Here is a 128,997-nt window from a genome sequence, read left to right on the forward strand (position 1 = left end):
AATTGTCAAGAAAATGAACATGCTCCCCCCCCCCCAAACAACTAGCTAGAATTTAACTTAAGTCTTCTGAGGATGGTTATCTGCAAGTGTGATTGTGGGCTTCTTAAAAATGGTGACACTGAAAATTGTAGTATTATTATTTAGTTACTTATTTACTATAGAAATAAAGTCAAGATAAACAAAAAAATCATGTTTCACTTCTTCACTAAAAATCTGGGAGTGTGGCTGTGTAACTGCACAACTCACTTCCCCCTCTGAAAACAAAATACTTTTTAACAGTCTCTTATATAATAATATATACTCACAACAAACCTTTCCTGTTGTATGAATGGCATGCCATTTCTTTTCCCATCAGAGTAGTTTAGATGTTTTTCTATTTTGTTGGAGCCGATTTCAGTTTATGCCTAATTGATTAGCATCTCCTTTTCCTTTGTTTTATGCAGCATCATGGCTGAAGCAAGACAACCCATTCACCTTCTAGATGTTTGCCATCAAAAATTCTCAGAATTCCTGTTCAATGCTGAGCATAAGCACTTGGTGTGGTTGAGAGAAATTGAGGAAGAAGCCATGAAGATGTTTGATAAGTATAGAATCTTGAATTTTGCAAAATGGAAAGAGGGTTGAGTTTTTACTTCCAAGGGTTGTAAATTGATTTGGGGTCATATTTTCACAGCAAAGTTTATTGCCTAGGGTGGGATTTTTTTAAACTGATTTATGGAATCCTAGGGTTCCAGGAAAACAGGAGGAAGTTCTGAGAGTGAGTAAAAGCAAAATAATAATGGTAATAATACCAGTAATAAAAATAATAATAAATTTCTCCAACCCAGCTACATTTCTATCATTAGAGCGTTGTCTATTGGTCAGTGATTTGGGTATTTATTTCTTACCAGCAAGTTCTGCAACCTGAAAATGTATCATAATCATAATAGTAAAATTGGAAGGGACTTTGGAGGTCATCTAATCCCCTGCTCAGACAGGAAACCCTATACCATTTCAGACAAATGGCTGTCCAGTCTCTTCTTAAAAACTTCCAGTGTTGGAGCAGAGAGCAGGATATCTACTACAGGTAGTCCTCAATTTACAACTACAATTGAGCCCAAAATTGCTGATGAGATAGTTGTTAAGTGAGTCTTGCTGTTTTTAACGACCTTTCTTGCCACAGTTGCTAAGAGAATCATTGCAGTTGTTAAGTTAGTAACACAGGTGTTAAGTGAATCTGGCTTCCCCATTGTCTTTGTTTGTCAGAAGGTTGCAAAAGGTGATCACCGGTCCTTGCAACACGGCAGATGTCATATATGGGAATCAGTTGCCAAGTGTCTGAATTTTGATCACGTGACCAGTGGTGGGATTCAGCCAGTTCACACCAGTTCGGCAGAACCGGTAGCTAATTTTTTGTTGCCCAGGCCCTGAATGGACTTCCGGAAGCAGCATCCACACAGAGAACTGGTTGTTCACATATTTGAATCCCACCACTGCACATGACCACAGGGATACAGCGACAGTTGTGTGAAAAATGGTCCCCATGATCATGTGATCACAGTTCAGATGCTTGGCCACTGACTCCTACTTACGATGGTTGCAGTGTCCTGGGGTCATGTGATCAGCTTTTGCAACTTTCTCACAAGCAAAGTCAATGGAGAAGCCAGATTCACTTAACAACAGTGTTACTAACTTATCAACTGCAGTGATTCTACTTAATAACTGCAGCAAGAAAGATTGAAAAATGGAGCAAAACTCACTTAGGAAATGTCTCACTTAACAGGAGAAAGTTTGGGTTCAGCTGTGATCATAAGTCAAGGACTACCTGTACTGTACTTCCTTTGTCCATCCTCTTCCAAATAAAGATTAATTGGGAGGAGTTTATTAATTATCCTGAGTTAATGAATTCCTTTGTTACCAAATACAAGTTGTTCAGATAATGTCAAGAGTATAGTAAGTTACATTTCAGCATGGGTCATGAAAGATACAGACTTCCCTGTATTGCTGTTAATTGCAATTATTGAGATCTATAGGTTTTTTAAAAATTATTATTTTTGACCAGTAACAACTTTAATACTGAACCTGAACTGATGCCCAAAACACCATCTCAGAAGAAGAATCGGAAAAAGAAGCGGTCTTCATTTAAGGATGAAAATAAAGAACTAATTAGAAAAAGGTAGAAAAAATATTTAAGCTTTTTAATTTGGAATTGTACCCAAAGGTCTCAGGTTGTATGGATTTTTCTTGTGCTATAAGTTGCACAAGGTCTCCAGTACCTCTGTGTATCTGTCCATGTAAAAATAAGTATTTTTGATATTTGTCTGACAATATAGATTAATAAATTAATACAGCTTTCAGATTTCACCAAGATCATGTTCTTCTCTTTGCTAGTAATATCTTCCTATTACCATAATATACATGCACTTCCCTTTTTGTTTTTCAATTACGTCTTTAATCCTGTTTTTCCATATTGATTTATTTTGAAGGGCATTTATGTATACAGATAGACTTAAATCGGGTGTCAAACTCGCAATGTTATGTGATGTCGCGCGATGTATCGGAGCTTTTTCCCCATTGCTGGCAATGGGGTGGGCACGGTTTTGTCATGACGCGTCTGGCCCGTGGGCCGGCAGTTTGACACCCCTGACTTAGATGAAATCAACATGGTTAGGCAGCTGTTGATGGAGTAGTCTATGCTCACTGGTGACTAAAGAAAACTTATTAGAATGTTTTTAAAATAACTCCATTTTGCCTAAAAAAATAAGCATGGTAGATAGAGTCACTAGTGAAAAGATCTTCAATATCGTTAAGGTTGATGTTCATGGCCCTCTAAAATAAATAAATGTTTTGGTCTACCCAAAATAATGTTCTTTGATTTCTAAAGCAAATAACTTGCTGTTTCTTTTAGTTCATTAACTGTTGATATGATTCAATTAAATGTTTTGATAATTTTTACAAATCTTGGCATAACTTTATTAATGTTAGACCCAAATGTCTCACAATTGGAGATACAGGAAATGCATTGGTGTCTCCATATCATTTACTTTCAATAGATATTATTGTAAAAGCTTGCTATGTTATTACAACATTTTATATATAAATTATAGTGCTTCATATATACATTATACAAGTTTCTTTTTTCATACTTGTTGAATTTCCCTGCAAACTGCTCAAATTATTATATGCCAGTCCATGAATTTTATTTAAAGTATTATCCTTTACCCTTTTCTGATGAAAATGAAATGATTGCAATACATTTGAACACAAAGTAAAAGTTCCTTACATTTTACTTATTTTCAAGGAAATTTCCTCCCAAATAAGTACGCAGTAATTTAATTATTCTGCCTAGCAATTTTGTATTTTTAAGACACATTTATGTGCTCATGCATTTGTCTAACTGTATCTAGTAGCTTCTATACCATTTTTTAAGATATGTGGACTTAGATATGTGGCTGGGGAATTCTGGGAGTTGAAGTCCACATATCTTAAAGTTGCCAAGGTTGAGAAACATTGCTCTATATTTTATTAGGTGCCTAGTCAATGTAGTAAATATATAGTGATGTAGGAAATATAGAGAGTTATTTTAGTTTCTGCCAGAACAAATTTATTGAAATTGTTTTAATTTTTGAATTAACCATTTGTTTGTTTTTTAAGATTATCTAAAGGACATGGCAGTTTAAAGACTGAATTTTTTCAGAAGGTTTCTCCAAGAAGAGTACTGAATAATCTCAATGTGGGAGATGCAATATCTTTGCCAGATATTATGACGAACTCTTCTAAGGGAAGTTCAAAAGTACAGTCTGACAGGATATCTACGGGTCCAGTAGGGGAACCACTTGCTACTGGCTGCTATAAAAATGGTGAAGTACAGGAAAAAAGGAATGAGGGCATGAATAGAATCCCTGAAGTTTTTATTATCCATTCAGATGACCATTTAGCTGATAGTTCAAGGGTCACTGAAATTCCCATTATGTTAGACAGTCCTGCAATGCTAGTTCCGAACATCACTGATCCAATAAAGACAGAAAAAAATGGGAATGCATCAAGATTACCAAGTATACCCACTCTAAAAGAATCTTTAAATGGGAAGAACACATCTGGAGGAGAGATTCTACCCCAAGAATTACTTAATAATAATTTGGATCCAGAAGGTAAACTCTCCCAAGGCTTGAAAGAAAGTTCTGATGCCTCCACAGGGTCTTTGTCAGGCCATCGTCATCTTAGTAGACCACACAAACCTCCAAGGATCTCACTGGTGGAGAAATACTCACTGAGCAATAAAAGAAAAAGCACAATTCGAAAATCCCTCAGCAGGACAATTGCCAGGAAGCAAGCAACTCAGGACTCATCATCTGCTTCAAGTCGAGTAAGCTGTAAGTAAAGGCAGTTAACCATGTCAATATGCAATTGTAAATTGTAGGAGAGGTGTTTTTTTTTTAATCCCATTTATATCCCGCCCTTCTCCAAAGACTCAGGGCGGCTTACAATCTAAGAAGCACAAATCAATGTGCTTAGCAATAGCCTTCATTCGATGTATATGCCTGCTTATTAGGGCTTTCTCCCCCACCCCCAGCGGCATTTTTTTACAAAGTCAGCTTTTTGCCCCCAACAATCTGGGTCCTCCTTTTACCTACCTCGGAAGGATGGAATGCTGAGTCAACCTTGAGCCTGGTGGGACTCAAACCTGCACTAATTGCAGGCAGCTGGTGTTACTTAAGGAGGCATTAGCCCACTGCTCCACCAAGGCTCTTGATAGGTCCAACTGTTTTTTCCCCATAACAATACGATACAGGGCTTTCAAAAGGGGCATTTTGCAATGCTCAAGACACACTCAGAGTACCTTAAATATAAGTATTGCTTACATTTCCTACTGAAGTTAACTTGCTGACCTAGAAAGTGAGAGATGTGAGTTTGAGTTCTGGCTTAAGCATGAAACTAGCTGGGTGATTTTTGGGCCAGTCACTCTCTCTCAGCCCAATTCGTCTCGGGATTGTTGCTGTGAGGAAAATAGGAGGAGAAAGGAACATTATGCATTTTCACTGCCTTGAATTACTTCTAAAATAATAAAGGTGGACTAAAGATCAAATAAATGGAACCATCTTCCGGTCGAGCTCCGGATGGCGCCTGATCTCCGCTCCTTCCGGCGCGATCTTAAAACCTACCTTTTTGAACAAGCTGGCCTGGCCTGATGGGATGGGGTTGGGTTTTATAAACCGGTCTTAACTTTTTAATCTGTACTAATTTATTACGGGCATTGCTGTTTAATTACTTTTTAATTTTTGTATCTTGTTTTTATTATGTATTGCCCTGTTCACCGCCCTGAGTCCTTCGGAAGAAGGGCGGTATACAAATTAAATAAATAAATAAATAAATAAATAAATAAAATGCAAAATTTCATCACTTTTGGTCAGGCACGGTGAAAGTGTTAATGGGCTCGTAACTGGATATCCCGAGATAGTCTGATTATTCCACATATGGTATATTGTTCTCTACAGTTCAGAGACCTCAGCATATTTAAGACTGTCACTAGTGCAATTTGATAGTGAGAATATATTCTGCTTTTTGAAAATTTAGATTAATGTCTGGGCTTGCCTCTTTTCTAATTCAGATTTGGTATGGGTCTGCAGAGCATTATTTGCTTCCCAACTTAAGTCTTGAATTTATTCAGTTAGGTTAAAGTGTTTCTAGGCTTTGTTGGTAACATGTTTCCTGAAAAACTATATTTTGTCAGCAGAATTTGCCAGTTTATACTAAACAATATCACAGGTACTCATAACATAACTTTTATGCAAATCCAAATGAATATAATTTCCACTATGACTGTTATGATCAAACCTAGGCTTTGTTTGACAACATAGGTCTATTTTGGTGGATAAATTTAAGGAATGTGTATTATTATTTTTTAATTATATTTAAATGTATTTGCCAGTCACTTTCCAGAAACTCTTTATTTAAAAGATAAAAACAAGACAAAAACAACAAATGCTGGAAAGTGCTGGAATTCCTCCTGCAATGGGTGTGCACTTTCTCTTTTATTGAAAGCAATACTTATATGTATTCCTATACTTACTACATACTTAGTATACTTACTATATTTATTTAGTCTAACATTTCCATTCTCCAGGCCATAGTTCCACTGAAATATTTTCGAATGATGAAAACCACAAGCATGGGTAAGCAAACTTTTGAAAACCTTTGAAGGGTTCTAATAATTTAAAGCTTATTGAACTTCATCTAGAATCAACAAACATATTCTGAATCTGTAAACCTTTGAAATTGCTTGGAATTTTTTTAAAAAGGTTTGACTAGAATCTTATGCTTCTATTTGCATACTCAAAATTAATGCCATATTAAATGATTCAGAATCATGTAGTATTCAGACATCTGATTAAGAATTTGTGTTTTTCTAGAAGTGGAAAAGAGGTTATTCTTGGTATTTATCTCTTCTCCATCAACGCCACCAACTCTTCTTTGAGGAATGAAGAAAAGATTATCATAATACATCATTAGACTGTATAAAATACAAAATGACAAACAACAAATAAAATTTTCCTAAATTTTAAGTCAATAGGAAGAAAATAATCCAAGGTTTAATTTTATGGTGGGTGGATGGGTGAATGTTATAAGCGCATATACAGATATATACATCACCTCCAGCTTTTTGTTATTTATTTTGGTTTACTTTTTGAGTTTACCTGTGTAAGTATTTATATTTGTTTGGGACAAATATTTACAAGGATTATTTTTTCAGTAGTGCATGTTTTTGAAAGTTGGTGTTAAATGGTCTATACAACCCATTCTAGATGTTTGTCCCATCTTTTTGCCTGCGATCCCTCTTTAAGGACAGCTCCCTCGAACGAAGAGTGCATTTGTCTAAATAAGAGACAACTGTGTTATCAATTATTGTAGTAAAATTCTTTCCCATTTTTTTTCTTTCATTACAAATTTTATACATACCAGATACTAGGTTATGGTGGCAGATTAGTAGATAGGATTATTTCTGATAACAATGCCTATTCCATTTTTCATTTCAGTTGAACATTTTCAAGGAAACTGGAAAAAAATAGAGAAATCTATAATAATTCTACTGAAGTATTATTATGTTCCATTTTTATAGGATATATGAATGATGGAACATTAGATTTTTTATAGTTAGATGTTAGATTTACTATGGCAAAATTCTGGAAAACTAAATATATTTAATGATTTATCAATACAGAAAATAGCATTTGGTGAAAAATTAACATGGCAGTTAAGAATCTTGAACAATCCTTTAATTAAAAATTAATGATAAACTGGTGCTCATTTTTGCTATATTAGAAAAATACAGAGATTTATTTATTTTGCTTTTGTGCTTTTGTTTCAGCATTGAAGAGTATATATCTGTGATGTCCCTATGATTATTTATGGATTGTATGTACTGGTTTTAGAAATGAGTTGACTGAGGATGTACTGGTTTTAGAAATGTGTTGATTGAGGATTTGTATATATTTGTTGTATGGAGAAGATGCCATATTATTGGCATCTACAATCTAAAAGATTTGTAGCAAACATTATTATATGATTATATGATGCATTCAACATGGATCATACTGAATATTAAGATATTGAAGATGAGATAGGTGATGGGGAAAATGGAGTGAATGATTGCAAGTGATGCCTAAAAAAATTGGAGCATGTAAATGCATATGTGTACCTTAGTAAGCTTACTAAAGATGCGGAAATGAAAGGAAAAATAGGGTATATAAGTACTGGTAAAAGATAATGAATAATATGTGGATTGTTGTGAGGATTGTTTGAAAAAATGTAAATACGGTAGTTGTATTTAAAAGCGTGCTTCTGCACTCTTATGTGGAAACAAGAGCTGGATGTGTTAAGAAATGTGAATATACATTGGCTTCAGTGGGAATGGTTTGCTTAAGAAATACGAGTAGTAAAATAGAAAGAAATAGGATCAAGAATGAATTGGTGAATGAATGTGGTTTTAATATAGAAGTGAAAATGAAGCGCTACACATTGTTGATATGGCCATTCAGAGAGAATGAATGAGGATTAAATTACAAAGCTAATATATGAAAGAATATATGAAGAAAAAAATGAATACATGAATAGGAAGACACATTCATGATAGAATGGTGAGTTCCTGAAAATGTCAGAGCTGGTACTGTGAAAGAAAAACAAAACTCAGTAATGAAATTAGTAATGAATCAGTAATGGAAACAAATATGACTTGCAAATATAAAAAATTATGAAGAGCACTGTGAATGACTTGGTTGGAAACAGAAAACTAAAATAAAGTTTAGTTAGATTTCCTTTTTTTTATCTCCTGCCTTTCTTTTCTTTTTTAGTACATTTGACTTTCCCCCTATATTTTACATATCATTGCTTCTCTGAAAGGAAATAGCATGGTGGGTATATATTCACATTTAGTCTTCATTCAGCAACCAAATTTGAGACCAGGAAACAGTTGTTAAGTGAAGTTGTGACTATGCTTATGATCTTATTTCAATTTGACTTTGCTTTACAGATCTGCAAAAGTCATAAATTCAAGGATCAGTTGCAACAGTTGTAACTATAAATGGCCACTAAATGAGGCAGTCGTGTGTGTGTGTGTGTGTGTGTGCGTGTGCGCGCGCAAACATCCATTTTCAGACATCCATTTTGACTGTTTTTTGCATTGTTTTTATGTTGTCTTTAAATAGTATCTGTTGATCACAGTACATTTAAATAAAATAAAGAAAACTGGAAAAAAGAATGGTTAATATTTGCCCAAATTCTCTCTTTAGGTCTTTGACACAGAATGCTGAATTAGGAGAGGTAAGGTCTTGAAGATATACCTATTTGGATTTACGTGATGCATTGCCTTTTTGCCTTTAGGGCAGTTCTCTGAACTCTGATCACAATTCTTAAGATATTTCTAAAGTTATATAATTGAATTTACCATTCCAGTTAATTATTCAGCCAAGGTTGTGGGTGACTAGTGCTTCAAGTCATCGATTAGAATGCATAAATTTTAATTCTGTGGAGATGTGAGAATGTCCAGTCCTACTGAAATCAATGGATTTAGGACCATCTAAATGCAGAGGACCTGCTGGAACAGAAAATAAATACGCTATTCAGCATAGCTTTCAACTTCAACTCTGCAGTTTAATACCCAATATGATTTTGGGAAGGTGATTCTATTTGACACTTGTTTTCCATTTATATGTGTCTTTTCTGAATAACTAATTTTGTGTAATTATCTCATTTAGGGAGGTTTAGCATTGTATAATGGTGAACAATCAAGTAAAGGAAGTAACTTGAAGTTACTATATCAAAGGGTGGAATAATCTCTGCTTACCTAGGCAGGGTATTGCTATTAAAAGATTTTTTAAAGCAAGCTATTCTCTTTTATAGACCAGTTTATATGACTGGGCTAAAATTGCAGATGATAGTTTTATCGAGTGTCATTTCAATATGCAGTTTCTCAGTCCATGCAGATACATATTCCTCTAGTCTTTCTAGACTGTGGAAAGTTTAGAAACAGTTTTATTGGATCTTCACACGTAACATATCATTTTCAGACTCCTCTTCTTGATAAGTATTTTCATGACTTTGACTGGGTCTCTCTTAATGGGTACTAATTTTGCTTTTCGTGAAGATGAAAAATTGAAAATTAACAGCATGTTATGACAATCCTCTTTGCCTTCCTTGGACAATGTGAGAAATGTTTATTATTGTATTCCTATGTAAGTAACAGCTACTTTGAGTAGAACCAGACACCTGATGAAACATGTTGAGGTTGCTTTCTTAGTAACAATGTAGAAATGGTTTGCCATTGCCTATTACTGAATTCTTTTTTCCATTTCTCATCCCACCCAAGCACTGTCCATCTTTTTAAGAACTGAAAAAGTCAGCTAAGAGCCGCCACCTTCAATGACATACTTATGTGAGATGTTATTTAACAAAAATAAAAAATAACAGTTCTTGCATTTGTTCCCATTGATAGCCCTGCTGCTTTAAAGTTTTTTCCTGCTTTTCGAATCAATCAGCATCTTGACACATGCAGTCAACTTAAAATGAGAGCCCAGATATGGGAAAATATTTTAAGAGCAATATTCTTATATATATCTCTTTATCTAGAAAGTGCAAAAATAATATATTGTGGTTTTTTTCTTAGCCTCTGAACAGTCTACAAAAAGAGCCTTGGGCTCTGGATGCATCTAGTCTAATTGTTAGCACCCCTATGCACAACCCAACACAACTTGAGAGGCACCAAGACAAGACTTGCAATAAAGGTAAATAATGTCATGGACAGATAGGACTTTTAAATGCTGTTAAAACACTTAAGCAAATTATTCTATTTTTCCCTATATAATTTTTATGCATACGATCTTTGTCTAGACTTTTATTTTTAAGTCATAACATAAACAGTTGTCATTATATTTGCTAATATATTTAACGTCACTGTAATTAAAATTTATGAAGGAGTTTTGAATCATGATATAGTTTTTCTATTTACATTAGTGCTACTAAGATCAAGTTCTGTCCACTATATATGCTTTATTTCAACTTAGCTGTTTTTATTAGGCAAAAAGATTTTGTGGCAAGGCTCTCTTACTAATTGTGCTTTTCTTGCAGACAGACTTGAGACTACTATTACTGACTCTCACATCAGCAATTCTGAAGATTTAGCCAGGAACAACAGTTCCCATGAACCAATGCAGAATATCCGGTATTCATCCATCCATCCTTCCTCCCTTCCTCCCTCCCTCCCTCCCTCCCTCTTTTCATATACCTGTCAGTATTAGATTAATGAAATGAAATGGTTTGAATTCTATCAATTAGCAATTATCTGGAAAATAGGAGGCAGAAGGAGTCTGAGGTACTCCTTCACCTCAGTATGTTCACCACCCAGAGTTATTCACAAAAATATTAAAGACAGGATATAATAATAATAATAATAATAATAATAATAATAATAATAATAATAATAATAATAATATAATAACAACCCCCTGCTAAGGCAGGAAACCCTATACCATTTCAGACAAATGGCTGTCCAGTCTCTTCTTAAAAACTTCCAGTGTTGGAGCATTCACCACCTCTGGAGGCAGCTTGTTCCACTGGTTAATTGTTCTAACTGTCAGGAAGTTTCTCCTTAGTTCTAGGTTGCTTCTCTCCTTGACTAGTTTCCATCCGTTGCTTCTTGTCCTGCTTTCAGGTGCTTTGGAGAATAGCTGGGCTCCCTCTTCTTTGTGGCAGCCCCTGAGATATTGGAACACTGCTATCATGTCACCCCTCACCCTTCTCTTCATTAAACTACACATACCCAATTCCAGCAACCGTTCCCTATATGTTTTAGCCTCCAGTCCCCCAATCATCTTTGTTGCCCTTCTCTGTACTCTTTCTAGAGTCTCAACATCTTTTTTACATCGTGGTGACCAAAACTGGATGCAGTATTCCAGGTGTGGCCTTACCAAGGCATTGTAAAGTGATATTAGTACTTCACATGATCTTGATTCTATCCCTCTGTTAATGCAGCCTAGCACTGTGTTGGCTTTTTTGGCAGCTGCAGCACACTGCTGGCTCATATTTAAGTGATTGTCCACTAGGACTCCGAGATCTCTCTCACAGTTACTACTATCGAGCAAGGTACCACCTATACTATACCTGTGCATTTGATTTTTCCTGCCTAAATGTAGAAGCTTACTTTTTTCACCATTGAATTTCATTTTGTTAGATAGTGCCCAGTGTTCGAGTCTGTCCAGATCCTCCTGTATCTTAAGCCTATCTTCTGGAGTATTGGCTATTCCTGCCAGCTTGGTGTTGTTTGCAAATTTGATGAGTTCCCCATCTATCCCCTCATCCAAATCGTTTATGAAGATGTTGAAGAGCACTGGGCCCAGAACAGAGCCCTGGGGCACCCCACTACACACTTCCTTCCATGTAGATGCAGCTCCATTGAGGACCACACGCTGCGTACGGCCTGTCAGCCAGCTATAAATAAATACATTCCTGCTATACTGATACAGTATTAAAATAAGATAGATAGAACTGCCTTTATAAATGTTCATAAGTAATGGGTTGAAAACACTGGCTTTTTTATGAAACAGAATCTTGTGAATGGTTGGATTCATAGCTCATGAGAGTGGTTGGATTCATAGCTCATTTTCAGTGCTTTATACATACATACTTACATGCATCCTTTCTCTTTCCCTCTTTTTACTTCTCTCTTTTCCCCAACTTTAAGACTTTTCCAAGATTTTCCACTTTGACTTTTGAAGAGACTAGTTTTTGAAGGAGAACTCCCAAACTTTTTGGATATGCTGAATGGTAAAATTCTTAAGTTAATCCACTAAACATGGATACGTACACTGTATAACTGAGAAAACCTTGTGTATTCTCTTTTTTCCAGGAAGCAAAGTTACAGACAAGCAGTGGAGGACCTACCTGCTCCTTCATGCGCAGAAGATAAAAATCCTAGTCCTTTCACTCCTACAACCACATCCACTTCTGCAAAGAAAATGCTGCCAACATCTGGCCCATCCAAGGTAGGTAAATGTCATATTAATATACTCTTGTGCGTAATGCCCAAGTAGTAAAAAAAGCAAATATACTTTTCTGACAGATAATACGACCTTTCAAAAACTTCTTTCAAACCATGCAAAAGAATCAGCTTCTCAAATCTCCTGGGTCTTCAGGGAACAAAGTCCCCAAACATAGTACTCCCTGTAGATCTGCCACCAAGGTAAGAGGGTTTTTTTCTTAGTTTAAGTTTAGAAATAATAGCAATCTTTGTATCAGGAAGTCCTGCTAAAATTAGTTAGAGAAACCAGATCTTTGTAGCAGAGAAAATGTTTTGCATGATGGAGTCTAAGTTCAACTCCTGTTTCAGTCATGTAGGTCTAAGGGCCTGTGTGTGAGTGAGTGTGAGTGTCTCTCTGTGTGTGTTTGTGTGTGTGTGTGTGTGTGTGTGTGTGTGTGTGTGTGTGAGAGAGAGAGAGAGAGAGAGAGAGAGAGAGAGAGAGAGATGAATACGATGAATATCAGAAAACTAGCTACTAATGGTATTAGTAATGATACTAAAGTATTATTATAAGACAGTTCTATGCTTAAAGAGTTATAGCTCCTTATACCACATTTTTGCACCACAGCAAACACATTGATTTTATAAAATATCACAACATGGCACTATGAGAATAGGGGGATGTCCATTGGGGAGACCAGTAAGAGAAACTGAATGTGGTCAGCTCTTGTTTCTCTTCAAAGTGCTGTAGATATACAGTAATTTCAGTGCTGATGTCCTTGCTTGCTATGGCTAGGAGGATAATGAAGGTATTTATTCTGAGCCTGCTGCCATATTGCATTTTTCTATAGTCCTTTGGTTCACCGATATAAATAGGGCTGTTATTCAATCACACTGATAAATGAGATAGTCATTAGGCATTTATGTTTCTGGAAGTTAATTTGTATTTTCTTTCCATGTTCATTCTACAAAGGGGGAGTTTGTTGTAAGTAACTATCTTCCTTATTTTCTGGGTTGTGATCCTAGTCCTTCAAATTGTTTAAAAACACTTAACTGCCCTAAAACCACTGTTCACTCTTGTTTTGGACATGGGTCATTTTGCACGTGCTGGTGTTTTGCACTACCACATTTCCTTGGTGTGATTTAATCTGGATACAAAAGATGGAAGAAAAAAATGCTGGCAATTGGGCACAAATGGTCACAGCAACTTCAGTTAATATAAGTCTTACATAACCTCTTAGGAAAAGGAGCGCCAGCGTCTGGAGAGTCTTCGAAAAAAACAAGAAGCAGAGCAACAGAGAAAGCAGAAAGTGGAGGAAGAAAAGAGACGTCGGTTGGAAGAGATAAAACTGTTAAGTACCTGTTTATACCCGCATGCAAATAGGGATTACACTGAATAATTGCTTTTAGTGATAATATTGTGCAATATAACTTTTCTAGAATGTGGACATTACAGGAACAGATACATGTTTATAAAAATCTAGCAAAATTACCCGTGTAAATTTTTTGTGAGCAACAAAAAAAAAAGCTTCATCAGGTTAAATGAAGTGCTTTCTACATATTACACAGAAAGCGTGAAGAGCGACTGCGAAAGGCATTGCAAGCTCGAGAACGAGTAGAGCAGATGGAGGAAGAAAAAAAGAAGAGAATGGTACAGAAATTTTTTCAGCTTGATGAAAGAAATGACAAGGTATAAAATGGCCTGACAACAGATTTTCTTCATGATTGTCTTCACATATTAACAGTCATCTGGAATGTTCAAACATCATATTAAGCCAGAAATCTGGAGGGAACAAAGAAGAAGCTGATACATTTTGCTGGGTAGTTCCACTTAAGATATTCTTGAACGTGTCCAAGGAATAGGAACCCACATTTGTTAGGATAATCAGTTCCAATGTCAGATTGCTCTTACTGTTAGGATGTTTTTCTAATATGCATTCAGAATTTCTTTCCTATAATTTAAATCCATTATTTTACATATTACACTCTGGATTGATAGAAAACAAGTCATGACCTCCTTTGCTACCAAAAAACCACATGGGAGTGTCCATAAAATGATTTGAATTCAATACGAAGGAGACTTTACCTTGGCTTTTAATGTCCCTCTAGTCCTAAATATATATTTATTATAGCAATAGTACTTAGACTTACCTACCGCCCCATAGTTCTTTACAGCACTCTCTGGGCAGTTTACGATGTCATCTTATTTCTCCCAACAATCTGGGTGCTCATTTTATCGATATTGGAAGGATGGAAAGTTAAGTCAACCTTGAGTCTGTCAGGATCGAACTCCAGCCTGTGGGCACAGTTTGCCTGCAATATCACATTCCAACTACTGTACCACCAGGGCTTGTTATGTAAAATATCTCCCCAGTCTTTAATTCAAAATAAAATAGATAGAATTTAAAGTTCTTTGCACAGATGCGAGAGGAGAAAACAGCAGAAGAAAAGGCAAAGAAATCTATAAAGAAAATAGAAGCAGATTTCCGAAAACTGAAACTGCCACAAACGGTAAGCACTATATTGACTTTCCAGTAAAATGGAATTATAGAGGAGGCTCTGTATGCCACAACTAGAATAGGCAAACTCCAAAGAGGCTTTGATCATACTTAAGAAATAAGGTTTTTATTACTATGTGATCAAAAATATGAAAGCCTCACAAATTGTTTAATTGCTGCTGGCTTGTTGTTAAAGAATATCTAAAGGGAATGAAGGATGAACAGATTGTATAAGTACTCATGTTAGTGTAGCTTTTTTAATTCACATTCATAGGCCCAAGCATTTCCGTTTGTTTGGAGATATGATAAATGTAGAATTTTCTACTTGAGACACTACTTTCTTTGTGTCTTGAAGAATGGTGTAGTATTCTGTTCTTGATCTGACAATATATATTGGTAAGATTTGAAAAATAGTAGCTGTAACCACCTCATTTCTAAAATTTGTTTTTAACATATGTATTACTGCAATAAAAACTTTTATATAGTTTTTATATAAATACATGAGTGTAGACTTCTCACCGGCACTGTAAATGTTCTTGTTTTTCCATATATATTTCTCTCTCTGTGTGTGTATGTGTGTGTGTGTGTGTGTGTGCACGTTGTGTATATATGTATTCTTGCATGTATGAAAGACATTGATTCTCTATGCTTGTTTCAGGAAGAAGGGCCAAAGCTTCAAGAAGGTCCAGAAAAATGGAGAACAATTGGGGAAATTAAGAAAATGCTGGAAATCAATAGCAATAGACAGGAAAAGGGGTGAGAATTTTGTTTCCTTAATTCTGTAAGCTACCCATTTCAATAGAAGATGAGTGGCAAATTAATAAATAAAATAAATAAATAAGGAGGAGAACTCTGAAGGTTGAAACTATGGGTAAGTCAAAGTTCAAGGAATTACAGGAGACCCAAAAACAATCAAAACTGAAAAGGATGAGCCAAATAACCAACTTTGAAATGCTATTACTTCCTTTGAAGGTAATATCCAGGAAAGCTATTCACATTTGGGGAAAGTTTACATTCCCAACCAACTTTTTTGAGAAAGATTTTGCAGTGATCCCAGGGGAACTTACTTCCAAGCAATCAGTGCACTGGAAGTATTTCTGAATTAACTCACCTTTGTTTTTAGGCACCAAAGGAACCAAGATAAAGAGAAGCTGGTGAAAGTTCAGGAACTCACTATAGTTAAGGAAGAGGAAGACAATGTAAAGGTGTGTTAACTTATTGAAAACCCAATACATGGGAGGGGGGATTAAGATCAAGCAAGCTTTTGCCAGCAAATAATATTTTCAGCTGCATTTCCAAAATGTATGGCTTCAATTTCTCCCTGCCACTTTGTTTCTGTCTGAAAGGAATAATGCTTTTGCATGTCACTTAGTATTCTAAATCTTTAGGGGAGATAACATATTGTTAATCACACATTTCCTCATGTGATTTATGGAAACTGAAATTATATATACTTAAAGCAGATTATGCAACTGTAGTTGGTTTTGCCCTAGGACCAGGAAAAAGGCAACGGTTATAACTGTAGTCCTTCTTTGCACACAAACAGTAATTATGATGGAAGAAAATGGGGCAAATGTTATATTTCACTGTGTGTTTCTTCAGTCAGGTAGCAATTAAAGCAAAAAAAATATCTGAGGATTCTTTAATGGATCATTTAATAAATATCTAAGAAGAAAATAGTTCTAAAGAATAGATAGATTGACGTATGTTGCTTTTGTGTGAAGCCACTACTGCAAATAGATTAAATTGGTTGGCCCAGTAACTAAGACTCTTCTCTGGTTAATAGGAAGAAGAGAATCCTGTTTCACGGGCTCAGCTGCAGCAGGACGAGACAGCTGTGCAGGTAGAAACTGTCCCTGATGCATGTGGGTGGCTGAATATAACTGCGCAGGTGAGTAGGAACTATTTTGCAGGCTTCTCCTGCAAGATGGGAAATGACTGAGGCCTGCAGTCTGTTATTTAGGTCTTCCCCCATTTGCAAATTGCCATAGCAGAAATATAACTTGTCAATCTCTTTATGTTTTCCTCATGTGTTCCCATGATACTGCCTTTAGCTTATCACCAAGCCATGAAAGAGATTGACCTGAGTACCATACTCATAATTGGTGATGAAGTCACCTCATTCAAGCACTGCCCAAAGGAAGCTTCAAGGTCTATTCAGTCTGTTAGGCTTTGCCACTACTGTACCTACTTGAAAAGAAATCAAATGTCTGCAACAACTCGAGACAGGATCAGGAAGATATATTGCTTTGGTTTTCTGCCTACCCAAGGGTAGACGGAAAGCATTTTGCCTCAGCAGTGGAGAAAGGCATGTAAACTGGATGTAGAAAGTATTGACATTGTCCAAGGATTGGAATGGTTTTCCGCTTCTAAATTAGAGGGACACTTCTGTACATATATACCTGTTCTGCTTTCAGATAGACAAACATCAGCAAAATTTATCTTATGTGATTGTTTTCTTTCCTCTTTTTGTTCTGTCATCACTCAGATACTTTCTGACACAAGGTTTTGCTTCTGGAACTCCATACATTCTTTCTCCCTGAAATGTCAGTAGCTTTGCTGTTGAATGAATATTGAACATTTCTATCATAGTTATCTTTATTTATCAAAATACGTAGTCCCCCATGCTTAACCGGGCCATCTTTGATATACTTTAATGACTTCTTTGATTTAAATCTTATATTAAACACAAATGAAGGCGAATATATATGTCCCAGGATAATATTTCAGGATCCAATCTGAGTTGGTCACTGGGACCAGAGGTTTAGTCTTCCGAGCTTTCGGACTCTAGGCTAGAGAGAAGTTCCCTGACGATGGTTCTCCAGCACGAGTCCAAAAGCTCAGAGGTCAAAACCTCTGGTCCTGGTGATCATCCCAGATTGGATCCTTATATTAAGCACTTCCTGAACTACATGCCATCTGTAAAATATAATCCATGCAGGAGAGGAATCTCTTAATATAATGAATGCAGGGGAGGAATCTCTATTTGTGCTGTAAACAGTTGTGGGTTCTGCAATATTTGTATAAGATCACAAGAGGGCAGAGAAACATGACTGATGAAGTTCACTGATTACTCAGTTGAAGGGAAAGGTTACTGTGCTCAAATTGTTGCTCTCTGAAACGTAATCCATGCTTTCTGTGGTCCCATTTTAAGTAATCATGTATGTTAAGGTATTTATAATAAGATCCACAAGTATTTATGATAAAGTATTTTTCTGAAATTACTATTCTGAAATGTCAAATAATTTTTTAGAGGTAGTTTGGAGATTAAAATTCTGGGTATAATTTGATCTGTAATAGTCATAGCTATATTTATTTTAATGCGTTGTGATACAAAGGACTTCAGCATCTGCAAGCTAAACATTAATCTGCCAGTTATGTGGAAAGTACAACAGGTGAAGGGCTGAAAGAATTGTAAATAAACATGAGTTAGAGAATTGAAAGAAAAAAAACCCTTGGATTAATGTTTCACATTCAAACACCTTCATTTTAGCTAAGCTAAAGATAGAGCTAGAATGTTTGAAGTATGCCATTAAATGTCCAGTATCTTACACAAAATAATTTGAATTATGCCTTTATTTAAAGTCTTACTGACTTTAGATACACATCTGTTATAGATTTAAGCAAAATAAAATAATGCAGCATATTAAAAATATGTTAGCATAGTAAGAAAACCTATAGTTATTATTTCAGCCATTTAAGGAGGAAGAGACATTATTTTGATGGGTTTCTGAGTTTGTGAAATGTATTGAAACAAAGTTAATGCTGGTACATAAAACAGCCAAACTTATGTAGTCATTTGTTCTTTTTTTAATGCAATTGTTTCCATTTGGCATATTCAAATAGAAAATTTGCCTCTACCCACTGTCGCCCCCTTACTTTATTTTTAGAAGCTTGCAGAAGAGAATCATCTGGGTTTTGTGGTTCAGTCATCTGCCTCTTTCTACTTATTCATTTTTCAGACAGTAATCATTGATTTCACTGTATATCGTTGGTAAAGACCTTCAAATTCTATTATTCATTTGTCTGTAAACACTTCTGGGGGAGAAGAGCAACCTTTCCATAACCTTTGTGTATAGTATAACTTTTAGCTGCTGCTTCCATGAAAAAGTGTATGCATAAATTTTGGAAAGGCAAGCAGGGTGGTCACAAAGAGCCACTGTTGATAACTGCTGTGTTTGTAACATTAATTTATGCATTCAACCTTCCCTGTATTTTAGAAATGTTATAGTGGGAATGCCAACCAAGTGGATGCCCAAGATCTGAAAGATACAAAGTCTCTTAAAGTCAATCTGAATGACTATGGAATGGATCTGAATAGTGACGATTCCACTGATGATGAGAGTCAACCTCGCAAACCCATCCCTTTGTGGGCCAGCGGTATATGCGTCTTTCAGATTTACATTTTACAGCATTTCTTGTATCTTATGGAAATTTCTTTTATGATAAGAGTAAAAGAAGGAAAAAATAGAGCCGGTCAAAATTCAGTAAATTATCGTATGAAACAATAATACTGATAATTGGAAAATCTGTATTCTTTTCCATAGTGCCAACCTTGTTAGGCCACTAACCAATGTATGTCTTTGACTTGGAGTGACAAGCAGTTTAATATACTTGTTTTCTGCAGGCCAGTTGATTATTATTAGAATCACTGGACAAACTTCACATTCTGGCCATTTTATACATTGTAGAAGTACTTTGGTTGGAGATGGGTTGCTGCCTAAAGAATTACTCACGTATGAAAAATGGTTATTTCCTCAGGGGTTCAACTTAATGAAGCTGTTACATACCAGTACTACAATCCTCCAGATATCGACAGGTTTTTTGGTCTCATATCAAGCCCTAAGCTAGAGAATATCTTCTATAAAAGTAAGCCAAGGTATTTCAAGCGTACAAGTTCAGCTGTATGGCAATCACCACCTCTTCCTGGATCCAAACCAGCACTCCGGACGTCCAACAGCATGAAAAAATACTGAAACTATTTCTTGTCTAGCTATACTTATGTTGCATCTGTAAATCATTTTAGTATTTTATATGTTATATAATAAAGGTTGAAATGTTATATCTATCTTTAGCATTTCAGGGAACTATGATTTGCTTCATATTATGTTCCAAGGGATTCATCCTATTTTCTAGCAATTGTACTAATGAGGAAAAAAATTAACAGTAGTTACAATCTGATATATTGTTGGTTGGTCTTCTCATTATGCTACCCAATACTAAAAGATTCTTAACTTTGAGAATTGATTGTTACAGTAATTGCAAGTGCTTCTATCACTTGCAATTGGTTTATGTCTGTTTTCTAATTCTGTTCTGGCTTATGCGTATTATACCCAGAGTTTTATAATTAGATCAATGCATATAGATTCACTTCCCTAAAAGGATATGCTTCTCTGTTATGTGACATACAAAATTGTATAGATTCACAAATAAATGTTTTGCTTGTTTTCTAGAAAGACAATGAGTTCAGGGATTTTACATTTCACGATTACAGTACTTGCTTGTCAAAGGGTAAAGTATAGGTACTTAGTTGAAATAACCTGTGATCATAATTTATGATCATCACTGCCTGCTGTATGTTTCACTGTGCAAAGAGATTGAAGATTTTTCTGCTAGCATCTTGATTTATAGAGATGTAAGTTATTTTCTGCTCTTTGTTTCGGCCATGAAGGGTTTTGCATTCTATATTTTAAATATGGGGTAGCTTCTGCCCCCTGAAATTTTAATAATTGTTCTTTTGGTTTCATTTTTGAGGAAATAAATTTTGGGGTTGTTTCATCATAACCAATGAGAGGAAGGAGCAATCCTTCCTTATACTTCAAAATGAAAAATCATCCTACATCAACATATTATAATTAGTGTCTTCTCAGCAATTATACATAAAAGACATCCGTGTGTGAGAAGTCCAATTCAAGTAGTATAGGCAACTCTTAGTTTTAAAAAATATTGAACCAAGATATTACTACTTACTGTTTTACAGGGAAAGTGAACCCTGGAGTTGATAGAGCAGATTTTAATTGTATCTTTTTTTTGTTTTTGATGCAGACAGGGACAATCTGTTTAATCAGACCATCTTCATGCTTTCTGTGTCTTTTAAACAGTTTTGAAATTAATGGACTAGAGACAATATATATGTCTGCATGATAAATATAAATGGGATATATCTATGCATAAATAAAGATGGAGAAGATGTGAAAGTCTTTAATTGCCTTCAGTTTGCATCCCTCTCTTGTTTTGTTTTTCAGCTATTCACACTAACCTTTATAACGTCTATCAGAATAGATTTATTTGGTTTTCTCTGTTCCAATTTGGATATGCTTAACAACAAAGCAGAAGGAAGAAAAATTTGAATCTGTGTAATGACGGAAAGCTGTTTGGTAATTCTGGAGGAAAGAGAGACAAAAAAAAACACCAAACAACAACAACCCACCCCTTGTTCAAGACTGCCTACTAGGGTCATGAGTCACCTCAATAAAAAAAAGCCCATTCCAACTCGGCCTCTTTTGTTTGCATAAATTTGAAACTTTGTGGCCATAATGTAATTTACCTTTAATATGTATTTAAGACTGCAGGTGTTGATTCAGAACGAATGGATTGTATTTCTTTGTACTTTACCAATTGCATAATTGTGTGGGAGTTTTTTGTTTTTGGTATCTGAGTAAAATGGACAGCTAGTACTGAATGATCATTTGATACCAAACAGCAACCAATTAATCTCTAGAAAAATTAAGAGAATCCAGGTAATACCTATATTAAAAGGATTGCATTTACTATCAATTTGTTCCTGAACAAAATTCCTTAGTACTAGTAAAATCTCATATGGCTTGATTTCTGGAGAAAATACATATGTTTCCCCATTCTTTGAGATTGCAACTGTGGTTGCTATGGACTTCTTTCACACAATAGAATCAAATCTTCCCTATAGTCAGGCATCCTAATCTCTTTCTTACCTTACAAAATGAGGTCATAAAATCACAATTTTTTTAACTGGGTCAAAGATTTTAAGTGATGTTTTTTATTTCTCTGTGATTAACCTTGGCCTTATGTTGTATAGGTAGCCTTCACTTAATGATAGTAACTGGGACCAGAATTTCCACCACTAAGAGGCGTGATCAGAAAGCATGATGTCACATGGTAGCATTGTTTAACGATAGCAATTCCAACATGTCAAATGGTCATTAAGCAAATCCCACATCATAAAGTGGAATATATGGTCATATGCAAACCCCTACTGGCTTTTCCATTGACTTTGCTTGGCAGTGAAGGTTGCAGATGGTGGCCATAGGGTACTGCAATATCATAGTTATGAGTTGGGCACCAGGCACCCAGATCATGATCATATGAATATAGGGAGTCTGTGACTGTAGTAATTACCGTATGACAACCTGTTGTATGTACCACTGGTTCAGCACCATTGTGAGTTTAAATAGTTGCTGAACTAGTGGTCATTAAATGAGGATCACTTGTACTGTAAACTGCTGATAGATTAATAGTCATTTCAGTCATTACATATAGGTTGCTGTAGCTGGCTGCACTTACAGTCTGCTAGAGTATCTTGTCATTTTCTCCATTAATAATTAAAGATCCTTTATATTGCTACTGTCTCTTTAGGACTTGAATCTTCATGTTCTAACTGATACATAATGACATGTTAAGCAATGCATGTAAAGAAGGATCTGCCTCTGAAGATCTTAATCAAGGTGTTCAGCTGTATTATAAGTGTGATTTGAAATATATGCTTTTGCAAAAGGCAACATTTTCTTTAGAATGCACTAAAAAACAGAATAACTAATGGGAAAGCATACAGGATTTTTTCAACTTTTATTCCAGTGCACTTTGGCATGCCTCCAAAGCTTCTTGTGTATTATCTAATGAGGAAAACTGCATTTCTGAAAGAAAATATGGACAGCATTACATAATTGCCCTTACAATGCATAGTTAAAAGGAAGCAAAACAAAAAAACAGTTTTGTTTACAGGTATATCTTGCCCACATGTATCTTGGCAAACTCACAATCATCCCAGTGTGTTGAATTCAAAGGGCACAATATTCCTTGCCGTTTCTAAGCATTAAGGGATCCATAGAAATCTATTTAGAAAGAAGGCAGAAACGTAGAGATTTGCTTTACTTTGCTTCTGACTGGCTGAAAACAACTAGATCCTATTGTGTTTCTTTCAGTAAGGAGGAAAATGTGAGAATAATACTGCGCACACCTGTGAATGGCTGTACACGATCTGATACAGTGCAAATAGGAACAACCAGGGCTTTTTTTGTCATAGAACGCTCAGAACGGAGTTCCGGCACCTTTTTTGGATGGAACCTTGTATGGTAGGCAAGGCAGGTTGTATGGCGTGTGAGTTCCGGCACCTTTTTCTTTTACAAAAAAAGCACTGGGAACAACGTAACCCAATGGGCAGAGGAGGAAGTATTATGAGTAAAAATAGTGCTGGGAGGGTGATGACAGCTGCAGAGAGCAGCAGGAAGGAATTAGAAAGTCAGCAACCTCAATGGGCCTCAGGAAGGGTGTGTGTAAATCACATTCTACTTGTGGCTTCTAAGGTTCATTTTCATCATACTTGGAAGGCATCTGGTTAAAGAAAACAGCTTTGCATGTTATTGTAGTGCCATAATAAAGGCCTAGGCAGACATTTTGCTAGGGGATAATGCTTATATAACAGGAAGTATAACTTGGGGATATAAAAGAAACACTTTGGTTTTATTAGCCTTTGTATATTGTTTTTTCTAATGTAATTCCCACACAGGTTTTATTAAAAATTTGGATAGTTCCACAAATGCCAAACATTTTCTTGTTTTCAAAAAGTACTACTCTCAGTTGCATGGAGAGAAATGTTTAAGATTAACTTGCAAAAATATTTGTATTTAAACATGACTGTAAAATCTAAAAAGCAAGGAATCTCACTGTAATTTTTACACCAGCAGAAAAAAAAATACAATACTGGTTATATAACACGTTAAAAAACTACATGCATTAGAGCCATTAAAATAAACTGAACATAACAAAAGGAAAAACCTAATACAATAGTCATATAGTATTAAATTTAATATCCATATGGAATTACTGTAATTAAGTCCTTAAGCTGGTCAATAAATCTAGAGCAGAAAAAATATTTCAATGTGAAAAGTATGTGTATTAGGTATGAATGGGAGTATGTGTATTAGGTATGAATGGGTGATTTATGGCTATAAAGATACAGAGGACACACCCATGTCCTTATATGCTGGCCCTGAAAATTTACTCACTGTTTACTCACTCAGTATCTCTCATATACTGTAGGACAAATGGTTGTTGTCCTTACTTCAGGCAGAAAGTAGAAAAAGGAGTTGGCAGAGTAGAAAAATAGGAATAAGAAATCCTCTCTTGGCATCAAGGAAATTTTATCAGATCAAGCATTTTGTAAACATTGGTAAATACAGCCTGATTATGAAAAATAAAATGGTTGATTTTTCTTTTCTTTTTTAAAAAACACACTGGTGATTTATGATTGGGCTTATTCAAAATTAAATCAAGACCAGAGGTGCCAAAACATGTGGTCAGGAAGGCTCATGTTTGCCTATAAACAGCAAAGGAATAACAGACTTTTGAGCCAATAGCACAGGATGGTATATTTGCACAAATGCCATTTCAGATATCTCAGTTTAAAATTCAAACACAAAGCGGTTATGTAATACAATACAGGTTAACATAGAAATGTTAGGGGGAAATGGCATCTAATAATATGGAGAAAATTACTACTAAATAAATTTTAAGCATAACTCATAAAATTCAAGCAAAATAGTATTGCTTGGTATAAACTCTTAATCATCTAAATAATTTAATTTAAATGATATGTTCTCTGCCTTAAGTTATTTGTAAAAATAAGGCGGGATATAAATAAATCTAAAGATAACAAATACTGCAGCACCATTTGAACCAGTTTCTTCTCCTTTGGAGAATGCCGCCTGGTGACCCCCAGGGGGAGGGCGTTCTCTGTGGGTGCGCCTGACCTGTGGAACCGTTTACTGGTTGAGCTCCGGATGGCTCCCGACCTTCGCTCCTTCCGACGCAACCTAAAAACCTATTTGTTTGGACTAGCCGGCCTGGTCTGATGGGTTTTGTTTTAATTATTGTTTTAATGTAATTTATTTTCTGCATTTGGGCACTAGGGTTTAATTTGTTTTTAATTTCTTTATTTTGGGTATTTTGGTATTTATGTCCCTGTTCACCACCCTGAGTCCTTCGGGAGAAGGGCGGTATACAAATCAAATCAAATCAAATAAATAAATAAATTGTACTTGACAGCATTGTCAGATTATGTTTGCACAAAATGCTAAACAATAACCGATAGTTTATAAACTCTAGTGGTTATGTTCATATATTATGACCAAATAGATTAACTGTGTTATGCCTAATATAGCTCAATTCACATAGCATACCAAGGAAATGTGGCTTGTTTGGTTTAGTTTAATTTTGGTTGTTTATAAAGTGATACTTTATTCATGGTGATAGACAAAAATTCTGATTCAAATACTAAACCAAACTAAAATATTAAAACCTAAAATGCATAGCTGATTACCTCCTAACATAGAAAACAGTCTTATCAGACATTATTTACATTCAACGCTTCCTTACAACACATATGCTTGGAACAATATTTTGCCATCTTTTTCTACGGGTTCTAAGTATATGTCTGCTAACAGAAAAACATTATTTTCCATAAAACAACTAGAATGATTTACTAGGAGAGGAGATACTAATTTAGAGCACCATGATGGTGCAATGATGTCAACAAAATATGTGATAGTGATTCGGTTCCACATTGGCTGACAAATTCAGTCTTGGAATGGAAAGTTACAAATTATGTCTCTTTTCCAAATCAGAGGTGACTCTAGGCAGCTTACAATCATTCAATTACAATGCAATTGTAATTTAAAACAATAAATTTAAAATTTGTAAGTATAGATCTAGGATATATTGCTTAACCTCTAACAAAGCTCACAGATCTTAGGGTTAGACCCAAGCATCCAGAGTAGGCCAAATCTAAGGTTATTGTAATTTATCCACAAAGATTAACTGAATTTAAGGATCTGTCCCTCCCAAATTAGCATTAAGTAATATTTCAGCAGGCAAATTCTCATACAGGTCTAATTATTCAGAAAAGTTCTAGTTTCAAACTCACAACTGAAATGCATCAAGGGAAACAAAGTATTGTTCTTGAAAATTTGGATTGAGTTACCTCCATTTTTTTTTTACATCTTTATGGATACACATGTGAACATCATAAAGTAATAGGTTTACAGTTCTTTGATCTGGAATAGCAAGACCACAGAGGGAACGTAATAATGTTGGTTGGCTGGCAAATCATTGGAAATGTTCTAAGTATGAAGTGAAATATTTTATTTTATTATGAATTTATGTGTTTGCTCTTTCCAAGCCCAGGAAGATTGAAAAACAGTTACTAAATATTTAAAGGTTTTAATTTCAATCTGATTGCTGTTGATTTTTAATTTATGGAGGCCATAATGCATCACTTTGTGAGTATAGTCCCTTTGTTTTACTATAATTAATTTCCATTTTTCTGCCCTATGATAAGCATCCAGCATTTTCTGACTGAAAACCAACTTATATTCAGGAAAGAGAATGACTGTATTATCTGGGTAAAGCAAATAGGTACTCTTTGTTAGTGATAGGGGATAAAATTCACTTTTTATCAGGGTTTGAAGTAAAATTAAGACTTAAATTTAATAAGGAGGGCAGAATACAGCTTTCTTTAATTTCTTATTATTGAAATTGGGTCTGAGAATCTTCTGCTTGTCATATGCCTGATTAACTTGTACAAATTCTCATGGAACATTATAACAAAGCAGTCACTAAATGCATTTATTAGTTTCCTCCATAATCTTAGAGATTAAATCAAAAATCACCTCCAATTCTAATTCAAGATTTATTTTTCTGATAGATTAATTTAGAATAATAAGTTGACTTTTAGTTGATCATCCTATCCTAAAGTCTTCTAATATCAGCCTAAACTTGTTCTTATTCTAGCCAATCAATGAGTTTTTCATGAAGGTGTTTAGTTTGTTTGTTTCATCACATTTCTAGACCGTCCATCTCCCGCAAAGAGGGACTCTGGGCAATCTACAGTACAATATAAAAATATAGAACAATAGTGAGAATGAAAATGTTAATGTTCAAATTTAAAATTTAAATTGTAAAAGATAATAAAAATTTCAAAATGCAAGAAAATGTTCAAGAAGGCAATTTAATCCTGTTAGAAATCGATTGATGGAAAAGAGAAGGCTTTTATCATTTACTAATAACATTTAAGAGACTGGATATTAATTAGCTGACTTCAATGTATTGCTTTTCTTAAGTATTAAGACTGTAGAAGAATAATATCATCTCTGGACATATGGATAAATACAAAAGTATAGGTCCTTCACTTTGCATTAGCTTTTATTGAAGAAAAAACAAATCTCTATAACCAGCCTTCCTATTTTTTTAGATGGTTCATATATTTGGAGGTTTTCAGAACTGAAATTGGTGGCCAGGGATTTTATGATTGCATAAATGATGGTAATATCCAAATAAAAAAGGTCAAATGTGTCTAATATGGTCATTTCCCAATTTTTTAGACCAGTAGCATCTCAATTTAAACATCCTTACATAGTTTGGACTCTAAGCATACATTCCTAAATAAATACCAAAAATGTATTATCTCCATTCAATAATCTTTAATAGGCAAGTACTATATCCTTAGTTAAAGTACTAAAGTTCCGTAAATCTTGATTTGATAGAGAATATATAAACACCAAAGCCGAATTAGCTCCACTTCATAAGATTTATGCCGTAAGGTGTTATCTTTGAACTAAATAAATTACTAGTTATAATTAATCAATTACTTAATAGAGATTTCAGCCCTTGCACTGGCTTAGTATGTCATAAAATAAGGATTTTGAGAATTATGGTCTTGATACATTTTTATTTTATTTGTACCATACTTTTATTATCCACATGCCTTCTTCCACCAATTTTCCATATAACAACCCTATGAGGTGAGTTGGACTGAGAGAGACTGACTGGCCCAAAGTCACCAAGCTAACTTTCATGTCTAAGATAGAACTTGAACTCATGGTCTCCTCCTTTCTAGCACATTTAGATCAAACTCGCTCCTTCTTTACATCTTTTTCATCTGTGATAAGCTGTCTTCTAGAACAGGGGACTGCAACCTTGACAACGTTTAAGACTTGTGGACTTCAGCTCTGCTGGCTGAGGAATTCTAGGACCTGAAGTCCACAAGTCTTAACGTTGTCAAGGTTGCAAATCCCTGCTCTAGGTTGGCCTGACATATATAGTACTGTAATTTATACAGGGACTTACAAATTACCATAAATAACACAGGATAAACAACAGCATATATGAGCTATCATTACATAAATGCTATGATATCAGTACTTGGGTCAGACCCCAGGATGCTGGTACGCAATGGTAGCGCTTCGTGCAATGTCACAACATGAACTGGCATCAAAGTAGTTTGCTGAAACAGCTTCCTATTTCCTGCTATGACTGTGGCAGGAATTAACTTTCTTAGCCTTCGCCTACGTCAAGGGATTTGTACAAGAAAATAACCCACTTATCGTTACGAATGTCCATGTGTGTCATGTAAGATGAATAATTGAGCAAATATCTCGGTGCCATTGGCTTTCTCTAGCAATAGTGTATGTTTCTCCAGTCTGAATCCTGCTCTGGGTAACATCCTTGTTTGTTTTACTGTTCAGTTCTCTAATTGGCTATAACATGATGCTGCATATTATTGTGGTTTAACTTACCTAAACACCTGTTTTAAGCACACATAATGCTATCTTAAACCCTTAGTCACCTCCTCTTGTGATGAATTTTGTGTTGTTGTTTTTCTACATTGTTGGAAAAGTCACGCTTAACACATAGTTTCAGTATCTACAGTCACTCCCTGTTGCAATCACATTTTAAAAGCAACCACTTGGTATTTGCTCAATAGAATTTCTATGTCGACTGCCTGAGTAACACTTTGCCAGGCTCAAAACAAGTTGTTAAATATATATAGTTAGAACACTTGTATTTATCTGATTTGCCTAGTTAATTTAAATAATTACATGGTATCCCAAAGTGTTACTCAGAATGTATTTCTTATCCATTTTACCCACACCTACATTTCAAACTTTCGATTATCCTTGCCTATCAGCTCATTGGCTCTTCTTTTACATTATGGGAGAGGAGGATCACAAGAGTTTCCTACTGCTAGTTCATGAGCTAACGCTAACCCCATCATCTGTCCATCCAGATAAGATAAGGATTGAAACTGGTCAGGCTCTGACCAGCAGTTCCCTGGCCAGAAGGACAACTGTGAAACCATCTCCCAGTTACTTCTCAGGGCCATTGAGAGACCAGGCAAGGGTCACTGGCTCAGAAATGTGGGAGGGAAAAAAACGAGTTAAGCATAAACATATACTGTTATGTACTGGGCTCTTGAAGAATACCACGTGGAGCTAACGGCTCTCCAGCAACCCAGACTACAAGTCTCCTGTGCTGCAATTGGCTATCTCCAGGTGGCAATGGTTGGTTCAAACCTATTGGCTGCCGCCTAGGGGCTAGACTATATATTGTGGCTAGCTGCAGCCTTTTCCCCAGTTCAGTTTCTGCACGAAATAAACTATGAGTTACCTTGTACTCAGCTACACGTTGTCATTCCTGTGCCAAAGAACCCGCTATTTAACATATACAACCCTGGATTTCTTGTTCTGCTGTGAAGATGAACTGGCTCTGTTAGAGGCTTCATTTTGTGCCGCATACAATTTGAGGCTGCCAGAACTAGTTGAATCCTGAGTAAGGGATTAAAACATCTCTCAAGAACCACGACATATTGCCATAGTATGAAGGCGGATAGGGACTCTGGTGTTTACTCACATACATTGTCAGGATTCTTCACATAAAGGAGTAATTCAGATGTTTTCCCAGCAGCACATTGCTGCCATGCTAATATCAATTGAGGCACATAGAGAACCCTTTCTTGGCTGGCAGGAAGCATGAGGGACACAAGGGGGTACAGGGTTATAGTATAAAGGTGGAAGCTGAATAATACAGAGTAAGTAAACATTCAGGGAGTTTGCGATACTACTTGGCATTCTGCCTGATGATATTCCCATTCAAAACACTGAGAACTAAGGGAAACAAAACCTTCATAAATACATGGCACAAAATAAGATAACAAACCCATCAGGACAAGAGTCAGCAGTTCATCTGCATTTAAAAGACAAAGGCCGCTCTTTCGAAGACAGCAAAGTCTACATTTTGGACAGAGAGGACCGCTGGTTTGAAAGAGGGGTCAAAGAGGTCATCTATGTCAAAATTGAACAGCCCTCTCTCAACAGAGGGGGAGGGATACGACATCACCTACCTCCAGTCTACAACACAGTCCTTTCAACAGTTCCAAGAAGGCTCCACACACATTTGAAGTACTCAGTTGTCCCTGGAGACACAGATAAGCCTCCAGGTAGCATTAACCACTGGCTAAAAGAATGCAAATGACCAGTTGTCTGAAGGGGTATAAATCTTTCCATTCCCCACCATCCAGTTACAGTTGAAGAAGCTTCTTGGATGAGAAGTGAAATATTTTCAAAGAAAAACAAAGTCCAATTGCCTCGTGAAAAAGCATCTTTGGGATAACTATGACCTGGATGACTGAGAATCTCCAAACACTGAGAGCAAAGCCACTTAGTGTGCATTCAGCACATATGATCCTACAAGTTACTGACATGTGTTGCATGTACAAAGAGTCTAAGACATTTCACTGATCTCCCTTTCTTTGCTTTCCAGGAGATTTTGCTTGTTTCTTAACCTATTTTTATTATCTGGTTCCTGCAACTCTGACCTTCTACACTCTTCATTCAGTTCATTCCATTGTGGTCCTGTAAATGTCAGCAAATTTAGCCAACATTTAATCAATTTGGATATTCAGAAATTAATTTCAAATCGCTTTACAGCTCAGAATATATAACTGAAATCATTTATTTCAGAAAGATTAGTGTACTTCTATTTTGGGAAATAGGGACGCAGTGGCTCAGTAGGTTAGGATGCTGAGCGTGTCGATCAGAAGGTCGGCAGTTTGGTGGGTTGAATCCCGAGTGCCGCGTAGCAGAGTGAGCGCCTGTTACTCGTCCCAGCTTCTGCCAACCTAGCAGTTCGAAAACACGTAAAAAATGCAAGTAGAAAAATAGGGACCACTATGGTGGGAAGGTAACAGCGTTCCGTGCGCCTTTGGCGTCTAGTCATGCCGGCCACATGACCACGGAGATGTCATCGGACAAGCGCTGGTTCTTCGGCTTTGAAATGGAGATGAGCACCGGCCCCTAGAGTCGGAAACGACTAGCACACATGTGTGGGGGGAACCTTTATTTTGGGAAATACTTGAGAGTACAAACTTGGGAGAAATCTCAACCACATTGCTCTGTAATGTCCATCTAAAAATTCTGAATTCATGGCTGAGATAATTCCAGACAGAACTTCAAATGTTGGTAGACAAATTATCAAAATATTTGAAAATACCAGTGTACAGATTTATAGTTTCAGACTGTAGAGTACTGTGTCCTGAAATATATTTACTAGAGGCTTTAGAATTCAAGTGACAATTTAGTATTAAGATTTTCTTCTTTTATAATGGTCTCATTTTTTGCTGAAAATAAATATATACATTTTTTGAGGCTTGGATATTCTAAAATAACAGTTCCAGCAGTGTAGGAGTTTGGATAAAATTCGTGATCTCCAAGAAATAATAATTGTATTTTCATTGTCTAAATCTCTTCTACTGTCTCTATTGGTATTCTAAATTCATACTTTATGCATCTTTTCAATTGACTGAATCAATTCAACTAACATAAGAACTAATTTCACAACTTCATTGAAAGGTTCTGCATTTCAAAATGCTCCAATTGTAGGGATGAAGATGATGTGCAATACTTTTTTTTTTTAAAAAGAGCTCGATATACTCCAGAATAAAAATATATTTCTGGGTCTTATAAGGAAATATGAAAATGCATATTTTAGAGGGGAAAAACTTGGTAGAGCTTGTTCCAGAACTCAGAATTCATTTATTTTGGCTTGCTGCTTACCACATACAATGAGGGCAGTGTTTGTAGTTTTCTTCTGCAGTGTAAAAAATCCTTTTTAAAAAAGTTTTCAACTTATTTTTTCACAAGCCCCTGCAATTTATTTGGAAGAACATCAGTCCTTTTAAAAATAAACATTTCTAATAATATTTGATTCAAAATGAATAAACTGTAATAGAATTTCATTGAATGTCTGCATCACAAATCTCCAGAAATATGATGGAAAAATATTGCTAAACAAAAATAACTTTTAAATGGGCACTTGTTGCTGTTCTGGGAACATACATCTCAAAGCTGAGCAGCAAACTTTCACCAGGGACCAGCTAGTAAGCCTGACTTAGGTTTAGATTTCTGAAATCAACTTGTACAGTTAGCTAGATTCTGCCAAATGCTGAACAGCAGTACCTTAGGCAAACTTTCCCCCGATTTATTTATTTTATTTAGCGTATGGCTGGTCACACACAGAATTAAAAGCACTTCATATTTACAAGTTAGAACAGTTAAAACAATTTTTTTTTTAAAAAAAGAAGCAATTATAAAACCTAAGAGGAAAGCAGAAATAACATTTCAGAGTTTAATGTCGAGTTTGGCAATCCAGTCAGTAGCTGCCGTTATTACGCAGAGGAAGCCCTTAAAATCTCCTGGGTATCTTCTATTAGTGCATTCGCTCACTATATGTTGGATAGTCTGTCGGGGAGCCCCGCAATCACATTGTGCTGAAGGTGTCTTTCCCCATTTATACAGAGAATCAGCACACACCCCCATAAGTCGTTCTAATTCTATTGTATGTCACCCATATGTGTCGGGAAAAATTAAATCCTGGAGGTATACTATTAGGATTAATATGCTCAGAAATATCTTTCCCCTGAAAATTCAGGGGTAGGCAACCTGGGCTCTTTTATGACTCAGGGACTTCAACTCCCAGAATTCCTGAGCCAGCATAGCTGGCTCAGGAATTCTGGGAGTTGAAGTCCATGAGTCATAAAAGAGCCCAGGTTGCCTACCCCTGCGCTATCTTTTAAAACCAAGGAAAGTCAAAAATCGGATTCTTGTTTTCGCGTTTATAAAAATCGAGAGACGACCATATGCGCATGCAGAATTGAAAAACACGGGCAATGCATCTTGCACAACGGGCTTTCCCTCCGGACACTGCGTTGCGCGCGCCAGCCTCAGCCCGCTCAGAATTGCCTCAGTCTGGGAAGGATCGGGTTCCTCTTCAGGGGCTTTTCCCCTTTGACACGTAACCGCCGTGTCTACTCAGCAGCTTTCTGGGGAATCGTCCCTCCCACGCCGAACGCTTTCCGGTCCAAACAAAGCCTTCCGAGCCCAAACTAGCAGCGAAGGTTGAAGAAATGGCTGAGTCACGCTTACTCCAGGAGGCGCGCGCATGCAAAACGAAGGGGAAGAGTTCTAAAAGAAAGACTCTCCCCCACCTTCTCCGCTACGGGGCGGGGGGGGGCGGGGGAGGGCGTGGCTTCTTTAGTGTCCAATTGTGACGTGACTTCCGCGCCTCTCTCTCTATATATAGAGGCGACGTCAGGCGGCCGAGCTTAGAACGTTTGCGAGCCCCGGCGGCCTGAGGTGGTTCCTGCTTCAACAGTGATTGGACGGAACCCACCTCCCCACCCTGCTTGGGCCTTCTCGACCTCTCTGCGTTCCCAACAGTAGCACTACTGAAGCGCTTGCCATGGCTTCCTCCCCTTCTCAGGTGCGCCAGAACTACCATCAGGACTGCGAAGCGGCCATCAATCGGCAGATCAACCTGGAGCTGTACGCTTCTTACGTGTACCTCAGCATGGTCAGTGACCGAGGGTTTTGGAAGGCGCCGAAGGGGGGGGGGTGAAAGAAGGGAGGGGGGAGCGCTGGACACACACACACACACACACACACACACACACCCCTCTCCCCAATCCTGGTAGACTGGTCCGCTTCCAAGGCTGGAGGAAATGAATCCCCCCCCCCCGCGCCGCGGCTTCTGTTTACGCCACTTCCCTCGGAGTGTCGTCCTTGAGCAGCGAGCGAGGCCTGAGGCGAGCGCGGTGGTCCTCCCGCGGGGTTTTTATCCCTTGTAAGAAAAAGGGAGGGCTTTTCTCCGCTTTTCGGGGGTGAAAGAGCCGTTCGGAAGAATCGCTTCCAGGACTCTCGCCTCCCGGGCTTCCCCTGTGGCTGGTTTCGGGGCTTCTCTGCACGGGAGCGCGAGGTTTGCTCGCCTTGCGTTACTTTCCGTGGAAGAAAAGCGGGGCCGCTCCGAACTGGCGCGGCTCCTGCATACGATTCTTCTATACCAGGGGTCGGCAACCTCGGCTCTTTTATGACTCGTGGACTTCAACTCCCAGAATTCCTGAGCCAGCTATGCTGGCTCAGGAATTCTGGGAGTTGAAGTCCACGAGTCATAAAAGAGCCGAGGTTGCCGACCCCTGTTCTATACCAAGGGTAGGCAACCTGGGCTCTTTTATGACTCATGGACTTCAACTCCCAGAATTCCTGAGCCAGCAGGAATTCTGGGAGTTGAAGTCCACGAGTCATAAAAGAGCCGAGGTTGCCGACCCCTGTTCTATACCAAGGGTAGGCAACCTCGGCTCTTTTATGACTCATGGACTTCAACTCCCAGAATTCCTGAGCCAGCAGGAATTCTGGGAGTTGAAGTCCATGAGTCATAAAAGAGCCCAGGTTGCCTACCCCTATTCTATACAGAAGACGTTTCCTTTCGGCCTAGGCTATCATTATTATTATTATTATTATTGTTGTTGTTTGTTGTTATTGTTGTTATTGTTATTGTTATTAATTATTAGTATTATTTTATTATTATTTTATTATTATTATTATTGTTATTTTATTTTATTATTTTATTATTGTTATTATTATTAATTATTATTATTATTATTATTATTATTTATTTTTTTAAAATGTAATGCTCGACCGAGCCTAGAAGTGGAAGCCAAGGCGCCTTCTTTTTTTTTTTTTGTAACAGCCGTGAAAAGTTGGACTTTGAGGTTTGTAAATTTGATTACGCCACGGGCGGAGGAATCCCTCTTGGCCCTGATTCTTATGCCTCTGGGGTGCGGGAGAGGTGATGCAACTTGTTTGTGAGCAGCTGGTGCCTGCTGTGCTATCTCTCTCTGGCAAAATGTGATTGCGCCTTAATTGACTTTGTATTTTTCCCCCCTCCCTCGGAATTCTATGAATATGGGGTTCCGCACTGTGCTGTTAAACCCAGCGTGTTTGATTATAGTAAAAGGCATTTGATAAAATTGTTTGGTGCGGACGTTGAATGCATGTGAGAGGGCAGCAAGTTGGGAAAGACTGTTGTAAATAACCATGCTGTATGAGAGGCTAACTCTGGCCTCTGCTGCCTTCTTAACAATTGAAGGGATTTCTATAGCCTTCCCTGAAGCTTCCTGTATGACTGAAAGTATAGTTCGGTCATAGAGAAATTGGATCAGAAGTGTGTAAAACGTTCTGGATGGTATTTTCTTTAAAAATACCGTGTAATTTTTTTTTTGCAAGTTACATTTGCCAATATTTATCCAAATAATGGATTCCTATCCTTAATTAAGGGACACGGTGGCTCAGTGGGTTAGGACGCTGAGCATGTCGATCAGAAGGTTGGCAGTTTGGTGGGTCGAATCCCGAGTGCCACGTAGCAGAGTGAGCGCCTGTTACTCGTCCCAGCTTCTGCCAACCTAGCAGTTCGAAAGCACGTAAAAACGCAAGTAGAAAAACAGGGACCACTACGGTGGGAAGGTAACAGCGTTCCGTGCGCCTTTGGCGTCTAGTCATGCCGGCCACATGACCACGGAGACGTCCTCGGACAAGCGCTAGCTCTTCGGCTTTGAAACGGAGATGAGCACCGGCCCCTAGAGTTGGAAACGACTAGCACACATGTGCGGGGGAACCTTTACCTTTTTATCCTTAATTAGGAATCTGGAATGGTTAAGCGTTCTAAGTTAGCAGAGAGTTTGTTGTAATGAACTAGCTATCTTGATTTGGAGGTAGTTTTTGGGTCCTGTTGCTGCTGTATGATGTATAGAACATTTGATGATTTGATCTTAAATGCCAGTTTCACAGAAGTATCAGCACTTCATATTGTATAACCACTTGGGCAGTCTGATGGTCTAGTAATAAGCAACATCTCCACCAAGGCAAGGGAGTTAGATTGCATCTGAAGTAATGCAAGTTCTGCCTTTTCCCCCACCTCTGTGTGACATTGCATGCCCCAAAATTATGTCATATGAACCATGGATTTTGCAAGCAGTTGGTTGTCTTAGGAAAATGCAAACTGATGGATTAAGCGTGAATAAGTGACTGTCCTAATGCAAGGATTTTATTTTGATTTTCAGTCTTATTATTTTGACCGTGATGATGTGGCCCTGAAGAACTTTGCTAAGTACTTCTTGCACCAGTCTCATGAGGAGCGTGAACATGCAGAGAAACTCATGAAGCTGCAGAACAAGAGAGGTGGCCGCATCTTCTTACATGATATCAAGGTAGGTTGTACCAGTGGAGATGAGATGGCAGGAGTAAGATAGGTGAAATATTGCTGCTTTCCGTTTGGAGCTCTATAGAGAAATTGAGAATGATGTCTGATGAATTTAAGTTTGACTACAAGAAACTGCAGATAATTGACAGATATGACTTAAATTAGTTCAGGAGGATATGTGAGCAAAGTGTTTCATTTTGTGATCAAAACAGATGTGGAAAAAGTGGCAAGAACTATATTGCTTTACCTAGAATGCTTTTGGTGTGCAAGAAGCTCTTATTAGAAACTCTGAATGTTATCTGCTAAAAATGCTGATCTAAAGTGACTCTGTTCATACTTACTGAATGTGGCTGCTGTGGCTATCTTGTCTTGATCACATTTCCTACACACACACACACACACACACACACACACACACACACACACACACAAAATAAGATATTAGCACATCTCCTTGATAAATAACAAAAACAGCTTACCCCCATGATCTCTGCCCATGATCAGATTACATAGATCAAGATCTGTATGAACTATATACTGGCTGTGATATGTCCCCATAGCCTTTAGAACTTGCAGGGGACTTGATATGCTGATGTGCACAGAGTTCCTTCTAGATAGTAAACTTAACCTCTGGGAAGAGCGTGGACACACGTTTGTCTTCTGTGTAGTGATAATGAGGCTAAAATCTACAAGAATGTATTTAAACTTGTTTTAGCTGATTCGGTAGTCCTTGCACAGGACAAGTAACCTATTAATAAATCTATAAAGTGTTTGAAGTTAGATTGTGTCTTAAAAGGCAAAAAAAACCCTATCATGTTTGTGGGCAACAGGTGAAGCTGAAGGAGCTATTTTATTAAAAGGAATAACTAGTGAGAATACAGGGAGTGCAGAATTATTAGGCAAGTTGTATTTTTGAGGATTAATTTTATTATTGAACAACAACCATGTTCTCAATGAACCCAAAAAACTCATTAATATCAAAGCTGAATATTTTTGGAAGTAGTTTTTAGTTTGTTTTTAGTTATAGCTATTTTAGGGGGATATCTGTGTGTGCAGGTGACTATTACTGTGCATAATTATTAGGCAACTTAACAAAAAACAAATATATACCCATTTCAATTATTTATTTTTACCAGTGAAACCAATATAACATCTCAACATTCACAAATATACATTTCTGACATTCAAAAACATAACAAAAACAAATCAGTGACCAATATAGCCACCTTTCTTTGCAAGGACACTCAAAAGCCTGCCATCCATGGATTCTGTCAGTGTTTTGATCTGTTCACCATCAACATTGCGTGCAGCAGCAACCACAGCCTCCCAGACACTGTTCAGAGAGGTGTACTGTTTTCCCTCCTTGTAAATCTCACATTTGATGATGGACCACAGGTTCTCAATGGGGTTCAGATCAGGTGAACAAGGAGGCCATGTCATTAGATTTCCTTCTTTTATACCCTTTCTTGCCAGCCACGCTGTGGAGTACTTGGACGCGTGTGATGGAGCATTGTCCTGCATGAAAATCATGTTTTTCTTGAAGGATGCAGACTTCTTCCTGTACCACTGCTTGAAGAAGGTGTCTTCCAGAAACTGGCAGTAGGACTGGGAGTTGAGCTTGACTCCACCTCAACCCGAAAAGGCCCCACAAGCTCATCTTTGATGATACCAGCCCAAACCAGTACTCCACCTCCACCTTGCTGGCGTCTGAGTCGGACTGGAGCTCTCTGCCCTTTACCAATCCAGCCATGGGCCCATCCATCTGGCCCATCAAGACTCACTCTCATTTCATCAGTCCATAAAACCTTAGAAAAATCAGTCTTGAGATATTTCTTGGCCCAGTCTTGACGTTTCAGCTTGTGTGTCTTGTTCAGTGGTGGTCGTCTTTCAGCCTTTCTTACCTTGGCCATGTCTCTGAGTATTGCACACCTTGTGCTTTTGGGCACTCCAGTGATGTTGCAGCTCTGAAATATGGCCAAACTGGTGGCAAGTGGCATCTTGGCAGCTGCACGCTTGACTTTTCTCAGTTCATGGGCAGTTATTTTGCGCCTTGGTTTCTCCACACGCTTCTTGCGACCCTGTTGACTATTTTGAATGAAACGCTTGATTGTTCGATGATCACGCTTCAGAAGCTTTGCAATTTTAAGAGTGCTGCATCCCTCTGCAAGATATCTCACTATTTTTGACTTTTCTGAGCCTGTCAAGTCCTTCTTTTGACCCATTTTGCCAAAGGAAAGGAAGTTGCCTAATAATTATGCACACCTGATACAGGGTGTTGATGTCATTAGACCACACCCCTTCTCATTACAGAGATGCACATCACCTAATATGCTTAATTGGTAGTAGGCTTTCGAGCCTATACAGCTTGGAGTAAGACAACATGCATAAAGAGGATGATGTGGTCAAAATACTCATTTGCCTAATAATTCTGCACTCCCTGTATCTTCAAACAAGGGGAAGATAATCTTGCTATTGAATTGTAGTCCAGTTGGTGTGCCAACAAAGATTGCTAGAAATTGTAACAGCAATATTTGGAAGACTGCAGTTTGTCTACATCAAACTTGTATCTTCGGATCTTTCAGACACTACTAAGCCAGTTAATCTCTGATCTCCCTCAAGTTGTTAGGTTCTAAGTTGGAGGAGGGGTGGAAAGATTGCAGCAGTTGGTGGTAGCACAAGCTCATGGAAGCTTGTTTTGTAAAGTTATTTCAATCAATGCTGCTGTTTCATTCCAGATTCAGCAGCTGGAAAAATGGTGATATTAAAACATTTGGTCTTGCAATTTGGAAAACAAGTGATAAAAATAAAAGATGCTGGCTTGAGTTGCCCTTCTTTCACTATATCAATCAGTGGTTCTGAAATATCATTATGGTGTTATAATTGTTCTGATTCCAGTGGTTCAGCTTCAAAAACTTTGTTTTTGTAGAAACCGGATCGTGATGACTGGGAGAATGGACTGACAGCCATGGAATGTGCTTTGCACTTGGAAAAGAATGTCAATCAGTCACTACTGGATCTACACAAGTTAGCAACTGAAAAAAATGACCCTCACGTAAGTCATACTTGCTCTATATAATGTCTTTGGCTGGTGTTAAAAACAATGTATCTTTGACTATCTTGTAACTATAGGTAGTCCTTGACCACTTGACTCACCACCACAATTGAACCCCAAATTTCCATTGCTAAGCAAGATAGGTAAATGAGTTTTGCCCCGTTTTATGACCTTTCTTGCCATAGTTATGTGAAACATTGCAGTTGTTCATTTAGTAACTATTAAGTGAATTTGGTTTCCCCATTGACTTTGCTTGTTGTAAAAGGTGATCACATAACCCTGTAACTGTCATAAAACATATATGCCAGTTAACCAAATGTCCAAATTTTGGTTATGTAACCAAGGGAATGCTTCAGTGATTGTAAGTATGAAAAATGGTCATAAGTCACTTTTTTCAGTGCTGTAAGTCTGAATAGTCACTAAACAAATGGATATAAGTCAAGGACTACCTGTATTTCTTTAAATTTGCAAGGAGCAAATTATTGGTTCAAAATTCACTGAAAAATTAGACTATCGAACTAATGGGTCTTCACTGTGTCCTGAGTTAATATAAATAAGACACTTAAGTGTTTGCTTTCATATTTGAAAGGATCAAGTTCTACTATTTTGCTGCCCATGCATCTAGGTATTTGTTTTCTAGGTAAATTGTCTTTCTTTGGGATGACGGAGATGGAACTTTTAAATAGCATTGATTGAGTTTAGTAATTCATGTTTTTTTTAATTTGTGTTTTTTTTATTTGTAAAAACCTCGTACTCCTCTAGGAAGGGAGAATAGGTTTGTAATACTGCTTTTGTCTTCTAGTTATGTGACTTCATTGAAACTCACTATTTGGATGAACAAGTTAAATCCATCAAAGAGCTGGGTGACCATGTGACCAACTTGCGCAAGATGGGAGCACCAAAATCTGGAATGGCAGAATATCTTTTTGACAAGCACACTCTGGGAGAAAGTGACAATGAGAACTAAAAACCACCCATGAATGTTGCAAAGAGACTTCTATCTTCAACACTTGTGCATGCTTCTTTGATTTATCTCTTAATATTTCCATAATTGTAAAAATTTACTTTTGTTCTTAATGTTATAACTCACACCCAATAAAATGACTAGGTCTACTTATTTCCAGTTGTGCTGCAGTATGTTTTGAGTAAAAAAAATTAACAAAATACACAGCAAGCAGAGTTCCCCTATAAATAAAACGATGGCTCTGATCTCAATCCAAAGGTGAAAATGTGCTTCAGAGTGGGTGTGGATATGGTTTCTTTGAGGAGGCATTAACAATGCATCAAATGTGAAACACCTGTTTGGATGTGGATCCAAAGGGTGGCTCATTTCAATTAGTTTGCACACTCTCAGCACATGTTTGGATTCCCAGTTACAATGCTCCCCAACTTTTGAACTTCTGATTAATGTTAAACTTGTTCTGTCAACTGTTTCAGTGGTATGGGCTGCAACTTTATAAAAGTCCCTGTTTTTATACCCAAAAATATGCAGCACAGCTTGTGCTATTATATTTTACTTAAGAATAAATATTAAAATTGATGACACTTTGGTAGATGTGGATAAGAAAGTGTGTTAATGTCATGTCCTGGTAGCTAGCTCTCTATCTTTTTATCTTTTATTAAATTTATATACCGCCCTTCTCCCGAAGGACTCAGGGCGGTGAACAGGGCATATATAAATAGAAAATACAAAAATTAAAAGAAAATTAAACAATTGCCCAGATAAAAACAGTGACAGTATAAAAACCCATTAAAACCCCTAACGTCCCCTATCAAGCCAGGCCAGCTTGTTCAAATAAATGGGTCTTCAGACCGCGCCGGAAGGAGCGAAGGTCCGGTGCCGTCCGGAGCTCAACCAGCAGTTGGTTCCATAAAGCCGGAGCGCCCACAGAGAAGGCCCTCCCCCTGGGAGCCACCAACCGACATTCTCTGACCGGAGGCACCCTGAGGAGGCCCTCTCTATGGGAACGCACAGGGCGGAGGGAAGTTGACGCTGGCAGCAGGTGGTCCCCGAGGTACTCCGGACCCATGCCATGTAAGGACTTAAAGATCATAACCAAAACCTTGAATCTCACCTGGAAGACAACTGGTAACCAATGCAGCTCGTGGAGCAAAGGTGTAACATGGGAGTACCGGGAAACTCCCAAGACAACTCTCGCGGCCGCATTCTGTACCAGTTGGAGCCTCCGAGTGGTCTTCAAGGGGAGCCCCATGTAAAGAGCATTGCAGTAGTCCAGGCGAGAGGTCACGAGCGCATGAGTGACCGTACACAGGGCATCCCGGTCCAGATAGGGCCGCAACTGGCGCACCAGGCGAACCTGGGCGAAAGCCCCCCTAGTCACGGCTACTATATGGTCTTCCAGGGTAAGCCATGAATGTAGGAGGACTCCCAAGTTGCGAGCCCTATCCACGGGGGGTAAAAACTCACCCCCCAAAGAAAGAGGTGGAATATTTTGAATGTCCCGGGATGCCGGTATGCACAGCCACTCAGTCTTGTCAGGGTTGAGCTGTAGTCTGTTCCTCCCCATCCAGACCCGAACCGCCTCCAGGCAACGGGACATCACATCGAGGGCATCACGGGTGGTTTGGGGTCGAAATGAAAAGTTGGGTATCATCGGCGTACTGATGATACCAACTCCAAAACCACAAATGATCTCACCCAGCGGTGTCTTTTATGGTGGCACCATATTGAAAGTCATCTGAATACTGACCATGTAGTCTACATGTCACACTCATTCTTCACTGGGTTACTATGGGCTGTACTCTGCTAATCAGCCATAATAAAGGAATGGGAAACTTGGTGAAAAAAACGCTGTAGAGCAGGGATGTCAAGCTGCCGGCCCATGGGTCGGTTTCCTTGTACTGAAGCCGCGCCCACCCCATTGCTGGCAATGCAAAAAGAATTGTGATACGTCGCAACATGTCACATGATGTGGTTGAGTTTGACAGACATCATTTTTGGAGTTTCAGGGAACGACTGCAAGGATGGGACAGTGATGCAAAGCGAATCGGCCAATATTAGGCATATCGGTATAGCCAGGGTTTTTCCTGTGCTTGAAGATTTTGTTTTGTTTTGTAACTAAACCTGTTTAACAAACAGAAGTCTCGTACTCTCCATCAACATAATATACTGTGTTTTCTGTTAAAGAAGCCTTTGAATAGAGAGCTAAACACAACATGTGACATGAAGCCTCACATTGCTCATCTCTAGATCAAACATAAAGGCTAAAGTTAATGGAAAATTACAACCTTGGCCAACCCACATTCTGACAAGTGTCATTTGTTCCTGAAACAAATTGGCTTGATTTAATAGTAGTAGAGACTACCTGCCATAAGAAAATTCTTGTTTTCTCCAGATTTTTTTAAAATCAAATGATTCACTTGAGATTGTCCTTTTTTTACTCTATATGTCATATGCCAAGTATGTTTGCAGAATATTTTTGGATATAGACTTCTAAGGCATTGCAAAATAGGATAAGATCTCTTCACTATAGACCAGTGATGGCGAACCTTTTAGAGACCGAGTGCCCAAACTGCAACCCAAAACCCACTTATGTATCATTGGGTGCCGGTTGGGCGTGGCCCATTGGGTGGGCGTGGCAGTGGTAACAGCAGACTGGATGGGACTAAAAAGTTCAATCAATTTCAACTTTGTGAGATCTTTTTTTTCCCCCGCGAGAAGTTGAAATTGATTGATTGAACTTTTTTTTTTGCACACGGCGGCGGAGGCCTAAAGGGAAAAGGTTTTATAAAACCTAGCTGAAGGCCTAGGACTGGGGCGATGGCCCACGTGCCCACAGAGAAGGCTCTGCGTGCCACCTGCGGCATGCGTGCCATAGGTTCGCCACCACGACTATAGACTGTTCTGTTACCACAGTACTCTGAATATTGGGATCTCTAACTGATGTAACTCTATCTACTCATTGCCCCCGTTTGAGGTTTCTCCTATTTTCCCCAGAAAAGAAATTCAGTGATCTTCAAGTTCTACTGATAGCATTGCTTTTGAGACGTGATGTCCCTACCTCAAGAGCATCTGAAGCCTCTTAATTCTATTCTCAGTCAATGCATTCTTTGGAATCTGGTTTATCGCATGATGAAATACCATGCAATTGGTATGCTTTGGATTGTGCTTTTTACTTTGCTCTTAAAGGAGAAACGAGATTGAGGCTCACCCCTCACCATATTTTTAGTAGCTAATTTTAGGCCAGTCATTTGTCTAACCTCCAGGATGAAATAAAGGGACAGCCCCATTCTATAAGCTTCCCTTGAGATCTTGGAGAAAGGTAAAATAGAAATCTGAAGAGCAAAGAAATTGTTTACAGAACAGACCTGTTCTATAGAAAAGATAATTCTCCTTTGGGCTTCATTAAACATGGACAATGAAAGTCCTCAAGTTTGAGATGCATTTGTTTTATTCCATAACCTGTTAGGCCAGCTTTCCACTATCATCTCGAATGTTATCGTCCCTAGCCAGCATAGGCAGGGGAATCAAAATATATCACATCGGAAGAGCACAAAGTTAAAGAGATTGTATTAGACCAAAAAGAAGGATAGGCAAAGATATGAATGTTGGAAACTTTTTCACTTGGTCTGGAGAGAATTATAAAGCCCCTTTCAAGTTTTCTAACATGGCAAGCACAGCCACTGGTGTAATGGTTAAGGCAGCCCACTAGAAACCAGAAGACATGAGACACAAAACCAGTCGGATGAAGGTGGGCTGGTGATTGTCTAGCCCTAAAAAAGACACACACACGCAGATTATATCTATTAATGGCACAATCAGTTTGAGCCTATTGTCAATCTGGGCAGTTTATAGTTTGGAGGAACTGAAACCTTTTCTTCAGTTACTTTCCGTTGTTACTGTCACCTGCTTTTTCCCGATGATAAATGTGCACGCAAAACATCTAAAAATGATTTTTTCTTGCTTCCTTCTTTTCTTCCTTCCCCCCTCCCAAAGTACAATATAATATCTATTTAGTATATTTAGGAGTGGTGGTGGTGCAGTGGTTATGCCATATTGCAGTATAATTCAGCTCACTGCCAGGAGTTCAATCCTCAAGGTTGATTCGGCCTTTCATCTTTCCGAGGTCGGTAAAATGAGGACCCAGATTGTTGGGGGCAATATGCTGAATCTGTAAATCCCTTAGACAGGGCTGTAAAGCTCTGTGAAGCAGTATATGTCTAAATGCTAAGTATCTAAAGTGAATAAGCTGTGCCAGACAACCCCGCTGTTTTGCTTTCTACCATAGATCTAGACCAGGGGTCTTCAAACCTGGCCCTTTTATGACCTGTGGACTTCAACTCCCAGAATTCCTCAGCCAGGCACGCTAGCTGAGGAATTTTGGGAGTTGAAGTCCACAAGTCATAAAAGGGCCAAGTTTGAAGACCCCTGATCTAGACAGTCCAATGTAATCCATTTAAACTTTACCAGAGAAGAAGCTTCCAATTGTCTACTTATCCATTTATTTTCAAGTTCTCTTATACAAGCAGAACAACATTCCTCAAACTGTTGAAACACTGACCTTTTTAAAAATGTTTTGAAACTAGCAATGCATCTCCTTCTACGTATTTTCCGAATGGCCTGCAATAGGCATCTTATTTGATAGAGTGACCTAATAATATTGTACTCTGATATCTCAATTTCTTTTTTTACTCAGTCAGTCAAGGTAGAATTGTACTGTAAGGCGACAGGAACAAGATTTGCATCCTCTCCTGCATATCTGAAACACAGGACATGCCATCAAGTCCTTACTAGCAAGGTCATATTAACTTCTATAAAAAATGGCGTTTAGGCTGGAAACTTTGGTGCTGTAAACTGACTGGATGAGTTGTATCATATTGGTGTTGCCCAATTTGAATGGAATCATGCCACTATCCACTCTTAATCTGTAATTATTGTCAATTATTCTCCATATCCACATGAAGTATGATCTTTGTAACGAAATCCCTCTAGGATCTAATAAACATAGTTTACTAAGTGGGCTGGTAATATTCACAAGAAAAAAATATCCCCTTTGTAAGTATGATAATTGGAGGACGGGGAAAAGAAATTGCATCCTTGGGCAATGTCCACACAACTGGGTATGTGTTTTATCCCAGTTAAATTGTCTTGTGGGATGTGCATTTGCAACACTGGCTGCAAGTTCCCATTCTTTGGTACTTTCAGATAAAATAGCAAACAAAAGATTAAATGTGGAACCAAAGTAACTCTGCTGAAATTAGAATTGTTTTCTTAGTTGTGTGATGTGGAAATTCTATGAGTGGCCCTTAACCTCGTTAGTGACAGCACATATGCATTTATGGAATGAGCTGTCCAGCCTAACATTGATTTCCACTTGTTTCGTAGTCTGTAGTGTGGGCTTTTGCTACCATTAAAAAGTTGAATAGTAATGTTAAATAATAATAAAAGAATCCCTCCCACCGCATCGACATGAAAAGACTCTGAGCCTACTTAGTTGAACTGTCCCTTCTCTCCCTTCCCTTCATCACTTGTGTTCTCACTTATTTCCATGATCACTTCCATTAATCCCACAAAGTCTCTTTCGGCTAGAGAGATGCCAGAATCATTAGGTGAAGAGCTGGCGGTCTTTCTCTGTTCCTCAGTGTAATAAATACTTCCTGGGTTGTTTGCAGCTTCAGAAACAGCTGAACTATCTTGCTTTGTAACTCCAGGAGAAGCTTCTGAACCAGGGAGAACAGCAGCATTTCCTTTGCTCCGATGAGATGGCTCAAGCCCTGGGGGAGTCAAAGGAGTGAAGGGAAAGAAAGTAGCAGGGCCATTGCTATTAGGAGTCTTGATATTATGAGTATAAAGGAAACTGGAATGGTCTGGAGATGCACTATCTGGAAGTTGCTGATGGGTTTTCAGGTTATTCAAGCTTTTTACACTGGTTTGTATCTCAGGGCCCGTGCACTCCACAAAGGGGAATTTGGTACTTACGGAGTCCCCTGAGGACAGAGGTTCTTCCGGGCTTCCGAGAGGAGATGTTTCTTTTGACCAACTTATATTTTTTGTGTCTTCTTTAACTGACATCATTAATGAATCTGAAACATGGCTTTTTTCAGCTAGCCACGGAAAAGACTCCTTTGATTTTGAGCCAACCAAGTTCTCACTTCTATCCAAATCACTGGCTTTGCAAGGAGACTGGCTGGTAGTATAATCCTTCAGAAAAGTGGGACAAGCAGCAATATTGGAGAGAGCAGGAGGTTTTTTTCGGTTTTGGCGGTGGGATGGCAAGATCATGGGGACTGAACTGATGGGTGTCTGAGGAGCACTGTAGAATCCAGGTCTTTCATAGAAAGGGCTTGATGTGAAAGCATCAAATTCTCTCAGTTTACTGGCAGCAGTGTCCCACTGATCTTGAGAACTGATGCCTAATGGGGAGCTGTCTCCCCTTAGCTGGTTAATACTTTGGAGGTTCCCAGGCTTAACTCCATCCATATAAGCATAACAAGGAGAAGGAGAGACATTTTCATTCCTTCGACGTATCAGGCTCATTCTTGGTGATCTGGTAAAACTGGGGGATTGTACATTCAGGAAGCGGCTTATGTGCCCTAACAATGGTGTTGAGTGGTTTGCTTCCTCGTTCTCTTTGATCTTTTCCAGGGGTTGGAATTCCATTTCTTCTTTCTGCATGCTGGAGAAAGAAAACAGCTAGTAGAATGCAATGATGTGTTGAAAAAGAGAACTGAAATCAAAGGTTTGCAGTGGAGACTTTGGGAGGGAGAAGGATGCAGCTGGGATATGACAGACATAACAAGACTTTTCATTCAAGGCAGGGGAAGTGACAAGTGCAGGCATAAATCTCAAGAATCATCCCAATACTTCAGATTTCTCCATGCACTTGTTTACTGAACCATTGACTCCAATGATCAAATAGAAGGAAAGAAAATGATATTGACAAAAGATACACAGGAAGGGGAAGGGAATGTTATATGAACATTCTGTTCCCAACCTTCTTAAAATCCTTCAAAGGCCATGGCGATTCTCAGTACACCGTCTCTAGGTTCAGTGATCCCCAGGTCCTTCAGAATTGGCCATGTAGCTTAAAGAGTCCAAGTCTTTCTCAAGTCAGTTGCTTTACTTACCCCTCCCTATTATTGTTCCTTGTTGCTTACTCCTCCCTATTGTTACTCCTTGTTGTTTATCATACTGAGAGCCAATGAGGAAAACTAGCTGAATGCAGCTCCTCTTTCTCCTCCTCCTCTTCTTCTTCCTCTTTCTCCTCCTCCTCCTGTCATTGCTATTCAGGATAGGGGAACAAGTGGGAACCAATACTCAGGAGGAGGAAGAGGACGAAGCAGGCCGAAGAAGCTCACAAATATGCCTATCCCTGTCAACTCCTCAGGCCAATCCTGTTTGTGCTTGTTGATGTTAATATGCCAACATTCATTATTCTTGATTGCCTAAGACATTTTGGCAGAGCAACAAAGTGCTCTCAAACTTAGGAGTGTGTATATGTGCATCACTGTGTATTTATGTGTCCCCTACATTTTTTTTACTAAGAAATTCTAAGGGTTTTCAAGTTGTAAAATCCATGCAATATAAAACTAACTTGATCAAATGCATACAACAATACTGCACATTTTATAAAAGTGTCAAAAAAAGAGTCAAATGACAAATGTCTATGGAGATTCTCCATCATCCAAATCATGGTTGTCCCAAAGGTGCTTTTTTCCCTCTGAAAAGGCAACTGGAGGTCCCTGGGGGTTTTTCTTTGAAAATGTTTCACTTCTCATTCAAGAAGCTTCTTCAGAACTGAAGAATGAGAAGCAGAACACTTTTTAAAAAATCCCCGAGAAAGTCCAGTTGCCCTTGCGGGGGCGGAGGGAAACACCTTTGGGACAGTCAAATGACAAATGAGCATGTTTAGTGTGCATGGAATTATTTCTGACTATTGAGGTTAGGGAAGGAGAAGAAGCGGTAATATCCAGGCTTGGCATGACTGGTTGAAGCCCTAAACAGGCCCAATCCAAACTGCAGAGCTCCGTGTAAGTCCTCTTACAACACTACAGAGGCAAGTACATTTATTGAGTCATGATGTTCCATGGCAAAAGCCCATTGCAGATGTATATTCTGTGACAGGAAAGGGATCCCTGTAGTTATTTTCTGTAGCTTCACTTGCCTGATATCGAAAGTTGATCCAAGGAATGATGACCTCTTATATTCTGCTGTTGCTGCAGTATAAGGTGGCTGGGGGTCTGATTCATTCCAATATGGATCCTTCTGCAGTGTTGGTAAGTCCTGGTGCATTTCATCCACAGCCATCAGAGAGACCTGCCAAGATATGGTACACCAGACATGTCAAACACAAGGCCCGGGGGCCAGATCCGGCCCGTGAAGTGGTTTCATGCGGCCCGTGAAGCCATCCTGGAAACAGTGAGGGAATGGCCCCCACTGCCTTGGCCCTGGCCCAGAGACCCTCCTTCTGCCAGAGACCCTCAGATCTGTCCCACTCCTGCCCAGGCCCCCATAGGCACCCTTGATGTGAACGATGTAGAGCTGGCCATGCCCACCCAGTAGGCCACACCCACCCAGCCCCCTGAGGGCAACTGCAATGCTGATGCGGCCCTCAATGAAATTGAGTTTGACACCCCTGTGGTACACTATCTCAGCCACAGCAGGTGAAGGTGTTCTTTATTTCTCCATTTCTGAAAAAGCAGCCATTTCTAAAAATTTAGGGACAGCTGCAATCTTGATTTCTGCCACTTAGTAACTGGATAGCTTATGATAATGTGTTAAGATAAGAATGAATCATGACTTGATAAGGCCTCAAGCCACAAACTGGCACAAAACTAAGAGGCCTTTTAAACCTCCAAAGTTCAGGTCATGGCTAGTTGTTTTATAAACTGTGCAGCTCTTTCTAACAGTTAGACCGTTGGAATAGTCCTTTTGCATGCAGAAAAAAAATGTGACTTCATGAATGACAAGAATGAATAATAGGCAAGAAAGCATGAATGAAGATTGGACAACCATTTGTCTGAAATGGTATGAAATGGTATAGGATCTCTTGCTTGAGCAGGGGGTTGGACTAGAAGACCTCCAAGGTTCCTTCCAACTTTGTCATTCTGTTAATGCTTGGTCAGAACTCTTTATGAGAGTTCTTGTGTTTAAATTTCAAGTTTTCACACACCCCTCCCCCCCCAAAGCAAAATAACATATAAAAGATGAAAACACACGTTTTTAGTAGCTGATTTTAGGCCAGTCATTAACAGACTAATACCAAACCTGACAAATAATATGCTCAAAGGAGAGGAATTTAACATAAAAATTTTCAAAGTCATATTTCCTTTGAATATTAGAAATCTATTGCATTGCTGAGAAAGCAGATAAATTAACTTCTCTTTTGTGCTATAATTTCTTCATCTAAAGTTGTATTTCATGAACTACAGAATTTGTTTTGAGACATCTCAAAGAGGACATATTCTAAGCCCTTCACCTCACCTGCAGATTCCTATCAATAAGCCAGTTGGTTTCAAAATCATCATCATCCTCCCCAAATGGATTGATGAGCTGTTCTGCTACCTGTGAAATGGGAATAAGGAAAATATCAGAAAAATATCAGTGGTGGTCCAGCAAAATACATTGCACTCTTACATTTAAAGTGTCATTACATGTTAGTGGAAAAAGGAGTAAGATTAGTAGAGTAGAGTGAACTAAGACTAGTAGAAAAGGAAGCAACAATATATTTGCATTTATTAAAGAAGACCTTGCAGATTTCCTGTCTTCATCATTATTTTTTTTAATCAGTCTCACTTCTGAGTTTAGGAAGTGCCTGGAAAAAACACTACTGGAGCTAAGGATTGCTGGGGTAAAAGAAGAGTAGAGGAGGTTATATCACCCTCCTTCCACCATCTATTTCATAGGATATAAAAAGGAATACCTGTACCACCATTACACATTATTTGAATCTCATTAGAATTTTGAATTGGTTCTACCTAATGCAGAACATATTTTTGGCACTTGAAATTCAAGAATCAGCTCCAGAATATTATCCCAACAAACTGAAATTCCCTGGGGGAGGACAATCTCAGGTTAAACTGACCTTTAGCCAGCCAGCATAGAAGAAAAACTGCAAAAATGTGAAAATGGGCACATAGAGGTCCATTTCATGACCAGGGTACTCCTTGGCTGGATCCAGGAACTGCCGACCAATTAAACACGCAAGGAAGAAGCTGTAAACAGCTACGGTGACAACCTCGGAGAAAGAAACATTGTTAAGATCTCTTGAAACATCTTGATTTATTAGGATAGATTTCTCCTGAGGAGCAGTATTGAACTAGAACTCTTTCCAAATTATGCTTCTATGGGAGCAGAAATACTATTATCTATACCAGGTGGTGGGCAATTAAGGTCCCTGTATGGCTCAAGAATTCTGGGAGTTGAAGTCCACAGATCGTGAAGAGGCCATAGTTGTCCATCCTTGATCTACACTCAAATCACTAGTCACAACCATTCAATAGCCTCAACAAGCACAGCTTCTCATATCTCTTTTGTTGTTTGTGCTTTTACAAAAGTCCTAACACCTCTGAGTCACTGATGTCTAAAGGTCTGTTGCAAGTCACATGACATAGGTCTCATTTTTGCTTATATAAAATAAACCATGTTCATTTAAACTAGGTTCATGAAACATTTTCCCCAATATAACCTTTGTCTACTTTCTGCAGTATCTTGGGGTATACCGTATGTCATTCCATTTATAAGCTTAAATTTATATCTTCCTGTATTTGCCTGGTTCACTCCCTTTCTTGATGGGGAAATAAAGATCTTACTTGGTACAGCTAGGACTACTAAAGTAATAAAATGAAATAGAATTGTTCTCTGGAAAAAAAATTCTTTGGAAAGCAATAAAGATTTTCAAGAGCTACATCCCATTTTGTGGGGAAGTTTTCTTCTTAATCCAGACTTTAAAATACACCACAGTTTGTACACTGCTCTTTCTATATTTTCACATCCCAGATGACACATTCCTAGGGCTATCCCTGCTAATATTCCATATAAATTCTACATCATAGACAATCTGTTTCAGTTTTTAAAGCCAGTTTGGTCTAGTGATTAAAGCACTTGGTTAGAGACCATGAGTTCAAATCCCACCTTAGCTAAGAGTCCAACTTACCCATGAAAGTCAGCTGGTAACCCACCTCACAGGATTGTTTTTGTGGAGAAAATGGGAGGAGGAAGATATATTGGATATTTATTTATTTATTTATTTATTTATTTATTGATGGGATTTATATCCTGCCCTATCTCCTGAAGGACTCAGGGCGGCTAACAACAAAACATATAATAAGTACAGAAATTAAGATAAAAATAAAATTAAAATAATCTGTGCAATAAATTAAAATTAAAAACTAAAAATAAATTAAAAATTGTAAATATAAGTAATTAAAATGCCTGTCAGTCCAGGTCAGCCTGGTGGAAAAGGAGTGTTTTGAGGCCGCGGCGAAAGGATTGGAGATTTTGGGCCATCCGAAGCACAGGGGTGAGCTGGTTCCATAGGACTGGCGCTCCCACAGAGAAGGCCCTCCCCCTGGGGGTCGCCAGCCGACATTGCCTAGCTGACGGTACCCTGAGGAGGCCTTCTCTATGTGAGCGTACTGGGCGATGGGAATTTGTTCCCGGCAGCAGATGGTCCTGCAAGTATCTCGGGCCTAAGCCATGTAGGGCTTTAAAGGTAAGTACCAGCACCTTAAATCTCACCCGGAGGGCAACCGGTAGCCAATGCAGCTCACGCAGGAGGGGTGTAATATGGGAGTATCAGGGTGCTCCCATCACAACCCGTGCAGCTGCACTCTGCACCAGCTGAAGCCTCCGGGTGGTCTTCAAGGGCAGCCCCATGTAGAGAGCATTACAGTAGTCTATACGGGAGGTAACAAGTGCGTGGGTGACTGTACGTAGGGGATCTCGGTCCAGAAAGGGGCGCAATTGGTATATTAGGCGAATCTGGGCAAATGCCCCCCTAGCCACGACTCCAATATGATCTTCAAAACTGAGTCATGAATCTAGGAGGACGCCCAGATTGCGTGCTCTATCAATGGGAGGTAACATCTCTCCTCCTATAGTCAAGGATGGAACCACTTGGACTAAACGAGATGACGGTATGTACAGCCACTCAGTCTTGGCCGTGTTGAGTCGAAGCCTGTTTTTTCCCATATGTTTGCTGACTTATTTGTAAAAATAATATAGGTCAGGATCAAGTAACATGCATGGAGCTCCAAACCACCCACTGCAGTACTAGGTCCCTAGAATAGAATAGAGCTGGAAGGGACCTTGGAGGTCTTCTAGTCTTTTGTGTGAAGACTGATGCCAAAAATGAGTTAAGTAGCTCTCCCTTCTGCCTGTTATTTCCTTGCCATCTTCTCTCTTTAGTGGACCTACAGTTTGACTTTTTTTTCTTGTTATTAATATGTTGAAACTTTTTTTTATTATCCTTGATTTCTGTTGCAAGTCTTTCTTTGTTCTGAGCCTTTACTTTCCTGACTTCATCTTTGCATGTTCTGGCTGTCTGCTGATAATCAGCCTTAGTTATTTGCCCCTCTTTCCATTTTTTGCACTTGTCCTTTTTGTCATTCCGTTTGTCAGGGAGATCTTTGTGCAGCCATGCTGGTTTCTTCTTGAATTTCTTGTTTTTCTTTTTCAGTAGTATTGTGCTGGACTGGGCTTTTAGGATCGCATTTTTCAGAGTTTCCCATGCTTCTTGAGTTGTTTTCCCCTTTAGGATTTACATCCATGGAATCTTTCCTAGGTTCTCTCTGAGTTTGTTAAAATCAGCTCTTTTGAAGTTTAAGACACTGGTTGGATTATTTTCTATTGCTTGTGTCTGCTTAAAGCAGAAGTTTCTGCTGTTTTACTTTTTATTCTGCCTGAAAAAGAAAACAGGATTCCAGGAGCACAGAACCCAGCCAGTGAGAAAAAGGTATAAACAATGGGATAGAGGTGAAATGGGCAGAAGAAGCAAGTGCTTATATTCAAATGAATATGGATGTAAAGCTGTCATGCAAGACACAAGCTGCTTTTCATCCACTCTACTCAATTTTGTTCTAGCAACAAAGACTCTCCAGAAGTGGTGTGGCTTCCATAAATGCTGTGACTTGCTGTGACCAAATTTCTAAATTCCCATGGACATCAGAGCTTGGTTTCATCTACTTTGGATTTGATTTTCAGGAGACTCAGCTGTGCTGAGTATGAATTTCCCATTATACTTATTACTCCACAAGGAATGGATTCTGCTTCCAACGCATAGCAGAGTCTAACAAAGTTCATTTATCTAACAGTAGGCTGGGATTTGGGTGGAGGTGAACAACTCATCTGCCTGGTGCCTGAAGAAGATAAAACCATGCTCTGCATCCAGGCTGTTATCATTAAAGGCCACAGAATGTTTGCCAATAGCTGAGAAACGGCTCTTAAGACTCCAAAAAAAAAAAAAGAAAAGAAAAGAAAAGAAAAGAAAAAAAGAAAGCATGTCCTGTTGGAAAGTCATGCAAAGCTCTCTGTTTTTCCTGTAAAAAACATAAGATACAGAAAAAAGCGTGCTTGCTTTGTGAAGTTGGTGCATAGCACACATGTAACCATGTTGACTTAAATACAAAGTGGTCATTTCCCATTTGCTCTTAACCAGTGCTTTTTTTGTAAAAGAAAAAGGTGCCGGAACTCACACATGTCATACAACCTGCCTTGCCTAGCCTACAAAGTTCCATCCAAAAAAGGTGCCGGAACTCCGTTCTGAGCATTCTATGACAAAAAAAGCCCTGCTCTTAATTGTGGCACAAACATGCTTTAACAATACAGTTTATTTTTCTGCTCAAACTTTATGATCTTTATCCCATCCCCAACCCATAACTGAAGCTGCCTTAGGAATGTCCTTAGCGTTAAAGTAGTTCTTATTCCATCACCATTCAAGCATATTTCAAAATGTTAGGCTTTATATCCTTTCCCTTGAAAGATAGTCAGCTGAGTAGCGGTGATCAGAAACAGAGGCAAATAAAAGCAATGGGAACAAGCCATGGGATCTGTAATGGGAACAGAACATTTCCTATGAAACTGGTATGCTGCCCGACTCTCAATAATTCTGAGTGGCTGGGTTAAGAAACAAGTCTTCAAGCCCCTTCTAAACAACAGCAGAATGGTGACCATCTGGATCTGGTGGGGGGGGGGAACCTTGTCCCAGAAGGCAGGTGCTACTACAGATGACATTGTTTAATTGAAAGTATCAGGGACACACCAACCCTATTAGATAGCAGTTCAACGAAGCTGTAAGGAAGGCTTAATACGAAGCACCTATGAGGTCTATTTCCTTACCGCATAAATGGGATGTAATTCTGGCTGCAGTGAGACAAAAATATAAGTTGAAGTACAATTCTCACCTGTGTGTAGACCAAGGGAATACTAATCCAATCATATCCATAAAGACGCCCACACTGGGTCCGCAATGTGTTCATTTCCTGTTAGAAGGAAATAAAAGTACCGTTAGAGGAATTAAAGTTTCACTATAGGACTTTCAGTTCAGGTTTTCAGTGTGTATTTTGTTCTCCATGTCTCTGTCATCAATCTTTGAAAAGTTACTAAAGTGTTTTTATTTAGACCAGGATGTTTTGTTGCTAGGAGAGTATAACAGAGAGCACAGTCAAACTTCTCTACATTAATCCTCCACCTTCCTTTGCACTAAAGACCTCTCTGATTCTAGGTTTCCTGTTATGCTACCCATTCTGGACTGTGTACAACAGTTTTTCAACCTCAGCAGCTTTAAGGTGCGTGGTCTTAACTCCCAGAATTTCCTAGCCAGCATCAATTATACTGCCTGAGGAATTCTGGGAATTGAAGTTCACACATTTTAAAGTTGTTGAAATCTTGTCTGAAGTTGAGAAATACTGATCTACCATGATCTACCTGTTCCACCATGGTGTTATCAAGATATTAGCTCCTCCATAGCCTATAGTTAGCAGGCCCAATAGCTGGAATGATGAATATTGCAATATGAGAGAGATCTAGAGAGAGATCTAGATTTAATGGAGATTCAGAACTTTTCCTTAAACCAAATATGTCCTTTCCCAGGAGTGAATTGCAGTTTCTGCAAACCCATAAAAAGATGCAGTTTCTTTAAGGAATCACTGGCAATTGCTCTGCCAGTGCCCACAAATGAACCAAATTACCTTTTTTCTTCAAAATCTAATTATCAGCCCTATCTGATAATAGGCCTGTAGCATGGACAAAGCTGAAATGTAACAGCTGTTTTGCTAGAGCTTCTCCACTGCTAAGAGACTAAAAATGTTAGTTAATGAATTCAAAGCACAACTCATGCATTATATATCTAACTCACATTCAGGATGCCTTGGAGGAGTACACTGTCACGGATTCGCCCATCATTACGTGCCTTTACTGCCAAGTTTGAGAACCAGACACATGGGATCCAAAACTTGTTATGGGCTGAATTTAAACTCTCAAACTTCTTGTGCTCTTCTGGTGTCATCAGGCCTACATAGATGGAAAGAGGTGATATAAATTTACTGTAGGAAATACATGGAGGACATGTATTTCCTATAAGCCTAATTCCAACTAACTATATCCTTTCAAGTGAGAATCGAGAGAGCAGCTATGCTTGAGAAACAGTAAGGAAGACGTTTGAAAGTTCACGAACGAAGTGCAGTAAGAGCTAAAGAAGGAATACAGAGGAAATGCTAAACTATCTATTTATACCCCAATGCATCTCAGTGGGTGGTAGATTTTGAGGTACTGAGAGTTAGTACAACTAAAGTCATACTTGCAATATCCCTTCCAAGCTCTTGTATTAATCTACTACTCCCATCATCTCTCAAAGTGGTCAATCTCTGAACAAAAGCTTAATGAATTCATCTGCCATCATCTCTGCCAATGGGCAGTATTTCAGGTCCACAAGTCCCCTTTCTTGTGTGTTGCACATGTATGCCTTTGTGTTTTGTCCTGGATTTATTTATGTTCATTGTGAATACATTCCTTATTGTGTTCAGACAACACTGTTGGCTTTGGCTCATCTACTCCATAGCCCATTAATAATTTATGTAGCCACACAGTTTCTTATCACACTTGTGTAGCTGCTTTTGTGGAGAACAGATCATCAGCTGACTGCTTTCGGCTTGGCCAACTGATTGGCCTCTTTCCACTGAGGAACAATTGTCCAGTTATAAACTCACAGTCTGCTCTGCCTCTTGTTCTCTCTGCATCCGTGTAGTCTATTAGTTGGCTCAGCTGGTAAGCTGGGTATGCTGTGTCCTTGGGTACCTGCTGTTGAAGTTATAAAGAGCTGCTTCACTAGAACCTTGCTCAGATCAAGTTCACATTCACCAGGAAGATACAGATCACTTCTTCCAGCAAAAATTAATAGTACAACCTAGACAGACGCAGAACTTTTTCCTTGACAATGATTATAGAGAGCAGAATTCTCTTATCTTCTACTGATTTCTGCTCTTGTAACAAGTTGTTCACAGTTTGAGACTTATTTTTTTTGTATTGTACTTGTACTTGGCATTTAATTGATTTTATGATTGTTCACCACCCAGAGTAATTTGTTTGACAGAGGCAGCTATAGAAATTAAATAAATAAATGTGTATGAAACAGAGAACATTGACAATTCAATGCTTAGTCAAACTATGACCTTTCATTTTGAAAAAGGTTGCTGACATCATTTTCAAGGTGTTTTAGGTATCTTTGAAAATTCTAATGGTATGTTTATATGTTGATTTTATTGTTGTAGGGTAATGAGACTGGGTAATTTGTTTTTCTCTTCACTCATCTGTCAACTATAGTTAATCATATTTCCTGATCTTACAAAGTCTCATGGGAGGAGTTTTCTAATGTTAACTTTCTTTGGGATATCAATCTACTAGATAGGTGATAATCAGTGAAAAACAAAATATTGGTACACATCCCTTGTACATCTTTTAAGCACAGCAGCCTCACTCTAGGATAATTTCACTGAATTTTTTCCTTTCTTTTAATAAAAAAATGTAAACGCTTTTTCCAATCTAAAATCAAAATAAATGTTCACCAAACCCCCACTAGATTAGCTTTGTAATCTAATTGCAAGATAGCAATTAGACTATTAGTTTGATAATTAGATTCATTCTATTACACCACAATAATATCTGTTTGTTTTGGCTTAGCAAGATATATGAATCCAGCTACTATGGCTTATAAATTAATAGTTTATGATTTAGTGTTATATATGAACCAGATCACTATAAATTGTTCAACTATCGCTAGTTAAAACAAATAGCTAAGTTCTGTCACTTCAGGCTGCACGGTTTTGAATGGCTCACGGCCTGCTAGTGGGCAGTGGCCTGGGGACTCCAGTGCCCTTGTACACTGTTGTAAAATTAATTATTTTTTTTAAATAAATATTTCTAAGCCAAAGAATTATCACAGCAAGGGATAATAAAAGGCAGAAGTAGAGTGAAGAATGGCCACTAGATAGTGCCCCAGTACTACAAATTGTATTGGAGAAAGACACAAATATAGAGAGAATTAATTTCTTTCGGTTGTTAATCTGATGCTCATGTATCCATCTTTATCGGGGCTGTGCTGATCTTTCCATAAGTGCTTCACTTCATTGGAATTCATGAGACCAGAAAATTCAACTAAATTCCCATTCTGACAATGAAGCAGAGTTGTAGATTTGTTTCCCTGTTTCTAAAGTGTTTATGAAGTTAAGCAGCCAGCTGAAACAGGTTAGACCTCCTGAGGCAGAACAACTCACTTTGTGAGTTATAGCTCTTCTGAAAGACCTATCATACATAGATCTCATGCCTAGGGGGACTATAAAACTGTTCTGTGGTAGATCTGCTTATCATTAAAATTGTATAGCAACATTATTTACTTGAAGACACTTCTGAGTGTTGGGTGCAAGGTTTAAGTTTAGCTGGGAAGTCAGTCTATATAGTTAAGTATACGTTTGCAGGGGACTCAACAACTAAGGTTATTCGATTTTTTAAAGACAACTTTAAATTTATGAAGAAAGAAAAGTTACTGGTCTGTGGGGAGGAATTAACAAGATGGAGACAGAAAGACAAAGATAGTGGTGCCATCAAGCAAAGATTTGGGGACTGAAAGCCAAAACACCTTTCTGCAGAGTAACTGGGAGAGGCTCAAACCATCAGGGCCTGCCAAACAGAAAATGAAAAGCCAATGGAAGAAGCCCCCTCCCGAAATCATTAGGTCTGGTCAGGCTAAGGCCAGTTCTAGATAGTTCTGAGAGCCTGCTAGTTTCCCAAGGAGGCAGGCAAAAAGCTTTCAGCTGAGAAATAAAAGCAAGAAGGGCCATGGAAAGGCACCAGCTTTATGGAACTATGGTGAAAATGGAGCAATCTACAGTATTAATTGGAATGGAAGCTGTGTTGGAGAGCCAACCCCTCTAGGACACGTCAGGGATAGTTCAAAGCACAACCCTTGAACTGAATTCATAGGGTATGATTTTTCCATATCTTTCACCTGTACAAATAATCACTTCTGGGGGAGGGGGAGAACATTTTTCAATATATGAATTGGATATGAGTCCAAGAGATTTTTTCCCTATGGACAATGCAGAGGCTAAGATGAGTAGTTTTAGGTTACGCCTCAACGCCCATTTACACAAAACTTAATATAGTTGGAAGGAGGGATTTAGGCCATCAGGTCCAACTAACTGTTCTTATTCAGAATTAGCTATAGAGAATTTAATTTGATTAATCCCCCAGAATAGAAATATTGGGCTGCAGTGGTAGCATTTCTTTGATTGATTTATTAATAACGTTTTCATAAAGCTCTTCAGTGCAAACCTTTACAGTCACTCTCAGAACAAATAAAAATACACAGTAACAGAATGAGGAAAAAATGTAAATATTAAAACAACAGACAAAGCCAACAGAAATAAAACATTGCAACTGAAATTAAAAATTCCATCTTGTACCCACCCAGGCTGATTGTTGGAAGGCATAGGATAGTTTGCTGCTGTTATTTCACTGGCCAAGTTAGCCACATAGACTGCCAGTAAGGGTTTGGTTTGGTTATCATAGAAAGCTGCTGGTGGTTTTCCTCCATGTGGTGATTGATTGCAGAAATTCCTGACATAAAATGTTTCAGAGAGGTTTGAATACCCTGAGGTTGATGCGGCAGGAGCTGGTACATTCCAACGATTTCCTGCCTAACTCTCTGCCTTGCGCTGATTGAGGAAGCTGCCTGGATGTACAGTGAAACATCTCTGGAACTAAAAATTAGTCCAGCACAATGATTCAACCTTAAGACAACTTCAGACAATCTTTAGACATCTCTGCCCGGATAATTGAGAATCTTCATTGGGAAAGATTCCTCTAGAATCTGATTTCAGAACTGAATGGATCTTATTCTAATTACTTTGGTTGTTTTTAAAATAGTAATGTAGGACAAAAACAGTCAAGCCTGTAAAGAGATTATCATGGAAAAGACTGTTTACTAAATAAGTATACAGAGCCAGTTTGTGTGGTGGTTAACGCATTAATTTAGAAAGTGGGAGACCCTGATTTCTATTTTCACCTTAGGCACACAGCTGAGGGGTGACCCTGGGCTCTAGGAAGGAGGCAATGGCAAATCACTTATGAAAAACCTTGCCAAAAAATTGTAGGGATTTGTCCAGGCGATCTCTGACAGGCACAATTGGATGGAGGAAAATAAATAAATAAAATAACCTAAAGGAAGCCAAAAGGGCTGGAGTCTTAATGATCTGGGAAAACTGCTGAAGTTGCTTGGTGTAATCCTTCTGAAAATAATGTCTTTACACAATTGGTGATCATTCAAGTCTGCATAGCCCTCCTCATTTGATTGAGTATATCACTCAGTACTGCAGTAAGATTAATGGCTATCCATAGGATTATCTATGTGGGTATGAGGCTAGAACCTTGGTTTTGACAAAGGAATGTTAAGCACTTGGATTTTTAAATGATAGTATTCAATAGGGGATGACTGTTATTAATCTCACAGGAACTCAGTAATATTCTCCCAAAGGAAATCAAACCCAGTTACTTATGACCTGGGATTCGCTGTAAGCAACAGCTGCAACGGTTCCAAGTGACTGAACCCTCCAATTTCATAGATTGAATGAGATACTGAGAGGCAGTGTTAGGAAGGAGATATCAGGAAAAGATCATTTTAGATTGTCGGTCCTATAATTCGTTGAGTGGGCTTATTTGGCAAGCATTATCTTTCTTTCTTCCTAAGCTATTTTGTAGAATGAAATTGATAAAGAGAGAAAACTATATACCGTATGATGCTGTGAATCCTTTGGAGAAAAGGCAAGTAGGACAGAACTGTAATTAATAAACATTATTTATTCTTACTGTATGCATCTTGGTAAGCCATTTCCCTCTAACCTTGTATCCCCAGATGTATTGGAATATAACTTCCATCATCTCCTCCTAGAAGGTCTGGCATGAGTTAGTCTATTATATCTGAAGGACTTACTATTGGAAATAGTTCAATCTACTTTAGAGCTCCCAGAAGTATTATTAGAAGGTGTACCAAATTCCATGCCATTTTATTCTAGCTAGTTAGCCCCTCCTCAGTTATCTTGGCAATGCCTACCTGCTGTCACTACATGCTCCATGCTGGGAAATCGCTTGAAGACTGCAGTGCTGACTGAACGCAAGATCAGCACACTCAGTAGATTAATGTAGCGCATCAGTGTGCGCCGCAGAAGACGCCCATACTCGTCCTTCCCATCCACGCCACTTGAAACCAGATTCATAATGCGGTCGGGCCATGGGATATTCTCGTACTGTCCCCACCAGCGAGATACCACTAAAGTTACATAAAAGCCTAGAAAGGAACAAGGACAGCAAGGCACAGCTCAAAATCAGCCAATTATCTGTGGACAGAATCCATTTTGTTTTGTATCTAATTGTCCAGAAAATATATGCTTTTCTAACAAAATGGAGGCTTTGATGAAAACCCCAGCTTGATTTTCAGAATATATAACAGTGATCAAAATTATCATCCTAAATAATTTGTGTCGGGAGAAATAATTGCCTGAACGGCAGAATGGAGTCAGTAATCCTTCGATTAAACTCTTGCGGAGAACCATCATTGATTTTTCAACCTTTTGATCACCTGGAAATAAAAATACTGGTCATAAATCAAGAGGCACTGCAAAATTGTCTTGCAGTAACATTCTGCAATAGGGAAAGGTTTGTAAATCATTGCACATACTGGTACTATAAATTTAAAATAGCCATAATAGTATAATTCATCTTTCCCCAACATTCCCTCGCTCTTGTGATCTTTTTAAAAAGAGCAATAAAACCAAGGAGCTACATTATATTTTTGGGGAAAGCAAAAAAAAATTGGAAAAAGAAAACAGTAACATGTTCCATAATGTTACCAATATAAAAATGAAGAATCTGTCCTTGATGTCACCAGAAAGAGAACTCAACACAAATGGCTTTATCTTTTAATCTCTATTTTGCCTCTGATGAGAATGAAGTGAGTTATACCCACTGGAGAGAATGGACTATAAATAAGGTTAGAGACAGCCAGTTCAACTGGATTTTGGTTTAATGGGCTTCATTAAACACCAATTAATTCTTCATTTCTAAAAGATCACATAGAAAATCAGAAACACCATTTGGATTTTCTGCCCTAAGCATTAAGATTAGAGCTAGCGCTTGTTGTAGACAAATCAGTTAACTATAGGGAGACTTCACCATTCCCAGCATTTGTCTCACATTTTTGCAACCTTACCTAACACAAAAGACACAGGAATCAGTTCAGCATAGCTATTGCAGTAGAGGGCTAATTTTTCAAACATCAGCCTTTGACTCTCATTCAGAATTAACCTGCAATCAAGCACATTGTGATATGTCTCAAAACAACAAAAACATTTCTTATTGGTGAGAACAAACACAATTTTAATTGCTCTACAAATATAGACTCAGCTGATTCCTGTACATACTGGGGATTATTTATTGTTATTGCGGTTCTGCAAAATGACAATCTTTTTATTTGTTCCACACAGGTACATGTACTAATGCAGAACTTCTACTATAGGTAAATACCATTTTTTAACCAATCAAAAGATTATTCTTTAAACTGGGGGATATGTCATTTTTACTGCAGATAGCAATTCCTTTGTTGTTTATTATAGGAATGTTGGCAATTATGGTCCACTATTAATCAGATATTTTGTGTCAGATCAGATACCCTGTTTTATCATTCATCAACTAGCTATTTTGATTCTGGGTTTTTTTTTAAGTAGCATGTGGGAATGTATGCCTGTATGGTAACAATGAATAGCAACTGCCACAATAAGCTATACAGAGTAGCCTTCTTTAATCTGGGCCGTCTCAGTTCCCAGAATGCACAGCAATGGCTCCACACTATGCAAATTCTGGGAACTAAGGTTGACACATCTAAAGGGTGCCCAGCTGGGGAAGGCCATTACAGAGAAATATTGATTGTGTATTTTTAAACAAGTGCTTGCTGATTTTAGGCTCAGATGGTCAGAGAAAGGGGTGAGTGGGTATTTATTGGTTTTTACATGCTGCTGTGGGAGGGGGGAGAGAACAAAATTTCAATCTAGGAACATTACTATTATTATTTTGCAATTATATTGTTTCAAGTTCTTAAACTCTATTGCAGCCTATCTTAAACATTTTTATGGGGAAAGGAGAAACAAGGAAATGGGAGATAACATTGTATGAATTGCCCCTCAGAAGGAAAATCTTTTTAATGACATGTTCTCCTGGAAGCAAGTACTGTTCTCTAAGATTAGACCACGCAGTTTATCTGTTAAGAAGTGTGTGGAGAGCAGAAAGGAGAGTGGAGAACAATTTTTGAGAGGTGTTGGCTCACTATACGTCTTCAGAAGATACAGAAGTAAAAACCAGACTAAGAAGGACAAAGCTACCCTACTGATCTCCTCTCTTTCACACACACACACACACACATACCTGTCCAGGTTTAGGGAACTGGAAATGCTCACCTGTAGATGAGGCTGATGCCAAAGTAAAGTGATACGAAGATTAATAACTCACAGTAGAGGAGCTTGTAAATGCTGCCTTTCCATTGTAGCAGAAGCTGTGAGAAGGTGCCCAGGCGGGCATCAGCTACACGGTATGTGTAGGTCACTGTCATCACAGGGCCTGCTAGAAACAAACAGCAGCATGGCAAGAATTAGACAAGAGGGAAGACCCATGGAAAGACTACTGCCGACCCCAAAAATTCAGTGAACTCAAGAATAAAACAAACAGACTCCATCATACATAAATATATCTTCAAGTACACTATCTCAATTAATGGTCAATGCAAACTTTGGGCTAAGTCAAGCTCAATTCTTCCTGATATACCATGCACTGTAGAAATCTTATATCCAGCACAGGCAGCCTTAATCCTGGTCTAACTCCATATAGCTCCCAATTTACTTCCAAAAGTCATCTGCAAGTGATCAAGTAAGGGTCAGAGTAAACTGGGAAACCTCTGGACAAAATGAGGGGAAAAGAGAAGGTGGGGAGGGGGAGAGGAAGACTAGCTCTATATCTCCTTATATTATAAAGCACATTCAAGAAAATGAAAAAAACACCTGATGATAAAGATACATAAATAGTATTTTAAAGTAATTAGAAACCAATTAGCCCATGCACCAGCCAACGGTGTTTTTTATGCTGTTTCAGAAACCAAAAATGGTGTTCAGAATTCCACAGAGAGAAAGGCAGACAAACATGAAAACTGCCAAAACATTTCTTTGCAGACAAAGAAAGAACTTAAAAATAATTCTGAGGCAGTAATTTTGCAGTAAATAATAAAAAAGAGGTAACACTATAGAGAAGCTTCTCCAAATTGGGGCATAATTGAAGCGCAGAAATTTTTTAAAAAGGCAATGCAGAAAAAGCCATTTATTAGGCAGTACCATGACTCTGGTTGGAACTGCTGCCCAGGAAAAAGTTTGCAGATTTAAAAGGAAGATTAAAGCATGTTGATCCCTCAAAGGGCCTTTTCCACATTGCCCCAAGCAATCAGCAACACTGCTTTGAAGTACTGTTTTTGGCTAACAGTGACTGGAATGGGTGATTCTGTCCACTCTGTGTTGCAGAGTGCAAAAATAAAATATGAGATGGGAGAGAATTTCTACATTGTGTCCTTCTCTCAAAGAGATACACGAGGGACAAATGATCAATGCCTGACCTCGTTTTTTCCCCTTGGTTATACAAGTATCATAATTTTCCTTTGAGACAGTTCTCCTGGCTCAGTTGCATCATCCCTGGAGTTTCTCAACAAGATGGATCACATGCTTTTCATAAAGGTCTAATGTTTATACTGTGCTTCATCCTAAAGTTTGCTGAAGGTATGAGACCCCCCCACCCCCTGAAATATTGAATGATATATTATATATAAATGGGGAAAAGCTGGAGAAAGTAAATGAATTTGCATGCCTTGGTAAAATGTTTACTAAAGATGGGAGTGTTTGTTTGTTTGTTTACCACAAAGTTCTTAACTGCCCACCTTCCCTTATATATAACATTTATATACTGTATTGCTTGAAATTGAAAAGGCTCTTGGATAGAACATTTTAAGACGTGTTAGGGGTAATATGTGATCTGCTGTTGTGAAGAGTACATGTTTGTCAAAAGTGAAATGGGTTGTGTATCGAAGTGCTTTTGAAAGTGTATATTGTTATCTGGAAGCAAAAGCTGGGTATGTCAGGAGAATATATAAGTTAATTGAATGCTATAGGAATGGGTTGTGTACAATGTGTGCATATGATAAAACAAGAAGGAATAGTGTCAAGAATGAATGGATGCTGAACAGAAAACAGAGTTGTTTGTGCCTATATGAAGAAGGAACAAGAATCAAATTTCAAAACAAATATATTAAAGAAGAATGAAAGGGTGAAGAGGAAGGAAAAGACTTACCAAGTTGTTAGATGGAGTTAATGAGTTAATGAGCTCCTGAAAAAAGAAGCCCACATTTAAAAAAGAGGCAATGTATGAATCAGTATATGAGCATGGTTAAGAAAGAATGGCAATAAAATGATAAGGAGAAGTATAAGGAAAGTTTTTTTTAAAAAAATATTAAATATTTTCACATAAGTAAAAAATAAATAGGAAATTATATAGAATGAAATTAAGAAAGAAAAAGAGAGAAAAGAAGTAGAGAAAATATTACAGGTAAAAGCAGAAAAAAGAAAAGATATATAGGTAGGTACTATTATAATATACAGCGTTCCGTGCACCTTTGGCGTCTAGTCATGCCGGCCACATGACCACGGAGTCGTCCTTGGACAAGCGCTGGCTCTTCGGCTTTGAAATGGAGATGAGCACCGGCCCCTAGAGTCGGAAATGACTAGCACACGTGTGCAGGGGAACCTTTACCTTTACCTATATATAATATATATATAGGATTCAGCTTTCATTTTTCTTTACAGTTACAAACAACTTCATTATCTTTCCTCCCTCTTTAAAGTTACAACATGGTCCTCTTTATCCCATATTCAACCCTTTTTAATCCACTAATCACCAATTCATCATTTTTCAATTTCAGCAAAAAGTCCATAAGAAGAAGTATAATCAATGATTTGATGCAAGCCAAATTTATTTGTATTTTCTTCTGTTTCTTATCTCATACTTTAATCTGTTCAGCTTACTATTTCTTGCTCTCTTTTTTTCCACTTTGCCTAACACTGCTTACCCTGAAAGGGAATGACGTTTGGGGCATCAGTGTTACAATAGAAATGCATTGTTAGAATCTTTCAGGCATACAGATTATTCAGTTCTTAAATGTTGGAAGGTTGTCTCCTTATCATATAACTGGTAGCTTGGCATCATACAAATTGTGTAGCATTGGACACTTTGTATGCACACACTCTCTTCGTCTTCCCAGCATTATTTAGTGGAGGAGCTCTTGTGTACAGTTCTTTACATTTTTGCTGCCTTTCTGTATCTTAAGGGGAATATATCAGTGTTATTTCAGTCAGAATCACTGCATGCATTGTATCTTACTACAGGAATCTTAATGCAGGGGTATAAATAATAGAGTGATGATAAAAAAATAATGCTTTTCATGCAGACTTGACAATCATCTCCAAATATTACTGATTTGTGTAGTTGTTTCATTATTATTTTTTTTGCTTTTCCACTGCATCCAGGTAGATTTGCTGCCATGAAACTCACACACAGAATTCTTATTTTTTTTTTTACCAAACATGGAAAACTTCAAATCTTGTCTGTGAAAATAACGCCCATGAATTTTTGCCAGATGATATTTCTTGGAACAGAGCAGAGAGCACAGATTCAAAAGCTATACTGCCTCCTGTATGTAATACAACAGAGCTGCAATATATCTTTCAGCTGCTAACAAGGAGGGATAAAAAATACTATGGGATAAAGTTTTTGTTATTCAGTAGTCCCGTTTCATTCAGAGAATTTTATAACCAGAAAGGCAAACCTCATTTTCTATTGAACACCCTGGTGTTTCACCCACTATTTCCTTCTTCTTTGGAACAAAAATATCTGTTATCGAAGGAAAGACGGCATTCCCACTTTTTGATAGTAAAAATCCACCACCAAAAAGCACTTTTGATCACCAATGCATACCTTTTCTGTGGACCAGTTCTATAGCCCCAAATCTCCTCCTCCTCCCAACACATAGACATTGGGAGAGAGAAAGAGACAGCTGATGGGGGAATGATCATGGTATTATCTAAAGGTAAAAAGCTGATTGGTAGACAGATCAATCTTAGACCACGTGGTTGTAGTGATTTCTTTTGGAAGATTCCCTGCTGGCAAATTCCCCATAAATATAAGGAGTGACCAATTCTATGACCAACAACCCTATAAATTCTCTTATCAAGGCAGATAATTTGACATATATCTTCAAAAATGAAGGGTTCATTTAAAAAATTATACAACACAAATCCATCTTCTTTTAAAACTTTCCTTTTTTTTCTTATAAGACTACAGTCTACATTGACATTAAATACAGCCAATATGGTAAAAACAGATTTTTCTGCTGACTCTTTGTACAGATTCTCCACATGAAATAGTGACTGCAATCCATATAGTATAATTTTTTATATATATACTGATAGGATGTTTCCCCCCCCAAAATTTGGCAGTCTGTAACAAAGAACCATGATCTCAAGCAGAAGCTGTTAGATTCAAGTGTTTTATTGATCTTCTAGAACCAAGCCAACTGTAACTTTAAAATGATTATTTAGGTGCAGAAGGCAACAGCTCCAAAAAGTTCAAAAGAATTCTTAATTTAATTAATTCAATATAGATATTTAATAAGAATATTTATATTCTCGAGAACACTAATAATAATTGAAAATGCCAATGATTCATCAAACACAATAAAACAACACAAACTCTAGGTTCTCAGCAGAGTGACCAGGTACTCCAAAGTGATCCACTTTATACAAGGTTGCAGGATGAATATGAATGTGACAGCTGCAGTTTTACCAGTGCGAGCGGGACAGCTTGCTTTACTGACGCTCCCATCCCTTTTATGCATCCTGAAAAAATGCAGGATCTGCTCTGCCCCTTTCCCCTTATCTTCATTTCAAATTGTTTATTTTTCAAATCCCGCATCTCATAATAAGGAGCTGATTCACACAGAGTTCCTATTCCTCTCCTCTGTCGCAGATACATTTGTCCAAGTTATAAAAACACAGAAACTTCAAATAAGTTCTCCATAAAGAATAACCACAGAGGAGCTACTTACAATAACTTCTGTCCCCGCCCTTCAGAGCTGAGAAGATGGGCCTGATGTGGATTACAGCAAGGTTCTTTTGCAACACACTTAACACTCCACCTCTTCCCACCTCTGTGGCGTGTGGCTGATTGAACCTGACAGTGACCTGGTGCACTAAGAAGCCTGAAACCCACTTGGGAGCCACAGCTGGTCACCTGGTGTCTTAATCCCACTCCCATTACAAAAGGCACTCTGTGGTCTTTTGCTGTGCTCTTTCCTAATCTTCTGAGTAAGCCGTACGTGTTTACAGAGGCAGCAGCCTAGGAGAGGGGAAACAGGGGGTGGCCCTTCAGCTGGGGCTGCTCCTGTTGGCTGATTCCTGGCACAGCCGTGGCCTCCACAAGAAGAAAGGCATTTATCACACTAATTCTTTCCTGTTTGGATCTTTCTGAAATGTCATGATTTTTAAGAAACACCAGGGATTAAGTAGGGCTGGAATTTTCCACAATGTTTATAGGGGGTTTGTCATATTGGATGCAGCTCAACTCTCATGGGTGCAGACTGTGTCTTGCTGTGAGGTAGGACATTGCGGCCTCCAAGAACTTGAACCCAGGTGTAGGCTTATCTTGATGTGCCATCACTTGGTCAGTATTTGCCACGAGGATTCTACCCAATCATAGAATTGTAGCATTGGAAAGGACCTGAGAAGTCATCTAGCCAAAATCTGCTGTTCAAAGAGGGTTCTACTGTGTTAATTCTATAGCTATTCATAAACTCTTTCTTCACTACCTCGTGCAAAGAAGAGAACTGACTCCAAGAGTTTTTGTTTTCCTAAGACGTGGATTGGGGTGGGTCCTGACACTCAGCTTCAATACATGACATCAATAACTGAATCCTACTGTGATCTGATTGGCTCATTGCCAAAACAAGATGACACCTGATTGGCTCTCTAAACACTCATGCTCATTGGCTACAATCAGATGAAGGAAGACTACCTGATATCAACCTAAGCAAGTTGTGCTTCCTTTTTCTGGTTATTTGGCTATAACCTTTCATAGAATACAGTACAGATAATTGAACAAACTTTGCTGCATTACATTCTTGATTAAATTATCTTTCCATTGATATATAATTTTATTGTACTACTCCAAAAAAAGTGGTGTTATTAGCCATCAAACCTCAAAAATACACTTTTCCCAAAAGGTTTCCACAATTTTGGCCACTACTGTAAGGGTTGATGTTGTGATATTGTCATGCAAATGTTGAGATAGACTCCTAATCAACAGAGCAGATTCACAGAAACATGCTGACTCTCACAATGCATCTGAAATAGTTTAGATTTTTTTAAAAAATACTCTGTAACTGAAATACAGATATTTGCCTATCTTTTGGCTCAAAATCTGCTTCCTTTCATACTTTTTTTACATTTGGTAGCTGGGAACTGAACTACCTAAATCAGTGTTTTTCAAACCTGGCATCTTTAAAATGTATGGACTTCAACTCTCAGAATTCCCCACATCTTAAAGTTACCAAGCTTGATAGACACTTGACAGATGATGGTGGTGCTAGTGTAGACTGGGAAATCCTTTGCTCAAAGATGGCTGAAAATAGCCCTCGACCTTTAGTGGGTTAGGACACTGAGCTTGTCAATCGGAAGGTCGGCAGTTTGGCGGGTCGAATCCCGAGTGCTGCATAACAGAGTGAGCACCTGTTACTTGTCCCAGCTTCTGCCAACCTAGCAGTTCAAAAGCACATAAAAATGCAAGTAGAAAAATAGGGACCACTACGGTGGGAAGGTAACAGCGTTCTGTGCGCCTTTGGCGTCTAGTCATGCCGGCCACATGACCACGGAGACGTCCTCGGACAAGCGCTGTCTCTTCGGCTTTGAAACAGAGATGAGCACCGGCCCCTAGAGTCGGAAACGACTAGTACACATGTGCGGGGGAACTTTTACCTTTACCTTACCTCATGCTCCACTAAGCAAAAGGTTATTGCTCAGAATACAAAATCACCAAACTTTCTTCAGGGAATTCCTTCTTTCCTGTCTATTTTAGCTTGACCACAAGGGGGCTCCAAAGACTGTTCATAGACAGTTTCAAGGGGGAAAAAAAGATTATTGGGGGAGAGCAAAGGATACTGGCTTAACCCAGCCTAGTTTAGCAGACGCTGAGACTAGCCTATGATTTGTAGTGTGTTCAGAAAAAGCGCTATTGTGATTACCACCAACTCATATGGCTTTAGGAAGTTTTCAAACTCTCTAGATTAGTAGAGGAACAAGGGTGGGAGGGTGCTGTTGCTCTCCATTTGTTAGAAGAAGCATGCAAGCCTTTTGGCTGATTCAGCAGAATCAGTCTCAGGTGCCTCCTGTGCCCAGAGACCAGCATAAGTTTTAGCCTAATTAATGAGTGTCAAGATGGAAGAGGAGATATTCCATTATAGCTGCAGGTTTTTGGTCTTTGGCAGATGCAGAGATGCAGAGAAGATAACCATGCTCCTTGCATTTTCTTCCTGTCTTGTTGAACTTTTATCTCTAAAAAGATTTATTCTTCATAAGAGGCCTTTCCAAATAAGTAAGTAAGTAGGGTACTATTATCAGGCAAGAATGCCTGATAATCTTATTTGTTTCCCTTGTGGACTATTTTTGGATATGTAAAACTCTGCTATGTTTGGCCCCATTTGTGAAATCTTGCATAGTACAGGAAATCTGGTGATGCTGAGAAAGCATGCCAAATAATGGGTTCAATGTGCAATTGTAAATAAAAAAGATTTGAGTATAAGTCAAACTCAATCCCTGCTGTTGTTTTCTTGGCAATAACAGAGAAGTGATTTGCCTTTGCTTTCTTCCAGGATAATTTTTCAATTTCCAAGAGTAGTCTCATTCTCAGCCAACCTTTGGAGTCAGGGTTGGCTCAAGAAAGACTTCTGATTTATTTTAAATACCTCACAAACAGCTGTATATACTTTAATACAGTACATGTCACCCAGACTCCTAACCATATTGTTCAACTCACACACAGAACAAAGCGATATTATTGTCTTGAGTTTCATGGATTTCTTGAGAAAAAGTCCTATTTCTGCCTTGCATAGGGGACGCACCCAGGACCAGATGACTAGAACTAGGCTGATGAGATTTCACCTAATCAGTTCTTGTTCAAACATGAAACTAATCTCATCTCACTTGCAGCTTCCATGCAACTTTTTCCTTCTCTTCCTTTCCTTCCTCAGTTACCTAAACCAGTGCAGTGAAATGCATTAGATTTGAACAAGGTCGATGTTTAAATGGTTCCCATTAATTCTGGGGACCTTGGCCAGCCATACTTTGCCAGTTTACTTCAAAGGGATGTCATGGAGATAAAATGGGACAGAAAGAACCATGATTTGACATGCTTGCCCCTTTCTTTGCATACGGAGGACAGGGAGTTTTGGGATGGCCATGTCTAGAAATCTTTGCTGAACATGTCTCCAAGAAGCATCTGATGTCCTCTGGCTCTAATCTTAAAAATAGGCTGAGTTAAGTCTGTGCAAATACTTGGACATTTTTTAAATCTACTTTTATTTATATATAGTATTTTAAGAATATAAGCAGAAAAAGTACACCTAGATTCCTCTGCAAAGCTAACTCTATAGGGAGCTCATTGTAATTGGATTCCTGGAAGTGATCACTTTTATATGGCTAGCAGGGAGCACTGCAAACTCTACAAAGCCAGGAACCTCAGTGTGCAGACCCATCCCTCAAGGTTGACTCAGCCTTCCATCCTTCCGAGGTAGGTAAAATGAGGACCCAGATTGTTGGGGGCAATTAAGCTGACTTTGTAATAATGCCGCTTGGGGTGTGTGTGAAAGCCCTAATAAGCAGGCATATACATAGAATGAAGGCTACTGCTAAGCTTGTAAGCCGCCCTGAGTCTTTGGAGAAGAGCGGGATATAAATGGAATTAAAATAAAATAAAATAAATTATCTGTCAGTTAACTTTTAATTACACTGTGATGCCTATAATTAAATGGGTTATGTTCTTCCTATGCACTTTATGGATGAAGGGAGAATTCTGAATTCAATTTGAGAATTCAAATCTAAGCATATCTCTTTTTCCTATTGTAGCATCTCAATTTGTCATGAAAGTATGGTAATTAATGCTGACTAGGGCAGTGATGGTGAACTTTTTAGAGACCGAGTGCCCAAACTGCAACCCAAAACCTACTTATGTATCGTTGTGTGCCGGATGGGTGTGGCCCATTGGGTTGGCGTGGCTCATTGGATGGGCGTGGCCCATTGGATTGACATGGCTCATTGGGTGCGTATGGCTGAGGTGGTAATGGCAGACTGGGTGGGACTAAAAAGTTCAATCAATCAATTCCAACTTTGCAAGATCTTTTTTTCCCCAGAAGAAGTTGAAATTGATTGATTGATTGAGACTTGGGGGGGGGCTTTGCACATGGCGGCGGAGGCCTAAAACGAACTGGGGCGATGGCGCACATGCCCACAGAGAGGGTTCTGCATGCCACCTGTGGCACACGTGCTATAGGTTCACCACCACGGGACTAGGGCATAATGCTGTGATTCTTCTTTCATACCCTCTCTTTGAAATGAGATCTTAGTTTCAAGGCTCTCAGGAGGATTCTTCATGAAACTTTTCCAACCAATTGGGTAAACGTTCAGAATTGGATCAGGAGAAGTTTGAGGGAGTAAGTGCTTCTATTTCCAAGTCCTTTATTTTTATTTTATTCTCTCTCTCTCTCCCTCCACCCCTCCACCTCTCTTGACAACTATACCCTTGCTGAAAATTCTTTTCTAAATAATGTTGAGATATAATTTACTAGACTCAAAGTATGACCAATTATAGCAATCTTCCTTGCTATGGGAAAGATGAAGTACGGTACCCGTTCTTACCCACTGCCTCCCTCTTGTGACAAACATATCTGTCCTTGGTTTTGGCTTCAGTTTTTAAGGCTGGTGAGCCAGCTGCATGAGATGGTGGGGAGAGATAGCGGGCGACAGTATCCTCTTGGGTTCCATGACCTTTCATTTCTGCTGGAAGATAACAGTTATGAATGATGTCTGATTTACTCTGGGCTCCGTAGACTGGCTGTTTGCCTTTTGGGGGAGAACATTGTCTCTTTATCAGAGCTGAAGAAACATTCAGAGCTGATTTGATCACCTCTTACAAACTGGGGGAGCGGGGAGGAGGAGTATCATGCCATCTACTTCTTTGCCATGAGAGCAAACTAAATCGTACTGATCCTCCAAGCAGCAAAGAGCAAAAGGTTCTAGTCCTGCCTTGGTCAGGAAAGCTAACTGGGTGACTTTGGGCCGGTCACTCTCTTTCAGCCCAACTCGTCTCACAGGATTGTTGTTGTGGGAAAAATAGGAGGAGGGACGAAGGGTAGGTGCATTTGCTGCCTTGACTTATTTATAAAAAGAATAAAGGCAGGAAATTAAATAAATAAATAAATAAATAACTGCCAAATACACATTGCAAAATAAGCACATACATAGCATCCCTTCCAGTTAGCAGCATTTACTGTGACTCAAAGACTTTGGCTTGATGCTACCACAGTTGTCCATCAAAGAGCTTAGGACTGGTACTGTATCCTTGACTCTTGTCCTTTGCCTTTTGCCACTTAATGGCTAATGCGGTTAACTCATTCTGTACCATTGTCTCTGACACTGTTGGAATATCCCAGTCTTATGTCCTGTGGAACTACTCATGTTTCATTTAAGGTCAAGTCTGCTAGGCCATTTTTCATTTGGACAGGATGATTCAGGGTACGACACTTTCAGTGGGCATCTATTCTTTTGAATTCCTCCACCTCTTCCAACTTGCCTCCTCATTGCCACTAATTATCCGCTTGGGTCTGCTTTCCAGATCTTATTTATCAGCAGTTCAGTTCTCATGCACATAAAACTAAACTGGCTAACCATGTTTTGCCTTGATTTATGGAACTAATCCAGTGCAAGTTGCCCAGAATCACTTGATAGTGAGATGGGTGACATATACATTTAATTAATAGTAATAGTAGTAATAATAATAAATATCTGAGATCCTTGGAAAGGATTTGATAGATGGGATGAAAATACCAAAATTCAAACATCTGGTTGAATGTGTGAATAATATTGATGATGATGATGATGATGATGATGATGATGATGATGATGATGGAGCAGCTTACATCCTGTGAGGATAACTTTAGCACCATCAAACAACAACATCTGCTTATCTCACATCCTTGGGAAGGACTCAATAGGTGGATAAAAATGTCAAATCCAGTTAAAACAGCTGTGCGACCAACCATGATAATAAGATAGGATTGAGGGATATCTAGAAAACTTGATAGGCAAAGTGGCCATGAAAACACAACCAGTTGCATCTCCAACTCTTTTACCTTGTTTTACTCCCTGCAGATTAAAAGATAGGAGGAGCAAAAGCAGGAGAAGGAGAAGGATCAGAGGCAAGTCAGCCCTGGCAAAGTCCTATCATGCTGAGACCATAAAAACTTACACTGAAGCAATAGTAAAACTAACAAAAAATAACAATGTCCAGGACATTATCATATGCTAACAGGCCTTGGCTAGTCAGTATCATAATCCTTTCTTGAGAAATCCAACATGTTGAATGCTTTTTGGTAGATGCCCCATGATTTCCCATTAAACTACTTTAATTTTCACAATCACCTTTGTAGATGCCTTCGTAGAAATAATGGTCGCTAAAACTTCTTTTAGTAGCTGAAATGACTACACATGTCCTTAAACTCTTGCTTCTAGCTGAGTTTGCTAATTTTTAATTTGCTGGACTCCAAAGATCTAGGAAGTTGTACACCGATAACTAAGACTGGGAGTTACTTATTATACAGGCTAATAAATGACAGGAATGTCATTTATCTGGTGATTCATTCCTCATCTTTTTGACTAGTCCTTGAGGGAAGCAAAGACTGGAGTCATGTGCTCTGCTCGCTCAGAGGAGCTCTGTGGCTAAAGTGCAGGGGTTTATTGCATGTGGAAACATCAATGTGCATTAATATTTACACCAAGATCCTGGGTCCCATAGAACCTGAATGCATCTTTTGATGAGTCACCCTATTCAGTCCCATGAACTGATCTTTACCCTGAGAATAAACTGTTGCTTTGAGCAAGAGTTCCCCAGTTCTGTATCCTCCAGTTATATTGGAAGCTGGTTCCAAGAATGTTCAGCCAGGAGGGCCCCTGCCTGGCCAGGAGGGAATTCTGAGAGTTGCAGGCTAACATATCTGGAGAACAGCAGATTGGGAAATGCCATTAAATCATAATCAACCTAGAAAATGTTGAGGAGTATTCAAAGAAGAGAATTAAGCCAAACAATAGGTAGCATAGGAAAAGAGGGGTGTGCAAGATAATAATTGCAATACCGTACACATACACCTAAAAGTGGAGAAGGAAAAGGTTGTGAAAGGTTATGGGAGAGAAATACTCTTATCATTTCCAAATAGCTTTGTGTTGAATTGCATCAGATAAACATTTCCCAGCAAGGGTCCTGAGTATGTGACCTCAATGTACAACTCATCTCTCCAGCACTAACTCAACAAAATACTAGCGGTCAAGCTCTTTCCCACTAAAACACAAACACACACATCTTCCCATTAACCAAAGCTTTTCAAATTTAAGGCATCTCCTCAACTGCAATCAGGCAATAAGCTTATACTATCCTATTTGTTTTTCATCATTCAGCTCTTATGAAAATGTTGGGCAGGTCATTTCTCTCCCAGTCATTTTTGAAAAAGTATGTTGGCACACCTTTGTGGGCTGTCAGTTCTTCAAGGCAAGTAAAAAGCATAGTAAATAGCTGTGTTGATTTTTCTGGGCATCCACCTGTTCTTCAATGGCTTTGGAGAGATGCAGGAATTGAGTTAAAAATGTACATTTAATCTGACCTAATCTAAAATGAAGGGACGCGGTGGCTCAGTGGGTTAGGACGCTGAACTTGTCGATCAGAAGGTCGGCAGTTTGGCGGGTCGAATCCCGAGTGCCGCATAGCAGAGTGAGCGGCTGTTACTCGTCCCAGCTTCTGCCCACCTAGCAGTTCGAAAGCACGTAAAAATGCAAGTAGAAAAATAGGGACCACTACGGTGGGAAGGTAACAGCGTTCCGTGCGCCTTTGGCGTCTAGTCATGCCGGCCATATGACCACGGAGACGTCCTCGGACAAGCGCTGGCTCTTTGGCTTTGAAACAGAGATGAGCACCGGCCCCTAGAGTCGGAAACGACTAGCACGCATGTGCGGGGGAACCTTTACCTTTACCTTTACCTAATCTAAAATGGTCTAAAATGAATCATGAGCCAAAGACAAAAAAATGTTTATAGAATGCGTCTTCCCCAGGAATAAGGGGAAATTTGAGGAATAAACAAATCTGAATGAATTTCGATCTCTATATTCATGGACATTTTTTTTTATGAAGTAGCACTGTTGCTCAGTTTTAGAAGTGGTAGAAGGATTTGATGGCTTTTGCTGTTATAGCAATTGCTATTTAACCTTTTGCATCAGAAACCTCTGAAAGCAATCTCTCATCCAGATTCTGTGTTCAGAGAAAACCAGCAGTTATCATGTGCGTGCAGAGTTTGGGGGTTTGGGATTATTGTCTTCTGTACATTGGGAAAGTTCTGACTAACCATCCAAGCCACGTAACGCATCTGTTTCCACCCTTAACCTACTGCCCATGAGCTTTCAGCCTCCAGAAAGTCTCAAATCCCTGCACTCTTAACTTCCCTTATTTGAAGATTCCCATCCCCATCCCTGGACGCTGCTCTGCTCACTTCTGTGCCTCTAGACTCCAGTCTCTCCTTCTGAGCCAAGCTGAAGAAGCAATACAGCTGAGGGACTGTTGCATTCCAGATGGTGATGTATTTGAGAGAAGGAACCACAGTGCCTGGAACCAATTTAAATTCCACTCCTATGTTATTGCAGTTGGTGGGCTCCTCCAGCTGTACAGTTGTAACTGCTATGGAGTACATTTTTTAAAAAAATAAAGCGGCTTCCTCAGTAAAAAGAGGCCTTTGCCTTTTCTTCCTAATGTTTGCTAAGGATTTCTGCCTGGATAATTTAATAAATAATTTTAAGAAAACAAGTGAAGTTTATAAAATTAGATTGCTAGCCTGCCCCAGCTTTTTACCCTTCAGTTATGTTAGACGACAAGCTCCTGTCTGGGGATTATGGGGTTGGTAGGCTAACAGATCTGCAGAGCAACATAAGCGATTTAGGTCACAAAAAACATGTTAGACTTTAAGATCCCAAACACTGTTTCATTATTTTTTGCTAACCATCTGAAATATTTTTATAAGGATATTTTCTATCAGCTATTTTTCTATATCACAGAATTGTGTTTCCTGCTGCTAGTTCTAGCTCTGCACAGTTGTATTTCATTGTAGGGTTTAGTTCAGACATGTCAAACACAAGGCCCGGGGGCCAGATCCGGCCCACAAAGTGGTTTCATGTGGCCCGCGAAGCCATCCTGGAAACAGTGAGGGAACAGACCCCACTGCCTTGGCCCTGGCCCAGAGACCCTGCTTCTGCCAGAGACCCTCAGATCTGTCCCACTCCTGCCCAGGCCCCCATAGGCACCCTTGATGCAAACGATGTAGAGCTGGCCATGCCCACCCAGTAGGCCGTAGACACACTTTAGCCATGCCCACCCAGTAGGCCATGCCCACCCGGCCCCCTGAGGGCAACCACAATGCTGATGCGGCCCTCAATGAAATTGAGTTTGACACCCCTGGTTTAGTTGTTATTGTAGCTATTTGTTTGGGCAAAATAGATCTCTCCGGTACATTTCCACCAGATCTTAAAAATTTCCTGGGTCTATAAAGCAAATATAAAACAATTTTCTATCATAAATCAACAATATCTCTGACTTACTTGTTTCTTTTTCATTTACTCTTCTATTTGACTGCCCAGCATAGTCCATTCTGCCCCTGTTATTCCTCCAAAAGATAAATAGACTTCTACTGTATTCTGTTCTGTTCCGTTTTGTTCCATTCCACTCATTTACACATCCACAAACAATATAGTAAGAAGAGTTCTCTCTCTCTCTCTCTCTCTTTTTTTTAGTGTTGCAAATGGGTCTTCCCCTTTGCATTTCTACTGGGACTACTTTGTGACTGCTGTTATCATATTTCTCCATTTTAACATGATGCTATTGAGGGCTGTTTCAAACCTTACAATTCTATATACGTAATTGCAATAACAACAAATTTGCCCATTTCTCTTTCTAAGTGAATTTTTTTCTGTACTTTGTTCCAGTTTCATTCTTTTCAGTCTATTCCTCTAATCTTTCCAGATTATTTTGAACTTTATTACTGTCTTCTTGGGTCTTAAGCTACTCCTCTTAATGTTATCTCATCTGGAATATAAACTTTCCCATCCTCCTCTTAATTAATATTTCTTTGATAATTATAAACCTAATAAATCTTAAATTTCATTGTGATGCATTCCTGATCCATCCTCCTGTCAGGCAGCATACTTAACTGATAGGTCTGGTCAACACATACTGTATATTTCCATTCCTCATAGTACTGAATCACAATTACTGTAACTGTTCTGTCTCCTTGCCGGATGCTGCTTCGTCCTTCAAGGAGGCACCATCTCATTTCCTGTTTGGCAACATCTTTTTTCTTCTTTGAAAGCCCAGAGGCCTTTTCTTTTGGAAGACTATTAAATCTGTTTCCGAATTCCAGTAGTGCAGAGTATCTTTTATGCTGTTTCTGCATGGCACTCTTGTCCACTCATTAAACAAACACTCATTTGTTTTATGGAAAAAACTACTTCATTGTCAGTTCTTGTTGAATGTGTCTTTATTGGATCTATGCTACCTGATGAGTTGAAGTTTGTCTACTTCCTGCTCCAATTTCTGTACTTTTTTCTTCAGAGTCTGCTCCAAGCTTGGGCTTTCTACACATAAAGGTAAAGGTAAAGGTTCCCCCGCACATGCGTGCTAGTCGTTTCCGACTCTAGGAGCTGGTGCTCATCTCTGTTTCAAAGCCAAAGAGACAGCGCTTGTCCGAGGACGTCTCCATGGTCATGTGGCCGGCATGACTAGATGCCAAAGGCGCACGGAACGCTGTTACCTTCCCACCGTAGTGGTCCCTATTTTTCTACTTGCATTTTTACGTGCTTTCGAACTGCTAGGTTGGCAGAAGCTGGGATGAGTAGCAGGCGCTCACTCTGTTACGTGGCACTCAGGATTCGACCCGCCAAACTGCCGACCTTCTGATCGAAAAGCTCAGCGTCCTAACCCACTGAGCCACCGCGTCCCTTTTCTACACATACTGAATATGATAATTTATTTTCAGGAGAGCATCTAAACATCTCATGTGCATGGCAAGTCACGTTCATTCATCTCCACTGCTGTCTCTCCATCAATACAGATATCTTTTTGTTTTCTCAGGCAGTCAAGTCAACTAAGGACTAGCTGCCCATTGGAAATTAACTTTCTTATGGACTCCTTAAACTTCACGCTCATATTCTTATTGCTGTTTGTCTTTCTGTTACTTTGCTCAGATATTGGTTCCAGAAAGTGCCATATCACAAAACATTTGGTGCTTTGGGGAAGAGGCCTCTGGCTTCTGTGTACAGAAATCTCCTATCCAGGGTAGGAGGAGCAGCAAGTGAAACAAAAAAAACCGTGTTCTGTGGGTTGGAAATTTGATGGAACCATTATGGGCAGAGTCACAGTTAAGGCAAATGAAACCTGGTCCCCTTTGGCTGAAATAAAAAGTCTGTCTGACTTATGGAGAGAACAGAGCAAGGCTTGTTCCTCTTATTCCTCTCTTACCTCCTCTTTAGCATTGAGAGCCAGCCCACATTCAATCTTCCCTCTGTGTTCCTTCTCTTTCCCTTCCATGCTTGAATTCAACAAAGGTATACCCAATGTTCATTCTCCAATTTTCCCGGTACCTCAGTCCTTTCCCCTTGCGTCTCATTAGTTGCCATCCTCGAATTCAAGTCTAATGCACCCAATTCTGCCCCTGCCCCTTTCCCTCCAAAAAAAGATACATTCAGCAAGAACTGACAATGAAGCAGTTTTGCATAAACTTTTCTCCAGCCACCTCAGTGCTTGGCCTTTTCCCATCTCCCACCCTAGAACATCTCTGACACACACATTTTGAATTCATGCCTAGATTAAACATATATTTCAATCCAGGCATGGATCACCCACTGCCTTTCCTGTGCATAGAAGAGATTGTACAGGGAACTTCTAAATGGTCTTATCTGCTAGGATAAATTATTAGTCTAAGGATGCCCTCAAGTTCTGAGCATGAGACGTTCAGGGCCAGGTTTGTGAGAAAGGTCAGACACAGCTCAGAGCAATATTTGATAATTCCAGTTTCAGGAATAATTCAAGAGGAAAGTTGACAGATCAAAAAAGAGTGTGGGCAGAGCTACAAGGATAATAAAAAATCTGCAAGGCAAATCATATTACCAGAAGTTGCGTAAACTTTGCATGTTTTGCTTGCTAGAAGAAATCCTAGGAGATGTAAGTTTACAGCTTTCAAAATATTTATGATGTCAAAAATGAAAAAGGAGAAACATTTGTTCACTCTATCTACTGCTGCTGGAATAAAAAACAGAAAAGAGCAAGGGTAGTTTTGCAAATAAGCAGTTATTTCTCTTATTTTAGAGATTCTTCCATTGAGAGCAGTTTGGAAAGGAAAGGTTAAAAACATTTCTATAGTTTCATGCACTGAGCACACACATTTATCTGCGAATATAAAAGATTTGGCTGAAATATAGTTAGTTATTTATCAAATTTATATGGCCACCCATCTCACCAGAAGTGACTCTGTGTGGTGTATAATGGGCAATGTACAATCATGATTTAAAATATAGAGAAACATAAATAGTAGTGGCGAAAAGTGTGGAAACCTTTTGGGAAAAGTGTATTTTTGAGGTTTGATGGCTAATAACACCACTTTTTTTGGAATAGTACCATAAAATTATATATCAATGGAAAGATAATTTAATCAAGAATGTAATGTAACAAAGTTTGTTCAATTATATGTACTGTATTCTATGAAAAGTTATAGCCAAATAACCAGAAAAAGGAAGCACAACTTGCTTACAGTCATGGCCGAAATTGTTGGCACCCCAGAATTTTTTCCAGAAAATCAAGTATTTCTCACAGAAAGGTATTGCAGGAACACATGTTTTGCTATACACAGGTTTATTCCCTTTGTGTGTATTGGAACACAACAAAAAAGGGAGGAAAAAAAAGCAAATTGGACATAATGTCAAACAAAACTTCAAAAATGGGCCGGACAAAATTATTGGCACCCTTAACTTAATATTTAGTTGCATACCCTTTGGAAAAAATAACTGAAATCAGTCGCTTCCTATAACCATCAATAAGCTTCTTACACCTCTCACCCAGAATTTTGGACCACTCTTCCTTTGCAAACTGCTCCAGGTCTCTCTTATTGGAAGGGTGCCTTTTCCCAACAGCAATTTTAAGATCTCTCCACAAGTGTTCATTGGGATTCAGATCTGGACTCATTGCTGGCCACTTCAGAACTCTCCAGCGCTTTCTTGCCATCCATTTCTGGGTGCTTTTTGACGTATGTTTGGGGTCATTGGCCTGCTGGAAGACCCAAGATCTCGGATGCAAACCCAGCTTTCTGACACTGGGCTCTACAGTGCGACCCAAAATCCTTTGGTAATCCTCAGATTTCATGATGCCTTGCACACATTCAAGGCACCCAGTGCCAGAGGTAGCAAAACAACCCCAAAACATCATTGAACCTCCACCATATTTCACTGTAGGTACTGTGTTCTTTTCTTTGTAGGTCTCATTTCGTTTTCGGTAAACAGTAAAATGATGTGCTTTACCAAAAAGCTCTATCTTGGTCTCATCTGTCCACAAGACGTTTTCCCAGAAGGATTTTGGCTTACTCAAGTACATTTTGGCAAACTGTAATCTTGCTTTTTTATGTCTCTGTGTCAGCAGTGGGGTCCTCCTGGGTCTCCTGCCATAGCGTTTCATGTCATTTAAATGTTGACGGATAGTTCGCACCGACACTGATGTTCCCTGAGCCTGCAGGACAGCTTGCATTTCTTTGGAACTTGTTTGGGGCTGCTTATCCACCATCCGGACTATCCTGCGTTGCAACCTTTCATCAATTTTTCTCTTCTGTCCACAACCAGGGAGATTCGCTACAGTGCCATGGGTTGCAAACTTCTTGATAATGTTGTGCACTGTGGACAAAGGCAAAGCTAGATCTCTGGAGATGGACTTGTAACCTTTAGATTGTTGATATTTGTCCACAATTTTGGTTCTCAAGTCCTCACACAGTTCTCTTCTCCTCTTTCTGTTGTCCATGCTTAGTGTGGCACACACAGACACACAATGGAAAGACTAAGTGAACCTCTCTCCTTTTTATCTGCTTTCAGGTGTGATTTTTATATTGCCCACACCTGTTACTTGCCCCAGGTGAGTTTAAAGGAGCATCACATGCTTGATACGATCTTGTTTACCCACAATTTTGAAAGGGTGCTAATAATTTTGTCCGGCCCATTTTTGGAGTTTTGTTTGACATTATGTCCAATTTGCTTTTTTTCCTCCCTTTTTTTTGTTGTGTTCCAATACACACAAAGGGAATAAACCTGTGTATAGCAAAACACGTGTTCCTGCAATACTTTTCTGTGAGAAATACTTGATTTTCTGGAAAAATTTCTGGGGTGCCAACAATTTCGGCCATGACTGTAGGTTGATATCAGGTAGCTTTCCTTCATCTGATTGTAGCCAATGAGCATGAGTGTTTAGAGAGCCAATCAGGTGTCATCTTGTTTTGGCAATGAGCCAATCAGATCACAGTAGGATTCAGTTATTGATGTCATGTATTGAAGCTGAGAGGAAGACATTTGTCAGTGTTATGTGATCGCTATCAAGTTGATTGGGGTTTTTTTGTGTTCTTTCATTTAGTGAGCTTGTAAAACGTAATAAAATTAAAAAGTAATGGTGCAAAGAGTTGACTGGTTACCCAGAAAGCAATGTAAAATAGTATTATTAAGTGAACAAAGCTACAGTTATAAAGAAATTAGAAGAAAAAATAGTGGTAACTTAACCAAAGACGGCATTTCTACTGTACACTTTTCCCAAAAGGTTTCCACAATTTTGGGCACTACTGTAAAGGTAGTCCTCAACTTACAATTGTAAAGGAGTTTGACAAGCACTGTTGTTAAGTTATGATAGTCATAAAGCAGGACATGATGTGGCCAGACCTGATTTTACAACCTTTTTGCAGCGATCATTAGGTGAACACCACAGTCATTAAGCAAAGCTATTGTTCTTTCACTATGGTCATTTTTTCTCCCTGGAAACTGAAAGCAAAAGCCAGTTTTTGGAAAAAACATAATAAATTGTAGTCATGTGACTGTGGGGTGTTGTAAATGGCCTTAAACGCAGGCTGGTTGCCAACATCCAAAATGCGGCCAAATAAGTCAAAGATCACCAATAAAATCTTTCATTCTATACTTCATTTACATAGGGAGGAAAAATCTCATTGTACTTGATACAGCTTTATTCTAAATCTAATTCTAATTCAGAAACAAAACTATTGTTATTTTATTTGCACATTTTGATGGAAATAAATACCACTGACTTCAATATGGCTTACTGAAGATGCTCAGGGAATTTCCAGGTTTGAAACATAAAATCTGAAAATGCTAAAGCTGTTGAGATGCTAGTCTAGGAAACATATGAATGCATCCTAAACTAAGTTAAGAATGATTTGTGAGGGGAAGAGGGAACCTAACAAAGGGGCAGTCCATATTCCCCTGTAAATCTCAGATGGAAATAATAGAACAAATAAATAATTATGACCCCTGGGTTCTTATTTCTGTCCTTACTAATTAGCAAATTGACTGCCATGACTTTAATGTTTGTTCAAAGGCAATCTGAATCTTGTTCAAGAGGAGAATTTAGGAGTGAGGGTATTGGTAATAAACCTTGTGTTTAACATTTCTTAAAAGATAGATTCATGAACATGACATGGAAGTTACAGTATTATGTTAATTCCATGATAAATGTGCAAAGAAATGCAAGGCTTCCTTGCCTTAATAGCCAGCTCAATGTTTTTATTTGCTTGTGTTTCATGGAATGACATTTGGCAAAAAGACTTTCAAGGACATCTTGATATGTGTCTTCCACCAAGCCTTTGCATGTGGACTCATATCTCTCTTTTCTGCTTATGACTGTTTATTATCCCATATTACAACATTCAAGAGCAAAAGAAAGATTATGCCACGTTATCTTCAATCTAATTATTATTAATACAGCATAATTGGGAGTATATGGCACTTTCCAGTTACGTAGCAAAATAAATAGATCTTGTTACAATTGGGAAGGAGAGGAAAATAATCCTCTTGGAATTCAAATGCCTTAAAAGTGAATGATACGTTTTTGCTACAGTACAATCACATTACTACTGGAAGCTGGTTTCAGCAGTAGGGTAATCACCAAAGAATTGTGGCACTCTTTTATGTATGTCATGAGTTTATGAGGGCAACAATCTTCAAATTATGCAATTTCTTTTCTTGGGTGCTGGTCATAGCCCTAATGGAGACAGGGCTCAGCTCTGGGACATGTTCCATTTTATTTTGCAGTATCAGGGCTCAGCAACTGAACACATGCAGGCCAATGACACAAGATAAATGCATGAGCAGAGTCCTTCCCTTCCCCCCACCCGTTTGAATCAAGGTTCGGAAGTCTAGGAGAGTTAATACCAGAACTTGCAAACACACGCTGGAACTCCTGCATGCTTCTGATAAATTAGAAGTTTGCTCTCAACTTCCAAGTAGGGATGGGGAGATAATCTTCAGAATACAGGCCTGAACTTTGAATTCTAATATTTAAGCCAATTAATGTTGACTTAAAATGCAATTGCAAGGTGGTTGATTTAGACGTACACATGTTAAGAAACGTGTCAAGTGGAGCTGATTAATCTGCTAGTTTGGAAAGGTCCAAGGTATTTTAAAGCAGTTTATGCTGATTAAAAGTGCTCCAATTAGGAAAAGGAAGGACACTCCTCATTTTGTGGTGGCATTTGTAGCTAACTTTTAACATGTTTTTTTTTCCTAAATATGCCTTAAGGAAACAATTTTAGCCTCCACTCTGCCCCTATTTCAATGTTCAAAGGCACCAAATCCAACTTCACCCCCTTCCAATTTATTTAAGTAGCAAGGGAAGAACGGTGCGGCTTTTCAAAAATTTTGACTGAGTTCCACACAAACGTACGGATATAACAATAAATATCGTATCGATCCGGGCCGATCTACCATCAAGGCGGCCCGACCTCTTTTCTCATTAGCTGTTAAATTTATTATATTTTTGTCCCGCCGTATTCCAGAAAAAAAAAACTTCTAACAGATCTTTCCACCGGGTATTTCCTAAACCTAAGAAGGCATGAGGAGTGGCTTCGCCAGAAGGCAGAATCCCTATCCTCCGACCTAAGGGAAAACTAGCGGCAGCGGCCACGCAAAGGCAAAAAAAGAGAATCGCCGGCACTCCGGCAGAGCCTCGAGCTCTGGCCGCGGAGCAGCATGGAAGTGAATAGGGTTGGGGTCATGTGACTCGCCGCCGCGCCGGGATGTGCACGTGCATCCTTGCGATGGGCAAAGGGAGGGAGGAGAGGTTTCGGAGGGATCACGTGTCTTTCCCGGCTCTCCTCCTCCTCCTCCTCCCCCTCCTCCTCCCCCTCCTCCCAGCTGCGGAGCAAGCCAAGCAGCTGGCTGGGAGGGCTTCCACCAGAGTCCAGCGACTGCCGCAGCGCAGCTGGGAAGAAAAAAGGGGAAGGGACAGGCCGCCAGCTTAGGATCGATCGCCGGGTTCAAGCACCACCTCGGAGGGGGCGATGGATACCCTGTCCTACTTGTGAGGCACGCGGCGCGCTGGCGCCTTTGGAAGTGCCGCGAAGTCAGCATGTGGACTGGGTAGGAAGTCTCGAGTCTGCAGTGAATGTCCGACTGGGGTGGCGATGGATGATCGCAGTGGTACTTTACGTGCCTTTTGTCCTGTCGGTCTTCTTTTTTTTCCCCCTCGAGGGGGTGGGATTGAATTCCCGTAATCTGCTTTTGCAGCTCATCCGCGGAAGAGCCTCCGCTCTAGGTTCAGGGAGCCCCGGCTGAACAGTGCGGAGGCAGGGGCGGAATCCAGGGACGAGAATCCCCCGAGCGGCGGCTGGGAAAAGCTGACTAGAGGAGAGGGGATGCGTTGTTGGCTAGCGGTAGCTTGCATTTTACGGATAAGAACTTGTGTGAGTCTGGTTACGGGGATTAGTCCCTCCCTCCAAGACAGTTCCGTGGCTGATGTGTAAATTGGAATAATTGTGCGCCGTGCTCAGCGAGGGGTCTAGATTCGAACTGGTGTAAGGTACAGTTGGAATGATCCAATTTTACCCCGTAAAGCAGAATAGTCTGGAGAATGCCAGAGGTGCTTCGACTCTTAACACCCAGAACTGGTGCATGCAGTCCCAGTAATAAGCTTTAGGTTTGAAGTGTTGCATTCTGAAATTCCGTAAATTCCCTGCAAATATACCCAAACATATACCTGCAGGTATATGAAATACCTGTCCAAGGACTGATAACAGCAAGATGGGTTCAAATGTGTGTGTGTGTGTGTGTGTGTGTGTGTGTGAGAGAGAGAGAGAGAGAGAGAGAGAGAGAGAGAGAGAGAGAGTATGGAAAACATTTGGAAAGCCTTCAAACCTGATTGTCTGCTATAGTCCCTCTGCTTTTTCCTCTTCCTTGTCCCCAATACCTCACAGCCACTATTGGCTTCCTATTCTTTGTACCAACTAGCCACCCACCCAGGAATCAACCTGGAAAGTAAGTGCTCTGCTGGACATCCACCTATTGCTGTACAACAATTTAAAGTGCTTGTCTGCGGTTCTTTTGTGGAGCCCCAGAAGTACACCTCAGAGTAAGATGTACTACACCTTACTGATGCTTCCGTGCGTTAGAACTGATAATTATCACTTTAGATCCAAAATGACTCCCCCCCCCCAGATCCAGTTCTGCAGAAGGGTACAGTGCTTCTTTTCAGCTTGTTTGCTAAAGGTTATTCCCATGAACTGGAAAAAAGGGGGAAAGTGGAGATGAAAGGTGGGCTGATGATATTGTCTGGATGCATAATAAAAGTCTGGTGTCTTTATGGAGCAGAGCTTAATTGCTAGCTTCCAGAAACAAACAGCTTTGACATATTCATACCTTTGTGCTCAGGACTGTAAAGGAAGAATTAACGTCAGGGTGAAACCTTTTGGGGTAAAGACTAGGAAGACTGATTCTAAATCTAGCACTTTTGGCTCCTCATCTACTTTTGTCTACTTACTGTCTTTGAAAGGGCAAAGGGCCAATTCAGATGTGATGCAGAAAGATAAGTAGTAGGCAATTGTACTCTTCTTTTTCTTGCAATAACATTTTGGTGTTTGAGTGGGCAGTGGGCACATCAAAACTATACATTTGGTAAAGGTTCCCCTGCACATGCGTGCTAGTCGTTTCCGACTCTAGGGGCCGGTGCTCATCTCCGTTTCAAAGCCGAAGAGCCAGCGCTTGTCCGAGGACGTCTTTGTGGTCATGTGGCCCGCATGGCTAGACGCCAAAGGCGCACAGAACGCTGTTACCTTCCCACCGTAGTGGTCCCTATTTCTCTACTTGCATTTTTACGTGCTTTCGAACTGCTAGGTTGGCAGAAGCTAGGAGGAGTAACAGGCGCTCACTCTGTTATGCGGCACTCGAGATTTGACCCGCCAAACTGCCGACCTTCTGATCGACAAGCTCAGCGTCCTAACCCACTGAGCCACAGCGTCCCTTTTTTACATTTGGTTAACTTGGTTCAATTGTTGCTGTTCCTTTGAAGTCCCAAGAACATGAGTGATATGTGTATAGATGTTGAGTCAGCCAGTGATTATAGGCTCTCCTGCCAAGGAACATATACGTTATTTCAGAAATCCCTGCTAAAGTGATTGTGTGTAAACATTTTTATATATACTGCCCAGCACTTTAGATTTTGTTCCCAAAGGCTTTCTAGTTTTAGTTAAGATGTCGGTGGATTTCCCATTCAGCACTGTGGTATCAGGCTGATGATGTGGTGTAGCAATGAGTGAAATATTAATGGAAATCAAAGGGAACTTCATGAAGTGGCTTGATTCTCTCATTAAAGCAATGTAGAATGCCAGGAGCATAATAGCCTTATGGGTGTTATTTCTGTGCTAATAGCCAGTGTTGTTTCTGTTATATGTTTATGTATTCAGAGAGCTCTAACTAGCCTGTGTGAAAGCAACAAAAAGAAAAAATGATGAAGTTGTCTTGCAGTCGCTCAGTTAATAATTTCTCTCCAGGTTTACAGTATGTAGAAGGAAAATTCACTGCACATTGGAACATACCGGTAGATTTCATCTCTTTATTCTGGTGTCAGAGGAGATTTCTTTCATTGAAGAGAGAATCCCTGCAGATTTCTTTGTTGGGCATATTCCTTGCAGAATTCTACCAAAAGCCATCTGAAGGCATTTCATACAGGAAATTGCTCTGTCAGACCAGCTCTGCAGGGAACTCACTGGGCCTTTTGCAAAAAGTGCAGATCTGGCACATTTCCCTCTCCCCTCCTCCTTTTTTTGGCAGAATTAGATTTTTAAAAAGATCTTGCTAACAACTTCCCATTGTGAAGAGCCTTTATGAGACAAGATGTTGGTCTCCCTCACTAAATTGATGGAATGAGCAGCCCCTTAGTTGGGCTAGGATCAGTGCTGCAGGGAAGAGCATCTGTAACCTTGAAGTCTGGATTGAGGGCTACCTCTTCAAATGCTTCAAATTAAAAGACTGCTAAGAAAATGTCCCAATACTTTTTGTATCATATTGCCCTCTTAATCCATTTGATTTAAATTTGGGTTCCCCCCCCCTCACAAGAGCTTTTTCTTGAAAAGAGCAGCTACATTGGATTACTATATAGCAGGGGTGTCAAACTCAATTTCATTGAGGGCCACATCAGCATTGTGGTTGCCCTCGGGGGGCCGGGTGGGTATGGCCAGGGTGGGCGCGGCCTACTCGGTGGGCGCAGCTGGACTGCGTATGGCCTACTGGGTGGGCATGGCTAGCTCTACATCATTGGCACCAAGGGTGCCTATGGGGGCCTGGGCAGGAGTGGGACAGATCTGAGGGTCTCTGGCAGAAGGGGGGTGGTCTCTGGGCCGGGGCCAAGGCAGAGGGGGCCGTTCCCTCACTGTTTCCAGGATGGCTTCGAGGGCCACATGAAACCAGTTCGCGGGCCAGATCTGGCCCCCGGGCCTTGTGTTTGACATGTCTGCTATATAGCAACTGATCTTGAAAATGAGAACCAGATTGCAACTTTAATCCGGACTAACAGTGGCAACTGCACTGATTAATGGTTCTGAAATTTACCCTCAGTGTGGTTGCTTCCAAATAATTCAAATAAACATAAGGTGCTCGAGTTGAGCAAAATTACTGGACAGTGTAATATTCCTAGATATTGATATGGCTGAAAGCCTATTTAACTCCATGCAGGTCAGAAGTGAAATCTGCAAAGTAGGAAGGAAACCGGAAGGACTATTATGTAAGCTATGGCAAGAAATGGACAACAGACAGCAAAAGAGTCCTTAGGGAGAAGGGCGGCATATAAATTTAATAAAATAAAAATAAAAAAATAAAATAAAGACCAGAGAAAAGAGTTCTGGCCATTTTTTTACATTGTTAAAGTTGTGGGTAAGTATTTAAACCTGGAGTGTTACCTATATGGGTAATATAGGTGGTTAGAGTTCTAGACTTTGGAGAAACTGGTCTTTGCCAGGACTAAAGTAATGCCAGATCTGCAGTAATAATTATTTACCTGTTCAAGGTCTTGTCTTTGATTTCCCAGGAATGCTCTTGTGGGTGGGCTGTAGTTGGGGAATGAGGTTTATTGCAAAGGCCCGAATGTATTCTAGATGATGTATTTTGAAAGGCAGTACATGAGGGCATGCATTCAGGATGTGGCAGCATTTAATGCACACGTTCATTTATCCCTGCTACATCCTGCTAGCTGTATTATGACTACAGCTGATAGGTATTATATGAAGGCAATTTTTTTTCCACTTGCCTAATGCTGGTAGACTACCTCAAAGGTGTTTTTACAAAAGGCAGCTGAGCTTTCTTTGTTTTTCTTGAAGATGTTTTGCTTCTCATCCAAGAAGCTTCATCAGCTCTGACTGGATGGTGGGAGGGATGGAAAGATAAAAGAGTTTGAGGTCAGAATTAATTCTTCCATTACACACACACACACACACACACCCCACACCCACACCCACACACACACAGTCAGAACTGATGAAGTTTCTTGGATGAGAAGCAAAACATCTTCAAGGGAAAACAAAGAAAGTCCAGTTGCCTTTTGAAAAAGCAACTTTGAGGCAACCATGACCTGGATCAGGGCTTTTCAACCTTTTCACCCATTGTACCACTTTTAGGATATGGCAACATCCGAGAACCACCAGTCGCCTAGCGAGGTGTCAAAAACTTGATGACCAAAAAAAAAAAAAGGAAAAAAGTGATGAAGTACAGGTAGTCTTCGACTTACAACAGTTCGCTTAGTGACTGTTCGAAGTTACAATGGCACTGAAAAAAGTGCCCACCAAGCCACAACTGAGCAAGACACCTGCCTGCCTGCCTGCCTGCCCGGCAGCGCTCTTCCTCCTGTCCGAGGTTTTCATGGTTGTGAGCATTTCTGTTGAGAATTGGTAACGGGGGTGGGGTGGGGGGGTGTTTGGTTTTTATTCCCCCCCATCTGCTGGGTGGTTGCAGCAGGTTTTGGTCACTTCACATGACCCTGGGACACTGTGACCGTCATAAATATGAATCAGTTGCCAAGCATCTGAATGTAAATCAAAAGACCCTGGAGATGCTGCAACATTCCAGCTGATTGGCGCTTCTTTTGGGCTCAGAAGCGGCAGGATCAGCCCCGAGCTCCACTGAACCCTGACAGCCCTGAAGAAGTGCTGATCGTGGCACTTTCGCTGAGCCCTGACAACCCTGCAGCTCCAGCCATCTCTCGCTCAGGCTTGTGTGGTGCTGCCACCGGTTCAGCTCATTCCCCTCCCCTGCTACCACTTTTCTAGGATGGTCACGTATCACCTGCCAGGTGCCAATGTACCACAGGTGGTACCCGTACCACTGGTTGAAAAGCCCTGACCTGGATGACTGAGAATCTCCATAGACAGTTAGTAGACCATGTCCCAAGCTTATTTCTCAGCATCTCCAGAAAGAACTACAGAAAGTAAGGAAGTTGGAGATTCATTCCTATATGTTGCAATCTCCATGCATTTGAGGAGAATCTGGTTTTGGGCAGGGAGTGATACTGATACTGAACTAGATTGATCAATAATGAATTGTTCAATCTGAAGTTTGAGCTAAGCATAAAAGGCAAAACTAGAAAAACATTGTTTTCTTTTGTTCCGTTATGTTTGATTCAGAGATTGCCTTGGGACAAGTCCCTGTCATTTTCTTGGCAAAGTTTTTCAGAAGTAGTTTGCTCTTACCTCCTTCCTCGGACTGAGAGAAAGTGTCTGGCCCAAGATCACCCAACTTAGGTTTTGGGCCTAAGGCAGGACTAGAACTCATGGTCTCCTGGTTTCTAGCCTGATGCATTAAACACTTCACCAGACTGGGTGTAGGGAGAGGGAAAGTGGCATGGAAAATGAAAAAAATGAAAGAAAATCAATGAAAGGAAAAACACAGGAGCACTTCTATAATAATAATAATAATAATAATAATAATAATAATAATAATAATAATAATAATAATAATAATAATAATAATAATAAAATGCGCAAACTGATTACAAAGCTAGACAATCCACTGGGCATTGTAAAATACGACTTGTCTGTGTCCTAAAAGTTGTGGGAACATAGGGTGGGAAAAGTTGTTGATATTGCAGTTGTAGAGAACCAAAGCGGACAGCTGATTGATATCGCTGTACCAGGAGATGCCAGAGTCGAAGAAGAAGAACTGGAAAAAATTACGAAATATCATGACCTGGCCATTGAAACTGTGTGATTATGGATGAAATGTGTAACAGTGATACCCATTGTCATCAGGGCACTGGAAACTATGTCCAAAAACTTTGCAAAACACATCAAGAAACTGCAGCTTCCTGCAATAACTCCAGCAATGCTACAAAAAACTGCGCTACTTGGAACATCTTACATTTTAAGAAGATACCTGGTTGATACCTAGGATGCTGTCAGCAACCCGTGTCAACCATCAGCACCAGTCAATTTGAATGTTCAGTTGACTGAGGTTCATGTGTTCAGTTGACTGAGGTTCATGTATAATAATAACAATAATCTTATTAATTTATTAAATTTATTACATAAATTTATTACTTTTTGTTACATAAAGGTTTTCCTACTTCCTCCTGTCTTCCAAGGATTTGTGAAAATTTTTGCATTCCCAGAATTTTCATAAATAAGCTATCCAAAATAGGAAACCTTCAGTTTGCTGCCTTAAATAAAATAAAGTTCATACTTTACATTTTATTAAGGCTCAGTAAACCTGAAATTTTCTGATTCCTGCTCATTTATCTTTGCTGAGTTGTCACTAAACAACTCTTTCTAACAGAACCCCAGCCTTGAAATATTTGTAAATGTCTTGTTTTCGTCATGAAAGCATTCAAGTGTAGTTACAATTTCTAAAGATTAGGTAAGAAGCAATTCATAAGCATTTCCAGAGAACTGGCAGTAAAGAAGTGCTTGTGGGAATGAAAGACTTTTACTGTAATTCACCCCTTTCTTCCTCTGTTCTAGGAAATGATTTAGGACCTGAACTATTTTGCTCAATTGACAGTTGTTTTTAAAGAAATTCTTGCTGACTGAGCTCCTTTTAAACTAGGCAAGCAGAAGTTTAGATGTTTCTGTTTATGAATGAATGGTTGCCTTCTTCTGCATGTAAACTGTATATGTCAAACGTGAGTGAAATGTCATTGCGAGCACATCATGCTGCATTAAGTTTTTAATTAACTGTTATATATGGAAACAGAACAGCCAAGTGGTATGTCCATCTTACAGAATGTGTGATGATAGAAAGAGAGAATTAGCAGTTTTGGAAAGATTTGGGATCTCCTAAACTTGAGAAGCCAAGATATTGTGCCATGGGCTAAATGATACATTTTTTCCCCATGTTCTCCTATGGCCTATGCTAGCCCTAGAATAATAATTACCTAAGGATGTTTTCAAATGTGCTGTAAATGCTGACTCAGTATGTTTGATATCTCTTAACCACACAGGAACCAAGACTTGCTGATTCATTTCTACTTTTTCAACTGGCAGACCGGACTCTGCCAGGATCACCTGTTATCCTAATGGAATACAGGGCCAGTTGCATAAATAACATAAGTTATTTGGTACTTTTCTGTTCAATTTTCTGTTTGCTTTTAATGCAGCACATTAAACTGATCATAATGAAATTTCTTGGACAAATATTACTTTGCAGAATCTTCTGAAACATAAAAAATATGTTTTTCCTGCAATTATTTAAAGAGACAGTCTTTTGACCACTAGTGATAGATGACCATCTAGTAAACTTCCAATAAATTTAAAAGGAAGTAATGTTTGTTTTTCTCAAAGAAGCTCTATTAAGTCACTTCTTTTAAATAATATAATTCTTCTTTTAAAAGATCATCTATTTTACTCTAGACATTTATATTCAATCTATGCTACAGAGAGTGCTAGATGGCTCACAGCAATTAAATTCAATTCCCAGCTTCAAAAACAAAATAAGTCCCTACCATTCTTCATCTTCAGTGGGGGGTTTTTTAAAATGTTATTTCAGTTATTGGTAGATTTATATCCTGTTTTTCCCCGAGGACCTCAAGGCAGTGTACATAACATTCCCTCCCTTTCCCACAACAACCACCCTGTGGGGTAAGTATATTTATTTATTGAAATTCCCACATTGTGGCTGCTGCAGAATTTCTCAAAACCTTTCAAAGCTTTAACTAAATAAGACAGTAATAGGCAGAGATTATTGGTTTGGTTCCAGAGAAGTATTGATAGAAAGCAATTTCTCACTTCTCTCTTCTTTCCACAGTCACCCAAATCCTCTCTTGAGAATTGGTAATCCCTCAGTGGTGACATAGGAGCAGTGGATGGATTCAGCCAGTTTGCACCAGTTCAGCAGAACTGGTAGCTAACTTTTTGTTGCCCAGAATGGACTTCCGGGAGCGGCATCCACACAGAGAACCGGTTGTTCACATATTTGAATCCCACCACTGCATAGGAGATTGAAGAGTGCGTACAAGGAATTGGTGGGGTATTATCTATTCTATTAGCGACATCTAGCCTGCCACATCCCCTTTGGGGCCCCAGCCCAGTAGGCACAACCATGTCTTCAACACCTTTCTAAAAGTCAAAAGAGTGGGAGCAGATCTCACCTGGGGGCATGATGTTCCAGAGCCTGGGAGCCATGGCGGAAAAGACTCTTCTTCTGGACCTAACGGGATCTGGAGCATGTCCCTTCTGCCAGAGTGGGTAGGATGGGCTAATGGGTTAATCTTTCCAATAAAATATCCAAATACTTTTTATATGTTAGTTTATCTTGGTTCTACAGGTTGATGAATATTTTAATTCCGACAATAAAGTCTACACTGCACTCATAAAAGATTATTATTTTAAGTCCAAGACAAAATCTAGTATGAAACAAAAGTGTCTCCAGTTAAGTCCCATATTTCTACTACCTGTGTTTCCCCAAAAATAAGACTGGGTCTTATATTAAGTTTTGCTCCAAAAGATGCATTAGGGCTTATTTTCCCGTTAGGTCTTATTTTCAGGGAAATATGGTATTAAATGCTTCCATCTGGCTGACAATCCTAACTGGGGCTTATTTCTTTTTCTTTTTTTAAATTTTTTTAATTATTAAATTTATTATTTAAAAACATTGGACACAGTACCAGCGAGCTGACAAACCTTTTTGTCTACAATGTTCAAATATATATATATATATATATATACATGTACATCAAAAATACACTTAAATACACTTAAATTACAAATCGGTGAAATAACACAATATTTAAACCAGTGAGCTAGTCTGTAAAACCTAATAGAGACCTTTCTTTTTATCCATCCAAAGATACAATTTGTTCCAAATTCTGTAATAGTCTGATTGATCTTTATTCTTTAGTTCCAAAGTTAATTTGTCCATTTCAGCGCAATCCCAAATTTTCCTAATAACCTCTTTTTCTCCTGGGATCTCATTCTTTTTCCATTTTTGCGCAAATGATATTCTAGCTGCTGTGATAATATGAATCATTAAATATAGCACATCTTTAGGATATTTCTCTTAACTGGGGCTTATTTCTGTGGGAGAGCTTATATTATAAGCATTCTGAAAAATCATGCTAGGGCTTATTTTCCGGTTGAGAAATGAGATGGAGTAATTTTGTCCCACATTCTCTCCTTTCCCCACTTTACTGAATTCTAAAAGGGCTTTCTAATGGATTCTTAATATCTTGTTTAATTAATTTTTGAATCAAGGGTTTCATTGATCATTATTAAACAAGGCCCTTAACTCTGCTAATTGGGTGGCTTCATAACCCAATTTAAGATTTGGGATTGCTAATATCTCATTAGTCTTTTCTGTTCTTGTTCATGATCGGCTAATTTATTCCAAGTCCTCTATAGCAAATAAAAGTATTTAGCCATTTTCTATCTTCCTATTAGCACACTTCTATTAATCAGAAATTGGATATAATAATTCTTTTAATAATTCCTTGCATTAAAGTAAATGCACATTGTTGTCCCTGTTAATTCTCTCTGGCAACTAAAAACATATGAAAATGTTTAATGTTTGCAATCTGCAATATTGTACAGGTTGGGGGTTATCTTTTTTTGTTATCCAACAGATGATGATTAGTTAAGGATATTTGTAGTAGTTATTTATAGCATCATCAAAGCATCACTTTGTTAATAAAGAAAAGATAGCTGGACAGTGTGAATAGTGTGAATAGCCTGTTTTACTCTACTCTGCCACAGTGCAGGTGGGATTTGATTCTTTATATTAAAAAGATCTCTGCATATAGAAAAATAGGTGTCAGGCAAGTCAAGTATCCTTTCTCATCAATATACAGTTTGCTGCAGTGATATGGGGGATTAGGGAACTGTCTGCATAGCAGCATCAAGATTGTCTTGATTGTCTAATGCTCCTGCACTGATTTTCTTTTCTTTTCTTTTTGCCTAATCCTATAATGTTTTCCAAATCTGTGACATCTGTCTGGGTTGGGTTTAGCTTTTTCCGGTGGTATTAGTTTAAGTCTTCTTGAGAGACTTGTTTATTTATTAACCATTTTCCCCACCATGCTTAATTATTTTCTTAGCTAAAATGTTAAATAGTCCCTGGTTTATTTAAGTTTCAGGAAAAAAAATGTTGTACTATTGAGTTTTTTGCAGTGCTGGCACTTTCTTAAAAAAAAAAAGGATTGGTTTGGATATGCCTGCCCTGTATTTTACTTTTTCAGATTATTTGGCCAAGTTATAAATCAGTGTGAAAGCCGAAGTTGGGATCTAGATTAAAACAGGGAACGAAGTGCTAAGATTTGGGGGGAAGATCTTTCTTGATCATGTGAAAATCTTTTGGGATTTTTGTTACTCAGTTTCTCAAACTAGGTTTAAAAGAGATGGTACAGGTAGTCCTTGACTTGTGACCAATTGCTTAGTGACTGTTCAAAGTTCCAGTGGACCTACCTTGGGGTGGGGTACTTAAGATCTGGATTCAAAATTCCAATGGTTTCCACCTCCCTTGAAGTCACATGATCTTCACTTTGGGCACTTAGCAACTGGGCCACATCTTATTTATTTATTAAAATTATATGCCACCCATCTCACTATCAAAGATTTACAGCTGTTTGCAGCATCCTGCAGTCACCTGACTTGTTTTGTATTGATTTTACTGAAAACTGGCATTTACTTCTGGTTTTCAGCAAAAACTGCACCACAACAAACCACTGCGTCGCTTAACAGTTACCATGTTTGCTTAATGACGACTACAAAAATATCATAAAGACGGGTTAGTTATATGACCAGCCTGCTTTACTACCTATGTGAGCTATAACTGATGGGCAGGCTCTATTTCAGTCATAACATGAGGGCAACCTGTATTGCTATTCACCCATCTGCATTTCAGTTCCGTCTGGTCAGTTTTAAGAGTTGTACCTTGATAAAGAACTTTTTTTTCTGGACACTAAAGTTTCCCCTAACTTCTTTCTTTTTGATAATTGGTTTTTTTTTTTACAGACTTTGTTAGAGAGACCCATTTTCTCCCTCCAGAAGTGATTGATTGTCTCTACAATCCTTTTCGATATGATTTATTAAAAAACAAACAAACACCACCTGTTCTGGAATGGATGTGCAATCGGACCTCTAAAGCTGAAGAACTTGAGGGCTTTCATCCCAACCACAGCATTTCATTGAGCCCTTTGTTTTCCCTTTTTTCTAGATCACTGACCAAAGAACAATATAAAGTCAGGTACAGGACGTGTCAGTAGCTTCCCAGCTTTTGATGCACATTGTTTTCGATGCCGAGAGGGACTTTCCATGATTCCAGGAATGGTAATTCACATTTAACAATAGACAGCTGGTATACGGTTGGTGCAGGGGTGGGGAATATTTTTGTGAGCTAGGCTTCCTCCTCCTTTTCGCAATAGTTTGGAGGAAGCATGGGAATCATATCATCAGCGGGCGTGGGGCTAAACTATGCCTAGTGGGGGCTCGAAGCATTTTCAGAAAGTAAATTGGCAAACTGCTCTGCTGGAAATTGGAAAACTGCCTGCAAATTTCATTTGTTTAGTTTTTGGCAGGAGCTTAGGGGCTGAAAAATGGGCCAGTAGGTACTTACACGTGGTGGAATGAGTTTGCTATCAATAGCTGCGTGAAATAAAAATAGACATTTGGGCACTTGCAAAATTCAGGCAAGCTGATTGCGTGAGACAACAATGAGCAGGACTTGATTAGTACTCCAGCTCTTAACTTTGGCTAGGATTGATATTGATATTCCTTTTAGCAGCCTTCAAGGTGGGGAGAGGAAGCTCCTGGCTCTTTAATCATAGCCAAAAGGCAGGTCCAATTAATAAATGCCATTTATTTATGTTCAGGATCAATATCCATCTCTTCACTTGTCCTTTTTAGAGACTTTGAGCCTAAGTGTCTCGGTGTGATGCAGGTGGCTTTCTTCGGGTTCCTAGACAGGCTGTTGGCTGCCTAGTGTGCTCTTTTACTTGGAACCAAAATTGAAGAGTAAGACAAGAACTGGCAAATTAAACATCTTACTCTTATTTTGCAAACTTCTTTGCAAAGATTCCTTTATTTGTTTCTTGCTTCACATGGACTTGAACCAGTCTGATTTAAGGAAACAATTGCCATTGCTTGATACATATATCGCATTTACTCCTGATCTTTTTTCCAAGTTTGATGTGATCAGATCTTGGCCATAGGCTAATTGCTGGTTAAAACTTGAGCAATTTCGTTCCCAGGATTAACCCACAGGGATGTCTAAACAATGGGTACACTTCTGTGTTTTCCTGTTTGGATCTTTTCCATAGTAGTTTTTCTTCTCATGTGTGTCATATTTTCTTTGAAATAAAATATAGGTAAAAATTATAATGCTTAGGGCAGGGATCCCCAACCCCCAGTCTGTGGTAGGTCCGGTCTGCACAAACAAGCAAAGCCCCATTCATGGGATGCAGGCAGCACACAAAGCTATGCACTCTCTGGTCCGTGGAAAAATCTTTCTCCACGGAACCGGCCCCTGGTGCCCCAAAGGTTGGGGACCTCTGGCTTAGGGTCTTTATCCTCTTTAAATATACACAGGGATTTTCAGTGGTTCTGAGATGTTTTAGCAATAGCAATAGCACTTAGATTTATATACCACTTCATAGTGCTTTTCAACACTCTCTAAGTGGTTACAGAGTCAGCATATTTCCCCCAACAATCTGGATCCTCATTTTACCAACCTCAGAAGGATGGAAGGCTGAGTCAACCTTGAGCTGGTCAGGATCGAACTCTTGGCTGTGGGCAGAGTTAGCTTGCAATACTGCATTTTAACCACTGTACCGCCATGGCTCCATGATCTTTTTATTCATTATACAGTTGCTGGTCTCACATTTATGTGACTTTGGACTGCTTACAATAAAACAAATAAAATATATAAACTTTACAATATACAAAATAAAATGAGTCTGCTCTGCTGCTGGAGAGCAAGGGCAGGAATGTTGCCACTGTATGACCTAGGTTGGTGCATGGGTGTGCATCACTTGGTCTCCTTCATAAGCATGGCTGAAACTTTTGAAGTTGTGTGAGTTGTATATATCAAGACTACTATTGTTACCTATGTTGGAATGATTTGATTGATTTCTACGTTGTGGTTTGTGTGTGTGTATATATCTGTGTGCATGCTCTTGTATCCTGTTGATGTTGAGCTTCAGAATGTCTTTTTAAATAAGATAAAAGTTTTTTTATGTCAAATGCCCTCTGATGTTCAACTTCAATAGGAGCCAAGAGTATGCATGGAATGCACGCAAAGCTAAGCTCAGTAATCTTACCAAGTCAGTCAAAAGTCTGAAGAGATCTCTGATTGGTTGATGGCTTTGTTGTGATTTTCCTCTTGTATCTTTTTAATGGTCAGCTGAAGAGTACATTGAAAATAAAAAGAATTCTGGGTTGATTTGATTGATTTGCTGAGCTTTGAGTACATTCTTCTAATGTTATTCTTGATGCTGAGTTTTCAGAGTGCTTTGAAATTCAGTCTTCATTGGCATTGCAAATATAGTTATTTGTGTGTACACACACATACACACTGCATATGGTGTGTGTGTGTGTGGGAGAGAGAATGTTTGCTGTAATGTTCATGTAAGCTCTAAGCAACAGTGGGCCTGTTGTGAAAAACGAGAGAGTGATGCTTTTTTTCTAAAAAAAAAAAAAAGGTGCGCGGAACTCTCATCTTGGCAGGTGGGGGGGTGGGGTGGGGGTGCTGCTGCAGTCACAGGTGCGAAGGGTGTTGGCGGTGGGCTCCCCTCCCTGGGGCCGGAGCTGGCGTGGCTGGTGCTGTGGGAGCAGCAGAGCCCACTCTATATTGCGGGGCTGCGCAATGCGGGCAGTGGAGGTGGTGCGCGCCAGGCGATGTTTTAATGTTATGATTTTAAAAATATATTTTTCCTATTGTAAGTTTCCCCAAACCTCGCCATGTGGATTGCATACAAATATTATATAATTAGTAAATAAAGTTAGAACATATGTTAAATATACATCAAATGATAATATGCTTGCCTACAAAGTCAATTCTTGCTCAATGACAGACCAAGGAGTTAACTCGGAAAGGCAAGAGGAAAATCTAGAAGAGGTCTGTGCAGCTCTTCAACATCTTCATCAACAATTTGGATGAGGGGATAGATGGGGAACTCAACAAATTTGCAAACAACACCAAGCTGGCAGGAATAGCCAATACTCCAGAAGATAGGCTTAAGATACAGGAGGATCTGGACAGACTCGAACACTGGGCACTATCTAACAAAATGAAATTCAATGGTGAAAAACGTAAGGTTCTACATTTAGGCAGGAAAAATCAAATGCACAGGTATAGTATAGGGTGGTACCTTGCTCAATAATAGTAACTGTGAGAGAGATCTCAGAGTCCTAGTGGACAATCACTTAAATATGAGCCAGCAGTGTGCTGCAGCTGCCAAAAAAGCCAACACAGTGCTAGGCTGCATTAACAGAGGGATAGAATCAAGATCATGTGAAGTACTAATACCACTTTACAATGCTTTGGTAAGGCCACACCTGGAATACTGCATCCAGTTTTGGTCACCACGATGTAAAAAAGATGTCGAGACTCTAGAAAGAGTACAGAGAAGAGCAACAAAGATGAATGGGGGACTTTAGGCTAAAACATATAGGGAACGGTTGCTGGAATTGGGTATGTGTAGTTTAATGAAGAGAAGGGTGAGGGGTTACATGATAGCAGTGTTCCAATATCTCAGGGGCTGCCACAAAGAAGAGGGAGTCAACCTATTCTCCAAAGCACCTGAAAGCAGGACAAGAAGCAACGAATGAAAACTAGTCAAGGAGAGAAGCAACCTAGAACTAAGGAGAAATTTCCTGACAGTTAGAACAACTAACCAGTGGAACAACCTGCCTCCAGAAGTGGTGAATGCTCCAACACTGGAAGTTTTTAAGAAGAGACTGGCCAGCCATTTGTCTGAAATGGTATAGGGTTTCCTGCCTGAGCAGGGGGTTGGACTAGATGACCTCCAAGGTCCCTTCCAACTTCTTCTTCTTCTTCTTCTTCTTCTTCTTCTTCTTCTTCTTCTTCTTCTTCTTCTTCTTCTTCTTCTTCTTCTTCTTCTTCTTCTTCTTATTATTATTATTATTATTATTATTATTATTATTATTATATTGTAGAAAGGAAAGGCCCACACTGATAAATTAAAAATCTTTGTGGTCTGCAAAGGAATGCTGGTGGGCTAATCAGTGATTTGGTGATTAGAGGAGCATCTACAGTGTTGGAGCTTGTGGTCATGGTAAGCCATGGAGGCACTAGGCAACATGACTTTCAGGGCAGTGGTGGTGATTTTATTACTTTAAAAAAAAGGCTGTGCTCTGTCCAAGGGTGCTTGGTAGGCTGCATATACAGGCCTGTTCTAGAATTTATTTTGGAGGCAACTTTTTATAAAAGAATTGCCATTAATTTGTTTTAATAAAATAATTTAAATCAATTTTTCACTTGATTTCAAATTAAATGAATGAGATTATTTTTTAGTACAATTGCCAAATGCAATAAACTGGTTTTAGGTATATGTTACTGGAAGGAAAAAGCAATCCCTGTTGCGTTACTGATCCCAGAGAAACATTTGCACGTATGCAGGTATCCTTAGGGTGCCATAGTTATGGATGAGAAGTATTGGTTGCAAAGTTGGCATTTCTGGATGTAATACAGATATTTTGGACTTATTTTTGTTTCTTTGCATGTTTGATATTTTTAAAAAGGCATATGCTACTGGCTACGCTTATGCAGATATGTAACATGATCACTGCTTGTCCAAAATTTTACTATAGAGATAATACCCCCACAAATTATTTTAGCCTTTTTAATAAAATGTTGTTATTGATGTTAAGCTCATCAGGGAAAACATCATATATTGTTATGTATATACTAGGTTATTTATTTAAAGACTGAAGTGCAACATAACTAGATTCTAAATAATCTATTTTTCAAAACACACAACAGTCCAAACAGTAAAAGTCCAAATTAAGAATATTTCATTCTTAAGAATGTTTAGATTCAAAATAGTTTTCAAGAGTGTACAAAAGATACTATTTTTTTCTAGAATCAGCTAAATTAGACATATTACATTGAGAAAAATGTTTCTCATTTCTTTCCTGTTACCTTTGATTTCATTGCAGAGATGTTAACATAAGAAATATATTTTGTTATCTAATTTTACCTTCCAAAAGACAGAAGCAGATGAAAAATGTGAGGTGCTTTCCTGTTGGCTTTTCTGAATTATCTGTTTTAGATTCTAAAGGTTTAGTTCCTAAAGAAGTAATCCTGTAAATAATTTTAATGTCCTCCTCTAGTGCAGGCTCTTTTATGACTCAAGGACTTCAACTCCCAGAATTCCTGAGCCAGCATGGCTCAGCTTAGAAACCTCTCCCTTTCCCCTCAGCATGGCTGGCTCAGGATTTCTGGGAGTTGAAGTCCACGAGTCATAAAAAAGAGCTAAGATTGCTAGCCCTGCAGTAGGCTTAGGAAAACCAATAAGGGAGCTGGGTTGTTTTTTTTGGGGGGGGGGCAAAAAAAGGTTCTGGAACGCCATTCTAAGCATTCTATGAGAAAAAAAGCCCTCTCTGTGTGTGTGTGTGTATCTGCATAAAAATATTTGTGTACAATTTGAAACGTTATTGTCACAAATATGGAAATAGATAAAAATGCATTACTATGCAAGAAAAAGGTTTCTTTGACCTATATATTAGTGCAATGTATCTTCCTTCTAGTGCAGGGGAAGGCAACCTTGGCTCTTTTATGACTCGTGGACTTCAACTCCCAGAAGTCATAAAAGAGCCAAGGTTGCCTACCCCTGTTCTAGTGGCAACTGTAGCAACTTCCACATCAACCTGGTCCCCTGTAATCTAGACCTCTCTTCTTCCTGGTTGAAGTGAGGAAGAGCTGTGTTTCAGTGATGATGGTGAACGAATCCTTGAGAGAGGAGGGGCTGCCTTCCTCTTTGATGTGCTCTTTCTTAATGTGCTCTTTCTTAAGGCATGACTCAGATATACTAAATAAACTACTGACTTGTCTCCAACTCTTTCTGAGGAAAGAGATAATTGTGGAGAAAATGCAAAAAGCCTTGAATGAAACAGATTATTTGGAACTGTTGCAGTATATGGTATAGAGCCAGCACTGGGTTGCACTTGGAAGGACCTGGTTAGAGATAGGGCAGTCTGCTTCATCTCTCAACAGCTTTTGATACAATTGATTGCTGTATCCTTCTGCGTGGAGAATTTGGTGTTTGTACTCATTTCCCCCAAAATTCTGTCAGTGCCGTCCAGATGCCTAGAAGCTGGATCTGGAAGGGGAGGAACAGGGAGAAAGTTACCATGACAGAATAACATTGGACTTGAAGGTCTGCTGATTCCAAAGAGATGCCATCTTTAGTTCTGAATGTGGTTTCATTTCCCATCATTGAACTGGTTTGTAATTTGGAGGTGCCAGGTCCTGCTTGCTTGACAAGCATCTTGTATAAGGAGCGAAGTGGGTTATATTCCTTCTACTGCACTGGGTGATGCTAAAATAACAATACATGTTGTGTATTGACATCACTAAAATGCTGCTTTCTTTTGTGTTGACAAAATACTTACTCTGTGCTGCTGTACCAAGTTTATATTCTTTTGCTGCTGTACCAAGTTTATATTCTTTTGATGAGCATGAGTGTACCATAGCTAATTGTCATTACCCTTATTTATGTTCTCAGCCAAGGAAAATACATTGAAGAGATTGCTTCCTGGAGAAATATTTCTAACCCAGCCTTCTTGTCATGTGATAGCTAATTCCATTTGTAAAACTCATTGGCAGAAAAGAAGCCAATTTTAAGCCAATTTTTCCCTTCCTCCCTCTCTCTGTGCAATTATGTAATGGAACTCATGTGGGACATTTTTTTTGGGGAAAAAAACACGAGGGGAAATAAGGGCCATATGGAGCCAGGGTGTCTCTCTGTGTAATCCTGAACATACTTTCTTACAGCCAGGCCCGTATTGAGGAAGCCAGGCCACAGCTCCAAAAGCAACTAGTGGTGGGTCAGTGGAAGCCTCTTGCAACAACTAACAGAGGACAAGAGTTACAGCCTCCAGAGACTTCTGTCAAGAGCCTGGCTGGTGGGGATGAGAACCAGTCAGTGGCACAACTGAACGTCTCCCGCTTGCGCAGCTCCTCGGTAGAAATCCGTGAGAAGGGCTCTGAATTCCTGAAGGAGGAGCTCCGTAGAGCTCAGAAGGTAAGCATGAGGTTAAGAAGAGATGGAGAATTTGACTACTAGCCTCAGACCCACCTGTCGGCAAGCATAAGGCCTAGGCTCAGATGTTGCATCTCAGTGGGTCCAAAAGCTTCATCTGAATTGCTCATCAAGTAATACTGAATTGTTGTCCATCTGCATTAGGAAATTGACATTTTGTCCTGCCACTCTGCTTTGTCTTTTGTGAGCTACATTGATTCCATTCTGTCCAAAGCTACTTCATATGAATTCATGAAGTAGACAGTTGATGAGCAGGTAAAACGCTAGAATACTATTGGGAAATTAAAAAAGAAAACCAGATAGTATACGTTATTCCATCTTTGTTTCTGCTAGGTTTTTACTGCATAACATATAATTCCCTCCATACTCTGTAAGTTCATACATATATTATTCAAGCCCTTTCATATTCTGATTTTGGTGATTTTCTAAACAGAGCTTGGACAAATCTCTATTTCTTAACTTGGTTTTGCGAATCTTACACTTTTATAGAACCCTTACTGCTTCCTATTCATAAATGATAAGTTCCTTTTGAAACAGGGATCACTATATTCTACTGCTTCTAGATGCAGAACTGACTGACTACAGGACCAGAGTTTTCCATAACAAACTGAATCAGAACTGGAATTTGGGATGACACAGTTCCCACATTGTGCTGTTTCTGCAAACAAAAGTTCCAGTCTGTTGCTTCTCTAGATTCCAGACTCTGATTGACAGCTGGTTTTCTTTCACCTCTTTCCTGCTCATAGGATCTGGCTCTAGATCATAGCTGAGGACTTTGTATAGTCAGCTGAGAGTCTCATGTTGCCTTTGGTTGCCCATAAAGGTAAAGGTAAAGGTTCCCTCGCACATGCGTGCTAGTCGTTTCCGACTCTAGGGGGCGGTGCTCATCTCCGTTTCAAAGAGCCAGCGCTTGTCCTAGGACGTCTCTGTGGTCATGTGGCCAGCATGACTAGATGCCAAAGGCGCACGGAACGCTGTTACCTTCCCACGGTAGTGGTCCCTATTTTTCTAAGCCCAAATTAGGATATGCTATTTAGTGGGTTTATTTTCTTTATGCTCATATATTTGACAACCTGAAGTTGAAGTGATAGGAAAGTGAATCCGGAGTTCCATACTTTCTAAGCCACGTGTCCATGTCCAGCTTTTGCCATTGCCTTCTTCAGTTAATATGATTTTTGGCAAAGCTGGCCCATTAAAATTTTTGGTTAAAGTTCGTAAAAATACTTTCAGGGATGGACAGCTGTTGACAAGTTTCAGAGTATGGTAGATCTCTCTGTGTATGTGTGTGTTTGTATCTCTAAACTAGAATGATTCTCTAAACTAGAATGATTATGGAGAGTCATTATTTCTTGTGTTTTCCCTTTGCAGGAATTAAAGTTGAAAGATGAAGAATGTGAGAGACTTTCCAAAGTCAGGGAGCAGCTGGAACAGGAACTGGAAGAGCTGACAGCAAGCTTATTTGAGGTACTGGCACTTTCTTAACTTGAACTTGGCATCCAAATCCTGAAGATGGTAGTGTGGAACCTATAGAAACCAAGTCCAAAGCTGAGCTTAAGTAGTCAGTGTACCTCTTTGTAGACATCTCTTTGGTCTATAGAATCCATGCATCTCTTCTCACCCACAAAGTATGTTCTGATAACCTTTGAAAAAGCCATAGTTGTTGAAAGAACAGAATTCCATGTTGTGGTTTTTTTTGGACTGTATTATTTCAGATTGTGCACATTTTAATATTTTACCACAAATATATTGACACATGAGATTCCTGGAGTTGTACTTTATATGGTCAGGAAAACTTTACTGTGTAGAGCAGTGAAATTTGTATTCCACTGGAAGATGTTAAATCCAGCAAAAGCCACACCGTGTTGTTGCTTTGATTATGTAGGCCAGCACCAACAGGAACTGGGTGTTTGCATAAGAGCACTCTCTCTCCTCAGTTAGCAGAGCAACCATTTCTCTTTCCCTAAAGTCAGCAAAATCTGAGCTGGTGCATTTTCTGTCTCATTACCCTGATGTGTTGTATTCCTCATAGGAATGGAAATTTCTCATTTTGTATGGATGAAGAGCCTTTCTCTGTTGGGGGATGAGGCTATCCACCCATGGCCCTGGATTAGAGAGCTCTTGCCATTGAACATTAGCTGGGGATGAGTAAGGAATTTACTTAGTTCCTATATTTCAGGAAATTTACCCGGTTTGATCTTTCTGAATTCTTATGAAAACAGAAATGCTGAAATCTGAATTTTAAGGTAGCGCTTTGGAACTAAAAAAAAAGGCAGTGGGGGGGAGGGGGGAAAGATGTGCACAATATTTTTTAATCAAAATTGCAAACTGGTACAGAAGTAGGCCTAACCTCTCTTGGGCTGGAAAAATGAGAAATGGAATATATTCTAAATGGATTTGCCCTAACTTTGAACAAACTTGAGAGAGGTTGAGTTCCTCAATCCACATCTAATTCAGATAGTCTTCACTGAACAGCCACAATTGCGACAGGTAACTCCATAGCTAAGTGACACAGTCTTTAAATGAGACATCACTTGATTTACATCAGTTCCACTGTGGACATCAGGCGAATCACCTATGGTTGTTAAGTGCGGTGTCACGTGACTGCACCTTGCAACTTACTGCTGGCTTCCCCATTGAGTTTGCTTGTCAGAAGCTGACTGTGAAGGTTGCAAATGCTGATCAGGTAACTGCAGCACGCTGTAAGTATAAGGACCAGTCATAAACCTATTTTATCAGTACTGTCATAAGTTTGAACAGATGTTAAATAGGGGAGTCAATATGCAAGCATTGCCTGTATGTAAGCGTGTGGTGGAGGGGAGCTTGTTCTCATTGATTTTCAAGATCATATTGACTGAAGCTACACTAGGATAAGACATGGTGTGTGTTTAATAAAGTACTGTATGACTTCAGGTGAACGTTAAGTATAAATTGAATACTGAATGCTTTATTTTCAGTTTGCTTTTCAGAATATTATGTTGTGCTCTTTCAAAGACATTCTCAAGAAAAAATATGAAAATAAAAGTAAAACATGCAGAAGGAACTCCAGATGTTATAAAAGTAGTTTAAAATTGCCAGTCAAACATAAAGCTCTTTGTGGCCTAAATCATGTGAGGGCCTAATTTTTTTGTATTTGGTGAAGGGAGTAGACTAAGAATTAGGACTGGCTAAGAGGATTTATATCAGCCCTATCCTCTCTAAATTCCAAAGTATTCTATGGCAGCTCCATTTGGACCTGACAAATAAAAAATATGTCTCAGTCCAGTATTTTTTTAAATAAAATCTCATATTTAAAATAGTGGCGGTAATTTGATTGCTAAAAAGAAAAAGGCCCTGAGGCCCTTTAGAACAGTGGCTCCCAACCTTTTCTATACCCTGCACCCCTAAAACGCTTCTGATATATTCTTGCACCTCTTACAAAAGTTCGAAATAACGGCAACAAATTATGCATATACACTATATTTTTGAAAACCCAAGTTTTCGTACCCCCCTGGAATATCGTCTCACACCCCCAGGAGGTGCGAGCATCCCTGGTTGGGAACCCCTGCCTTAGAACATACAGTACATGTTTCCAGCAGGGGAAAAAAAATTCCTGTTTTGTACGGTTATCACACCTATCCACTCCAGTGCTTTTTATGGTATTGCAAACCACCTGCACAGCTGCCACCAATTTGTAGCACGTAAAAGTAACAGATATGCAGATAGAAGAGAAACTGCAAAAAATAAACTTGTGGAGAAGAAATTGGATGGAATGTTTTTTTTAAAACAAAATCAAGATTTAATCTCAATATTCCAACTTTCCATGTTGGCTGCACTCATTTTCCGCATTACCCTTTCCTCATGAAGTCTGCAAGACTTCTGCAAGTCTCACCTGTCGCCATTGATCTCAAGAAAAGACTGTGCACTTCTGCTGTATTCGATTAAATGTTTCTTATTTTAATGTGCTGGACCACCATGTGTCTGTGTTGGTTCTTATGGGTGGCAGTTTGGGAAAAGACATTCTTTGAGGGTTGACCCCTCTACTTCATCTTCTTTAGAAGTTGGTCTTACCATTTTTGAGAACTTGATTGTCTTGGACAAAAGTGTGTAACTCCTTTTGTTTTGTGGTATCTGCTGTAGGAAGCACACAAGATGGTCCGGGAGGCAAACACCAAGCAAGCAGCCTCAGAGAAGCAGCTGAGGGAGGCCAAAGGGAAGGTGAAGAAATCCATTTCATACATTGCCTCCATCGGTATAATCATGGTGACCACTAGACCATATCTACTAAGCATATCCCAAAGTCCATGAGCCTGACACTGAAAGAAAAGTGCTTAGATATGGACTCTCCTCATGATTTGGATAGCAGACCTGGTTGCACTAGTTCCCAACTGTGTGGATTGTGTGTGTATATGTATACAAAAGTATTGGAGCAGGGTTTTCTTTCAGATGTAAAGGTAGTGGGAGTCATTTGGATATAGAATATCCGTTGCAGTTCCTTTCTCCTTCCTGGTTGGAGGCAACAGGTTAGAAAGACCGTTTTACGTGGCAGAGTAGTCGAAATCAAGCTGTTGCACAAGAGCAGGAATCGAGCCATACAAAAATGCTTCTGAGGTGTATTTTTCAAATGCATTGTCAGCCTGTTGCCCCCATGCTGATGACTGTAACAAAGCCCAAGCTGATGGGACACGTTTCCTCTCAGTGAATGCTCATGGGTTGTAATGATGAAGCAATAAAAAGAATGCAGTAGAGTTTGTAATAACTTCAGAAAACTGAAAACTAAACAGCTAAACATGAATGCACTGCAGTCAGAAAGGGAAATTCTCTAAAAGTCAAAGACCTGAATTTTGCTGAAGCAGGAGACTTGGCTCTAGCTGTCCGAAAACTCATGTTATTTCACCTCTTTTGAGAAAATGTTTTCCATGCTATTCTGGCAGTTCAAGTTCAGAAACAAGTCCTGCTGAGTTTGCTGGGGTTTGCTTCCAAGGAAGGGAGCAGAAGGTTGCTTAGTAGGTCAGAGCAAGACCATAAACAGGTGTACCCCTATGCCTTGATACTAGAAAGAGTTCAGAGAGTATGCAGAAAGCAGTGAAAAGATAAGACAACCATGTTCTGCCTGCTGAAATGGAGGCTGATTTAGCAGTTAGAGGAAGTCCTTGGCTTACTACAGGTCGCTTAGTGACCATTCAGTTACAACAGAACCTCGAAAAAGCTATTTGTGAGCCAGATACAAAGTCAAAATGTCTGCTCCCCCCCCCCACAATGACTGCATTTTGGGTGCTCGACATCTGACCTGCATTTACAGCCATTTGCAGCATTCTGATCACCTGACCATGATTTATGACATTTTTGTTGGACATGTGTATATTTCTGGTTTGTGGTAAAAAAAACCCATAATGAACAATGGCTTATCTACCATAGCATTCGCTTTACGACTACTACGAAAAATCATAAAATTGAATGCAGTCATGTGATGACTTGCTTAACAACCATCATAACTTATGACTGAAATTGCAAGCTGAATTATAACCATAAGTCAAGGACGACCAGTATACATTCAGAAACAATCTACGAAAAAAAAGGACCAAGTAGCATAAAACATCGCCTCAAGGAACTGGAAAAAGCCTAGCTGTTGGATCCATTGTGAGATTTCTCTTAATACCAACACTTTTAACTTCATCCCCAATCTATCCACAGTAATTGAAGCCAATTAAGTTTCATCCCATTCTCTGGAGGAGCAGAAAATGTCTTTGCTTCCAGCATGAGAAACCTTTCAGGTATTTGAAGAGTCTTGTTCAACCAGTTTGTGCAGGAGAGGGGACACCAGAGATTACTGATACATCACTGATACTTCAACTTCCACAATCCCTTTTTTGATAACTTTAGAAGAACTTGCTGAACTCGAACTTCTTGTATATTCAAAAACTCAAGAGCACAGCTAAGGATTTGTGAAAAGGATTTGTAAGTTATGAACTGCAGAAAAAGTGCTGCCATTTTTAATGTGATTATAGCGCCATCTGCTGGCAGAGCTAAAGCAAATCACCTGAAAGATTTTGTGTCAGATGCTTTACCCTGCCATAATGTGAGAAATACAGGTAGTCCTTGATTTACAACCACAATTCAGCCTAAATTTTCTGTTGCTAAGCAAGGCAGTTGTGAGTTTGCCCCATTTTACGACCTTTCTTGCCTCAGTTGTTAAGTGAATCACTACCATTGTTAAGTTAGTTAAGTGAATCTGGCTTCCCCATTGACTTGGCTTGTTGGAAGGTCGCAAAAAGTGATCACATGACCTTGGGACACTGCAACCGTCCTAAATACATGCCATTTACAAGCATCTGAATTTTGATCATTTGACTATGGGGATGCTGCAAGAGTTGTAAGTTTGAAAAATGATCATAAGTCACTTGTGCTGTGGTAACTTTGCGGTTGTAACTTTGAATGGTCACTAACGGTCACTCTCTCATTTGAAGATTAAGTTGACTAGGTTCTTAAATAAGCATTGTGACCAGAAATATATAGCATTTCTCAGATAAATTTCACTACTGTCATTTAAATTGGATTCCTTCTGAGTTCCTCACTAGCATTATATACTGAAACTACAGGAAACCAGTTTGGGGAAGTGGTGAATGTGCTGCTCTAGAGACCAGGTAACTGGATTTTACTCCCACCTTAGGCCTGAAGTCCGGTGATCTTGGGCCATTCACTCTCTCTTGGCCCAACTTACCTCACTTGGTTATTGTTGTAAGGGAAATTGGAGGAGGAAGGAATATTATTACATTCTCCGCTTTGAGTTATTGCTCTGGATGCGAGTTTTATCAAAACTGTCACCATGTGGCAGATTTCTGGACTAGCCTTGCACACTTAATATCTGCTACTAGGTAAAGGGAAAGGTTCCCCCGCACAAGTGTGCTAGTCGTTTCCGACTCTAGGGGCAGGTGCTCATCTCCGTTTCAAAGCCGAAGAGCCAGCGCTTGTCCGAGGACGTTTCCGTGGTCATGTGGCCAGCATGACTGGACGCCAAAGGCGCACGGAACGCTGTTACCTTCCCACCGTAGTGGTCCCTATTTTTCTACTTGCATTTTTACGGGCTTTCGAACTGCTAGGTTGGCAGAAGCTGGGACGAGTAACAGGCGCTCACTCTGTTACGCGGCACTCGGGATTCGACCCGCCAAACTGCCAACCTTCTGATCGACAAGCTCAGCGTCCTAACCCACTGAGCCACCGCGTCCCTATCTGCTACTAGACAGAAGCAATAGACAATATTGTGCACTTTGGAGTTTGCCTAGACTCACAGCTCTTGCTTGAAGAGCAGGTGGGAGCCAAGGGCCCAACTGTGCAAAATGTGCCATTTGGATCCTTTCCTGGATCAGGGAGCACTGCGTACAGTTTCTCATAGTTCAGTCACCCCATTTGGACTATTGCAATGTGCTCTACATGGGGCTGCTCTTGCAGAGCATCTGGAAGTTGCAAGATGGGTCCACAGTGCAGTGGTGTAAGCAGTAATGGGTGTACCTAGTTATACCCAAGTTACACCTTCCCTTTGCACATTGCACTGGTTCCCAATAGGTTTGCAAATGGAATTCAAAGCATTCTGTTTGCCGCCTGCCTGGCTTGAGGCCATATTTGAGAAACCATCTTTCTCTGACTCTACCTGCTCCATCAAATCTGAGAGAAGGGGCAGGCTCTGGGTGCAGTCTATTAAACAATGTCAATATAATGAGACCCAGTAAATGTATGTTTTAGATCCTGTGCTTGCCCTTTGGGATACTATTCCTCCCGAGATTAGATTGGTCCCAGCCTTGCTAGGTAGGATCTTAAGACCTGGCTGGAGGCAAGAGGTCAGATGAGCTTGTAAGATATTGTTGATTATGGCTATTGGTTCTCCTCAGCTGCTACTTTATTGTTTCTACTTATGTTTATTTTATATTATTATACTGATGACTTTGAATTGTATTTACTAGCCAGAATTGTTTACGTAATAGGGGTGGACATATAAACTAAATGAACTAAACTAAAATAAAAATTCCTGGGATGAGGGAAGTAAGGAGCTGGCGCAGAGAAGTTTTGTACTGATTCATTCCTATTTATTGATGAGTAATTACTTAATCTTTAAGTGGAGAAGGGTGATCAAGAGTGTGGTCTTCTTTACATAAACCTGTTTTGCCAGTATTTGTATAAAGAAAAATTATGCAGCAAGAAAACCCGATATTGGTATGTAGGTAATTAATATATGCAAATATGTATGCATCCTGTTCTATTTAGTGGATCTGGTAGTTACGATGTACAGGGAAAAATCTTTATAAAGCCTATATGTTTAACATTTGGGATTGTGCAAAGAAATAAGAAAAAACATATAATTTAGAGGTTATAAAGCTAGTAGCTCCTGAACTCAACTTCCTGTTTGCTTCAAAGAACAGCCATGACTGATTGGCTGAATGAGCCATTAAATGTTCTCTTGGACATGGCATAATCCTGTTACCAAGTCCTTTGCTGATCATTGCTGATGGCTTTTTGTCTCTTGTCAGATTGACATGTTGCAAGCAGAGGTGACAGCCTTGAAGACGCTAGTGATAACGTCAACTCCTTCCTCGCCAAATCGGGAGTTGCACCCACAGCTTCAGAGCCCTGCCAAAACAGCCTTCAGAAAGGGACACGGACGCAACAAAAGCACCAGCAGCACCGGAGCAATCACAGTTGCTGGCCAGAGTGCACCCCAGGATTCAGTCAACAGCGAATTCAAAGAGGTGGGTAAATGTGATTGGTCAGCACCTAGCTTGAGCCCCTGGGAGGAAGCAAAATGTTATTAGCCATGCTGCGTTATCTGTGTGATGGGGAAATGCAGTAAGGTCAGGGATGTGGTAGAAGAGTTTGTTTTATCTTGCACTTACACAACCTGCTTCACTGCAGAAAGTGTTGAGGAAACTTTTATTGACTTACTTTGATTAATTCCTTGATTCTGGTTGGGTTCTTTTGATATACTAAGTTAGAGTCAAAGAAGTACCGTAAGCAGTAGTTATCATGTATGACTAGGCATGAATGAGCTTAAATATAACTGGAGTCAAACACGAGAAGTCTCTTGTTAGATCAAATCTCATAGCTTCCAACTATGTTGGACCAGAGTTCCCAGCATTGCTGGGGAAGCATAATTTGGGAAATCTGAGAGTTACGATGTCCCAGTACATCTGGATCAGGCCAGAATTAGATAGGATGGCCACCTTTATGTACCTTCTGGGTTGGGATATTTGTGCCCAAGGTCTTTTGTGACTGAGGTTGTCTTTTTTCTAATCTTCTGTCTCTCTCACACCGTTTTCCTTTCTCTCCTTGTCTTTCTCCTTTTTCCCCTTTCTCTCTGCCCTTGTCACCTCTCTGTCTTGCTCTCCCATTCCTCAAAGTCTGGGGTACCCACTCTCCTCTCCCTGCTGCTCTGTATCGTCCCTGCGAAGGCGATCCACATCACCTATGAGCCAGGCTGGCGGTTCCTGGCAGCAGACTCTTCTTTCTCCTCTCCTCTCTCGCGGCAGGTAATCTCTCTTAAGGTGGGGTGAAGTAGAGTAGCTCTGCGACTAGGAAGGTAGGCTCAGATATTTGGTCACAGCAGGGCCAACAAGATTGCTTTGCTGGTGAAGGTGGTCATAAAGTCTGAGGGAAGCTGTTCTTCTTCTGTACAGATACAGTAGTAAAGAGCCGTGTCCTCTTTTTCATGTTGACTAGATTCACTATCCATAGCAGTTGTTGCCAGAAAGGGTGGGACTGCAGCACCAAGGCTGGTAAAAAATATTTTGATAGTTGCAATCCCAATCAATCTGGCTTTGGAAACTGGTTTCACTGATCTTGAGGAAGGGTCAGTTCTGGGGACAAGAAATACTTTTTGGATGCACTTTTAACACTTCCCCCTGTTCAGTTTTTTTCTTTAACACTAACAGTCATTTGTGTGTGTTTTTTCTCTCTAAATGTTTTTTTCCCCTTCTCCCATACGGGTGCTCTGAAGTGGTTTCCTGGTCTCAGGTGAGCAGTCTCTGTAGCTTAGTTACTGGAACTTTTTATAATCTTTTTTTAAACGTAGCTAGGATGTCAGAATTCAGTTATTTCTGATTATCATGGTTATGCCTTCTATTCTGGAACTTTCTAACCCTTTCCAGCATTTGGAACAGGACATGCTGGGAGAGGTTGGCAGCTTCCTGAAAATCTGAAGGTACTCTCGTCTTTTGAGGATATATTTTATTTTAAAAGGATTGCCTTTATTTAAAGAGGAAACATGGAAGTACCAGGTTTTGAGGATTTTGAGAATTGCCTTTATTTAAAACAGGTTGGGAACTATGGCCCCTTTATGACTTGTGGACTTCAACTTCCGGAATTCCTGAACTGGCGTGACTGGCTCAGGAATTCTGGGAGTTGAAGTCCACAAGTCATAAAAAGGCCATAGTTCAATACCCCTGATTTAAAACAAAGGTTTTGTCTATGGCTGCGGCAGTTCTGCGGGCCAGGTTGAAAAACCGAAAAGCCAAGAACAGATCTTTCCCACAAATCAAATATGAGCTGCTAACTGGTTTACTTTTGGAAAAAAGAACTCACAGGTTTATGGAAGACTGGATGGTCAGTGGCTACCAGTCATGATTGCTGTATACTGTGTCCAGTTTTGGAATCATAAATCCCAAATGTTTATAATTGCTAAAAGCAAAATTGGAAAGGGACTGTGCAGTCAGGTCCTATTTGTCTTGGATTTCCCAAAAGCACTAGTTAGATCTTTGTGGGAGTAATCAGCACTCAAGACTTGATTCAATACAGAATGTTTTAATTTTATTTTGTTTTTAAGGGGTAGCTACAAAAATCAAGCAGCAGTGTCCTCTCTGCCTGCCGGGGTGCCTGATCTTCTTTATTTGCTTGATTTAATATTTATTTATTTACATCTTGGATTACTTATTTGTCAGGTAAATTTAGTGCTACTGCAACTGAAAAGACTCTGGTCTTGTGAGTCTTTCCCCTGCCATATGGATACATGGCTAGAAGAAAGGATTTCTTGTATCCTGCCTTTCCGACCTAGCATGCTTTATTTTGTAACAGCCACAGAGTCTTCAGAACACAGAATGCTTCAGTTGTTTTGGAAGTGGGCCCTTATTCAACACAACCAAGTAGCCGTGCAGTCTTTTGGAAAAACCTCATTTTTTTTCAACTTTGGTGAAGGGATGCTTGCTTGCTGGGGCTGGAAGTGAATTCCTTTTGGTGAAGGGGTGGGGGCAACTAAGCTTCGTATTGGATTGTCTTTCCCTTCCTTTCATGGGAAAGCCATGCATACGATTATCTTTCTATTCAGTGGTACAAAGATGTGTGATTTAAAACACATATCACTTGTTTGGAAGAGCTTAACATTCATATTGTCAATAGTAATAAAGTTCTAGGGCAGGGGTAGGCAACCTCGGCTCTTTTATGACTCATGGACTTCAACTCCCAGAATTCCTGAGCCAGCTTATGAAGTCCATGAATCATAAAAGAGCCGAGGTTGCCTACCCCTGTTCTAGGGGAATATACAATTGAGCAGTCTAAGGATTTCCTGCCCTTCTTCTGGACCTGTTGGAAGCAACTGATTTGTCATAAAGAGGAGCAGTAGATTTTGCTGAGGCCCCACCTTCTCTTTGCTTGACATACTGCTTGATTATGAATGCAGATCACAGTCCATGCGAGAATGTGAAGAGGGAACAGATCTTCACCTCTGGTATGGCATGTGAGCCCCTGTATGTTGAAAATTTTATAGACTCATAAATGATGTTCCCTTTGGTTACATTGTTGGGGTACCACTGTAATCTACTGATACACTGTCTCCTGATGATGCTCTCTCTGTCATGCTCCTTTCTGCAGTAACCACAGCAAGAGGCAGAACTGCCTGTCGCTGGCGCATAAGTCACATTTATTCTGCTTCTTTGCCTCATCATCTGCCTAATGAATAGGAAGAACATTCTGGTTTTTGTAAAGAAATATCTACTTCCTTCTTCGTCTCTATATATCGGTACGCATGTGTTTTTCTCTTCTTAGTTTTCCTCAACAGACTTCTGTTTTGTGGTTTTCTGTCGCTGCAGGTAGATTCCATCTTGTTTGCAGAATTTCAGGCTTGGAAGGAGTCTCCAACATTGGATAAATCGTGTCCTTTTCTCAAGAGGATTTATCGTGAAGATGTAGGCCCTTGCCTGGATTTTACCAAGCATGAAGTCAGTTTAAAGATGAGTTATTCAGAGTTTTCTAAAAGATGAAGGTGCTCCTTCCTTGTTGACATGAATTCCTTGTGTTTTTTTTCTTCGTTGCAGCTTTCAGAGCTGATTCAAGCAGCTGTGGAGCAGAATACCCTTACCATTGAACCAGTGGCTATCCAGGCATTGCCTGTAGTGAAGGTGTCAGCCATTGAATGCGGTGGACCAAAGTAAGATTATAACAGCTGTTCAGCTGCCCTTTTTTTTTTACTCCTCCTCTTCTTACACCGATGCACCATTAGTCTGTAACATGTGGCATTACCAGTTGCCTTTCTGAAACAAGGTTTTCTATTTGGTTGTTCACAGAATTTGTTTTATTGAACCACTGTGTATTCTTCCTTTCAATTTGTACTGCTTGGCCCAGAAAAACCCAAAGAGAAAGCAAAGGAGGGAAGGGCTCGGTAATAGGAGAATCGGATTACACGAATGTACAGAAGTATAAAGATTATACAACAGCCAGCAGTTCTAATGGACCTAAATTGAGCTAGAAAGCACTACAGGGTGTGAGGAAGATAGCAAAACTGGAGAAGGTTGTGGCAATTCAAATATTTGTAGCTCAGGGTTGAACTGTGGGGTCCTTGGTGCTCTCTGAGCTTCTTTGTTTTCTTGCAGACATTTCATTGCCCTACTAAGTAACATTATCAGCACTGATTATATTACCTAGTTAGGCAATGAAATGTCTGCAAGAAACAACCAAACTCACAGAGCACCAAGAGTGATATAAACCGGCTTCCTTTTCATTGTGCTTGATTTGCACATATATCAGAAGAATTGTCCTCTGGGCCAAAGTTTAGTAAGGGACTTCATTTTGCAGTTACAAATATCTTGTTGTAGTGTGTAAGAGGACTATTTCCTTTGCTGTGTTCTGATTATTCTTTTCTTGGACTCCAGCGGTTTTCATTCACTGTTCTACCATCCTTCTTTCCATAACTTTGTATAATCTGGTATGTTTGAAAAAAGATTTGTACAAATATTTGAATTGTTAGTGAATTGCTGTGCTATTCTGTACTGTACTATTACAGTTCTTGTTCTGTGTGCACATACCTGCTGGAACTTTCTTCCTCTGCTTCTGACAGTAAGTTAGTAAAGCAGGTAAACACAATTTAGGTTTTCTTGTGTGCCCATGAAAAAAGAAATTTTAGAGTCTTGGTGCTGGTATCTCTCAGAAAGACCCTAATTGCTGGAATTACTTTTCTGAATTTACATAAGGTGGTGGACCAAACCTCGTAATTGGGATTGGTGTTGCTGTTTTATGCTAATGTCGTTTGGTTTTCTGCTTTTTAATGTTTTTATATGTTTATCACTATTAATGTCAGGCATGAAAGACCATGTGAAAGTCCAATTAAACTGATTTATTGCTAAATAGTCTATCCACAGGAATCTTTTCAATTAATGGTTAGTACCTGCTTTGAGTTAAACAAGGGTCCACAACATTCAAGGGAGAGCGGACTTGATCCGCTTGTGGCTACTTAGGGATTCTAAGCTGATCCCTCTTTTAACTTCAGCCCCAGGTTCTGCCACGCCTTCTCCTGCAGTTAACAAGCCAGATTCATGAACTTGAGATGGGCTGCCATATAAATTGAAAAAAATGAATGAATGAATGAGTAACAACAACATGATGAAAAGCAGGGCTTATCTTCTAGGCATGGGAATCAGACATTGAGCCTGAGAGATATGATTAATTATTGCTGATAATTATCCTCAGCCACCACTTTTTTTCTGCTTTATTCTTCTTACATATTCTCATTTCTTTCTTTCTTTTTGTATTATTATATTGATGTTTTTGAATTGTGTTCATTGCCCAAAGCTGCTTACTAGAAATGGCAGCCATAAACATTTAAGTAAATAAATAACAAGGATGGAGAATATCACCTAGACTGCAGCCATATCCAGCTGCCTCTTCACTTTTTCTTAAGAGCCACGTGACATTAGAAGACAAAGCTTCAATAAATGCCCTAACCTTTGTGAACAGGAGATAGGAGATCACTGCTTCTGTGTCATTCCTCCCGCCCAGAGGGGAACATTATGCAGGATGAACATGAAGCATTGCTTCCCACTTTATCTTACAAAGTGATTTGGGTGATGGGGGGCACAGAGAGAGAGACCAAGAGAGAAAATTTGATGTCTATGTCTTTTATTTGCACTCAACACTGGGCAAGGGATTTAAACTGCCTGGAGTTACCCAATTGCTTTCTCCCATCAGACTGGATGGCTACTAGGGTGGTGCATCTGTTGTGCAATGCCCCCACCATTGGCATCAGTGCCAAGTGGCCCACAAGAAGGGGCATTTGGTTACTTTAGATCCCAATGGTATGGACCAGTCTGCTGGGCTAGAAATAACATATCCTTGAAACAGATATTCTCTCTGCTGCATTTAGACTTTAGGAGTAGTGCAGTCCAGAATTCTGCTACTCTTGAGTTTCTTCTTGTAGGTTTCTTGGAAGGTATAGGATTGTAGTTTAATAATTTAGATGTTAATCTTCCCTCAGTTTGAGCTGTGCTTTTTACACGCACACCACCATTAGTTCAAGAAGAATGAATGTTGCCATTGCTAGCCTAATACTAGTTTCAACTTCTTATTTCTTCTCACAGTGGGTTCCGGTCCCAAATTATAACGTAAGTTATTTTTTTTAAGCCAGTGACAAGGTATTTACTCCATTATTAATAAGCTACTAACTCAAGTTGTTACTAACAGCTTTGCAATTGGTGCTATCAAATAAATGGTGAGCATCCAGGATGCTGACAGCATACCATATAATCTTCAATTACAACTGTCTTTGAAATGGTTCATCTTTATTTCTGCACTGCTGGGTATATAAGCCCAGAGGGATATTTTTGTCTACTAACTGTCAACTTTCTCCTGTAATATTAACTTTACTTGGTTTTCTGTGTTGCTGGTTACCTCCCAAATCCTATAGCTAGATTTTTCAGATGTCAAATTTTAATGCAAGAAATGTTGAATTGCCTACAGGAGGCTTAATAGTAATAGATTCTTTTCTTTTCTCTTTTAAATTAAATTACTTATAAAGCTACAGAAGGAAGAAAGACAAGATGCAACAAATTCTAATATTCTAAAATGCTAATCTTCGTAATGATAATTGAGTTGATTTACTGTGGAATAGGAAGAGGTGACAGAATGGAGGCAGAATATTTGTAAATGCATCTTTATGATTCTTCCATTTCTTAATATTTTATTTATAGTAAGGTCAAATTCTAAACTTTCTGCAACCTCTATAGCAGCGACATGTTTTGAGGTTGAATACCCCAAAAGCACTTTTCAAAAAAAGCTGCAAATAGAAAAGTTTGAATTAACAAAGCTTGATTGAACAGAAATACTTAAAACAAGAAGCAGGAGGGCTGTAGAAAGACAAGCAGGCTGAGGAATTCAGGGAGTTAAAAACAGTGGTTTAGATTGTTCACAGTTTTAGCTGACAGAATAGGAAGATCTCCTAGTATGAAGGTGGCAAGTTTACTATCTACTTCTAAGGTGTAAATTGTACTGAATTGAGTTGAGCTGAGTTGAACTTCTTTGTTACTAAGTATGCTTACCTTTATAGCCTTAATATTTTTTAGGATAAATTCATAGTACAGAGAATAACTAAAAAGAATGACAACATACTATGAAATCCTTTAATTTTAGGATGCAAAAATGAAGGTCTTTGCTTGGGTTTGCATCGTGGTGACCAGCATCATGTTTTGTTCCCTTTAGTCAAGGCCTCTAGATGACACCCTGCTTGACTTTTTCCACTCCCACCTTCCTTTTTACAGGAAATGTGCTCTGAGTGGCCTGTCCCGAGCCTGCAAGCATCGCATCAAACTGGGGGATTCTGGGAATTATTACTACATTTCCCCTTCTTGCAGGGCCAGGGTAAGTTTTTATTAGTAATGTGCTTAGCAGAAAATAATCTAATCTTCAGCTGGACACTACAAATGTGAATACGTGCAGGAGAATTGTGTTCACCTTGCTTGCATTTGTTTCACCTTGCTCCATGCCTTTTTTATGTACCTTGCATCTGACGCCAACAGAGTAATCTATCATCTTAAAGACCGAAGAGTTTACTATTGTCTGTCCTATTTACATTCATGTTTCTAAATGTGCTTGTAAACAGGTGTAATGTTTGTCCTCTTGTTCAGATTACAGCCGTATGCAACTTCTTCACTTATATTCGATACATCCAGCAGGGACTGGTGAGACAAGATGGTAAGAATTCTCCTCTTTTTCTCTCTTTGAGATGTGGAAGTTGAGCTCTTCCCTTTGTAGCTAATTCACAAGGTGCCCAACCAACTTACGTGATTATAAGCAGGACCACCAAATCACTCCAAGCATTTTGAAGTTTTATAAGGGAACATTCAAGAGAGAATTATTTTCCCCCTTGTAAAAGTCACTCAAAGCAGATAGAAAAGAAAGGTAATCTAGCTGAAATAATGTGTTCATTTAGATTATTTGAACTAATCTAGGTAATCTAATGTGTAATGGATTAAAATGATCATGTGCATAAAATCAAACACAAAACTCTAGAAATAAGTTCAGGAAGGTATATATGATGTTAAGGTTCAAGTTGGGATTTCATCTTTGCAGAATTTGGACTATTTTTAGGACAGCATATTAATTAAAAATGGGTAGGGTTTCAACATGCAGATGCCTTCCATTCAGTGAGGGGATAAATATATGGTTGTCATGGGCAGAAGGAATAACCTTGTGAACAGGAGGAAGAGCCACAACTAAGACAGTGCTTGAATAAAAGAAATCTGAGTCCAGACCTGAAATGTAATTTGAGAAAGTGGAGGGCTGATGGTGGTAGGGATTTCTTGCTAAAATATGAAGTGGCTTTTCCGAAGGGAAAGGAGAAGTTCCTCAAATGATGCTCATAACTCCTGATCATTTGGCCATGGTGGCTGAGCTGACAAGTGTTGAAGTCCCAAGATCAGGAGAGCACTACATTGGGGAAGCTAGCACAGAGCAAACAGATTTGCCTTCTGCTACAACGATCTCTCACTTGCTTCTCTGTTTAATGTCTTCCTTTGACCCACAGTGGAATTGATGTATTGGGAAATCACGAGGCTTCGGAAGGAAATGTCCATTGCTAAATTGGGCTTCTATCTCAGCGAGATGTAAATGGAAGATGATGATCAGGAAGGATTTTTGCCTTCAGTTATTCTCCGGACACCCAGAAAATCGATGACAGAATGTCTGCTCATTATCCAGATGGCGCAATATTAATTGAAAATGTAAGAAGCACAGGCTTTCCCTGTTGAGTGGCAGTCTCAGTTTCATGAGAGCAACTACTCTGGGCATTTTTACCGAGTGAATATGAGCTCTCTGGCACTATGGAGTGAGGCCATGTTGGGACTCCTTCCTTTTTTCTATGCATTTCTCCTCAGCTAGTATATAATATTCTACTTAAAAGCCATTATATATACACACACATATAAATATATAAAAAAATATTCCTGAGGCCTCGGCTGCACCTTGGGCTCATTACCTGCTTGCCACTCTGAAATCTAAATGCTGCTGCATAATGGAGAGATAGATAAACTGCTGCTCCTGCTTTCCAAAGGCATGCACCTGTTGAAAACAGCCTTCCTCGAGAGCTGCAAGGTGCAGATTCCTCCAGTATTTCTTAGGAGCTTGAAAGAGAGAACTGGGAAACGTTTGGCTTTTGATTCTGATTGTAGCTCAGGGTTTTCCTGTGAGGGATCCAGAGACCCTTTGACAAACTCAGCAGGCTGACATTAAAGCCACTCCTGATCAAAACCCCAGTCATGATGGAAGGATGGGGAAATGACCTCATGGATAGCCATTCATGACTAATAGACTTCTTTTTTTTATGCCATGGGACATTCTAGGCTTCTCCAACTTTTTGCATTCAACATACTAGTCATGAATCCATTGCCATAATCTTCCTTAGCCCACATTTCTGCTGTACTCCTGGTTCTCATTTAGAGGCTTGCATCTAGCTAAGTATTTTCTAAACTCAAGCTTCTCCCCCCACTCCCATTTTATTCACATCCAGAGATTGACCTCAGACATTGAATTTTCTAGCAGGTTATTAGAAGTTACACACATTCTGCAATTTTTTAAAAGGTGGGAGATATTTGGATTTAATTGGTGAATCTGATGCTACAGCATTGATGAGGATCTCTCTTTTTATTGCATTTTAGGGTATAATAAAAGCTCACGATGAATTTTTAAATCAAAAGATCTAGATGATCTGTTGGGTGTTAATGAAAATGCCTCTCATTTTCTCTGGTTAAAGAAAGGACTAGCTTTTTCTTTTGGATAATACTTTGAGACTTCTGAGATGAGAACAACTGATACAAGCTTCCTAGAAGACATAATTTCCCTTGGTAGCCTTTCCCTCCTACTTTCAGACCGGGTGATCTAGTTGGTGGTTACTCATTGTGGAAGGCACCTGCTATTTCAGCTTCCATCCATGAATAATGACAATGAAAATCAGGTTTTGTTGGTAATCCATGAATTCACAAAGCCGCCTCTACAATCAGAGTCTCCTGCTTGGTGAATTAGCAGATCAATTCAGCTTGTGTTACTGAGAGATTGTGCCATTGGTTCCATTGGGTATGTATTCCTGGTTGGCAGCAGATTTGTACATACATTGTGGCTTCCTTTTGTCTCCTTATGATTGCACCCGCATCCGGGATCTGTGTGGACTTTACCAGATTTTCAACTACCATCACAAGAGGAGGAAGCCAGGACATGACACAGTGGCTAGAGTTTATCAACTGACCGTTGGTGGGGTTGTTAGGATTATGTTCTGAATGCAATTTGAAGCCACATCTGACAGAGTTGCCTGTAATCGCTGAATTGGATCCTACCATTTCTATTCTTGGGGAAGTAATGTTTTCTTCAGTTTGCCTTGAAATTAATAGCTTGACTTCACTAATATGTTGCATTTATGAGCAACAGAGCAAGCGTTCTTTGGGATGTTACTGGAAAGTATTGACTTGGGAGTGTTTGATAGTGTTGCATATCAAAACACTATTTTCTTGACCCACATTGCTTTGTTGTTCACTATACCCTGGCTACTATCCTAATCATTTATAGTACCACTTGAGGGATAAAGATTATACATTCATACAGGAGATAGAACCTCTTCTCTTAAAGGATGTATTTGGGAAATATGCTGTTGAAATTATGCAATCAGGAGAACAAGTAATAACACACCTTTTTCCTGCTATGAGATTTCTGTGCATCATAGAACAGCTGCACCCAGATGGACAAATTAGCCAGAGTTTTAGAATTGCTTCTTTTACAACAGAGACTGTTGCCTTTTTCAGCTCGCCTCCCAGATACCTAAAATGATCACCTGAACTGTATGAGTATATGAAGAACAATCTTTTGGTCCAGAGAGGCAGTTAGTCATGTAGGATCTTGCAAAGACCTCAGAATAAAATTGGTAAAGGATCTATTTATACTCAGTGTTGGGCAGGTATCTGATTGCTTTTCTGTTAAACTACAACCAGAAGTGAAATTGTTTCTAGTGACATTTGCTTTGAGAATATTGACTTCTGCAACTTCGCCTACAAAGTGGTACAAAAATTGACTATTAAGCAGAGCAATCTGAGCTCATCTGGAAGACAGCACGATGGCGGAGGTTGCACTAAGGCACTGTGATAGGCAAGGAAATGATTAATGGTGGTGGAGGACAACTGAAGGGTTCCTTGTAGAGATGGTGACTGCCTTATGAGAAAGTCCAGTTTGTGTATTGAAAGGGAATTTAGCATTGTTTTGAGTACATAATGAACTGTTGTGAAGAAGGGTATCCTCTGAAATTTCATCTGCAAATAGTATTTCTCATGTCAAATTCACTGCAAAGACCTCCAGTTTATTTCATGCTGGCTATAGGTTTTGTACTGTCATTATATACTTATCAATATCTGGTCCTATAAGAGATGAAGGAAATGATTAGATCAAGATGGCTTGACTAGCTGCCAGTTTTCCCAAATTACAAGAATTGGTTGCCTGAAAAGAAAAAAAGCAACAATACATATTACAGGCAGTTTTGAATCTTTTATCCTGGTTGCATTATTATCTCTTTGTTACTTCTGTGTTCCTATTCTAATAACATATGCTGATTTCTATTTAATAAATAGACTCCAGTGTTGACATGAAGCTGGTTCTTACTGCCATTGGACTGATTTCTTTTGAAGTCTGCATGTATTCCAGTGATAAAATAAACAAGGCATTATGAGCAGTATTGATTGTGTATATAGTAGTGTTGAAGCTTTAGTAGTGTTTAAATAACGAAATCAAAATTGCATGCAAAATGTTCTTCACCCTAAAAGGTAGCAGTATCTCCATTGGGGTCAGAATGACCCATCAGTTGAAGCATGACACATTAGCCATGGAAAGGATGCATGTCCTATTCAAACGGAGACATCAAAGACACCTAGCTCCAGAGCCCAAAACAATCCCTTTTGGCTTGCCTAGTTAATTCACAATAAGACAGACTACCAGGGAGTGAAATAGAAACAGTACCCACAGGTATGTCATAACAATACCTTGACAATATGCTTCATTTTAGCATAAAATATGGCTTTGTTTTGAATCAGAGGAATGTTAGAGGGACAGTCTGTACAGGTTAACTACTTTTTCTATTAACTGCCTTCCTGCTCAAAATTCTTCCCATCAGATACTCTGCTGTGGCATTACTTAGGTGTCACCCTTTGTAAATACACATTGGCCATCTGGATGAGTAAAACAAGAGCTTTTTGTGTTGTGGAAAGAGAAAAAATGATTTGAGACAGAAAATGTGTCATTCAGAACACACCCCAAAATACAGATAGGTATTTTCTTCTTTAGAACTGGGCCTGGATTGATATTGCTCAGGCCTAAAATTTTGCTTCCTAGAACATAAATCCTAAAAACAAGGAAAACAGATCAGTGAACGACTTGCCCATTAAAGGTTTTCAGTATGAATTTGAATGTAGCTGTTCCTACCTCTTGACTAATATGCTCTGCAGAGCATAGTCTGTCATCCTTCAATTTTATGCTCCTTGGAATATTGCAGATTTTGAGGTAAAAATAACTTATAAATGCACACACTGCTAGACAGTTGATTGGGGATATATGGGTCTCTTAGTGATAAGGAAATGTGAAGAAATTAAATAGTTATTCATCTATGTGCTGCCTAGTTCAATACATTGCCCTGGTGAAGATTTGATTTCATTAGTTTTCTTCAGTTATTCATGTGCTGTATATTTAAAACTAATGTAGACATGGGGTTTCACACAGCCTGATGAATTAACTCATATGAAACAGTATGGATTAGAAAAAATCTGCCTCCCTAGCTTTAATAGGATTTTAGCTCCTGGTGTTATTTTTTTTTTAAAATCTTGCCTGTACATAATCTGTGGGCTCTGGTAATTATGAAAGAAAGTGCAAACTGTGATGAGCAATTGGCATTTTTGAAGAGCCTGAAATTGCTTTTCTTACTATTTAGAGCAGGGGTCTCAAACTTGCAACGTCACATGACGTGTCGCAACGTTGCCGCAATGGGGTGGGCGCAGTTTCGCCATGATGCATCCGGCCCTTGGGCCTTGCAGTTTGGCACCCCTGATTTAGAGATCCTTTCACTTCCTGTTGCCCCTTAAATGCCCTGAGCTTCAACTCTGATTACTTAGTTGGGTAATGAAACTTCTGCAAGAAAACAAGATCAGAGAACACCAAGGATCCCACAACTCTAATAATCTCCAAGCAGATGGTGTTTAAAGCAGCTGGTCTAATATATCAAAAGGATAATTAAGTTCATTCATTCCATTTCTGTATTGCCCATCTCATCTAAATTGAGTTAAGAAGACTGACTTCCTGATTCTGGTATACGGTAATTGTAGTGGTAGCATCTGCAACTCTTTTATAGGTAACTGCTAACTCTGGGAAGTAAATCTTGATCTAGTTAGCAATAGTGGTTAACCTTTGAGACATGGGCAGCCATATAAATACGAGAAATAAATAAACTATAAAAACAAAAGGTCCATTCAGTGGTATTAAGGGTTTTTTTTTACTTAGAAAAGGATATTAAAACAATAAAGTGACAGTGATTGGGAACTTTGAAATCTGAAGATCCATGTAGCAACATTTCAAAGGAGTCAGTCTTTGTTATGTTAATTTCAAGGACAACAATTATCAACAGTTTCATTTTCTTGCTCAGGAGCAGCAGGGAAATAACTGATACAAGTGTTCATGTATGCTGGATACTTGAATAAAATGGATGCAAAGTTCCAAGTCCAGGGGATATGAAGGTTAAATTCATGGCTCAACCATACTTTCTGTGGCTGAGTCGTTGTAGAAAAAAGACACGGATAGTTTGAAAAGTCCTGATCCAAAGAGAAATCTTGAAGGAAGGGAAAGGAGAATTTAACCTACAATAGATTTCCATATCACAGGCTGAGTTTCCTCAGCCCATCATAAAGCATCTGCATTTTATTTCTTGATGAAAAATTAATAATGAAATAATGAAAAATAAGCTACCACATAATTATTGAATTACAGTGGGAACAAATCAAATCAAGGGCTGAATTCATGTATAATTTGATTGATTGCTCTGGGTAAGGTTTGACTGAATTCAGTAGGATTTATTTCAAGAACTCATACAGGATTATAACATCTTTGCACTGTTAAAATTCTTCATAAATCATTGAAACTGCCCCCCCCCAAAAAAAAGCAGTAGAGTCTACCAGAGTGTCATTGTACCTGAATCTTTGATGGAAGCTAGGTCTGAGAAATGATCTTAAAATATAAATTACCAGTGCTTTCTTTGTAAAAGAAAAAGGTGCCGGAACTCACACATGTCATACAACCTGCCTTGCCTACCCTACAAGGTTCCATCCAAAAAAGGTGCCGGAACTCCGTTCTGAGTGTTCTATGAGAAAAAAAGCCCTGTAAATTACTGAAAACAACACAAAAAAACACCCCAAAAGCGACAGTGAGAAATAACAATTAGAGCTGTCAGTAAACACTGTCTACAGATGGAATCAATGATGGACCTTCTTTTAAGTTCTGTGTTGTGATAGTCCTTTAGAGAAAGTTCACCTGAAGGATACGTATATGTTATAGCAATAAACCCCTCCTGGGAGTCAAATTCTTCACATAGAGAAGAGAGCTCTCAAAGTTATGGGTCCTCAGTCTTTGCTTGCAAGTCCCATTCCATGGCATTGCACAGATAAGGGCCTTTTCTACATTATTTGCAGTTGTTGCCTTATGTTCTAAGTAATCCTCAACTATTAGCTCTATGGTTTTATGGAAGGAGAGTGATGTAATTAATAAACGCTCTAAAGAGACTTCAATCCCAGTGCCATATTTAATCTCTCCCCCACCCCTCCAAAGTGAGTTTTATTCCCTTTCAATCCAGTTAAACCATCACAAAATAGTTCTGGCAAAAAAAGACATGAAACAAGAACAAAAATTATATATATATTCTCCCAGAAGAACGAAGCTGAAGCCACCAGCCTGAGGATGACGGATGAGATTTCGTCAAAACGTTGCTCTTACACCTTCAATTCTACGTGGGAAAAAACCCGAATGACCAAAGATCCACATACAAACAAAGAACAGAAGGCAACAAGAGGAATTTCATTAGCTAAATTAAACTTGAGAAAATACATAACCAGAAGAAAGCAAACTACAAACAAGCACAGGAATGACTGCATAAAAGAATTCAAGATCAAGAATTCAGGATGAAGAATTCAAGATACAACCACTGGATAAGGAATTTAATACACTAAGAATCTAAACATCTCACAAACTACTTATGGCAATGCCTTATCAGTGAGTGACATTTTTGATAGAATTCAATCTTATATGAACTAGCCCAGAGGTCCCCAACCTTTTAGGCACCAGGGACTGGTTCCGTGGACAGAGGTTTTTCCACGGACTGGAGGGGATGGTGGTTTTG

The 128,997-nt window shown here is 39.3% G+C and overlaps 4 protein-coding genes across 10 annotated transcripts; 3 read left to right on the forward strand and 1 right to left on the reverse strand.

Annotated features, from left to right (window-relative positions):
- Positions 1-447: 447 nt before the first annotated feature.
- LOC310632054 (inner centromere protein-like) lies at positions 448-21,567 on the forward strand (the record flags this gene model as incomplete). The annotated part of the gene is made up of 17 exons (XM_083348940.1): positions 448-584; positions 2,042-2,155; positions 3,634-4,352; positions 6,104-6,152; positions 8,766-8,796; positions 10,139-10,256; positions 10,600-10,693; positions 12,377-12,512; positions 12,590-12,709; positions 13,729-13,838; positions 14,057-14,177; positions 14,909-14,998; positions 15,644-15,741; positions 16,109-16,190; positions 16,772-16,876; positions 19,206-19,365; positions 19,747-21,567. 17 exons carry the CDS (start codon positions 448-450, stop codon positions 19,959-19,961), a joined length of 2,499 nt encoding a protein of 832 aa, XP_083205066.1. The 3' UTR covers positions 19,962-21,567.
- A 12,094-nt stretch (positions 21,568-33,661) lies between these two features.
- On the forward strand, positions 33,662-40,772 carry FTH1 (ferritin heavy chain 1). The gene is made up of 4 exons (XM_083349005.1): positions 33,662-33,921; positions 36,464-36,610; positions 39,530-39,655; positions 40,458-40,772. The coding sequence occupies exons 1-4, from the start codon at positions 33,811-33,813 to the stop codon at positions 40,620-40,622; spliced, it is 549 nt and encodes a 182-aa protein (XP_083205131.1). The 5' UTR covers positions 33,662-33,810; the 3' UTR covers positions 40,623-40,772.
- Positions 40,773-45,109: 4,337 nt separating this feature from the next.
- BEST1 (bestrophin 1) lies at positions 45,110-63,765 on the reverse strand (the record flags this gene model as incomplete). Its single annotated transcript, XM_083379898.1, has 9 exons — positions 45,110-47,292; positions 48,781-48,932; positions 50,100-50,180; positions 50,701-50,853; positions 55,019-55,096; positions 55,972-56,126; positions 61,219-61,452; positions 62,374-62,468; positions 63,614-63,765. The coding sequence occupies 9 exons, from the start codon at positions 63,763-63,765 to the stop codon at positions 46,107-46,109; spliced, it is 2,286 nt and encodes a 761-aa protein (XP_083236024.1). The 3' UTR covers positions 45,110-46,106.
- A 22,287-nt stretch (positions 63,766-86,052) lies between these two features.
- RAB3IL1 (RAB3A interacting protein like 1) lies at positions 86,053-125,301 on the forward strand. Of its 7 annotated transcripts, XR_014490677.1 has the most exons (14): positions 86,081-86,266; positions 97,808-97,920; positions 104,610-104,855; positions 106,242-106,337; positions 108,990-109,067; positions 113,372-113,590; positions 114,239-114,367; positions 116,918-117,046; positions 117,143-117,255; positions 119,678-119,701; positions 120,854-120,953; positions 121,220-121,286; positions 122,119-122,314; positions 123,764-125,301. XR_014490677.1 is itself a non-coding variant. In XM_083348333.1 (13 exons), the coding sequence occupies exons 2-13, from the start codon at positions 97,906-97,908 to the stop codon at positions 122,199-122,201; spliced, it is 1,299 nt and encodes a 432-aa protein (XP_083204459.1). In that variant the 5' UTR covers positions 86,081-86,266; positions 97,808-97,905; the 3' UTR covers positions 122,202-125,301. The 7 variants fall into 7 exon arrangements, 6 of the variants coding, with proteins under 6 accessions (XP_083204460.1, XP_083204459.1, XP_083204462.1 ...); XM_083348333.1 differs by having other exon boundaries at positions 122,119-125,301; XM_083348336.1 differs by having other exon boundaries at positions 114,290-114,367; positions 122,119-125,301.
- The last annotated feature ends 3,696 nt before the right edge of the window (positions 125,302-128,997 follow it).

This window comes from Vipera ursinii (assembly GCF_947247035.1).
Source record: "Vipera ursinii genome assembly, chromosome: 1".
Lineage (NCBI taxonomy): Eukaryota > Metazoa > Chordata > Lepidosauria > Squamata > Viperidae > Vipera > Vipera ursinii.

Coding starts and splice junctions, on each gene's coding strand:
- FTH1 (XM_083349005.1), top strand. CDS start 33,811: ATGGCTTCCTCCCCTTCTCAGGTGCGCCAGAACTACCATCAGGACTGC. Junction 33,922..36,463: donor CTTACGTGTACCTCAGCATG/GTCAGTGACCGA, acceptor TTTGATTTTCAG/TCTTATTATTTTGACCGTGA. Junction 39,656..40,457: donor CTGAAAAAAATGACCCTCAC/GTAAGTCATACT, acceptor TTTGTCTTCTAG/TTATGTGACTTCATTGAAAC.
- RAB3IL1 (XM_083348334.1), top strand. Junction 104,856..106,241: donor AGCTCCGTAGAGCTCAGAAG/GTAAGCATGAGG, acceptor TTCCCTTTGCAG/GAATTAAAGTTGAAAGATGA. Junction 117,047..117,142: donor TGGATTTTACCAAGCATGAA/GTCAGTTTAAAG, acceptor TCTTCGTTGCAG/CTTTCAGAGCTGATTCAAGC.